The sequence below is a fragment of the Perognathus longimembris genome, chromosome 13 (genome assembly GCF_023159225.1).
Source record: "Perognathus longimembris pacificus isolate PPM17 chromosome 13, ASM2315922v1, whole genome shotgun sequence".
In the NCBI taxonomy this organism is placed as follows: Eukaryota; Metazoa; Chordata; class Mammalia; order Rodentia; family Heteromyidae; genus Perognathus; species Perognathus longimembris.
The window spans coordinates 51472689-51616867 of NC_063173.1; the positions used below are offsets into that span (position 1 = coordinate 51472689).

At 35.9% G+C, this 144179-nt stretch overlaps 13 protein-coding genes and 3 pseudogenes across 13 annotated transcripts; 10 read left to right on the plus strand and 6 right to left on the minus strand.

Moving 5' to 3' along the window:
* The first annotated feature begins 4051 nt into the window (after nt 1-4051).
* Nucleotides 4052-4993, plus strand: LOC125362557 (olfactory receptor 8K5-like). Its single transcript, XM_048361376.1, has one exon. It carries the CDS (start codon nt 4052-4054, stop codon nt 4991-4993), a length of 942 nt encoding a protein of 313 aa, XP_048217333.1.
* A 6733-nt stretch (nt 4994-11726) lies between these two features.
* Nucleotides 11727-12674, plus strand: LOC125361442 (olfactory receptor 8K3-like). The gene has a single exon (XM_048359926.1). It carries the CDS (start codon nt 11727-11729, stop codon nt 12672-12674), a length of 948 nt encoding a protein of 315 aa, XP_048215883.1.
* A 7832-nt stretch (nt 12675-20506) lies between these two features.
* On the plus strand, nt 20507-21466 carry LOC125361602 (olfactory receptor 8K1). Its single transcript, XM_048360160.1, has one exon. It carries the CDS (start codon nt 20507-20509, stop codon nt 21464-21466), a length of 960 nt encoding a protein of 319 aa, XP_048216117.1.
* A 10577-nt stretch (nt 21467-32043) lies between these two features.
* On the plus strand, nt 32044-32991 carry LOC125361683 (olfactory receptor 8J3-like). Its single transcript, XM_048360264.1, has one exon. The coding sequence runs from the start codon at nt 32044-32046 to the stop codon at nt 32989-32991; it is 948 nt and encodes a 315-aa protein (XP_048216221.1).
* An 8856-nt stretch (nt 32992-41847) lies between these two features.
* LOC125362558 (olfactory receptor 8U8) lies at nt 41848-42840 on the plus strand. The gene has a single exon (XM_048361377.1). The coding sequence runs from the start codon at nt 41848-41850 to the stop codon at nt 42838-42840; it is 993 nt and encodes a 330-aa protein (XP_048217334.1).
* Nucleotides 42841-43536: 696 nt separating this feature from the next.
* On the minus strand, nt 43537-44071 carry LOC125361926 (annotated as a pseudogene).
* Nucleotides 44072-49146: 5075 nt separating this feature from the next.
* Nucleotides 49147-53846, plus strand: LOC125361656 (annotated as a pseudogene).
* A 6525-nt stretch (nt 53847-60371) lies between these two features.
* LOC125362559 lies at nt 60372-61292 on the plus strand (annotated as a pseudogene).
* A 4433-nt stretch (nt 61293-65725) lies between these two features.
* LOC125361855 (olfactory receptor 5AL1-like) lies at nt 65726-66667 on the plus strand. The gene has a single exon (XM_048360454.1). It carries the CDS (start codon nt 65726-65728, stop codon nt 66665-66667), a length of 942 nt encoding a protein of 313 aa, XP_048216411.1.
* A 4544-nt stretch (nt 66668-71211) lies between these two features.
* LOC125362228 (olfactory receptor 5AL1-like) lies at nt 71212-72156 on the plus strand. Its single transcript, XM_048360953.1, has one exon. The coding sequence runs from the start codon at nt 71215-71217 to the stop codon at nt 72154-72156; it is 942 nt and encodes a 313-aa protein (XP_048216910.1). The 5' UTR covers nt 71212-71214.
* Nucleotides 72157-77573: 5417 nt separating this feature from the next.
* LOC125361399 (olfactory receptor 5AL1-like) lies at nt 77574-78515 on the plus strand. Its single transcript, XM_048359856.1, has one exon. The coding sequence runs from the start codon at nt 77574-77576 to the stop codon at nt 78513-78515; it is 942 nt and encodes a 313-aa protein (XP_048215813.1).
* A 5593-nt stretch (nt 78516-84108) lies between these two features.
* On the minus strand, nt 84109-85059 carry LOC125362560 (olfactory receptor 1038). Its single transcript, XM_048361379.1, has one exon. The coding sequence runs from the start codon at nt 85057-85059 to the stop codon at nt 84109-84111; it is 951 nt and encodes a 316-aa protein (XP_048217336.1).
* Nucleotides 85060-101054: 15995 nt separating this feature from the next.
* LOC125362561 (olfactory receptor 5M9) lies at nt 101055-101999 on the minus strand. The gene has a single exon (XM_048361380.1). The coding sequence runs from the start codon at nt 101997-101999 to the stop codon at nt 101055-101057; it is 945 nt and encodes a 314-aa protein (XP_048217337.1).
* A 12929-nt stretch (nt 102000-114928) lies between these two features.
* Nucleotides 114929-115861, minus strand: LOC125361556 (olfactory receptor 5M3). Its single transcript, XM_048360087.1, has one exon. It carries the CDS (start codon nt 115859-115861, stop codon nt 114929-114931), a length of 933 nt encoding a protein of 310 aa, XP_048216044.1.
* A 9480-nt stretch (nt 115862-125341) lies between these two features.
* LOC125361790 (olfactory receptor 5M3-like) lies at nt 125342-126277 on the minus strand. Its single transcript, XM_048360391.1, has one exon. The coding sequence runs from the start codon at nt 126275-126277 to the stop codon at nt 125342-125344; it is 936 nt and encodes a 311-aa protein (XP_048216348.1).
* A 10607-nt stretch (nt 126278-136884) lies between these two features.
* Nucleotides 136885-137826, minus strand: LOC125362562 (olfactory receptor 5M8-like). The gene has a single exon (XM_048361381.1). It carries the CDS (start codon nt 137824-137826, stop codon nt 136885-136887), a length of 942 nt encoding a protein of 313 aa, XP_048217338.1.
* Between the last annotated feature and the right edge of the window lie 6353 nt (nt 137827-144179).

Sequence of the window (144179 nt, forward strand, 5' to 3'; positions counted from 1 at the left end):
ATGGTGATGGGAGGGAAAAAATGGGAGAGAGCAAGAAAAGGGGTGACATTTTTTAGAAAAAAATGTACTTTTTATCTAACTCATGTAATTGCATATCACCTTTATAATAACAATTAAAATGCATGAAGAAAAAAAGAAATGATTTGCACAGAAAAGCAAGGGACCATCTCATATTACTGTGATTATTATTTTTAAACTGCTTAGCCATGTCTCTAGGTCTGACTTTTTCTGGCTATTCAAATATTATTTATTTATTGTCAAAGGGATGTACACAGAGGCTTCCAATGTTCAAATCCCAATGACAAAACCACAAGACATATGAAAAAAAGAAAACATGACTCCCCCAAAATTCAAGAATTCCACAATAATAAATACTAATAATAATGAAGTGGGTGATATTTTTAAAAATATTAATGTATAATTACAAGGATTGTAAGTTATCAAAGAGGTTCTTCTGGTCAATACCTAAGTAAATTTAATAAGAATTCATATCTGTGTTGGATTCTTTTATATCTTCCTTAGGTTTATCATGTCTCTATTATAATTCATATGAACTTATTTCTTCAGTGTTGTTACAGCCTGTTCATTGTTTTAATATTCATTATTTTAAAATTTCATGGTAACTTTGGACCAAGTTAACATTTTTGTGAATAAACTAGTGCCGGAGTATTTTCCCAAGTTGCTTTAATATTTCTTTCTAAATCATGCAGGTCTCTCTCAAGGGAATTGTGCAGATCTTGTGTCTTGTATGGCTCCTTTCTGAGAGTTGCTATTATGTTTTCTCACTAGGGAACAGGAGACTGTCAAGGCAGTTTTAAGTCTCTCACATGGTTTAGTCACAATAAAAAAAAAATTTAGATGACATTTCTTTGGGGAACATCACCGAAAGGGGAAAATCCAATAAATTCTTCCCATTCAAAGAAAAATGTGGAGAAAGACATCTGACTTTGTAAGGTGTAGGTAAGTGGGTAAGAATTGTCATGCATCTTCACAGTCACCTGAGTTTGATAATCTTTCTTTGTTCTTGAATCCTGTCAACGGTTTTATGGTTGTAACTGCTGATTTCTTTAACTACATTAAAAATGACAGTGTCTTTATTAACTTTTGTCTATTGGATATTTGTTTTTCATGTTCTACATACAGATGTTTAGAATATGTATATTACTATCCAGAAATGATCTGAAATATTTTTGCCACATAAGAACTGTGTAAAATACTGTGTAATATATATATATATGTATATACACTTATATACCCTTAGTGGATCAATATATATGTACAGACATACATACATACATACATATCTTTAGAGGAACACAACTGACTTTTAAAATAGAGAAAGAATTAAAATATAGTATAGATACTGGAGTAGTGACTCAAGTGGCAGAGCACCAGCCTTACAGCAGCAAGGTCCTGAGTTCAAACCCTAGTACCAATACAAAAAAAGAAGAGGAATAAAAGTTAAAGAAAAAATAAGAAGAAGAAAGAAGAAAAGAGGAGGAGAGAGGAAAAGTTAAGAGAGCAGAGGAGAGGGGAAGAAAGGAAACGCCAGGAGAGGAGAGAAGACAGGACAGGACAGGACAGGAGAGCAGAGGAGAGGAGAGGAGACCTAGGGAGAACTAAGAGATTCTTGGCAAAATATAAACAAAGACTGGCACTGGAATTCTGAATTCTATTGTTTAATGCATTTCATTTCCTATGGCACAGTATAACTCTAAGATAGGCCCAATGGCTCCATGCATTCAAATTAACTAAGAATAATCAATAGACATAATTTTAAGATGAGGAAAGACCTAAAGCAAGGAAGATATGAAATATTTGTGTCAAGACGATGTATCATTGAGAAAACAAAAAGGATAAACTTAGAAGTTATGAGAGTTTCATAGGTATGAAACTGGATAAAACCTATTGAAATAGTGACACGAAGAGGTAAGGTCAAGTGAGTGGGCAATAGAAGGGATGGGTTCGAGGCAGGTATTTTGCCTGTGTGGTAACACTACAGTGAAAACCTGTGTGTATGAAATACAAACATTAACAAAAAAAATTGAAAAAAGTAAAAGAATTTGGAAAAGAAAGACTGAAACTCAATGGAGATATGGCACACAACAGTATGAAGGAAAGGAAATGGTAGCAGCTCAGTAAAATCCAGTATCTCTCTTCTCCCTAGGCCTCATTTCCTGATCAAAATGGAAATATTGACACCACTATAGAACATGTTCCTAAACTCACTGTCAGCTGCCTCAGGTGCTGGGGACTAGAGCTGCTCCAGACTAGTGGACTTCCTTGAGTTCCTGCCTAGCAATTAGACAGGATAACACTCTACTGCTCTGTTCTGCATCTTTTTTTTCATTTTGCCAATCCTGGGGCTTGAACCCAATGCCTGGGCACTGTTCTGAGCTTCTTTTGCTCAAGGCAAGCACTCTACCACATGAGCAACAGTGTCACTTCCAGCCTTTTTTATTAGTAATGAACCCAGGGCTTCACATATGCTAGGCAAGCACTGTACCACTAAGCAACATTCCCAGCCCACAATGGAAAGTTATTTTTCTGCTCAGTTATGGGGCTTGAGCATAGGGACTGGGGGCTGTTTCTGAGCCTCTTTGTGGTCAAGGCTAGCAATCTACAACTTGAGCCACAGCCCAGATTCTGTTCTGCATCTTACTGAGTACTTTCATGTCTAATATCTTCTCTAATTGGAAATGACAGCAACCTAATTCTATGGTTTTACTGTAGAGACACTGAATAGGACAGGACAGAAATTTAAGAGATTAACTTAAATTAGTCTCCCTTTCATCATAGTAATCAGACTTTAATTTATTCAATTTTATGCTAATTTCATTATGTAGAGTGCTGACAAAAATTGAAAATCACAGTATTATACTGAATATTTCACTGGAAATTTGCAGAAATAATTTTGTTATCAATACATAGGGTAATAAAATTTCAAAGGAATGTTTTAAATGATTTAGTCATCTAATATATCTCCATAATGTGATAAAAATGAAATAAATCATATAATATCAAATTCTGAATCCCAAGTATACTGACACAAACCACATGTTGGAGGATAATAGATTCATGTGTTCTATGTCCTGTAATCTATGCTAAAATAAGGATTTACTTTCTTTAAAAATTAAAATAATACATGGAATTTGATAAATGAATGCATATACTTAATTTCCCATGGGAAAATTTGCACTCATTTCTGAACAATTTGGCAAAGCAATACAAAATTTATAAGAATTTTGATATTACTATTAAATGTCTATATTTATTGCTACATATTGGAGGATGGGGTGTAGCCATTTCTACATGGAAAGATATTACTGATTAATGATAGGTAGCAATGACTTTAAACTTTATGAACAACATCATTAACTCAATTTGCTCTGAATCTATTCGCTGAATGCTAAAAGTGCTGGTATAGATTGAGGCATTCTGATTCAGTTAGTGTAAAAACTCCAAGTGGTAAAAGTCCGTATGTAGACGAATTAATGGGTTGTGGTTAATGTATCTTGCTTTTGCCAGCTGGAAGGTGTTGGTGCCCAAGCCTATCATGCTAGCTACTCAAGAGGCTGAAATTTGAAAATTAAGGTTTAAAACAAGACTAAGCACACAGTCAAAATTACTCTTAGAACTCCTTGGGCTACCATGCTTCCCTCCAATTCACCAGTGAAAGACTGGAAATAGAGGTGTCTCAATTGCACTTCAGCAAAAAGGCCCAGGTACTAGAAAAAGAAGAAGAATTGACATACAAATACTGAAGTGCATTCATAATTTATGATTCAATCATGTAGATGTTTTACCAACACCCATGTTCCAAATATTACTTTTTATTAAGAATTTAATCTGTTATGACATTGTGTGTCACATAGCCCTCTACTGGGGAAAGTGTAAGATTCTATTCTTCAGTTATTAAAATCAGATCTTGAAATTCTTATGCTACCATCTACTGCAATAAGAATCTCCATTCTATGGAGTTCATCAGCTAACAAGTATTTCATGTGAAAACATTTAACATTTCTTTTTTCAGAGTAGGTTCTTGGAGGAAATGGGCCAACAAAACCTTACAACACCAAATGAGTTCATTCTTTTGGGAGTCACAAGGCGGCCAGAGTTGCAGCTCCCCCTTTTTGGGGTCTTCCTCTTCATCTACACAGTCACAGTGGTGGGAAACCTGGGCATGATCATTCTAACCAAGCTGGACTCTCACCTACACACACCTATGTATTTCTTCATCAGACACCTGGCTTTCATTGACCTTGGCAATTCCACTGTCATTTATCCCAAGGTGTTGGTAAATTTTATTTCAGAAGAAAATACCATTTCCTATTATGCTTGTGCCACCCAGATGGCTTTCTTCATTACATTCATCATCAGTGAACTTTTCATCTTGTCCTCTATGGCCTATGACCGCTATGTGGCCATCTGTAACCCTCTGTTGTACAATGTCATCATGTCTCAGAGGCTCTGTCATGTGCTGGTGGGCCTCCCATACCTCTACAGTGCCTTTCAAGCCCTGATGATCACTGTTAAGATTTTTATCCTGACCTTCTGTGGCTCTAATATCATCAGTCATTTCTACTGTGATAATGTTGCTCTGTTACTTCTGCTGTGTTCAAATGCACGAGATATAGAATTGATCATCATTGCATTTTCAGCATTTAACTTGATCTCCTCCCTTGTAGTGGTGCTGATTTCTTACACTCTGATTCTGTTAGCTGTGTGTCGAATGCATTCTGCAGAAGGCAGGAAGAAAGCATTCTCCACGTGTGGCTCTCATCTGACTGTGGTGGTGGTGTTCTATGGGACTCTACTCTTCATGTATGTGCAGCCCAAGTCCACACACTCCTTTGACACTGATAAATTAACATCTGTGTTTTATACATTAGTGATTCCCATGCTGAATCCTTTGATTTACAGCATTAGAAACAAAGAAGTAAAAAATGCCTTTCACAGGATCTTGAACAATCAATTTAAACATTGTATTTAATATGTAATACAAAATGTTTCAATAAACCATAATGATACAAAAATGATACTTGATAGTATATCTAATAGATTGACAGTTATAAATGGATAAGTGATAGATAAATAAATACATAGACAGATACATAGATAAATACATACTTTCAGCTTCACAGCAAAAATTTATAACATTCACACACTATGATTACTTCCATTATATTCACTCTCATTCACCCTAATCTTTCAGATAGCCATTAAATAACTCTTCCTAACATTCTGTGTGCACCAATGTTCCTTTAGCATTTCCATCTAACTTTATATTCTTGCAGTAGGAATATGTATTAAACTCTGTAATAGCAATTCATGTTTGCTTTATCATTTTTGTTTTGTTTCATTTTTGTCAATAGCTAACTAGTTAACTTCATTTTTATTGTATGTCCTGAACATAAAACATCTAAACGTCTCTTTCAAACAAAATATATTTAATCACTGTGGTTTTCTTAATTCCCAGCATGATAATTTGTTTCTTCTAAATGCAAAATTTAATTTACTTGTATTTAAATTAGTTAGAGATGAATTACATACTTTTGGAATATTGCTACTTATTGCCTGTATATCATACACTTTTATTATGTACAGTTTTTCCTCTGTTCAAGATTCTCCTGATCAAGTGTCTGAGTTAGATATGAATAATTCATAGCTACAAATATTTCAGATGAATAACTAGGGAATTGTAAGCTGGAAAAATATCCCAGAAAACACATAGGACAGGAAAAATTTCACATAAGAAATAAAATAAAACAGTTCAAACTCCCCATTTATGCCAGGTAGCCAGCAGGGATCTCAGAGGCAAAAGCTAATTGACAAGGTTTGGAAGATAATTTTATAGTAGAACAGATTCTTGTTTGAAGCGTTTGACAGAGTTAGGGAACCAAATGGATAATTAATAAGATGAGATTGTGGAGCTGGGGATATGGCCTACTGGCAAGAGTGCTTGCCTCGTATACATGTAGCCCTGGGTTCAATTCTCCAGCACCACACATACAGAAAATAGCAAGAAGTGGCACTGTGGCTCAAGTGGCAGAGTGCTAGCCTTTGAGCAAAAAGGAGCCAGGGACAGTGCTCAGGCCCCGAGTCCAAGCCCCAGGACTGGCAAAAAAAAAAAAAAAGATGAGCTTGTGGTATCTAGGGAGGTGTTTTAAGGGAGAGGGTGGATGGATAGACAGAAGGGTGGACAAATAACATTCAATATATATGTGAAAATGTAACTAGGAAATTTGAGATGAGTGGGCTTGGGAGAGATGTGGAAGAATGCTGTGTTTCTTGACTCAATAAAGAAATTAAGTGACTATGTGTGTATGTATACACACACATGCACACATGCATGTGATTTTTGTGTTAACATGCATTAGTAAAACTGTTTCTTTCCTCATGTTTGATGAGATAAAAGAGATGCTCTACCTTCTGTTTACATGCGGCATATTTTGAACAAATTCACCTTCTCCACTATATTACTCTTATTTCTTTCATTCCTATCATGCTCTTTTGGTGAGTTTCATATCATATATTCATTTATAGGTATATATAATATCACATACACAATTCATATGTGTGTGTGTTTTATGAGTGTATATGTACATATAACATGTAGCATGCATAATTTAATGTTTGGATATTTATTATATATACATATTTATCATGTATGTGTACATTTATAACCATACACACATGCATTTTTACATATTATTCTGGTTTCCTAGAGAAACAGAATACACCAATGAATACGAAGTACCCTTGATTAATTGAGAGCAGCCTCTAGATATCTTGTTAAATTCTCAGATTTGTTAGAGATAATTACCAGTTTAACAATTCCTTAGAGAGAACCTCAAGAGGCAACAAATTCCATAAATTATTCTCAAAATGCCATGTGAGAAACACTTGAAGTCAAGCGCTTCATCACAGGTAAAAATTTATAAAGAGAAAGACAGGACATTCCATATTAAAAATGAACGCAGTGTTCAATGACATTTGCATCTTTCATATTAGTAGCAGAGGTGTAACAAAAACTTTCTTATAAGAAGCTTTTGGAACACCAGGAATCTGAGAATATTAAAGCATGAAAGTCAGTGAGACTCTAATCTCCAATTAACCAGCAAAAGCTGAAAGTAAAGATATGGCTCAAGCTGTAGAATGAGGAAGAAAGTTTGTCAGAGCATGATGCCTTGAATTCAAACTCCAGTCCCAGCCCCTAGAAAACAGTAAATAGAGGTTACTTTTTCTTTAATAACCCTTTGAATATTTTCCATAATTCAATAGTTAAGTGTATATGTATCATTAAAATGATACTATGGTATTGCGTACAAAACTTTTGTTTTATATAAATAAGTTTATCTCTAAGGCAAAAACATAAAGCAAATGAAACAGCACTAAAATAATATGAACACTTTTTTAAAATGGGCTAATGAAGAAACTGACACTATCCAGCTTAGTAGATTGTTATCATAATGATTTACTAGCTCTTAAGCTCTAGGACCCCATTAAAATAATCATGTAAGAATAGTTTTACGTAATGTAACACCCAATGATTATTTAAGTATATATGTGGTTATGATTCTTTTCTCATGTGTCGATGAGATAAAAGAGAGTTTCTACTTTCTGTTTACATGTGGAAAGCATTATTTGAAGATTAGCAGACTTCTCAGGAGCTAAATTTATGATAACTTAGGAGGCCCACAATATATTCTGATTTCCAGGGGTATCTCACCCAAAGCAGATACAACTTTCTCAAACAGAATTTTTTTTTTTTTGCTAGAAAATACTAATCACTACCCAACAAATATAGCAGTATGAAAAGATAGTAAAATGTATCTACAATGGTCATTATGATTTTATTAATACTTTTTTCCTATAAGTAAGTTTATTTGAAAATGAGGTAATGCTTGAGGAAAAAAAATGAAACAACATAAAGAGTTTCTTTCCTAAGTATTCCAAAGCTGACATGAGGGTAAGCACCGATCTTTTCTGTCCTAACAAGAAACCAGGTATGTAACTCTTTCAAAAGCTTTTACATTATTCTTCCCCTATACCACCTTTGGAGACTTAATTCAAGTCCTGCTTTTCTTCTTTGTTATTCATCATCAATTTAGATATTACTGATCTTTCTTTTTAATCCTTGAGGAACCAACTGTCCTAATTACTAATTTGTTATTTAGCTTTTTTTTTTTTTTGGTTAGGAAAATTGTATGTTTCTTTCATGTTTAAGTAAATATTTTACTTTGAAAAGAAAAATCTCCAAATTATATGAGAACCTAATAAAATTTCAGGGTTGACAATAAAAAAAAGAAACCAGGTATTTACCAAGTACAAGTTTTGCTTTAGTTCTCTGATTGTTTTTAATTATAAAATACAATAAATGAAATGTAAAATGCATAGAATTTATTTTATTTACTGAAGAAATTTCCTACTATTTCTGCCTAATGGTGAATATAAAGGTGTATTTTTGTATTAGTAAACAAATAGAAGATCATGAGCTATTTTATTATTAATATATTTTTAACTTTTTGAATGGTTATACACATTTAGAGTATCTTTAAGTAGTTGTACAAATCATTTACCATTTAACAAAGCAGTTAATGAATATAATTCATCTTCATCAGTGTCACCCCTTTCTACATTTACATCCATCCCTTCCTTAACCACCCATTCCCTCACTCTTCTTAATTTTGTGGGACATACATTGAATTCCTCAGTGCATTTTTCCCCTCTTCTGTTCATTTGTCTCCTTTCCACTTCACCTCACTCCATTCTGTTTGATGGCCTGCTTCCTGGTGGTTTATTTTGCTGAACTTTGACTTTACTTTGTAAGGAATTACACAATTTGTGTTCTCCCTTGAATCTAGCATATTTCACTTACTGTATTTGTATAAACTTGCACACCATCTAGGGTATTTGCTTATAAGTTTATAAGCTAAATCTATTTTCAACATATAAGAACTCTCTGGGTCTGACTTACTTACTTCACCTAACATACTTTCATTAAGTAGTTGTACAATGGGGGTTTAATTTCATAAGTCAGCTTATAAATGCAATGTATGTTGATGAGTATCACCACTTTCATTATTCTCCCCCACTTCCACTTCTCATTACATAGTTCAACTTTCATATAATGTACATTGATTATAATGTCTTCATTTGTGTTCACCATAGGTGTGATCTGATGAGAAATATTTTAAATGAACTAATTCAAATTACTTCTAATCAAATTACTTGTAATATGAGGTTGTATATTTTATTTGTTTTTGCTTCTAACTCAGAGGGTGTGGTCACTACAACTTTCTTTATATGCCACTATTACATTTCTTTATCCTTGTAAAAAATTAGGGATAAAGGCATGATTCAAGTGGCAGAGCACCAGCCAAAGAAGTAAATGTAGTAAGATCATAAATTCAAGCCCTACTACCTCCATTTTTTTAAGAATTGAGTAAACTCAAAAAATTTTTTCTTACATCATCATGCCTTCCACATCATAATCTGACATAAACTTTAGAGTATTCAGATGTATTTTAATTTGATTAATGTATACCTATATTATATAGTTTATAATAATTTAAATCTATTGGTTCCCCTTCTTGGTAATAATTTGTAAAATAATCCTAGCAGATGATCACAATAGCTCAATAGCTATGTTCATATGATCACATAAGATGATGCTAAGCGAAATGAATTCCAACATATGGAAACAAGTGGTTTATCATTGTTGTTTTTATTTTTAACATACTATGTAAAATTATTTATTTTTTTCTTCTGTTTATCTTCCCTATGATTTAGCCCCTGCTGTCACTGTTTCTGATTAGGGTACCCTGGGTATTTTATATGTTTGTATGATTTAGGGAAGGGAAGGAGAATGTCAAAATGGTGAGACAAAGAGTGAACCAATGCAACAGTGTTAGTTACAAAAAATATATTGCAAACTAACTACAATTCTTGGCGGGGGCAGGATAGGGGAAGAGGGAAGGTGGGAGAAAAGTGAGGGAGGAGCTAGTAAGTTTGACAAGAAATGTACTCACTACCTTACATATGTAACTGTAACCCCTCTATACATCACCTTGACAAAAACAATTTAAAACAAAAAAATTCTATTGCTTAAATACACAAAAGTGTTACAAAGCACATGCAGAATTTCATATGTGTCCAATCTAGGATGAATTTTATTTTGTTTCCATTATATTCCATTATATAATTTTCAAAGTGTTTTCAACCAGAGGAGATTCTTCAAAACATATATTATGTAACACCAATGAGCTTGAACTGGATCAGACTTTTTCTCTCCACCCCAACATCTGGCATGATTAAGCACACTACACCTTTTACGTGTAGATTAGTATTTTTAAGTTATAAAATTCTCTCTGGATATAATTATTATTTCAAGCACACATATGCTGAAATAATTTATAGTACAATATTATTTAATTAGTTAGGAACACAAAAGATGAGTAATGTAAACAGTAGCACTTGATTATGTAATTTTTGTCACTGATTAGATACAAGAAGACAGGGATAGATTGCATATATCATGTCCTATGAGATTTGTCATCTACACATAATCATAAACCTGAGAAGCAACTATTTCATCATCCACATGAATTTTTTTTAAATCCACCTAAAAAATCTCTTTCAGCTAAGGTACTTTCACAACTTAAAAAACAAATGCAAAAAATCCCATTATATATTTAATATTTAGAATTATGTGTTAAGTAGAATAGGTCCATTGAATGATGTAATTTTCATATGTCCTTCCTAATAAATCTGCCCAAAAGCATGTTGATTTTCAATCAGAGAATAAATAGCTTTTTCTAATACTCCTCTAAATAGAGTATTTTCCCGGAGTACTCCTTTGCCAGGTTAAAACCTAGTCTAGCACTTATCACCATATGTATATCGCCTAGCATTTTCTTCACTTATGTAGAAAAGACTCTACTGTGATCTTATTAATATAAATGTCTAAACTGTGTGCAATGTATTGAAATTTTAAATGGACCAAATACAGAAGTAAATGTTTTCAGAGAACGATATTTTGAAGTAGAGGATTTGTCCAATTTTGAAATTTGTAGTAAGAAAAACTGATATAACTGGAATTATTTGATAAAATATTATTAAATTAAATTAGAAAGGTGACTATGAATAGAACTACAGAGTTTAATAATTGTATGTTTTTTTAAATGTGCTTTATTAGTCTTTTATAGTTGTGTTTTTTTTCCCCCAGAGCTGAGGACTGAACTCGTGGCCTTGTGCTCACCAGGCAGGTGCTCTTCCGCTGAGCTAAATCCCCAGCCCCTACAACTGTGCTTTATTAGTAACTATGCCATTTTGTTACTAATTTCTATCATTATCTCTCAATCAATCTGTGTTTTTATCAGAACTCTTATCCTCATCACTATAAAGTACATAGAAGGCTTTTCATCTTAATTGGCTTCTAAATTTTACATGCCAAAAGCTGCAACATTTTCAGTTTCAGACATAGTACCTAAATAGTGGGAAATATTTGCTGGGAATCTTAGTCAAGAATGGCTGATCAATTATTGTCTCTAACTCTAAGCTGGGTCATATGCATATGTAGTATATTTTTAAAAACTGAGTTCATTTTTTAAATGATGTATTGAAAAATCTAAATATATCTTATTTCTACTTTGTTTACTAAACTCTTGTGAAATAACAAAGGAAATTGACTATTTTTACGTATCTATTCAGAATAAGCCTCAATGGAGACACACAATCTCACGGTGGTGACTGAATTCATCCTGATGGGCATCACGGATCGTCCTGAACTTCAGGCTCCATTGTTTGTGCTGTTCCTCATCATCTATGTGGTCTCCGTGGTGGGCAACCTGGGTATGGTCATCCTCACCACGTTGGACTCCAGACTGCAAACTCCAATGTACTTTTTCCTCAGACACCTGGCTTTCACTGATCTTGGTTATTCCACAACTGTGGGCCCAAAAATGTTAGTGAATTTCGTGGTGGATCAAAACATAATTTCCTATAATTTTTGTGCCATACAACTAGCTTTCTTCCTTGTGTTCATCATTAGTGAGCTTTTTATTCTGTCAGCCATGTCCTATGACCGCTACGTGGCCATCTGCAACCCACTGCTTTACACTGTCATCATGTCACAAAAAGTGTGTCATATACTGGTGGCAATCCCCTATCTCTACTGCACATTTGTGTCTCTTCTTGTCACCATAAAGATTTTCACTTTATCCTTCTGTGGCTACAATGTCGTCAGTCATTTCTACTGTGACAGCCTTCCCTTATTATCCTTGCTCTGCTCAGATACACATGAAATTGAATTGATCATTCTAATCTTAGCAGCCTTTGATTTGATCTCGTCCCTACTGATCGTCCTCGTGTCATACCTGCTCATCCTTACATCGATCCTCAGGATGAAATCCGCCGAGGGCCGACGCAAAGCTTTCTCCACCTGTGGATCCCACATGACGGTGGTCATAGTCTTTTACGGGACGTTGATATTTATGTATGTGCAGCCCAAGTCCACTCATTCAGTCGATACTGACAAAGTGGCTTCCCTGTTTTATACCTTAATCATCCCCATGTTGAATCCTTTGATCTATAGTCTGAGAAACAAAGATGTGAAAAGTGCTTTAAAGAGGGTTTGGAATCGCTTACACAGATTCATTGGGTTCTCATAAAATAGGGCTATTGCTAATTGGATTATAGGCATAAAGATTTCTTTTGTATTTACCCACCCAGAAGCTTAGCATTTTTTGATTGAATATGTACTTTCATTTTGTAGTGTACATACAGGTACTTTTATTGCTCTTCATGGGTTATTATGGGGGGGGGGAATGAAAACCTTTGAGAGAGATAAAATAATATGTAAAATGGAATGATTTTTTAAAGAAAATAGATAAACTAAGTGAACATAGAACAAAGATAATTGGGAAAGGAAAGAAAATGTGCTATGAAGGAGTTGACAGCTCTTGAAATTATAGAACAGAAGCATTGTAAGTAGGCTGAAAAAAAACTTATCCCAAGCATTGCTCTCTCATTCATTCCTCCCCAGTACTTCTATTTTCATAAAGTCTGCTAAATGAAATTCAGTAATTCATTCATTCTAGTTTGCCTATATGTTTACCTCAATTTTATCATTTTTTTTCTGGGACTCATGGAAGTACACATTAAGTTAAACATTATGTAGCCATTTATAAAAATTTAGAAATTCATGGTTTTACCCCAATTTTTTCTCATATAACTACCCATTCAGTTTTATAAATTTTCAAATTTATCTACAAAAAAGAGATTAACTATACTTATTGTGTTTCTCTATTTGGACAAGTAGACAATTCAATGGGGAAATATTTCTTTTTTATTATTGGCAACCTTAGTATTTCTCCTTTTTAATCATTATGGAATATACTCTATGTTCTTTTCAGCTTTGCATATTAGCTGCCTGCATCCATTCTTTGCTTTTTAAGACAAAAATAACCAAATAGACTGAATAATATCATGCTTCAGATCTTTGCATTGTCCTTTTGGTTGTGACAGAGGTTTACAATTACAAATAATGTGTGATGCATAGAATATCAGAGAATATAAGATATAGAAAATATAAAAGAATCAAATTCTTATATTTTAGAAATAATTCTTTCACACTAGATACGACTTTCTAGATACTTTACTAGATAGTACTTTCATACTAGATAACTTGAGGGGGAGGGGAGGCAAGAAGGGAAAAACTGGGAGTTAATGAAGGAGGAGATGACATTGCTCAAGAGGAAATGTACTCATTACCTGATTTATGTAACTGTAACCCCTCTGTGATAAATTTTTAAAAGAAATATATCACAGCCATGTTTCCCCATGAAAATGTGTTTGTTTTGAAAAAAGACAATCCTAGGAATCTTTTTTTCTTAGATTACCTTTATTAAATAAAATTCTGTGTGTGGCCAATAAATGTTAAATGACTATATTTAATTGAGTAATTGTATTTAGTATATTTATCCTCATGCAAACATGACGCAGAGGTACATTTATCAAAACATTATGCAGTATCAAGCTAATAGATACCATTTCTGTACTTTATGTCTCAGCTAAAACAAGTAAAACAAATGACTATTTCCTATCATATGTGTACTAAACTTTCTTCCTTGGATTTGTCATCAGCGAATTTTGTTTTTCTCAACCATGATCATAACCACTAAGTGAACAGTTGTAACCCCTACGTGACAATGTTGTAATATCTCTTTGTGGTTCTCTATGACAACCTTGTGGAAAAACGTCTATTTTTTTCCACTTCTCTTTTTGTTGATTGGTGGTTTTTGCTTTGTGACAGAACTAAGGTTAGAATCCAGAGCCTTGCATTTGCTCGACAAACATTCTGTTACATAAGGAAACTTATAGCACTTTTTGCTTTACTTATCTCTAGAGATAGGATCTTACGTTTCGGCTCAGGCTGGACTTAAATCAAAGTACTGTTACTCATTCGTTTCACATACACTAGGATTCACAGGTGTGCACTACCATATTCAGCTAATTTGTTGAGATAAGTGTATCACTAATTTGATTTCAAATCCAGGCTTTTAGCTATAAGTTTTCTCATTTTTTTTTCTCCCAAGTAGCTAAAATCATAGATTTCTAGTTCTTCTTAAACATATATGTTCTTAGTTGTATTTTTTCTCTTATCTAAAGTGATAGTATGAACAGAGTCTATTCAGATTTATGCAATTCATGTTTAAGCATCTTCTTCCAGATTCTGCATTTCAATTCCAATTATATTGACATTTACTATGATTATGGTAATGAAGAATATGCTCCTAGCATATTAACTTTTGCTTCTTATGTGTCATATATTTTTGCTATTTTGTTATCATTTTCCCCATTGGAAGTTCTTTCTTGAGTTTGTGACTGAACTCTGAGTTTTCTGTGCTTTGAATACCAATAAGGTTTAAAAAATATGTCCTATCATTGGAAAATAACAGTTTTCTTTTGGGCAATCATGGGATTTGACATCAGGGACTCCTGGTTGGAAGACAACTATTCTATTGCTTAGCTTCTTCTCGAGCCTAGCAGTATACATTGTGGTTTCTCAGATATCATATACTACAGAAAGACACTGGAGGTGAATGAGTCAGAAAGTGGGATCCTTGTTGAATCCTGTGGATACATTGGAAATGTCAGAGACATATGATGCTTTAGATTGGTTAGGAGCTGTAATCCAAGTCTTTGATAGAAACAACTGAGTTCTATTGAAACAATTAAAACTTTTAGAAAAAAAATCAGACAACATGTAACACTATAGTAAGATTCACAATATGCAGTATCCAATGACAATGAATAGATATGATGAAATAAAATCATGTGACAATAGAAGTAATTAAAATACATCTTGAAAGAACAGTGGTTATAGAATTTACAGGAGTAGGCTTTATAACAATAAATATTAATAAGCTCAAAATACTGAATGGTGTTACAAAATATTAGCATTACAAGGGAAATTAAAATGAACAAAGTACAAGTTATTTCAGGCAAAGGTTTTTAACATGGGACTCAGCCTGGGAATATTGCCAACTATACTTACTTTATAAGGAGCTAATACTTCAGAGCAATCTCAAGTTGAACTGGTTACAATAGTAAGATGCAAAACTTTTTTTACAAAATTTTATGGTCCCTGAAAATTTTGAAAGGGCCATAGATTTCTGAGGCAAATATGGTTCTTATCTAGTAGTATTCTACTTGTATCTAGAATACTGTATTAATTAAAATTTTATTATGTTCAAAAAAAATAAAATGACCAAAGTAGATTTTTGTAGATGAAAGTACAAGAATAGGCAAAAACTACATAAATTGCAATGACAATTTTAGTAGATTATGTGCTGAAAAGGAAGACAAAACATGACATAAGAGTTCAAAAACAGTATTCTAAATGAAGCGGCGCTGTGGCTCAAGTGGCAGAGTGCTAGCCTTGAGCGGGAAGAAGCCAGGGACAGTGCTCAGGCCCTGAGTCCAAGGCCCAGGACTGGCCAAAAAAAAAAAAAAAAACAGTATTCTAAATGATTAGTATTTTCTTTCTGAGAAAAAACAAAAATACTGACAACAGCAATCTGAATAACAAGAATAAGTAACTTGTGATATGTTCAAGTATACATCTAAGTGAAAAGAGATTACACAGAAAACAAATGGGAAGAATTGCTGATCAGAATTTTTTTCCGCAAAACAAAGGAAATCCCAATGATACATAAAAGACTAAAATAAAGAATTCCAATAAATAAAATAGAAAAGAGAATATGTGAAGATTCATAAAGATCAAATTTCTGTAAAAATGAATGGAAAAGTTGTTTACCACTGGCTTCTTTAGAGAAATAATGTATCTCCTAGGACATTGCTTTTTACCAACCTATAACTACATATCTAAAATATATTCTATCACTAAAGGTATTATAAAACATAATTCTTCCCTTTGTAGAATGGATCAGTGGTAGCATCACACTTAAAACTTGCTTCATGGGGCTGGGGATATGGCCTAGTGGCAAGAGTACTTGCCTCGTATACATGAAGCCCTGGGTTCAATTCCCCAGCACCACATATATAGAAAATGGCCAGAAATGGCGCTGTGGCTCAAGTGGCAGAGTGCTAGCCCTGAGCAAAAAGAAGCCAGGGACAGTGCTCAGGCCCTGAGTCTAAGCTCCAGGACTTGCAAAAAAAAAAAAAAAAAAAAAAGGACTTTAAATATTAGAAGGGGCTGGGGAATACGGCCTAGTGGTAAAGTGCTTGCCTCATATACATGAAGTCCTGGGTTTGATTCCTCAGCAGCATATATATAGAAAAACTCAGAAGTGGCGCTGTAGCTTAAGTGGCAGGGTGCTAGCCTTGAGCAAAAAAGAAGCCAGGGACAGTGCTCAGGCCCTGAGTTCAAGCCCCAGGACCGGCAACAAAATAAAACATAAAAAATTTGCTTCACAAGGTTTTTAAGATATTGATAAAGACATATTTGTGATTTTCAATGTTCTGTGATATTAATAGATTTATTTATTCCCATAGACTGAGGCCTGAATTTTTTTTTTACTTTTCCTAATGGAATATGCAGTAGAATAATTAAGATACACTCTCGGGTATTAACATGAAATAATATGTTTATTCATGAGTCACATTTAAACTTCGATACAATGAGTCCCAAGGGAGTAAAAAAAAATACTTAAATCTATCCAGGGACAACTTACAGGACTGAATCAAGAGACTGCTCAAGCAGATTCTCCATTAAGGTAAGTAGAAACGTACAGTGAATGTCTGTGACTATTTCTAAGGATGTACAGCTTCAACTGGCTTATCTCCCAAGAATATCCAGCTGGCCTTTATGACCTTCAAAAGTTTTAACATGTGAAGGATTGTTCATCCATAGTGTTCATAATAATACACAAATATAATTTTATTAACTTAAGTTATTACCCCAAAAAATCAGTTTATGAGTACAATGCATCTTGATTGATGCCACTAGCCCTTTCATCAGTCTCCTTCCCACCCCTTCCATCCCCTCAATTTTCCTAGTTTCATTGGAAATGCATAGTGCATTTCCTCTTTCTCTCATTATTTGTGTATCCACCTCCCCTTACTCTTCCCCACACACATTTCAAGTAACAGCTTCATAATATTAATTTTGTTGGATTGTGAATTCATTTTTCTAAGGATTTAACAACATTTGAATTCTCCCTTGCATAAACCATACTTCCATTTATATGTTTGTGAACAGTTGCATACAACACAATGTGCATTTACTTTTGAAGTTATGTTGATTTTTTTTTGCTTTTTAAGTATTATCCATTTACTTTACATTTTTATTAGTATAGATGAGTTATCCAATGGGGGCTTCATTATGCTAAAGGTACATATTATGTACCTTGGCCAAATTCATTCAGTCACCACCTTTTGATCACTTGACTTTGAATAATTTTGATAGATTTCATTGCTCCATTTTCATACATGTATATAAAGTACGTTGATCATATTCCTTCTTCTTTCATCCCCCTTTTCACTTTTCCTTCTCCCTCTGGTACCCACTCTAGAATATGTGATCTTTGTTTCCTCCCCTCCCCTCCCTGCCCCTCTCTTTCTTTTCCTTTTCACTTCCTTTCATTTTTTCTTCCTTTTCTTTTTTTAAAATAATTATTTTTGTCAAAATGATGTACAGAGGGGTTACAGTTTCATACGTAAGGCCATGGGTACATTTCTTGTACTATTTGTTGCCTCCTCCCTCATTCCCTTTTCCCCTCTTCTCTCTCCCCCAATGAATTGGTTATGTTGATTTTTATTGCAGTGTGTGTTAATGATTCAATGGGGTTTTGCAGTGGTATTTAACACTTGTGTAGAACCTCTGAGAAATTAACAGACCCTTAAAAATAATGATGTGAGTATAAAATGGATCCTGTCTGTTGTGTGGGTAAAAGTTGGAGTGAGATATGATGCAGTAAGAGGTTTACAGAGGGTGAGTATGTTCAAAATACTTTTTGTAGCATATGTGAAAATGTAACCATGGGAATTGTTGAGGTGGGCTTGGGCAATTGGGAGAGATGAGCAAGGAGGATGGAAGGGAGGAAATCTGATCAAGGTACCTTGTGTCTATATATGGACATGTCAAAATCAAACCCCTTTTACAACTAATTGTTGGCCAGAAAAATGTGGAAGAAATACTTCTCCCTGCTCATCAAAGGGGCTGCTATTAAGAACTATTACACAATCCACAATCGAATGTGTGGCTTATTATTCTAGACCACTTTAGTTTTCCAAGTTTACTTTCTTCTAATCTAATTGATCTAATTGAACAAGAAACTTCACCTGTCATTTTTACCCAGTATTCCTTCCATCGATATCTTATTTCCAATCTACTCAAGATGCCCTTCCTGAAGAATTGACATATTATAGTGTTTATGAGGCATAAATTGTAACACAGAATGGCTTTGTTTAAATTTTAATTCCACCATTTAAATAGGAGTAACCTTTGCTAAGTTATCCAGCTCTTTAAACCTCAGGGTCTCTACTTGTTAAATGTGGATTTTTATTACAAATAGCTCCTTAGGAAGTTTTATGGATTCGTAAGAAAACCAAGTAGATTTCCTAGCACATGTTGTTTCTTATAATCCTTGACATTGTATTCTTCTTTGTGCTTGCGCCTCATTTCATAATTCTTCCTTAAATGACCATGAATTGTCAGTCAAGTACTTGTGCAGAAGAGATATGAATGGATTAGAGATGATAAAAATGCCAATTCGTCACAAAAAAGGGGGGAACATGGTAAAATCAGGCAACTGTATTAACAAAATTCTAAAATGAAAGTATAGCATTAAGGTTTTGTATTTGGTGAGGTGCTGGTGGCTCCTGACAGTAATCCTAACTATTCAGGAGGCTGAAATAACAGGATCACAGTTCAAAGTCAGCCTGAGCAGGAAAGTTCATGAAACTTGCATTGCCAATTAATGACCAGAAAATTGAAAATGGTGCTGTGGCTAAAAGTGGAAATTATGATCACATAAGATGATGCTAAGTGAAATGAACTCCATGTTATGGAAACGATTGTTATATCACAGTTGTAACTACTTTCAACGTCCCATGTGAATCTGTAGCTTCTACTATTGATGATGTTCTTGTATCACCTTCCTGTGGTTGTACCTACACTATCTCTGTAATCTTATCTGAGTATATTGGAAACCATGTATACTGGTATTAGAACTAGGTAATTGAAAGGGAATACCAAAATTGAAAAACAACTACAAAAACAATACTTGCAAAACTGTTTGGTGTAAGTGAACTGAACAACTCATAGGGGGAAAGGGAAAGGGGGAGGAGGGAGGGGGGTTTGAGGGACGAGGTAACAAACAGTACAAGTAATGTATCCAATGCCTAACGTATGAAACTGTAACTTCTCTGTACATCAGTTTGATAATAAAAATTTGGAAAAAAAAAAAGTGGTAAAGGGCTAGCCTTCGTTCGGCACAAAGAAGTTCAGTGACAGCCCCTGGGCCTGCGTTCAGCCTTAGGACTGGCAAAGCAAAAAGAAAAGATTTTGTATTTGGTAGATTGAAGCATGTATCTAATGGCCAAAGATTTCCTGTTTTCTGACTGATTGTGAGTAATATGGAAGGAAGACCGCTTTTGTCTCACTTTTTTCCACAATAGTAATGATCGATAGTAAGGCTAGGCTTACTATGTAAGTGTGAATATCTTCTTAAATAAGTTATTTTAAAATTAAAAGCTGTTTTTAAAATAGATACATCTTTGACATAACTCAGAGGACTTGGGATCCAACTAACCATTTCCAAATTTACTTGTTCTTAATCATACTTATCAATATTTCAATGAAGTAATAAAGGAATGAGTGTGAGTGCTGCTATGTATTTGTTTTGGCATGATAACCACTGGGTGTTTAGAGAAAGAAACTATCCTCTCAATTTCTTCTAGACTTTGCTATAAATTATCTTAGATGACAGAAATTGTATGTAATTTTTTGATTTAATACTTTACCTAGGGTGCCACGATGAATCACATGGAGAAATTGAATCACACCATAGTAACAAAAGTTACTGAATTTATTCTCTTGGGGATCACTGACAAACCAAATCTGCAAGTGCCACTCTTCGGGATCTTTCTCACCATATATGTGGTCACAGTAACAGGCAATCTAGGAATGATTATCCTGACCCATGTGGACTCCAAGCTCCATACTCCCATGTACTTTTTCCTTAGACATTTGTCAATCACCGATCTTGGTTATTCCACTGTCATTGGACCAAAGATGATGATCAACTTTGTAGTGTACAAGAACACTATTTCCTACAAAGGATGTGCCATCCAGCTGGCATTCTTCGAGATTTTCATCATCAGTGAACTGTTCATTCTCTCAGCCATGGCCTATGATCGCTATGTAGCCATCTGCAAACCTCTTCTCTATGTGGTCATCATGTCAGAGAAAGTGCGCTGGGGCTTGGTGCTTGCTTCTTATCTCTACAGCACCTTTGTGTCAATATTGCTCACAGTTAAGTTGTTTACTTCATCCTTCTGTGGGTCTAATGTTATCAGTTATTTTTACTGTGATTGTCTGCCTCTGATAGCTATGCTATGCTCTGACACACATGAACTAGAACTAATCATTTTGGTTTTCTCAGGTTGTAATTTGCTCTCTTCCCTCCTGATTGTCCTTACATCCTACTTGCTCATTCTTGCGGCAGTTCTCAGAATGAACTCAGCAGAAGGGAGGTACAAAGCCTTCTCCACATGCAGCTCACATCTCACAGTGGTGGTAGTGTTCTATGGGACATTATTGTTTATTTACCTGCAGCCCAAATCCAGTCATACTTTTGATATTGATAAAATGGCATCTGTGTTTTATACCTTGGTCATTCCTATGCTAAATCCACTGATCTACAGCCTGAGGAATAAAGAAGTAAAAGATGCTCTAAGGAGATCATTAACTTATGGATGCAGAATCCACACTTAATAGCAATATTTTGTTGCACCCTGGGTCCAACCCTTTGTTTAATACTTTTTTCATATCAGAAATATTGTTATAGAACTGGAGACATGGCTCAAGTAGTAGAACACAAGAAATGAACTAGAGAATTAGGTCTTAAGATCAAACCCCAGTAAGAGCAAAAAAAAATTAAAGGAAGGGAAAAGAAAAGAAACATTTTTATAATAAGGATAAATGAGGATGAAATCATGCTGTATTTTCATAGTAGTTATAATAAAAGTCATACACATTTTTGATTGAAGTTAGACTTGCAGAGTTCTACATAAGTCTCATAGTTGAATTAGTAATATGTGTTCTATATCAATACCTATGCAGTAAATTTAATTAAGTTTATATGTGGAGAATGTTTTGGCGCAACAGGAAGCATGATAATATGAAGATACTTGATTATAACACAAAATAACACCTTGTTTGTAAAAGTCTAAGAATAAATTGACTCATTCCAAGTCAAAATAGGGATTTAATCAAACCAAGATAATGTTTCCTATAGCATGGAGGTTGGTTGTCTAAAATTTTTTGTTATAAGAATCTATGCAAAAGTGATAGACAATACTTCTACCTCTTCTGGCAGATTCTCATTCTTCAGCTACATAATAAACTGATTTCGGATGAAAATTCACAAAATAAATGTCATTTGGTCTTCTACTGACTGAATATTTTATTTTATATTATTACCTTTTTATTTTATGTTACTGAGGAATCAAACTCAAGGCTTCATACATGCTAGGCAAGTACTTGACCACTAAGCCACATTCTCAGCCCCAACTGAATATTTTAAAGAATAAGTTATGATTATTCAGATTGAAGTTGAAGAACAACACTAAATAGTTGATTATGTTTTCATTCCTAAGTGTTTTTTGTATCCATAAGTCTATGATGATGTAAAGTCCAAGCTAATATAATGCTTTTTAAACTTGGTGTGTGTGTGTGTGTGTGTGTGTGTGTGTGTGTGTATGTGTGTGTGTGTGTGTGTGTGCTCTCCCCTAGCTTATTTTGCTAAGGACTGGCATTCTACCGCCAGAGCCATAAGTCTATTTCTGGCTTTTTTCTGGTTGATTGGAGATCATAGTCATGGACTGGCTTCAAACCTTGATCTTCAGATCTCAGCCTCCTGAGTAAATAGGATTGCAGGTGTAACCCAGTGCTTTCTGCCCAATGCCTTCTTCCACTTCTTAAACACTCAATACACAATCTTTGTAATGTGTGGCTTCAATTCTTAGCTTACATCTTTATTCACATAAGCAAAACACACTCATTCGATGGATCTTCAAATTCTCCTCATCAAACAAGAAGCTGTTTTGGTGTTGAGATGTTGAGGCCAGCCAGCTTTAAAAAAAATGTGTCTCTTTTATTATTTTATCCTCAGCCTCTGAAGAGGGTATTCTTTAATTTGACATGATGGAGTTGACATCAAGATATAAATTTAACAAATTTGTTTTATCTTGGGCTTTACACTTTACTACTCATATTTTAATAACTACTACAATATGGTGATTATTCTCAGATAAGAAAGATTTTTATGCCTATCTTTAAGGTGTAGTATCAAATTGCTCATGCTTAGATATAGGCTGCTTCTCTGTGGTAGGGAAAAGCAAGTTTAGCTAAAGCAATCTTAATTTACTGCCCAACCAGTGGATGCTCAGTGCTGATTGCAATTCTGACAAAGAAACTATAAAAACCCTACCATATAAAAGGTATTGTTCCTTTTCTAGTAAATAAATAAATCAGTAAATGGGCTAATGGATGAGAATCAAGATCCGAAAACATGTACATATGTATGTTTAGTTTAGTAACTATTAAAATGCTAAGTAATTAAATTTTATCACTGCTACTATTATACCAGTGCTAATGTTTATATTGGAGTCAGTTTCATCAGCCAACAAAAACGAAATGTGTCCATTCACGTTACTAACATTTCACAGTGGAAATATTCAAGTTTAAAATATGAAAGCACAAATTATGGTATATTCACAATACAGAATACTGCTCAGCTGTAGCAAAAACTGAACTACCTATTCACAGATCACCTTTATCTGTGGCAATAGAAGTCATGATCATTGTTACCTGACATCTTATTTGAGTGAATTTATCACAATAATAATAATACCCAACAATATTGGGGTGATAGAAATATCGATGGGAGAAGAACAATTTCTGATTGTTGTTCATATACACTAGACATTTTAATGTAATCTGTAATCACTTAATAAACAAATAGTATAATACATTTATTTACTTTTCTAGACTTTAAAACTTTGTGATTGCTATGTAAATCTCTGTATATATGTAAAATGCATGCATATTAGGCTATAATTTATCTACACTGTGTGAAATTTTATTGTAATCATTTAAATTTATATATCTTTCACTTCAAGCAGTTAACTAGTGCACATAGTGTGTTGAGAATGTTTCATATTTTAACATAGTTTCAATTATATAACTCAATGTCAGTAACTGTAGTCATCTTCTTTTGTAGAGCTAGTGAAGATAATCTTAGCAGAAGATCACAATAGCTCAATAACTATGTGCATATGACTATATAAAATGATGCTAATTGAAATGAATTCCAAGACACAGAAACAGGTTTTTGTTTTGTTTCTGCAATGTAAGGTGTGAAATCATTTTTTTTTTAATTTTCCTTTGGTTTATAACCTGTAGTCACTGTTTTTGATTTTGGTACCTTGTGTCATATGTATATATATATATATATATATATATATATACATATATGTGCATATATATTTTATATTGTATATATGCACATATATATGCATATAATGTGGGGAAGGGGTATTACAAAATGGTGAGACAAAGGACAAAGGGTGGATGAATGCAACAATGATACTCACAAGACAGTAGGTTGGAAATGAACTTCACATCTTGGTCGGGAGTGAACTTGGGAGGGAAAATGGGATAAAACATGGGAGGAGGCAGCACTGTTCAACAAGAAATGTACTCATTGCCTTATTTATGTATCTGTAACCCCATTGCCTTTACAATAAAATAAAATTAAAATTACTAATATACCTATAGCCAGGAGCCGGTGGCTTATGCCTGTAACCCTAGTTACTCAGGAAGCTGAGATCTGAGAACCACCATTTGAAAGACAGCTCTGGAAGAAAACTCCTCATGAGACTTTTATCTCCAATAAACTACACACACACACACACACACACACACACACACACACACACACACAAAAAGCCCCCCAAAACAACAACAAAAAACTAACTAAAAGTGGTGAGCTCACGTGGTAGAGTGTAGCCTTGAGCACAAGTAGGATCCAAGACAGGGCCCAGGACCTGAGTTCAAGTCCCAGGTCCAGCAAAAGAAAAAAACAAGCATATATTGCATAAGATATAAACCAAGAGGTTAATTATATTACATATGTAATATTTAATACAAATAATTACGTCATATATATCATAAACAAAGAGACATATGAGTCATATTGATTTATTTTTTTAGAGCCCCATTTTCAAATATACTTCCATTGTCACATACTGGAATTTATACATGTAAATTTAGTAGCTGATATAATTCAGTATATCATATATATTTTTATATTATGTTACATAATATATTATTACATTATACTCTATTATAATTATATTATATATAGCATAGTATAAAGCAATATATAACATACTTTTATGTACATATATTTAGAAAACAATCTCCAAAGGGAAATAATTCTAAATATCTCTACTAGGTATTAAATTGTCAACACACACTTTTTTTCTTTTTTTTAAACTTTTATTGTTAAAGTGATATACAGAGGGGTTACAGTTACATACATAAAGTAGTACATTTCTTGCCAACTTCAGAGTTCCTCCCTCATGGGTCTCCCACCTTCCCTCCTCCTCAGTCCCACCCCAACCAAGAGTTGTAGAGTTGACTTATGGTCTAGTAAGTATTGCTATTGCATTGGTTCAACTTTTACCCTTTGCCTCACATTTTGATGTTCCCCTTCTCATCCCTAATTCAAACAAACATACATATAATACCCAAGGTACCAAAATCAAATACAGTGACCAGCAACCCCACTTTTGGGCATTTACCCAAAGGATCACAAACAAGGCCATACTAAAGCTCACTGCAGAATTGTTTATCATACCTAAAATATGGATCCAACCCAGGTGCCCCTCAGGAAATGAATGGATCAAGAAATTGTGGTATATATACACAATGGAATTATATGCTTGTATCAGAAAGAATGGCATTGCCCCATTTGTAAGGAAATGGAAAGACTTGGAAAAAATTATACTAAGTGAAGTGAGATAGACCCAAAGAAACATAGACTCTGTGGTTTCCCTCACTGGTAATATTTAGTATATGTCTAGCATAGTCCTACCAGAAGATCACAATAGCTCAAAAGCTATGTACATATGATCACATAAGATGATGCTAAGCAAAAGGAACACCAAGTTATGGAAACAAGTGGTATATCATTATTGTTGTTATTTTTAAAATACTATCTGAAATTATTTCTTTTTTCTTTTATCTATTCTATGGTTTAGCCCCTATTGTTATATACATGTTTTTCAATGTTTAGAAAATACTCTTGTGATACATTGGCAGTGATCTCCATAAATTGTATAAAGACTTAATGTTCATTATTATTTGATTCTTGTCAGGTCGTCATCTGCTTTGACTCAAGTGAAATAGAAGCTTAAAGAAAGAAAAAAGAAGAGTTTTAGAGGATATATCCTTCTTTTCGTATGCACTGCCTACTATCCCAGAAATGATATCTTTGTCACTTATGCTGTTTAAACAAAAATGAATAAATACCCATCACAGAGCTGATAAAATAAACACATTCTGTAGTGTTATAATTTATTCTAATTTAGCTTGCAGAACTATTATTTTCCAAGTCTGAAATTTTTTTTTCCAACAACCATCTCTATCTGGAAATGAGGTGTTTTGCCAGACATTTTAATCATTGTGTCCCTTATGAAAGTCTCACAGCAGAGCAAAGCAAGGAAGCCCCATGGATTGGTACTGGATGAATTCCCAGAGGAGAATCTTACTAAGGGAGAGCTCTGAGGTGGCATATTCCCCATGGGATATGAATTCAATGGGTGGATCTTGGCTCACCAAGTCTTCAAATTAGGATTTCAGAAATTTATAGAGACCCATCAGCTCACGTTGATTTAGCTATGCGGAGAATTCTAACTAAGTACATGAAGTCATTCTCTATTAGAGGTGGGTAGAACATATTAATCTTTTAAAAATGAGTCTCTCCACTTTGATATTGGAAGTTGGAGAATTACATGTAATAAATACTACATTTTGTGTGGATTTGTTTATGATTTTTAACATTCTTAGCAATGCAAAGTATCCAGTGTGATCAGCTATTTATATTTTCAAATTGGAAGTCTCGTTATGGATGATTATATAATGATTATATAATATCAGGACTAGAACAATGAGCTTTAGTGGGTGTGTGTATATTATAATTTGGTCATTGATATATTATCAAAAATCAAAATTATATTTTTACCATTGAACTTAATGAAACAGAAGTGGACATGATATTACATAAAATGAAAATGTATGTTATTTATTGAGAATAAAACTAAATATTATAATTTTCCATTGGAAATTTATCAGCTAAATAATATGAAGGCTGTGCATTGCCATGCCTGCCTGCAATATCAGCACTCAGAAGGTTCTGGTAAAAGGACAGTGGATTCAGGTCAAGCTGAAATACACAATGAGTTCCAGGATCAGTTTGGCTCATACACTGAGATTTAAAAAAAAATCTCATGATGTAAAAACATATACATTGAATTATCTAGTAAGTGATTAATGCAATAAAAGAACATGTGGTGGCTTGGAATATGGCCTAGTAGTAAAGTTCTCACCTTGTACACTTGAAGCCCTGGGTTTGATTCCTCAGCACCACATATATAGCAGAATAAGCCATAAGTGGTGCTGTGGCTCAAGTGGTAGAGTGCTAGCCTTGAGGAAAAAGAAGCTACTGACAGTGCTCAGGCCCCCAGTTCAAGCCCCAGACATGGAAGAAAAAAAAAAAGAATAGAACATGTGTAGGCTATCCTAGTAATTTCAAGTTTTCCTGCATTTCCATGGAGATTATATCTAAAAGAAGGACCTCAAAGGATGTCACAAAGGAGGAATTTGCATTGAGCATAAGAATTAGCACAAGCATGTGGCCTTCAGATGTGGAAATCTAGATTTCTGGTTTAAGGTGACAATTCCTCTGACAATTTCAGGTGTGTGTGTGTGTGTGTGTGTGTATGTGTGTGTGTGTATGTTCAGTATTATTTGTCTTAGCTTATCACACCTAAAACAACATATTGAAAACTGTATGTACTTTTATTTTGAGGCAGTGTCTTATTTGCAGCCAATGCAGTCTTGAACTCAAAGTCCTCCTGTGTCCAATCTCAGTGTGTGTGCCACCTGCCATATCTAGCACTATCTACTTTTTCTACATCACGCTAGAATCCTTAAACTAATAGATTTGTCCATTGAAAATGGTGAAAATTCAGTGAGGAACAGAAATAAATTTTTTAAAGACAAATACAAATCTTTTAATAGATGAACCATATTCTCCCATTACTTAGATTGTTTTGAACTCTCATAAAGCAGTGATAGAGTCAAAACACTTCATGTACTTGTGTGACAATGGACAATAAAGCTTGTTGAGATTGATCTGAAAAAGAGGGAGAGAGAATGAAGGAAAAGTATGGAGAAGCAGAGTCTAACTGAGGTACATTGTATGAGCATATGGATGTGACAAAAGTCTCTTCTGTATATAATTAATATTAATAGAAAATAAAATGTTCACCAAACTGTACAATTCAATTCAAGGGAAAGGTAAGTATATATTGTGAGCTATATTATGTGATTCTACTAATCCTTTCCTTCTTCATTGTGGTACAGTTCTTTTCCATTAAACTCCCCCTTTTTACTCATAAATATCCTAAATTCTTTATATAAATTTCAGCCCAGAACACTATTTCCCATGTGGTCATAAGTACTTGGCATTCTGGAATTTTTTTTCTGTAATTTAAGGTTTGACCTCAAACATCTTTTCAGAAAGAAAACCCTCCCTCTGCATGTGAAATAATGCTCCCAGATTATCTTTGTATCCCCTTGTCTAAATTATTCAATCACATTAAATATTGAAACTAGGTGATGTATATGTGTCATTTTACCAAAATTTATGAAAAGAGTGACTTATGGGAAGACTAAAGATTGTCTGGCACAAATTAAAAACTCAGCAAACAAGTAGCTCATCTACAAAATGATTTAAAGAAACCAAAGAGAAGGAATAATGTACATTGTCAGAAACAAGCACACTGGAGTTTTAATGATGTTAAGCTTCTTTTCACTTTTTTTCTCTGATTGTTTTTACATTATTGGGCCATTGTTTTGCACATGTCCCATTGAAGGAGGAGCAGCTTCCTAGTCCCATTCAATCCTTTCTAAATGTGGACAAAATGTCAACACATATAACGCTAACATTTATAAATGAATTCAACTCAAAATTTTCAGATGCGTGATGACGATGTGACTCGCTTAAGACAGGTTCTAGAAAATCTGACTTTCAGAGAGAATCTCACTGGCTTTAAATTATAAGAATGTTTTAATTAATATAATCAATGTCACAACTATAATTTGGTAATTTAATTAATCAAGAATTTAAAAGCTAACATTACAACTAAAGGAACATTGGAAAGAATATGAGGAATTGTACAAGCATACAGGAGAAAAAAGATGAGTAATGAAGTGAAAAGGTGAGAAATTATCTATAGTGAAGGATATTACAGAATTTAAAAAAACACATTTTTACTGATATAATTGTGTAAATGCTGAGAAGCTAATTGGTAACCTGAAAAGGATCCTCATGTAATTTTGTTTGAAATAATAAAAGAGACAACGATGTAGATATTAGATTGTACAACTTAAATATGCATCTAAGTAAATTGTCACAGCTGTCTAATACCTATAATTCTTTTTTTTCTCAACCATCTCTTTATTTAATCATAGAATGATTTCCATCTTCCATCCATCATAAAGAATCTACTTCATGACTTAGCCATTTTTATGGAAATATTTGGTATTTAGCATAAACACTGAACATTAACCAGAGATGTGTTAGTTTCAAACAGTACAGGAAAGAATTTTTCTAAAAATCCAGAAAAATTTAAGACTTAAAGAACATGTATAAAGACCAACATTATCATCCCTTGAAAAAAATCAAATTTTATCATAATAATAATAATTGTAAAAAAAGGTGGAAAATGAGTAAACATAAATATCTGATGTATTTCTTTGATAAATACATTAGAGAAAACAAATGCATTACACAGATAGCTTGATAGTATATAAGCATATTATTTTGAACTCTGTATGATTAAATCCAATAAATGAATTAAATTCCCATTTTATTTTATTTCTTGTTCTTTGTGAAAAAATAGACTGCATCATTTGTGTAAAAATCAGAAATAGCCATAAACATACACTAAAGCCATTGAAACTCACTATGGAAAGATTATTGGCAAACACAACACATTTTTTAAAGCAAAAGATAAAATGTTACTGTAGTATTTTTTCTGTTGAATTTTATCCCATAGTTACACCTACCATAGCATAGGTGTTAGGCAGTAGAGGTAGATGAGTTGGAGGAGAAAGGAGTATATTGAGCGTGCACACACACTCCCAACAGCCAAATGGGAGAGCCAAAAATGTCCCCATCGGTTTGAGGCAGCAACGAGGAAGGATAGATTCTTTTCACATCCCATAACCGAGGCCAGAATCCCTCTCCTGTTCCACAGCTGTGCGGGACCCCTTGCCAAGGTGACCCCTGTGAGGGAGGGGCTGCCTGTTGCAGCCTTGAATCAAGCACATGTCAGGCCTCTGCGACAGTGTGTCCGTGAGAAGGTCTCAGATAAATGTGTGCAACCTCGTTTAAAAAGTGAAAGCACATTGCTCTTACAGAGCCATCGAAAGTAAAAGGTCACAGACACAACTCAGATGTTACAAATCCACACTTGGTGTAGACTGCTCATCAACCGTTACTGTTCCCACATGGCATATTTGCTTTTGCTGTGGCTGAGAGAATTTTACTAGACCCAGGTAGAGAAGAGTACTCGGGTCAGAGAACACGTTTTTTCTGCTGATTGCACACCATCCTGTTACTCTGTCTCCCTACATCCTCTGGTGATTTGACAGTCTCTTAGCCTCCTGGTCTCACTGAGGCACACATTGTATCCTCAGCATGTATGCCCACAAATAGCAACAACAAAATCCTAGCTACTCAGGAGGCTGAGATCTTGAGGACTGACCTTTGAAGCCAGCCTGGGCAGAAGAGTCTATGAGGTTTTATTTCTAATTAACCACCAAAAAGCTAGTAGTGGAGCTGTGGTTCAAGTGGTAGAGCACTAACTTTGAGGATAACATCTCAGGGACAGTGCCCAGGCCCTGAGTTCAAGCCCTAGGACTGGCACCAAAAAATAATAATATATTACATATATAGTTATTATTATTATTCCACAGCTTACCAAGCTTATCAGTAGTGTAAATTTATTTCACTGTTACTTCCAGGTTTCATCTTTTGTTACTTTTAACTCATTTCAGTTTTTGTGAACCTCAGAAATTCCACAAGCATTCTAAGGCTAGTACCCCACCATGCAAAAATCTACTAAACAGGCTGTTGTGGACACTGTTAGCAAGAATACTGTGCCTCCAATGACAGTCGCTTTGCCTGATATTTCTGATGTTTACCTCTGGAGCACAGAAAAGTTTTTATGTATTGTTCCTCTACACTTCTTTGGGTTTTAGAATAAATGGAAAAGTCTGTTTGTCTGAGCGGTCATAAAAAAATCTTCCTCCCTTTTTATTTGAATAATTCCTATAGTTCTAGATCCTGAGGAGGTAGAAACCTAGAGTTTCATTGTACAAAACCAACCAAGGCAGAAATATCCAAGAAAATCCACCCCTAACTGATCAACAAAGGCTCCCCTGAAGGCACTAGCCATGACCAAGAAATCTGAGTGAGAGCACAAATCCATGAGTCTAAACCATGTACTGGCAAAAACACATAAAATACAATAAAATATAGTAACATTGGGTTATAATAAAAATTATATTGTAATAGTGCCTAAGATCACACATTCTGGAGACAAAGCAACAAACAGCATAGTTGGAAATTACTACAATACTTTGCATTATTCAGGCTCATGCATTGCCTCATCTTTCTTCACACTTAAGGTCCAAGACACAAATGATAGCTTTAAGTGTTCACAAGCTAACCATAAGTTTATAACTTAATAACATCATAAAGGAAATCCTCTAATGTTGCCTGAGGTTGGGGCATTTAAGAATGCATTATACTGCTTTTCCTCACTTCATTACTCTATTATTCTATTACGCCTGGAAACTTATATTCAGAACTAGATTAGATCAACAGATGGCTCAAGAAAATCTCATCTTTTCTGTCTAGAAAACAATATCTGAAAGTTTCTAATCAATCCTTGATTTTTCTTTCTCCAAACAGATATGTTTCCAACTCCCCCATGGCTGCTGTAAATGTCACGCGGGTCACTGAGTTTATTCTCGTGGGTGTTTCAGATCAGCCAGACCTGCAGCTTCCTCTTTTCTTTGTGTTTCTCCTCATCTATGGGCTGACCGCGGCGGGAAACCTGGGCATCATTCTGCTCACCAGCATCGACTCTCAGCTTCAAACTCCCATGTACTTCTTCCTCCGACACCTGGCCATCATCAACCTTGGGGACGCTACTGTCATTGCCCCTAAAATGCTGATCAACTTCTTAGTAACTAAGAAAAGCACCTCCTACTACGAATGCGCCACCCAGTTGGGAGGCTTCCTGGTTTTCATTGTGGCTGAGATCTTCATGCTGGCTGTGATGGCCTATGACCGCTACGTGGCCATTTGCAACCCTCTGATGTACATGGTGGTGGTGTCCAGGCAGGTGTGCGTCCTGCTGGTGTCTCTCACGTACCTCTATGGCCTGTTTACCGCGGTGGTAGTTACCTCTTGTGTGTTCTCTGTGTCCTACTGCGCCTCCAACGTCATCAACCATTTCTATTGTGACAACGTCCCTCTATTAGCATTGTCCTGTTCTGATACCTTCTTTCCACAAACCGTGGTCTTTACATCCGCAGCTACCAATTTGTTCTTTTCAATGAGTATTGTGCTGGTATCTTATCTCAACATTGTCCTGTCTATTCTGAGAATTCGCTCCTCGGAAGGACGGAAGAAGGCCTTCTCCACCTGTGCCTCTCACATGATGGCTGTTACTGTGTTCTATGGCACGCTGCTCTTCATGTACCTGCAGCCTCGAGCCAGCCACTCCCTAGACACCGACAAGGTGGCTTCGGTGTTCTACACACTGGTGATCCCTATGCTGAACCCCATGATCTACAGCTTGCGGAACAAGGATGTGAAAGCTGCATTAAGGAGGTTCGGGGCAAACCCTTGCCATTCCATCGGGCAGATGTAATTGAAGAAGTCTGTGGGTAAACGAAGAGGGGACTACTCTAGCCTTCTTTCATCTAACAAACAGAAGATCAGGTGACTGATATGTTTAACAACATCCATTAGGGAACAAGAAGATCTAAGAGTTGAAGAACAACGAATTAAAAAAACTGAAGTGAAACTCTGGATTATTAACTGCTGGGCACAGTGCCTCAATGCTGCTAATCCTAGATACACAGGAGGCTGAAATCTGGGGATCACAGCTCAAAAACAGCTGGGACAGGAAATTATCTGAGATTCTTATTTTCAGTTAAGCTCTAAAAACCTGGAAGTAGAGTTGTGACTCACTTGGTAGAGTGCTAGCCTTGAGCAAAAACAAGCTTAGATATAGCATCCCGGCCTTGAGTTCAAGCCCCAGAAATGGCACACAAAAAAGATAAAAGAATTAAGACAAGATGTAAATTAAATAAATAAGAGAAATTTGAATCAAGAACATACTTTATGGACAAGTGAAAAAAAAGGTGCTGTTTTGATGCTTTTTTAAAATCTATTTTGTTTCTTCTTGAAACTAATGAGTATCATAGATCTACTAGATCAGGATCATCTTCCAAATCCATTACTTATGAATAACTGGAGTCCTTTTCACACTAATTCATAAAATTTCATTAGACAATCATATTTAAAATAAAAAGATAACCTTTTCTTAATACTATTTTATGAATGTGTAATATGACCACTAACTTTAAATTCTGAAAGATAAATATGTGAAGACGAAAGCCATTTATTGCAATTAATATAATATCTATAATTTTTAAATGAATGATGGAGAAAGAAAGCTATAAAATATAACTTTATCCTGTATATGATTTTTAAATTTGATAGATTCTGTAAAGTATTCCTGTATCTTTACTCTTTATTCTGCAAAATAAATATGATGCAATTATTTAAATCTTTATTATATAAAATAAATTTGACATTTTATGATGCTATTATAAATAATGGATCAAATGTCTGGAGATTTCTGGCATCACCATAGAACATATTTCTTGCTTGTAATGTTACTTTTGATCGGTATGTTTTACCATTCTAAATCAATACATGTGGCAAGGTTTATCTCAGGATTATAGTATCAGAGCCATAGCATATTAGGATATTGGTCACATACACACACACACACACACACACACACACACACACACATACAACCACTCTTGATAATGTGGTCTGCTAATATACCTTAGGAATTTTTTTAAAAATACAATAACATTGTGATTGTGTGTATCTTTTCTTTCCTTGCAAGATCTGTCAGTTGAAAAGGCTTGGAATTATGTGACTCTCAATCAATATAAACACACTAAAAACACAAATGTTTTTTAATGACATTTTAAAATAAAATAATCAGGATTGCTTTGGTAAGGGATCAGAATGAAGGGTTTATGTGATGGTTCCAAAGATGATTATAGTGTGAGAAAATAAGAATTACTGAAACTCAGAAAGAAAAATAAAGGGAATATGAAGAAAGAAACAGGAAAAAGAGCCAGACAATAAGAGAAGAAGGAAGGAAGGAACAGAGAGAGGGAAGGAAGCAGGGAAGGATGGGAGGAGGGAACATGGAGCAGAAAACTCAGATAAAGCAGTAAACAGAAGAGAAAAGATAGGTAATTGCACTGAATCATCAGGAAGCATGGAGCTGACTTCTGAGAATGATCCTTCAGTACTTAATCACTAAGATCTGGATCTAAGTGGGTTCTGCTACTAGGCTATCACTGTTTCTAGACACTTTCACCAACATACCTGGAAAGTGTGTATTTGTGAGTGTGTGAGTATGTGTATATGTGTGTGTGTGTGCGTGTATCATGAGACAATCTCAGGATAACTAATTGTCAGTAAATTTTAACTCAAAACAATAAAAATAAATATTTTCCACTAACCAACTATTAAACCTAGATCCTCGCTTATAATTTTTAGCTCTTTAGTGACAATGAAATTTTACAGATATTTTGTATGGAGCCATTATTTTGTATGTTTTATCTACAAATATTTCTTCAATTACTGACATAATACTTATTTAAACTATAATCATGAGACGCTAGGGATTATACACGAAATTAGTGAATTATAATTGTAGCAGAATTATAACTATCTCTAACAATGAAATCTCTAGACTAACATAATTACTTTACTTACATAGGCCCTACTATAAAGTTCTCACATAGTAATCTTCCCTAATAACTCAGAAGGGAACATGAGATTAATAGAAGTGTCCCAACAGAGTCCTCTAACATGAATCATTGACTTTTTAAAATAGCTAGGCTACTGCCTGACATACATTAGGAAACTTGAATGATTAATACAGTTATTGAATAATTATAATGATAAGCATAACAATGTGGTTTAACCAGATGAAAAACCAAACCATCATTTTTTGTATGACAATTTCTCTTTCTGTGTTTTTTAAATTTTTATTTATTTGTCATTTATGGGACATGAAGTCGGCCCGGGTGTTGTCCTTGAGCTATTTTGCTTGAGCCTGGTGCTCAACCACTCTGAGCCACAGCTCCACTTCTGGCTTTCTGGTGGTTAATTTGAGATGAATATCTCATGGACTTTCTGACCCTAGCTAACTTTTACTTTTAAGATTTTTTTATTATTGTGTGTAATGACCTGAGGTAAGTTTCATTTATTTATTTGCTTATTTAAAAAAAAAATTTTATTGTCAAGGTGATGTACAGAGGGGTTGCAATTACATATGTATGGTAATGAGTACATTTCTTATGGAACACTGTCACTCCTTCTCTTGTTTTTTTTCCCTTTCCCTCCACTAATCCCCCCCACCAACTTGTAAAGTTCATTTGCAACATATTGCCTTGTGAGTATTGCTATTGCGTTTTCACCCTTTTTTTCCTTTGTCTCACAATTTTGCCAGGCTAGCTTTTAATGGTTGGACTCCAATCTCACCCTTCTGAGTAGCTAGGATTACAGCTGTTAGCAACCTGGCTACTGTAGCACCTGGTTACCGTGAATTTTTTTGACAGCACCCTTAAAATACCAAGCCTACGAGTAAACTCTGGCCAATGACTTAGTCTTTTCAGTAATAAATCAGACAATTTCTTTTTTTAACTAGTAATTTACCTTATTGTTATTATATGTACAAAGGAATTACAACTACATAAGTCAGGCAATGAGTATGTTTCATTTCATAGTGTCTTCCATTCCTTCACTCTCTTCCAGTCTTTCTCTCCTGTCTCCGCCCACAAGTTAAATAGTTTGTTTTAATCCCTAAAACAGTGTTGAGTGGGCTCCACCAAATTTCAAAGGACAAGAAAGCAATATTTAGAGTCCTGCTTAAATTAGCATGTCCAAGTGTAATTTTTTTTTTTTTTTTTTTTTTTTTTTTTGGCCAGTCCTGGGCCTTGGACTCAGGGCCTGAGCACTGTCCCTGGCTTCTTCCCGCTCAAGGTTAGCACTCTGCCACCTGAGCCACAGCGCCCCTTCTGGCTGTTTTCCATATATGTGGTGCTGGGGAATCAAACCAAGAGCTTCATGTGTAGGAGGCAAGCACTCTTGCCACTAGGCCATATTCCCAGCCCCCAACTGTAAATTTTTTATCTTTTACTATCCATTGAGTTTCCTTGTAGATTCATGGATACATTCTAATTATAACAAATGAGGTAAAACATGCAACCTATATTTCTTTGCATCTGACTTACTTTGCTTGATATATTTTTTCAAGTTTTTCCATTTCCTTATGAATGGGGCAATGTCATTCTTTCTGATAGAAGCATAGAATTCCATTATCTATGTATCATATTTTCTTGATTTATTCATACACTGAGGGGCACTAGGTTGATTCCATACCTTAGCTATGGTAATACTGCAATGAACATGGTTGGGCTGATGGCTTTAGGGTGGTCTAGTTTGAAGTCAATTGGATAAATGCATAATAGTGAGATTGCTGGGTCACACAGTGAGACTAAAGGAGAATATTCTTAGGAGAGGATCACAAGGACTCAATAGCTATGTGCATATAATCATATAAAATTATGCTTATTGAAATGAACTCAAAGAAATGTAAATGAAGTTTTTTTTTAATTTTACTCTGCATGGGTTTTTATTTTTCTATTTTCCCCTTTGTCGCTGTTTTCTTTAAATTTCTGTAGCTTTTGTCTTGTATGTAAGTTTATCTGATTTGAGGAGGGTAAGGGGAAGCACAGAAATGGTGGAACAAATGGTGAGCTAATGCAGCAATGACACTCACTAGGCTAGAAAATGAACTATACAACTTGTGGGGGAGGGCGGCCAGGAGGGAAAATCTGGGGGGAAATAAGGGAAGAGGTGACACTGTTCAAAAACAAATGTATTCATTACCTAACCTATGTAACTGTAACCCCTCTGTACATCACCTTCATCAAAAAAATGTCATTTCTTACCTTGAACATTAAAAAGCATGTATTTAAATAAACTAATGGTGGGGCCCAAGGCCTGGACATATACACTGTAATAAATGTACCTATTTCTTACTTAATTTATGAAAGATATTGTCTTAGGCCTCCACACTACTATTAGATTTTAATGGTTTCTTGTTTTATTTTGTTTTGTGCTTCAATGTTGTTGATAACACTGAAAAATCTATAATACTGTTAGATGTTGGCCAGGGTTTGTGAATGGAGAATGATTTTCCTGGCCTTGGGAGGAGCAAGTACACAGACACACACACACACACACACACACACACACACACACACACACGCATACCCCACCTTGAGAGTACAGCACCATCGTTGCATTTTAGAAACCACTACATTGCCAATATGGATAGAGTATGAAGACCATGGCAGAATGAGCAAGGGACAATTCTGCTAAGGAAAACAAAGACCTTTGAAACAATGAATGAAAGATGGTCTTTCTAGAGTTTTGATCCAGTCCTAAGAAGTTGAATGAGCTTTGGCAAGTCATCACAATTTAGCCAGTTTATCCTGCCCTGTGACTGTTATACAAAAATAATTGTCCTGCAGGACAACAATTTGTCAGCAACGTTGTTTCCTCCATCATGGAAGGGAGTTAGGACTTGAGAAAGCTCTCTCTTCTTTCTTTCTTTCACTCAGTGGCCCTAGAATAAGAACCGATGACATTTGAAAAAGAAAAGAAATAGCATTTTGTCATATTTTCACATGTGCAAATATACATGTATATATAATGTACTTCCATAATATTTATCCCTATCACTTCACTAAAACTCTAGAAAAATGAGGTAAGGAAGAAAAATATTAATACAGGTACAGAGAGGGGATGAACCTAGAAGGAAACAAAGTACATCCTATGCATGTATTTAAATATTACCCCCTCCCCCCAAAAAACTTCTGCACAGCTAATTTGTGATAATAAAAAGATCCAACAGAGATTGAACATTAATCCATTTGTATCTTATGTATTTATCTACTTGAGAAAAGGCACTGGATTTTTAAAAGGTGATGTACAGGTTGGAGGTGTGGCTCAATTGGGAGTGCACCAGCTAATGATCTAAAGAGTCAGTCTTGAAAAGCATAAATGGGAGAATTACATAATATGTGGAACACAGAGCCTACACATGTAAAATTTTTATACTTCTCATTGTTTACATGATTAATCAGGTTGTGATTTCTAAGAATCTGGCTACATTTTCTGCTTCAAAGCAATATGTTTATAGACCATATAGAAGAAATATATCAACCCCACATATTCTCACATTTCATTTCAGTGTTCTAGATCAGAATTTATTTTAATACAATAGTGAATAATTTTTAAATTCATAACCACCATATAAATACATACATATTCCTTGCCTGCCTATACATGGATAGAAAAACTATTTCTATCACCTAGTTCAAACCCTAAGTGCCATATGTGCTAAAAAGCACATAGAATTTTACCAAATGTCTTGTAAACAGTGTTAAGTATCAGACCTTCAAATAATTTTATACAATTTTCTTTTTTTTTATTTATTGTTGTTGTAAAGGCTATATATTTACATGCATCAGGTAATGAGTATTTTTTTTTTATCATTGTCATCACTTCCCTTGTTTTCTCTTGTTTTCCTTCCCAACTCCTCTCCCCTGCAAGTTGTATAGTTCATTTTCAAAATAGTGTTTAGTGAGATCATTGTTCCATTTGTTCAGCCTTTGTCCCACCACTTCTGTGTAGAAAAGCGGTTTGTAATAATTTTCAGAATTGATTTACAAACTATCTTAGTCATGTTTAAAGTCATATTTAAATAAACACTAATAATATAGAAGGGAAAAATAAATAAACTTATAATGATGTATCAAGAGGTAAGATAAGCTTAGCAGTAATCCCCTAGGAGGGTAGAGTTGTAGATGTACAGCACTTCAAGTCCAGTGACTGGCATCAATAAATCTCCTTTTGAGTATGGATTCTGATTTTTTTCATAACCTTATTTAATTGTTCCCCGGAGTAAAGATCCTTGGGGACAGAGAAACTAACAAAACCCACAGGCAAATGCCACATGCACGTATTATGAGGAAAAATAGAAGTGCATTCTATCTGGGTAGGTTAAAAAATTATCTAAAGATGATGGATGTTGACTCATTGAAGGGTAACATCAACAACATGGCGCTTCAGGTTATAACTTTTAGCGTAAGTAGAGCTTAATACAGTGGGATACTTTGAAGTATATTTTGTCAAATAAAGGTAAGCAGTGTTGTCTGTGAGTGTGTTTTGTACGCATGCATTCATTATGATGCTATATGTCTAAGGAACATGAATGGGATGGAGGTTCCCTTTTAGAATCGGGTAAGTCAATGAATACTCATGATCATGAAAAGCTACATTATAAAATATGCCCCAATGACTTTTCCTTACTGCAATGAATCTAGAGTTTATCCTGGATAAAAGGCATTTATTACACAAAGGTTATCAGTCTATCCATAGAGATATTTCCCAAAGAAAATAATATATGTTAAGAGTAAAGGGCATAAATATTCAAGTATCATTCCAAAAGTTCATCTTTAGTCCCCCATTACCTAATAACTAGAAGATTGTCCATTAGAAAAGTTAGTGAAAACAGTGTGGCTTTCATCAATCATGTGCATGAAGTCAGTAAGGGAAGAAGTATAAGAAGCAGTGATTATGATGAAGGAAGGAATAAGTACAAATGAGATAAGTGTAAATGGTTGCCAGAAAACAGATGCAAAAAAATACTCCACATGGAAAGCAATTAGGTAAATCTTCATAAGACAGGCGCTATTTCAAAATACTGCGAAAGGTAGATAATAGTTCTGCCCCTTCATTTTTCTTATGGAGAAGGAGAGTAGACATAGCAAAAAAGGAACTGCAAATGAACAGAAAAACAAAGAGGTGCATAAAAGACTCGATTGTTATTGACAACTACAGTTTGATCACACTGAGATTGATCCCTGTCTTGGATCAGTATCTATGGGTAGTAGTTGGGGGAATTGAACAAAATGACAACCCCATGAAGTCACTCATTTTGAGAAAAACAAAAGTATGAACTACTTTAATGCATATTAAAATTTCCTGAATGCAAATATTTCAGCATTTTGTGTTTTAGAATTAGAGAAATACAAATGATAAGAAAGGATAATAGACAGTAGATGAAAGTTACAAAAAGTTTCCACTTCCTGAACTAGGGTATACTTTTATTTCCTTAGCTCTATCTTCAGACTCTAATGTAATAAAGTTTTCATTGCTTACCATTGAATAACAAATATGCAACTTAAAAGAGAAAAATTAGGCAAATCAAGGGAAATATAAAGTGGAGGATTCACAGACTTACAGAAGAATTTGAGGAGTCATAAATAATTTCTCTAAAAATATATTTATTTACTTGTGTTAATGAAAATAATATGATTTGCAGAAGACCAGAGTAGATTTTAGAAATTTACCTGTACCTATTAGTAGATCATGAATTTTCTTTTTGAGCCTTACCCAGTATTATGTGAACTGAACACACTAGAACACGAAAAAGAAACTAAAGATCTCATTTTGTATATGTTTATCCATTCTATGCTCACTTGTAACAAGTGTTTATATACGTATTTTTTGCTCTCTCTTCCATTATGCCTCAGTGATGGAGATGTTATTCAAGAACAGTCTGCATATAATTTAAATTTCCATGGGCATAAGAAGTTGGTATATTATATTACAAACATAATAATACTGTGAGGACCTGAGCAAGAAATGTGCATTTAGAAGCTAATCATTTCAAACCAGTGATCTTATGCTGGTTCAGATGTTTCTGTTTCATCCTATTCTTGGTAATTTCTTAAAAAGAATAACAATAAAGATATGACAGTTACATGACAGTTCATGAAAAGAAATGAGATAAACATGAACCTGGTTACAACTCTCATGAAGTTAGCTGTTTTTATTAACTGAATTGTTAATTTATCATTAAGATTACAATGAAAGTTTGACTGCCTGTATACAATACATTACTAATATAAAGTAGATGAAAGTAGATGAATACAAAACTGGGTCTCTGTCATCAGGGGAGCAACGAATGGTTATTTCTGCACAGGCAAGATGGTAAATCTGTGAATGCAGCAGTTGTGTTTTACTTTATGTTCTGGATGGCATCTGCTCCCTAAGACCATTGCTTGGATATTTTAACAAATTAAACTATCATTAAATACCACAATGAACAAGCCTTGAGAGAAACTAAGGCAATGGGAACCCCCTTATAGACTCAACTTTTGTATAAATAATTAATTAAAGTAAAATAAATATTCCTTATACACATGTATCTGTTTCTGCTACCCATCCCATTTCCAGAAGCCCAGCATACTAACAATTATATAAGCTACATTGTGAATGCACCACTTGGATTTCATTCTCTTATTTCTTCATCTAGATGTGAAGGCACATGGCTCAGATCAATTGTACCCAAGTGAAGGAGTTCATTCTCGTGGGTCTCACGGATCGCCAGGAGTTGAAGATGCCTCTCTTCCTGGTATTCTTGTCCATCTACCTATTCACAGTTTTAGGCAACCTAGGTTTGATCCTGGTCATTAGGATAGATGCAAGACTCCACACCCCTATGTACTTCTTCCTTAGCAACCTGGCATTTGTTGATTTCTGTTATGCTTCAGTCATTACACCCAAAATGCTTGGGAATTTCTTATACAAACAGAATGTGATATCCTTCAATGCCTGTGCGGCTCAGTTAGGCTGCTTTCTGACCTTTATGGTATCAGAGTGCTTGCTTCTGGCCTCGATGGCCTATGATAGATATGCAGCTATTTGTAACCCTCTTCTCTATATGGTCACCATGTCCCCAGGAATCTGCATTCAGCTTGTAGTGGTGCCTTATAGCTATAGCTTCCTGATGGCACTGTTTCACACCATCCTTACCTTTCGCCTCTCCTACTGTCACTCCAATGTCATCAATCACTTCTACTGTGATGACATGCCTTTGCTCAGACTCACCTGCTCTGACACCAGCTACAAACAGCTCTGGATTTTGACCTGTGCTGGTATCACATTCATCTCTTCTGTTCTGATTGTCTCTGTGTCCTACATGTTCATTGTTTCTGCCATATTGAGGATGCGCTCAGCTGAAGGAAGACGCAAAGCCTTCTCCACTTGTAGCTCACACATGCTGGCTGTCACCATATTTTATGGTACCCTGATCTTTATGTACTTACAGCCAAGCTCTAGCCACTCTCTTGACACAGATAAGTTGGCTTCTGTCTTCTATACAGTAATCATCCCCATGTTGAACCCCCTGATCTATAGCCTCAGGAACAAGGATGTGAAAGATGCCCTGAAGAAAGTTACCATGAGTAGAAACAAGGCTTTTGTGTTTCTGAAAGTAAGACAATTATTTCCATTAACTAAGGTTGACTTTCTGGCATGACCTTTGATTCCTTCCAGTCATAAAACTAATATAGTACCTGGTTCTTAGATGGTGATAAATAAAAGTCTGCTACAAAATGAAATCATTCTCTGTATCTTTTGTAAGCAAGTTGATTTAGCATTATATTTCTTTTTTTTTCTGGTGTCCAACAACATTGGTTTTATTGGTTACAGGATAAGGAGGGCACAGTGCAACACAGGGTCTGCGGTCTACTTACAGGCTGGCTTGTGAGGCAGCTCACAGAAAATTCACTTTTCATTTTGTTTTGTATGTTTGCGAATGACTACTGATCTACCATTTTGAGTGTGGAACACATAAATAGTGTAGAATGTGGTAAGCAGAAGGAAATAGTGCACTGATTGTTGGTGCCAGAGTTCTTATATATCAGGTCATAAATATAACCTACACGATGTGAAAAACACACTTCGCACTCACCAATTTCAGTTCCTGTGGTTAAAAAAAAATTGAACATTTAGTGCAATTTTCTATCTTATCCTATACCAGATACATGCCTTGGAAATGCGCCAATATGTGTTTGGAACAGAGCTACAACTGAAATGTCAGGTGGAAGGGAAGATGCAGCCAGCATTTACATATAGGATACATATGTGAACATGTCTGGAAGAATTGTGCACTGAGTTTCTACACACATGTCTGACAACACTGTCCATTGAGTCAGCTATTGCATGGCAGCAGGCCACGTCCTCCAGCCGGCACCGCTATTTCCTCACAAAGATCTACTGCACAGAGTAGAAAAAGATGGCAGTAAAAAACATCAGATTCTTCGCGTTCCAGCAGCTATGTCCCAGATATCATGGTAGAAACTTGAGTCACTGTGCCTAGAAGCCACATTCCTGTACACTAGGGGCCTGGGTGTGCCTTGGTGACCGCAGCTGTCTCAGGGCAGCATCGCCATACTGGATGCCAGAGCCCATTCTCTCAGAGTCCAGCTCACCTGATTCGATTTTGTTAAGATTTTTCTTGCACACTGCATAAAAGCTTCTTCTACGTTCTCTCCTGTCAGTGCACTCGTTTCTAGGAACATCAGCTCATTCTCCTGTGTGAACCTGGAGGCATCAAGGAAGGTAACTTCCCGGTCCCCATCCAGGTCCTTCTTGTTCCCACACAGGATAATCACAATGCTCTGGCTCGCCAGCATTCTGGCATCTGGTGATGTCATAGACAAGGAGCGCCCCGGCTCTGTAGTAGCTTCTAGTCACAGACCTGAATCGTTCTTGTAGTGCTGTGTCCCATATTTGTAACTTCACATATTTACCACCAACATTTCAACATTTATTATCTTTGAACCAAATTCCACTTCTATCGTATGATTTGAGTCATCTTTGACGTAGGTCTTGGACATGGCCTTCTGCACCATCATGCAACGTTGAGGCCAGGCCAGGCTCTGTCCTCGGATCCGGAGCAGTGTGGGGTGGGGACCGAGCAGCGAGCGCACACAGCCAATGTCCAGGGCAAGCGCGGCCCATGGGGTTGCGGCCCAGCGGGACTCAGCTCTGCGCATGAGCACGGCCGGCCAGCGCCGCGGCCCAGGGGGCAAGGAGCAATATATTTCTTAACGTAAAGGACAGCCTAAGAATTTAGATACTTATTTTACATACTTCTTTTATTATTATTATAAGTGGTTTTGCAAAGGGATTTTCATTCAACATGGCAATTTATGAGTGCAATCATCTTAATCAATGTCACCATTTTCATCACCTTCTCCCTCCCATCTATCCCAACCCCACCCATCTCCTTACTTTTCTTAGTTCCATTTACATGGTTTCTTACATAATAAATTGTAACAAATTTATCACATCTAATAGCTGTACACTTTATACACCAGTAAACAACGGAAAAGAGTAAAGGCATTCTGAATGGCCAATAAAGGAAGATAAGTGCTTTAGAAATATTCTCAAAATTAAATACAAATAGCATACTCAAATTAAATATATTTTAATTAATTTATAGATAACTATAAACTAAGAATTTCAACTAGGAATAACTTTTCTCAAAGGACATATTAGACAATGTCTGAAGTTATTACTGATTGTCATAATGAGAATGTGGTTTGGAAAAATACTATGGCAGATGAGGAAAGACACTTTGAAAATAACCTACAATTTACAGAACTGCCTCTCACAGGCAAAGTTATCTACTCCAAGACATCAATAATGTCAACGCTGAAAAAGTGTGCCTAATCATTATGAAGATTTCATTCATGTCAAAATGGCTGGTATTCCTGTTGAAATCATCTATTCCTTCTAGTTTCTCTCATACGGTCCATCAACTATCAAGCCTATTATTATAAGCACAGTTAAATTGTATTTGTATCATTCTTCTGTCAGTTTTTACCTCAGGCACTTGGGGCTTCCTTGTCATTCATGCATAAATCAGTCATTGCTTACTTACACTATCTTGTTACCATAGCTAACTGTCTCGATTTTTGGTAGCATATATTGTTCTAAAGTATTTTTACCTTTGACTTTCAAATAACAAATAAAGCTCTCTTCTAGCTATGAATTATTTGGAATAGTATACTATCATTTAGTTTCAGTAAATTCATACCAGCCAATATTTTTATATTTGCCTTTTAAATTTTGGTTAATTGATTAATCATCTCCAGCTTTGATTAGAACGCACAGCCCACTAATATTTCCTATAATTATTGGCATGGTTGATTTTATGTCTATAATTTTGATACTTTTATTCTAAATGGCTCATGGTCTTTGTGTTTCCATTTCAGATCTATAAACTTTATTGTTGAAGATTTCTTTTTGCCAGTCCTGGCACTTGAACTCAAGGCCTGTGTGCTATCCCTGAATCTTTTTTTCCTCAAGGTTAGTCCTCTACCACTTGAGCCACAGCTTCATTTATGGCTTTTTCTGTGATTAAGTAGAGATAAGAGTCTCACAGACTTTCTGCTCTGGCTGGCTTCGAACTGCAATCTTCAGTTCTCAGCCTCCTCAGTAGCTAACATATTACAGATATGAGCCACCAGTGCCTGGCTGAAGATTTTATTTTGATATTCCTTTTCTGTATTGTTAGACACATAGCTATACTGATGTTTTTCTTAAAGGTTTGTCATTTTTGAACATTATGATATTATTCAGTTTTTAAATTGCTGCTATTTTCTTGCCTACTGACATTTCTGTACAGTCTGTAAAATGTACATTTCCTCTACTGTGGTGCTACAGTTGAGCATTGAATATTTCCCATGTGCCTGCTCTTTTTTTATTGAGATATAACCAGTTTTCTTGAACACTTTTCAAATTGTTACTAGAATTTGTTCGTTCTCAAGGTTCTATAAGTGTTTATTTCAAAAATGTGTCTCATTGTTTTGTTGATTTTTATAGAAGGATATATTTATGGGAAGACTTCCATTTTTTAATTCAGAAGTTTCTCAAATTTTTGTCTCCCTTAATAAAAAATTATATAAACAAATCATTTTTAATCACTCAGTTCATTATTATTTTTCAGTACTGCATAGAGCCATGTTTCAACCATAAAAGATCAAAGTTTCAAAATACTATCATAATAGTAGTTACAGATTTAATATATGAATTTAGGAAAACATAATTCAGTCCATAACTGCTTCTTTTATTTCCCTAATACATGTCAAATTCATTTTCTTTTTCTTATGGCCAGAGATTAACTGACAAGATAATCTACACAAGATAAACATAAAACAATTGTAAATAACAATAGTCTAGAAGAGGATATGAACAATAGGTATTTCAAGAAGTAAAAGCAAAGAGAGAATTACTACTTAAAATACTCTAAAGCATGCTCAAAGGTTGAATGTTCAAGTGCTTTAAATGATATACTTTAAGAATTTTCACAGGACAATTTTTATCATTACCCCCAAGATAAGTTTAAATTTTTGACTAACAAGAAAAACTAAGTCAAGAATAATTATATTCAAAAAATGAAATTATTAAGACAGCAAAGTTATGTCTAAAAGCAAGACTTTGTATCTGTGGGTTGTTTTTTTTTATTAAAAACAGAATCATGCTAATTGATCTTTAGTCTTCTTTGACATTCCTGTGGGATCTGGGCTGTAATTTCTGTGATCATCCTATTTACATCATAATCCTAAGTAAATCCTTGGGGATAAAGTCACTAACAAAACTCCACAGTTTGTTGCTGAACAAACTTAGAGAAGAGAAAGGAACACTCTCAGCCAAGTAAGTTCAAAGAGCATTTGTCACAATTAGAGATACTATAAGCACGTTTAAAACTGAGATAAAATAGAATAAAACACATTTGATGGCATTATCTGAAGTAAGACAAAATAAAGTTGCCTCTGATTTCATTTTAGTTATATGTGTATGTGTCATCATATAAAAATTGGAAAAAGATTTGAGAATGCCAGGATAAAATCTATCAGACTGTTTGAGAAAGGTAGGCATGTAATTAAAAACTACTTTTTCTAAAATTTTCAAAAATTGATCATTTTACTTGGGATGAGGAATTATCCATATTCAATTTAATATATTTGATGGAGAAGATGGATGTTAGTTTCTAACAAGGGGTATGGGTGTTGAATTGTGACTGTAAAAGTTAGCCTTTTGGGCTGAAGGTGGTAGCGTATACCTGTAATTCCCACATCTTAGAAGGCAGAAAAGGGGGAATTGCGGTTTGAAATAATTTCAGGCAAAAGTCATGATGTCTATGTACTATACAGTAAAGATATGGGTTCTTTTTTTCTTTTTATTCCTCATGCAAAGAAAAATTTATCAGTTAGGCTAGATTTCCTTTTTTATTTTGTTTTTCATTGCGGAGTTTATGCATGAGAAATGAAAATTTTATTCCAGCCATCTCTGTCTTAAATTTAAAAGATGTGTTTCACAAATTGCACATGAAGCCATTTCCTTAGCTCAGGATTGTCTACACATTTTCTTGTTCGCTATCCTCTGTGTTCAAGACTTGTAGGTATCGCACTCTGATTCATGAACATTGGTAACTCAGCTTCCAATAACATGTAAAAGTGATTATTCTGATCACTGACTTTATGTATTTAACAAAATGCACCTCCTAGTATGTTAATGGAATAAATGTTACTTACTTTAAAGCATAGCCATACATGATATGCACTTTTCTTTCTGAGGCAATATTATCTTGCTGTGTTTGACAGAGAGGGAGAAGAAAGCAAAAAAGAAAGAAAAGAGAAGAGAGACAGAGCTATTGTCTTAAGGGATCTGGCAGCAGGAATCATCATATATGTTATGTTCATTTAAACTTTTTATTGATGTTCATTTTAATGAAGTCAAAGAGCAGTAGATAAAACATTTGAAGTTAGTCCACTTAAAATAATAAACTAAAGCATGAGGGACAAGGCAACAAACAGTACAAGAAATGTATCCAATGCCCAACGTATGATACTGTAACCTCTCTGTACGTCAGTTTGATAATAAAAATTTGAGAAAAAAAAAAGAAAAAAAAATAATAAACTAAAGAAACAGAAGTGACAACAAATGGCAATAGTAAGTGGCAACACCTGGATACATTAATCAATTAAAAAACAAATTATTTTGTTGAAACATAAACAAAATATGCGTCAAATGTATACAGCTACTTCATGACACCAGAGAAGTTGGTGTGGGACAAAATGATATCTTTTCAATTCTGTATCAGGAAAGTATTGGAAAAATATTTATGCATATAATGATGAGTTTCATTTGACCACACCCCCTTGCCAAAAGCCTCAGATCCTTGCTTGTGCTGGTATCATGTTGTTTTCCCTCCTACAATTGTCTTTGCATCATACACCAAGCTCTCTGCCTATGGCTTTGTAAAATCTGTATTTAAAAGTGGGTAAATAAGCAATGAAATAAATAAGAATCTTAGAGAGTATACTATTGTGCTTCTCATAGTGTCATCCAGTTGCATTGTTAAGATAATAACAAAGATTCTAGAAAGCTCTAGCAACCAGTCTGTGGAGACAGAGAATGAAAGAATACACAACTCTATATATGTCAGCAAAGAAGCAATGAACGCTTTAGGTTGCAGTTATGAATAGAGTTGAATAAACTTACTTCTTTATCTTCAGTGAGATTTTCAATAAAACTATTGGTTTGGATATTTGAAAGATATTGCTAAAATTTAAACCCTATAATATACAGAGCTTTGGGTAAAGGAAAAAGCCAATGTGGACTGACTCCTATTCTAAAATACTTAACTTTATAATTACAACCTATTTAGGGTGGGGGGAAAGTGGAGAGAAATAGATATTCCCCTAAACCATCCCTAATATTCTACATTCCATCTTAAAAGACGTTGTTCATTGACAGAACTTGAAGACAAATGTCTCTGATGAACTGCACTCAAGTCAAGCAATTTATTCTCGTGGGTCTCACGGATCGCCAGGAGTTGAAGATGCCTCTCTTCCTGGTTTTCTTGTTCATCTACCTCTTCACCGTTGTAGGCAACCTAGGTTTGATCCTGGTCATTAGAACAGATGCAAGACTCCACACTCCCATGTACTTCTTCCTTAGCAACCTGGCTTTTGTTGATTTCTGTTATTCCTCTGTCATTACACCCAAAATGCTTGGGAATTTCTTGTACAAACAGAATGTGATATCCTTCAATGCCTGTGCAGCTCAGTTAGGCTGTTTCCTGGCCTTTATGACAGCTGAATGTTTACTCCTGGCTTCCATGGCTTATGACAGATATGTGGCCATCTGTAACCCTCTCCTTTACATGGTTGTGATGTCCCCAGGAATCTGCATTCAACTTGTAGCTGCCCCTTACAGCTACAGCATCCTGGTTGCAGTGTTTCATGCTGTCCTTACCTTCCGCCTGTGCTACTGCCGCTCCAATGCCATCAATCACTTCTACTGCGATGACATGCCTCTACTGCGGCTCACCTGCTCAGACACTCGCTCCAAACAGCTGTGGATCTTTGCCTGTGCTGGTATTATGTTTATTTCCTCCCTCCTGATAGTCTGTATCTCCTACACCTACATTATTTCTGCTATCTTGCGGATGCGCTCTGCAGAGGGAAGACGCAAAGCTTTCTCTACATGTGGCTCCCACATGCTGGCTGTCACCATTTTCTATGGGACCCTGATCTTCATGTACTTACAACCAAGCTCTAACCATTCTCTTGACACAGACAAGATGGCCTCTGTCTTCTACACGGTGATCATTCCCGTGTTGAATCCTTTAATCTACAGTCTTAGAAACAAGGAAGTGAAAGATGCCCTGAGGAAATTCATTGTCAGTAGAAACCAAGCTTCCACGTTTATGAAATTAAGAAAGTGCCTTGATTAAATAAAAATGGACTCCTCTGATTTCCAACTGTTGCTACGAAGGATGTCCCATGATGCCCACTTCTTAATATGTGCTGTGTATATGTATATTGTTTTATGAAATCTTTGACAGATTTCTGCTGAGAAAAATGATTTCAGACATAAACACAACCTTAAAGATTTATGTGTCCTTCTCTTGTTTTTAATAGGAGGCTTATGAACAATAACTTCCATCCCATTTCTTGAGTGAAATATATGTAATAAACTTTGAGTATATACATAGTTACAGACAAAGCATAAGCAAGAAATATGAAGATTTATTTCTGGAAATCTTGTACCTTTCTGCTTTAATCAAGACCAAACCCCAAAACTCAGTATGGTCCATCAAGCTCCAAGTACCAGACCTTGCCTCCTATTTCTCTGTGTTGACTTCAGTAGCCCTCAAAATAGCAATCATGTGCCCTGTGTAAGCTCTTCTTCGGCTCAGAGCTCTCCTTTGCAATCCTGGCTCTCCTGCGCTCACTCAGACTTGTGTGTATCCCAAACAAAGACAAGAGCTGCCTAGCCCTGATAAAATGAGTTTATGCATGGACAAGACAGTAAAGCCCTTTTTCCCAAACAGTGAAGCATACTGTATCAGTATGTTATCACTGTGACAAAATACCTTAGCAAAACATCTTAACAAACAACTTCATAAAACACCAACTTAACAAACAATTTTGGAAAATAGTTTCAGTCCATCATGGCAGGAAAGGCATGACAAATCAGAGCAGCTCATATCATGATACCTAGGAAGCAGAGAATATACGGAAAGGTTGTTTTATTTTCTATCTTTCATTCTGTCTATTAGCCTCTGGCCTATGAGAAGGTGCAACCCACATTCAGGGTTGTTCTTTACGACTTAGCTTTTTGGAACTAACCTTACAGACATCTTAAGAAGTATGCTTCACTAATCTCTTAGGCATATCTCAACGGCATCCAGTTGACAAGATTAGCAAGTTTACTCCTCGTAAATTTTATGTCAAAGTAGATCTTATATCATAATCCTTAATCACCAAATACATATATATGTAATTTTTTATCTTCAGATAAAGACAAAAATCATAATCCCACCAAATAGGTGCCCATGCACAAATAAAATGTACCAATTCCTTCCCCAAAGTTTCAGCTATTCCAGTATTGCTCAACAGTTCAAAGCTTCTTCTAAGGGCTGACAAAATGGCTGAGGTGGTAGAGTGCCTCCATAGTAAGCACAATATGGCCCAAGATACCAAAGTGTCATCTGAGATTCAAGGAAGACTCTTAGTTGCAAGCCTCTCTAAAATCAAAGAGAATTATATAGTCCCAACATACAATGGCACAGGGTGAAGTATCTCTTTCCAATAGGAAGGAAAAGAATACAAAAGAAGAATGAGAAAAAGACATGATCAACCCCCTGCAGGACAAGCATTAAATCCTATAGTTGAGTGTTCAGCCTGTGGGCATGGGGTGACATGATGTGAGCTTGGTCATCCAATTCCTGTGGCCTTGCAACCTATGACCACTATGGCCTCTCTTTTGGGTTGGCTTTGCTTGCTGTCTGCAGCTTAACTCATCAGACATTCCTGTTTCTGTCCCCTCTGACCCTCTGCAGTCTTTTTTATGCATTTGTCTTCAGCCTGGCCACTTCATTTATTACCATCTCGGGGCCTGACCACATTCTACCTGTTACCAGGTTAGAAATGTTACAGGCTTCGCGGGTCGGGGTGGGGGGGGGTTCGCGGGCGGGGAGTCCCCATCCCTCTAAGTGTCCACCACTCAGAGACAGTCTCAAGCAAAAAGATGGATATATTGAGGAAGCATAAAGCAAACTGACCAGCCAGGAATGCAGCACAGTCTCAGGAGCTGAAATGATGCACCTGAAAAGCTGGCTGACCAGCCAAGGACACAGTATAGACTAGGTGGGGAACTCCCACTATGACCCTGAGCAGTCCTCAAATTTGGGTTTATAAAGGTAAGAGCATAGCACCTATGTAGGGGCTTGACGCAGGGGGTAGAGCAAGCAACAAACAAGTTAATCATGCCATTTACAGAAGCAGAATTCTGGTGTCAGGTTGACCTAATCTATTCTCCCCAACATTTCCTGCCGGGCTAGACTTATACCACCCCTTGTGCGGAGACGCCAAGCTTTATCCCCTTATCTGTGTTCCCTTTCCACTCTCTTCCTTGGCCGCCTGGCCTGCGGGCAGGCCAAGATGGAATGAAGGACACGGGTAGCCTCAGGTACACATGGCCACGAGAAGTCTTCCCTCTCCCTATACCCAGCAAGGAAGCAAGGCACGAGTAGGCTCTTGGAGACGCTTCAGTGTGCGTTCTGTTTATTCAAGGGAGGGGCTAACAGACTTAAAGCAATAGTGATGGCTGAGGGGAGGGATTGACCAAGAGCTAGTGATAGGCTGGTGAGCTTGTCCATCCAAGAGCATCTCCCTAGGACCTCCCTGACGGGCTAACGTCACTTCCCATAGAATCGCCTTCTGGGCATCTTTATGACACACTTGCTTGCTGGCGAGAAGTGGGGGCTGGTTTAGAGCTACTCCCTCCGGTTCCGGACCTGGAAGGAGATAGGTGTGGCTAGCTTCCATATGGCCCCAGGGTGGGGGAAAGGCAGCATCTCAGACCGCCCTCTCCCCCTCAATGCCACGCTGAATCCCCAACAATTTCCTACCATGTTTCCCTAATCAGCTGTACTCCCTACAACACTTAGCCACACATTTCCAGGCCTGTCAGATTGAAAGCTAGTCTAACCACTAGAAGGATGTCCAGTGACAGAATATTTTTGCTCACATTAAATAACAGGAGCTTTGAATTCAATATGCCATTGCATCCAACATTCCTCTAATGTGGATATGGACATAGCCCATTCAGTGACTTTGGGTCACATGGCAGGCCTGAGCTAATAGAACCAGAGTCATTCACAGTGAAGTGCAAACAAACCTGTCCAGTCTTTACACAAAGCAAACCTCCCCCAAATTACTAATGTCACCATTGTTGGGTGTTTCCTACATATTGTGCAGAAATATCTGTATATGAGGCTCAAATAACTTTCTTGTTTTGTTGTTGTTTGCACAAAAGTAAATATGGACTAGTGGCCCTATGGAAATCTAATTCACTTTCTGGTGTGCAAAGGACATTTTCTTCCAGGAAAGATTGGAGTCCAATGTCACTAATGATGTGCAGTTACTCAAGTCCAGCTTTGAGGCTTTGAGATTTTAGCCAACACCCAGCTCGTTATGACCAGCTTAGGAGTCATGAGAGCATGAATCCTTTATGATTGTTTTCAATCTCTCCAAAGGCCTAATAACCAGTCAGAACATTCTCCTGATTGCTCTGGCTTGTTCAGACACAAGTGTGAAAGAGCTACTGTTGCTGACCATGGCTTAGTTCAATGTGTGTTTCTCTCTCCTCATCGTGCTCATCTCCTATATGTTTATTCTGTCTGCCATCCTGAAGAAGCATTCAGAGGAAGGAAGGAGGAAAGTCTTCTCCACCTGTTCTTCCCACTTGTCTTCCATTGCCATATACTATGGAACTATCATTTTTATGTATTTACAGCCTAAATCCAGCCACTCTCTGAATATAAATAAATTTGCTGCAGTTTTCTATGTGGTGGTGATACCCATGCTAAACCCTTTGATTTACAGCTTAAGCAATAAAGAAGTGAAAAATGCCCTGAAGAGAAGTGTAAATAAAATTCCTTTGAGTATTAATAAATGAATCACATTAAAAGAATTAAAGGGGTGTGAAATAGTTACTTGAGATTCATCTGGATCCACAATGCTGATATCCACTAGAAGAAAATAGAAATAAAACACTTACTGGGCCTAGTCTCCTGAGTTACCTAGACTAGGTATTTATATTTTCCATTGATATATGAATATGTATATATACATATATTTTATGCATGTTGTAGAGAATTTACATTAATTTAAATAAGGGACAATCTCCTTGAGTGAATTTTGACCTTAAGATTTTTATCAAATAATAACCAGATATGAGAAAATCTTCCTAATTTTTCACATCAATTGCATTCAATTCAGAACATTAAAATAGATCATCTTTAGACTAACTTGAGTAAAGAGGAGGTCAACATTTATTGCATAAATAAGGAATCTTAACAAATGGAACTTGGTTTTTAATAGTGCTGGTGCTATACCACTTGAGTCATACCTCCAGCCTCTCTTTATACTACTTATTTTGGAGATGGATTCTCATGGACTTTTCTGCTGGGGCTGGCTTTGAACATCCACCTTTCATTTCTCACCCTCATGATTAGAGAGGATTACAGGTGAGAGCCATTAGTGCCTAGTGGCAAAGCCTTTTACTAAGCAGTTATAATAGCTTAACTAATATGAACAATTTGTAAATTGACTTCATAAAACTCTCATAATTTACTTTTCTCTCCTTAGTAGGTCATGATGGCATAATCAAAGTTAACTTACCCTCCATTTGCTTTTGTAAAATTTTATTTCATTTCAGAACACTAGAATCACTTAGAAACTTTTACTTATTCTGATGCAAATATTTGACTTTTGTCCCCATCCCCTCCCTATATATAATACTTTAAAACTCATTATAAACAATGTTATGATAACCAATGTTATCATGCTGTGGTTGTTTCATTATCAAAATAGCTGTTGCATTAAAGAATTCGAAATTCTAAAAACAGGCATTGTAGTACAGGTTTGTAACCCACCACTCTGGAAGTCAAGTTGAAAGGACTGTAGTTTGTGGCCATTACAACATTCAAAGGAGAGCTTATTTTACACACAAAAAAAATGCAAAACAAAAACAAAAAAATTATGTGAAAGTGAAGTGTTGTTTCCTCATTCATTAGCTGTCAACAGAAGAGTAGATACTATATTTTTAAAATATAAAATGCAAAATACTCTAAGTAAATTTTATGAGTGACTTTTTTACCACATACCACTGTATGGAGATATCTGATCATCTGATCACCTGATCATCTCTGTAGCTGATAATACGTTAAATGAATGTACCTTTTTCTTGAGATAAATTAAGCAAAAGCAATATGTTTTTTTAAATATGAGTTCTAAACTCATTCTCAAGGTTGTATTTTCAGTAGAAAATTCGTTTGTTAAATATTTCACAATCAATAAAAATAACTTACTGGAATTTTAATATGTCTTATCAATTTGATGAATGGATTTAAATTTGTTACCTCCTACACAACAGTTCTGTAACAAGTATGTTGAGCTCCATAGTGGAGGCAAATTGAGATTATAGGCATATTTCACACACACACACACATACACACACAAACACACACACACACACACGTGCTTCACCCAAAATTTCGATCTACTTTTGCTTGATCCTAGATGTTTATTTCATAATAAACACAAGGACTTTTGTTTAACAAAAATGAGTTATGAGATGTGAATCAAAGAGCATGTATTTTTTTAAAGTGTCCTACAGCCTAAATTCCTACACCTAGTTACTATACTGTGAAAGAAAATTAACCCCAATGCATTTTGAAAAAAAAAAAATCACCAAATCATCTCTAGAAGACTTTCCTTTGGCCACTGCCATCAATTAAACTTACTCAATGGCAGGAATATTCCCTCTGGAATTTCAGCTTATATTTCTATTCTTGGGTACAACATATTCAAAAAATCTGGAAATTTTTTTTTCTAATCCATGAATCCATGAAATGAAGAATTTTATGAACTTTATAATACTACTTATTACATTTTACAGTTATATATATTTATCAATTGAATATATATTTTTCTGTTTTATCATCTCTTTTATTCATTCCTTCTCTTGCATAGTCTCCCTGATTAATTGCTACAACTATCCAATGTTACTTGGTGATATATCAAAATATATCATCTGTTCGAGAGATACTACTCTTGGGGATATAAATGGGAGAATATAAATTTGAATATAAGAGAAACATCTGCACACTCACTTTTATTGCAGTATTATTCAGTATAGCAAAGCTATGGAAGCAGCCTAGATGCCTTAAAACTGATGAAGGTATTAAGAAATGGTGACATGAATACACAATATTCAATGTAATCTCCATCAATCAAAGTTCATATGGAAATTCAGAAGAACACAAATAGACAAATCAATCCAGAGCAGAAAGAGCAGTTCTAGAGATACTGTAGTTCCTAACTTGAAACTCTACTACATTCTTACTGGGGTGAGATGGAATCTCAGTGTTGTTTTGGTTTGCATTTCTTTTATGGCCAGTGATGTAGAGCCCTTTTTCATATGTCTCTTAGCTATTCACCCCAGTGAGAATGGCCTATATCAAGAAAACTAACAATAATAAATGCTGGAGGGGATGTGGCCAAAAGGGAACCCTACTTCATTGTTGGTGGGAATGTAAACTGGTTCAGTCACTCTGGCAAGCAGTATGGAGATTCCTCAGAAGGCTAAACATAGAGCTCCCCTATGACCCAGAAGCCCCACTTTAAGGCATCTACCAAAAGACCACAAACAAGAACACACTAAAGCCACCAGCACAACAATGTTCATGGCAGCACAATTTGTCATTGGTAAAATATGGAACCAACCCAGATGCCCCTCAGTAAATGAATGGATCAGGAAAATGTGGTACATATACACAATGGAATTTTATGCCTCTATCAGAAAGAATGACATTGCCCCATTTGTAAGGAAATGGAAGGACTTGGAAAAAATTATACTAGTTGAAGTGAGCCAGATCCAAAGAAACATGGACTCTATGGTCTCCCTCATAGGGAATAATTAGCACAGGTTTAGGCTAGTCACAGCAGAGGATCACAAGAGCCCAGTAGCTATGCCCCTATGAATACATAAGAAAATGCTAAGTGAAATGAATCCCATGTTATAGAAACGAGTGATATATCACTGTTGTAATTACTTTCAACATGCCATGTGAAACTGTAGCTTCTATTGTTGATGATCCTCTTGTATCCCCTTCCTGTGGTTGTACCTGCACTATCACTGTATCTTATCTGAGTACATTGGAAACTGTATATACTAGTGTTAGAACTAGGAAATTGAAAGGGAATACCAAACTCGAGAGATACAGGATAAAAAGACAAACAACTACAAAAGCAATACTTGCAAAACTGTTTGGTGTAAACCAACTGAACAAGTCATGTGGGGAGAGGAAAAGAGGAGAGGGGAGGAGGAAATGAGGGAGAGGTAACAAACAGTACAAGAAATGTATCCAATGTCTAACGTATGACACTGTAACCTCTGTGTACATCATTTTGACAATAAACAAGAAAAAAAAGAAACTCTACTACAGAGCCATATTAAGGAAAATAGTATGGCATTATCACAAAAGCAGATGTTTAGGGCTAGGGAAAAGAAGACCCCAAAGTAAACCCTCACAGTTGCAGCCAGATGATTTTACACAATTGAAAAAATATATTAGAGAAGAGAGTCTCTTTGACTAATGGTGCTGAGAAAACTAGATATTCACATGTAGAAGACTGAAGAGATGCCTGTTGCTCTGTATTAATACCAATTCAAAAAAGGATAACAGATTTAATGTCATAACTGAAGCATTAAAACAACTACAATGATAGAAAGGCAAGACATTGGAACATATAGTCATAGGCAATAAATTCTTGAAGAGAGCTTCAATAATTCAGCAAATAAGATCCGGAATTGACAAAACAGATTGCATCAAATTAAAATATTTCTACACAGCCAAAGAAATAACCACTAGGCTATAGAAAGTGAGCCTGAAAAAATGGAAGAAAATATTGGTCATCTACTTATCTGACCAGGGACTCAAAACCAGAGTAAACAGGAATATTTTATAAATACCCTACCCTTGTAAATAAATAAATAAAAAGTGAATGAACAAATGAAGTGAGAACATGATTCTGTAAAGAAGAAATATAAACAACATTCATAAAATTCTCAGCATCTCTGGCCATAAAATAAGTGAAATACAAACAGCAATGTCATTTTGTTTCACTCCAGTAAGAATGGCCATCCTGAAAAGCACAAGAAACAACAAATGACTGTTGGTTGGAATGTTCTCTTCTATAGACAACTTCTATGATTAGGCTTGAAACTTATGAATTTATTTTGAAGCATATGAATTAGGAATTTATAGATATTCCTGCAACTTTATCTACTCTGTCTAGCTCTAGAGCACCCTGTGTAATGCTACAGTGTATTTACCTCATTATGATACTAAGTAGTAAAGCAGGTTGCACTTGAGTTTGGATCTAATAAGAAATTTTTTTGTTGATGTTGTTGTTTCTGTTTTGTTCTGCTTTGTTATTTGCTGGTGTTGGGGCTTGAGCTTAGGGCCTGGGCCCTGTACCTGAGCATTTTCACTCAAGGCTAGCGATCTAACACTTTGAAGCACAGCGCCACTTGTTTATCTTGTGGTTAATTGGACGTAAGAGTCTCAAAGACTTTCCTGCCTGGGCTAGCTTTGAACGGTGATCTTCACATCTCAGCCTAGTGAGTAGCTAGGATTACAGACGTGAACCACCAGCATCCTACTTAATAAAGTTTCTATATCTTGTCTGTGGTTAGGCATGTCTAGCATTTTCTGAAATGGATAGATAGGATATTCTTTGGATATATTCAATTAGAGTCTCCAAAATATCTAATTGAAGTTATCTGGGAATCAGTTAGGAATATGTGTGTACAGTTTGGAGAAGTTTTGTCTAGAGACTAGACTTGACATGACCACATAAGAGACAATTAGATGACAACTGGCAACAAGGATCTGTAAACTTGACAGAAGCTAGCTTAGAAAAGAATAAATAAATATTAGGATGACTTCAACCATACACAAAGGAAGTAGAGTCACAAAGTAAAAGTAAAAATATATTTTAATGCAGATACTTTTGGTGACTAAATAACCCAAAACTATCTTTTGTGTGAACGACATCAATGGACTTGTGCTACAGAAAACTCATATTAGAGATTTACACTGAATGGAGATAGATAAGAATGTGGGAGAAATGCTGATAATAAATGTAGAAATATAATTGCTTTAGCTATAATTGCATAGAGGGAAACAAGCCTGGAAAGTTGTCTTTTCGAGGATCACTGAACTGAAGGAATATGAAGAGTAAAGTAACTGGCTAAAAGCAGAGGAAGACAGTAAGAGGACATGTGTACAAATTTTTTGAATATATATAGATAGATAGGTATATATTTACATCTATATATAAATTTTAATATAACAGTATTTGAAATAAATTTTTATTATATATCAATATTTGAACATATATGTGATTTGAAAGATATAATAAACTGGAAAAGATAAAAAGCTATGAAAGCAGGAATAGTTTGAGAACAAAATTTAAAATTAAATATTCAAAAGAAGACATAATTTTGGTTTCTACCACATAATAATTAAATACAATGATAAGCGTAAATGCTGGTTTTGTTCAACTGACAACAAAAACATGAAATAATGTGCCCTCACTAATAAGAGAAACCAACAGCTATTGAGATCAAAAAGTATGTGTACTATGGAGGTCTGTCATGGAATACTCAGAGTCGAAAATATTTGCACAAAAGCAGAAATGAAGAAATGATGCACTGATCCTGAATATCTTGCTTATCAGAGGTCTTCTTTGCTTAGGTACATTCCTTGTTGAGATAAATTTAGGAAGAGAAAAAACTCAAATCACTCTGAGTGTAATGTGCAGTTATCAACAGTTATCCCAAATTTTGCTTAAGTGTGTTTATAATAGATTTTATGGAGTCAATGATTAAGTTTATTATTTTTCTGCTTCACAAAAGTAATAGCACTGTAGGAATTGTGGTCACAGTGGGAATAGCCCACCTGTGCTTTTGTGTTTTCACTTCTCTGATGTTTTCTGGTCCAGTTGAACAAGCTTGGACTCATCCACGAGGTAATATTTTCATTTTGCTTAATTGGGTATAATTTTTAAAAATATACCAATACTTGAACAAAAATCCATTTCAATGAACAAATAATTCTCCATCTGAGATACACATGACTTAGATTAATGAATTTTGTAAATGTTTAAAATCTAGTATTTCTGTTTTCACAAATCCTCATAGAGCTACAGGACTTGGAATTTCTGTCTTGCACAAAGCATTTCACACTGAAAGTAAGCTCAGCATGAAAACATTGCTTTGAACGAATTCAACTAAGAATCAGTGATTTATGATCACCTCATGACCCACACTTGGTTATTCCAGTAGGAAGAGTATTACACAGAACGTGTGAGCTGATAGGACTTTAGTATAGAAGGCTTCTCCACATGCGCCATGGCCCATGGCAATTATTCAGTGGTATCTCAGTTCATTCTCTTGGGCTCACGGACAATCCAGAGCTTCAGGTCATTCTCTTAGACATATTCCTCCTTGTCTACTTAGGCAGTTATTGGGTAATCTTGGATTGATTGTGCTAATTTGCATCAGTCCTCAGCTTCCCACACCCATGTATTTTTTTGCTCACACATCTGGCTTTCATTGATTTCTGTTTTACCTCCTCTATCACCCCAAACACTCTTGTGAATTTTCTGCGTGAAATGAGAAGTATAACTCAATGCCTGTGCTACTCAGGTATTCTGTTTTATCACCTTAGAGGTTTGTGAACTATTCTTGCTGTCCATCATGGCATATGATCAGTATGTGGCCATTTATAATCCTCTACTTTATGTCATTCTGATGTATTGAAATGATTGCTAGTACATACACATATGGTTTTGCTGTGGGTCTTGCACAAACTTTTGCAATATTTTGAATGTCATTTTGTGACTCCAAAAGGGTCAATCACTTCTATTGTGATGATGTTCCCCTATAGTTGAGCTGGCCTGTGTCAAAGAGATGATGTTGCTAATCATTGCTGGGTTCAGCACTCCTTGCTCTCTATTGATTGTGATCATTTCCTATGTTTCCATCCTCTTTTCTCTCTTGAGGATGCATTCTGCTGAAGGGAGAAAAAAAGTATTTTCTACCTGTGCATCCCACCTGACTTCCACCACAATATTTTATGGGTCAATCAATAATGTTATGTACCTACAGCCTAAGTCCAGTCATTCTTTGGACACAGATAAAGTTGTTTCCGTATTCTATGTAATAGTGATTCCATTGCTAAATCCATTGTACTACAGCTTGAGAAACCAGGAAGTAAAAAATTCCCTGAAGAGAATGAAGGAAAGGTTGTTTGGCCAGCAAATAATCTAAAGATTTTTGAAGAGTGCTGAGTTGACTTTGATTTAGTTTTTACCTAGAGTCATGGCAGAGCCATGATCTTCACCTGGAGAATTCAGCCTCACGCCAGGTTCGGTAAATATCCACAGTCTCATCTCAGTAACTTTCAAATAACAGCCATGGTATAAATTTGAATGTCTTATATTTTAATAGCAGAAGGATTTGGAAATACCAGAGACAGATGGGAGAGTATGAACAAAGAGAGTTAACATGACAGTAAATGTGAACGATTATACCATTGTCATCATATTTTTAATAACTGTACAAACACAGTATTTGTGAAGAGAAGCTTTGACTGGTTTTTGTTGAACATGAAGATGTTTAGGATCAGTTGTAATCACTCAACTTCTTGCTTCTTATATTTTACCATTATTGAATCAACAACCTGGGAAAATAATAAAGCTTAACAACAAGGTTTTCAGAGTGTAGTTTTTCCAAGGATCTCCAGTGTGCATTCATAGGGAATATATCACTAACAACATTACCATGGTTTTAAATACTGCTCACTGATTCTATCCCAGAACACATGAGTGCAGCCCATTCTTAGCATTTTCTTTCATTCTTGTGCCTGTGCAAGTAAGTTGGGAGCTTAATATAATTTCCCACCTATCAACAGCAAAACTCGCATCTGGGTCCAAATTGTTCTGAAATCAGACAAAATGTTATAAAGGCATTATTTCCTTTTTATATCAGCTTCTAGCTTTTATATTTAAAACACTATGGAGCCACATACAGGAGATGTAATACTGAGATATTTGTTCATTTGTATACAAAATTCTTTTAGTTTTGTTAGACACTAAATTGTAATTTTACAATTTGAGTAGTGTGAGCTTTGGACAGCAGGAATGTAGTCCAGAGATGAGTCAGTCATCTAAAGCAATTTCCATCATACTACCTGGGGTTGAGCAGACCCGTGCCCATCTGCTGATAAAGAGCCTCAATAGTCTGTCTACCCAGCACACAAGAGACTTTCAGCTCATGTTCCAAGAAAACTTACATTTACTTTCATGTGGATTTCTCAATAGTAAATGATTTAATTTGTATGCTGTGATATAACTACAATGAGTTTCTTTGATAAGTCAATGGAAGTCTGACCAAATTATACTTAGAGTTGTTTTAATAGGAATAATGTGTATTTTGGTTATGTGATTGTGAAATGGTCTGTGTTTTTCAGGCAGATGTATTTTTTCTTTTTTTTTTTTTGGCCAGTCCTGGGCCTTGGACTCAGGGCCTGAGCACTGTCCCTGGCTTCTTCCCGCTCAAGGCTAGCACTCTGCCACTTGAGCCACAGCACCGCTTCTGGCCGTTTTCTGTATATGTGGTGCTGGGGAATCGAACCTAGGGCCTCGTGTATCCGAGGCAGGCACTCTTGCCACTAGGCTATATCCCCAGCCCAAGGCAGATGTATTTTTCAAAACTTATACTAGTCTGATACAAAATGGTATTGGATCAGTGAAGAAGATGAAATAACAAAGGAGGGAAAAAGAGGGAAGAGGGCAATATTATCCAAATATTGCTTTATATGTGTACATAATATATGATATATATACATATCATATATAAAATACCATGTACACATCTTGCATCATATATACCTATAGTATAGAGCATACATCATAAATATAGTACATATGTGTGTATATATTTAATATATGCATATGTACCCTATAAAGGGTATAAACTAGCTAAACACTTTACAAAAGCAGAACCAGGAATTTTATTATGTATGACAAGAATATACTGATTTACACGTATGTAAATATCACCACAACTCCGCATAAAATGAATTTTTGATAATCAATATGAAAAGCAAAAGAAAATCCTTCAAGTCAATCAGTGTTTAAGTGTGACTGACATTAACTTTTGCGTGGAACAGGAAGATTCATCGATATTCCTAGAGAAAAAGTAAAATAAGTCAACCATGTTGTGTGTAGGCCTGGCATTCTTTTTTTTTTTTTTTTTTTTTTTTTGGCCAGTCCTGGGCCTTGGACTCAGGGCCTGAGCACTGTCCCTGGCTTCCTTTTGCTCAAAGCTAGCACTCTGCCACTTGAGCCACAGCACCACTTCTGGCCGTTTTCTGTATATGTGGTGCTGGGGAATCAAACCCAGGGCCTCATGTATACGAGGCAAGCTCTCTTGCCACTAGGCCATATCCCCAGCCCCAGGCCTGGCATTCTTTAACAATGAAAATTGTTTTCTCAGTGATTAAACAAACAGTGAGTTAATGATTTGGGATAAAGGATGAGAGATTAACAAGAATGAGTTCCTAGTAAATTCTTTTAAAATGTTAAAATGACATGAAGAAGAATCCTAAACTGTAATTTGTGATTCTGAAAGAAGTAAAAGCAATTAACAAAACCTTTATAAAAGAATAATTATCTTCGCAGGAGAATCACCAACTGAACTTCAAGCAACTCCATACCATAACTGTTAGGTTTTTAAAGTAGGTAGCCGGTAAAGGAGAACGCCACGCGGTATTCAGGCAGGAAAGAACGTTTATTACCGAACTGCTGGCCTGTGGCCAAGATGATCCATGGCTGGAGAGAAGGGGAGAGAGAGAGAGAGAGAGAGAGAGAGAGAGAAAAAGGAAGAGAAAGAGAGGAAAAGAGAAAGAGAGAGAGAGCCTGAATACTTCAAAACTGGAACAGGCTGTAATAACACATAAAAAAAAACAAATCAACACTAGGTGACTGTCATTTGATTTCTATCTCATCTGTTAAAACAATGTTTGCTATTATTTCTTAATTCTTCCTTTAGGTTCTTATTTTCTTATGAGGTTCTCTGTACAATTATACTACACACATGGTTAATTTTTTCTATTAAGTAAATTGGGTCCCAAATGAACAACCATGACTTAATTGCTTGTATTTGTAAAGCACCATTATTATTTTGACTCAAAAATGATTTAAAGTGATGCAATTCAAGAAAAGTATCCAAAGGCAACAATAAAACATACAATATATATTTAAATACTGAAATGCTAGGAAGTGTGTCATCCACAGTTTTCCATAAGGTATATTAGACTTCTTTTGGCTCTGTTGATCATTACTCAAAAGCAACATGTAGAAGGAGAAACATCGAGGTAATTCAAACATTTAAAAAGACAAAATCTTTAACTACTCTTGTTTGATTATTTTCATAGTTTATGAGGAGGGTTTAATAATTACTGAGTCCTGCTAGGTAGCAGTATTTATTATTGTAAAGGGTGAAATGGGAGTCTACAAGAAATGGCTATTCATCACAAACGTAGTCAGCCTTGTTAGGAAGTTTGAACTCAATTTACAGTTTGATAGGAAACAAGAGCCAAGATTTTGCATACTAGAAAGTGCAAGGAAGCTGTAACAGAGAGGAAGAGAAGGTAGATGAGGAGGAGGAGGGGTTGACCAGCATCAGAAACAGAGAATTTGCCCAAAGCATAAGGCCAAAATAGAGGGGTAGAAGAGTTTGTTCTTTAGGTTGTCTTGGGTTTGCCAAGGTAGAAGATGTTGCCATGGATTGAATTTGAATATGTCTAACACCACACACAATTGGGCTGTAGATTATTCATTCTTGAATTCTCAGAGATATATTCAATATGCAAATATTTGTTGCAACTCTTTATTTCAGAGAAATCCAATTTTAATACTAAGATTTCCTTGCTTCTCCTAGTTTACCTTTGTATTTTTGAAGATAAAGAGTAGGGAGTTGATCTGAATTATAACACTATTCTTTTTCCATGAGATCTTTTTCAAAACATGAAAAACTACATACATTTTAAAGGTAGTTTTTACTTAAATAACAAAAGCTATTCAAAAATTGAAAAAATGGAGAAGACAAAATGAAAACATAAACTAATCTGAATACAATGTACAGACAGCATCAGTATCCAAAATTGTCTTCAAGATACTTCATACAAGCTTTTCTGGATTCCATGTTTCACTTATTATTGCTACTAGCTGGAAAGTGCCCTGGCACAATCATTTACAGATTTACATTGGGTCGTACACTACAAGTGGGGACATTCCAACTATGATTTTATGGCTCCAGTGTTGTCATTTATTCTGTGATGTTTCTCATCTACTCAAACCCATTCTGACATATCCAAGAAATAATATTTCAATTTTTTTTAATTTGATTTCATTTCTTTAAATTATAAGAACATGAGAGAAAAAAAAACCTTTTAATATATAACTTTCTGTCTCCAAAATTCCTTGTAGGACTGCCTGAATTTGGATGTCTACTTTGCAAAAAGCATTTCAAACTGAAATCTGGTTCAGCATGAAGACATTCCTATGAGCATGCTCAACACAGGATCAGTGATTCATAGTCATATATTGACCTACGCTTGTTTAATACAGTAACAACAATATCACTCAGATTGTGTGAGCTGATAGAACTTTAGTATAGAAGGCCCCTCCACGTCTTCCATGGCCCATGGCAATAATTCATTGGTGTCTGAGTTCATCCTCTTGGGACTCACAGATAATCCAACACTTCAAGTCATCCTTTTTGGCATATTCCTACTCATCTACTTAGGTAGTGTGGTGGGTAATCTTGGATTGATTGTGTTAACCCAAACTAGTCCTCACCTTCAAACACCCATGTATTTTTTCCTTACACATCTGGCTTTCATTGATTTCTGTTTCACCTCCTCTATCACCCCAAACACTCTTGTGAATTTTCTGCGTGAAGTGAGAAGTATAACACTCTATGCCTGTGCCACTCAGGTATGCTGTTTTATCACTTTTGCAGTTTGTGAACTATTCTTGCTGTCCATCATGGCATATGATAGGTATGTGGCCATCTGCAATCCTCTACTTTATGTCGTTCTCATGCCCAGGAGCCTTTGTATTGAAATGATTGCTAGCACATACACATATGGATTTGCTGTGGGTCTTGCACAAACTTTTGCAACATTTCGAATGTCATTTTGTGACTCCAAAAGGGTCAATCACTTCTATTGTGACGATGTTCCCCTAGTTGAGCTGGCCTGTTCTGACACAAGTGTCAAAGAGATGATGCTGCTAATCATTGCTGGGTTCAATACTCTTTGTTCTCTATTGATTGTAATCATTTCCTATGTTTTCATCTTGTTTGCTATCTTGAGAATGCATTCTGCAGAAGGGAGAAGGAAAGCATTTTCTACCTGCGCATCCCATCTGACTTCCATCACAATATTTTATGGTACAATCATTTTTATGTACCTGCAGCCTAAGTCCAGCCATTCTTTGGATACAGATAAAATTGCCTCTGTATTCTATGTAATAGTGATTCCCTTGCTAAACCCATTGATCTACAGCTTGAGAAACCAGGAAGTAAAAAATTCCCTGAAAAGAATGAAAGAAAGGTTATGTTCAGCTAGCAAATAACCTGACAGTTATTGCAATGTGTTGAGTTGACTTTGAGTTGGGTTTTTCCTAGAATCACAATGTTGGTGAATGGCAGAGCCATGACCTTCACCTGGAGAGCTCAACCGCACTGGGGTACAGAAAATGTCCACTGTCTCATCTTGGTCCTTTTCCTATAATAACTATGGTATAAATTTTGAATGTCTTACATTTTAATGGCAGAGGATTTGGAAAGAACAGAGAGAGATGGGAGATTGTGTCCAAAGGTGGACTAAATCATCTCCAACTGCTTAGATTCTCTAATATTCCCTTATCTCTACTGCTCCCTAGGTAGGTATTTATATAGATTTATGTTGAGTTGTATCAACACTAACATTTACAAAACTGGCTAAATTATTTATACTCTGTGCATTCTTTCTTAGGCTGATTTTCTTCATTCTTCTATGAAACTCTATGACAGTGTAGTGTCTGTAGATTTGTCTACAACTATCTTAAGAGGCCTGCTGTAGTGTCAAGCATTGATGATTTCATTAATCTTAGTCAGTATGCCTAAAATGACACCAATTAAGTATCTATGTACTTGAGTAGTTAAAAATAATGCAGTTTTTTTTCCACTGAAAGCAATACTCTTCTCTTTGGCTCTACTCTTCTGTGACAGTCTCTTATTAGAAGTTAATGTTTGTTCTGCGTTTTCAAGATATTACATTAATACTACTCTTCTTTCATGACAAAAAAAAGAGTTAAAGTGACAGTAAAATCAAACATGATACTGTTTCCATTATATCTTCAATATCTGAAAAAACCATAGTACTTGGAAACAAGTTTTGATTGCTTTTTGTAAAAAATGGAGGTAAGTTTAGTTTTAATAGCTAACATTTTGCTGCTTATATTTTATCTTTATACGATAGGTGATCTGGGAAAATAATCAAGTTTAACCAACAAGGTTTAGAGACTGGCGTTTTTCCACCGGTCTCCAGTCTTCACCCATTGGGGAGTGTGTCACTAACCAGATTTCCTGGGGTTTTAAATATTACTTACTGATCCATAGATCATCACAGCTTCTTTTTAGCATTGTCTTTCAATTTTGTTTTCCTGAGTCTGTGTAAGATTTTCATTCAATATACTTTGGATAACCATTCTACCTTTCCAGTTAATAGCTGTCATGTTGGCCAATTGCTTTGTTTTTCTCTACCTGTTTTTACTGCAGTAGAGATTCGAGAAAAGCAGCAGGTGTTCCTGAGTGTAGTACACATGTCACAATCCTGTGGACTGTTCTCAGTCAACATTGATACTGTATCAGACATTCCATTGTTTTGTTTCAGGTTTTTGTGTAACAGACTTTTTGGTGAAACAATCTCGGTTCCTTTACAATCAGTAATGTAGGAGGTAGAACTGTCATTCAAAATGCTAGAACACTAGCCTTCAGCAAAAAAGTTCAGGAATCACATCCAGGCCCCAGAACCAACAACAAGAAGAAAAGTTGTAAATTACACAGTCAATAGAGTAAAATAAAAAAAGTTTCTGGCTCTATCAAAAATTGGTAAAGTCAAAATAAACTGTAATTTACTGATTGTTTTTGTCGCATCAGGATTGTTTGTTATTTTTCAAACATATGAGATGGGTATTTCAGAATAATATGATCAAGATAGCTTATGCGATTTGCCAACAATAACTCTTTCTCACCAAGATCCATATAGAAATGAAATGAAAGCATGAATATTTGAATTCAATTTTGAAAAACTGAACATCTTATTTTCACATGAGTTTTTCATAATTACAACTGGATCTACATCAGGATTTTGTGCCTCATAATTCTCAAAAACAATGTCATTCCTAAATTACATTTAAGTAAAAATCCTTCTGATTTCTGAAAACATAAGAAAGATCTCTGAGTACAGGAATGCATGTTAAGTATCTCACTGTGTTATTTTTCTACTTTGAAAACTAAAATCAAGGAAAAGTCACCACAGAGGAAATAGAAAACATTTTTTACATCTTTTTCTGTTTTGTCTGAGATATGGACTTGCAGTTATTGAATCTCTCATATCTTTCTAATCAAGAGTCGTAGCTGTTCATCACTATTTACATTCTGGTAACATGGGATCTTCTTTGCTGCTATGTAAATTATTAATTTGGAACATACTCCTAGAACCTGTAGCAGCCTGAGCCAATCTTACCCTCTCTATATTAAGATTTCTTAGTAGACATGAAGGTTGGAATTATCACCCTATGAGTCAGGGTTAGCCCTCTATTATTAGTTTAATTAATTATACACCAAATTATTTCCAGAGAAACATTAATGGAATATATGTATTCCTATACAAGTTTAATTAGTAGTGACTCTTATTAGGTAATACGGTTATTAACTTAGTGGGAGTAAAATATTAAGGAAAACATTGGGTTCCTTTGAACTAATATTTCAAAAATGAAACTGAGAAGGATATGAAAGCATACAGAATTGGTATTTAAGTATTATTGCCATAAATTATTGTATGAAACAGAAAGTTACATAAAAGTTCCTTTAAAAAACAGTGGGTTTCAAATCAGTTATTGATATTTTATGGGCCTAGATTTCTTTTACCTATCAGGAGTGTTGGGTTTTCACTGACAAAATGAAAGTTGTGACTTAATGACAGAAGTTGATAGCTGAACAATAATCACCAAATTAATTTTTTTTAAATCAAATGGACATAAAGAAGAATCCTGAAATGAGGTTATCAGTTTTGACAAAGGGAAAATTTTAAAAGCTTTCTAAAATAAAGACCACATTCTCAGAGGACTATCCTGATGAATTCAAACTACTGTATTACATTATATTATGGAAAAATCTACAACTGTGTTATAAAATCTGTATTAACACAAAAGAGCAAATCTCAGGTAAGTGAATATTATCTGATTTATTTCCCAAATATTAAAACTCTCTTTGCTATAATTTCTTAACTCTTCATTACATTTAGGACAAGTATAGAGTTGCAGTACTCAAGTAGTTAAAATTTACCTATTAAGTAAATTAGGTCCCCAAAGATAAACTATGATTTAATCCCTTGTGTTTTTGAAATATCATCATAGTTTTCATCTGAAAATTATCTTAAATGTTGCAATTCAAGGAAAATACCCTAGCAGCAACAATAGATCATGTAAAATATATATTCAACAACAGAAATGCTAAGGAGTGGTGACATCATTCACAGTTTTCCATGAGGTATATCGGAGTCCTTTTGGTCTTGTTGATAATTACTCGAAAACAATGCATAAGAGGAAAACCATCAAGGTCACTGAAGCCATTGAAAAGGATTTAAAAGGACAAATCTATACATTCATTTGTTCAAGTATTTTCATATCTTATTTGGAGGCATTTCATCTATGAGAAGATGGTGATATCCTTCATACTGTGGTGAAACAAGTCTTTAAGAAAGGCTTATTTATCACAAATGTAATCCTCTGTGTTAGGAATATGGGACTCTCCAAATCTGTGGTGAATGAAAGCTTAGAGGTGCACATCAGAGTGGACTCAAGGTACTATAGCACACAGAGGGTGGTGAGCAGGTGACTAACATAAGAGGCACAGCAACTACCTAGTGTTTACGTTACTGCCAAGATGGAGGAATACATGAAGAAGGTTCTTTACTTTGTCACGGTGTGACTGGGTAGAGGATGGTGCTATAATATAGATTATTTATTGTTGATTTCCCTTTAGGGTAAATTAGGGTATTTCTGGAATATACAGTTGAGGTTGCCTCAGCTAAAGATACACAACTATAACTAATATATGTCTTAGCATCTCCTGCTATATTTTCATATGTTTGAAGATGCATGGCAGATTAATTTAAAATATGAAAGTACTTTTAACCTGTTAGAGGTGTTTCACACTAAAAAAGTAAACTTTTTGTATTATATTTTAATTGACTCAAAATACTAATTGGCTATTGAAGGAAAGAGTTGTAAAGAGAAAAAAATGAAATGTTAAGATCATTCTAGCCATACTATACAAGATATTATATCAAACCCCTTCCTGAAGTCAATTTTAACTATGTTATAACTACTGATTGCATAATATACGATCATAAACTTCAGTGAATGCACTGTGTGACTTGCACTAATGGGAAGGGCACACCAGTTGTGCTTCTGTCCATTGTGGTCTGTCTGTGATATTTCCTCATCTGACCAAGACGCATCCAAGAAACAACAGTGTCTCTTTTATTAAGTTTAGTGCAATTTCCTTTAAAGTATAACAATACTTGAACAAGAATATGTTTGGAACTAGTGCACAAATAATTCTCAACAATTTCTCTTTTACCCCCAATAGGTATTACATAACTTAACAAATTATGCAAAAGTTTCAAATATATAATCTTTCTGTCCTCACAAATACCTGGCAAGGTGGCATGATCTGGAATTTTTGCCTCTGACAAAGCACTGCAGTCTGATTTAGAGCAGCATGAAGATTTTGTTTTGAATGTGCACAATATAAGATCATTTCTTGAGTTACACTTGGTTATTCCAGTACAAACAATACTATTCAGAGTGTGTGAGCTGATAGAACTTTAGAAGGCTTCTCCACCTTTTCTATGGCCCATGGCAACTATTCAGCCGTGTCTGAGTTCATCCTCTTGGGACTCACAGACCACTTGGAACTTCAAGTCATTCTCTTTGGCATATTCCTACTCATCTACGTAGGCAGGGTGTTGGGTAATCTTGGGTTGATTGTGCTAATCCACATCAGTCCTCAGCTTCACACACCCATATATTTTTTCCTCACACATCTGGCTTTAATTGATTTCTGTTTCACCTCCTCCATCACTCCAAACACTCTTGTGAATTTTCTACGTGAAGTAAAGAGCATAAAATTCTATGCCTATACCATGCAGGTATGCTGCTTCATCACCTTTTTGGTTTCTGAGCTGTTTTTGCTCTCCATCATGGCATATGATCGCTATATAGCTATCTGTAATCCTCTGCTTTATGTCATTCTTATGCCAAGGAGTCTCTGTATGCAAGTCATGGCTAGCACATACATGTATGGATTTTCTGTGGGTCTTGCACAAACTCTGGCAACATTTCAATTATCATTTTGTGGCTACATTGTGCTCAACCATTTCTACTGTGATGACGTTCCCCTAGTTGAGCTGGCCTGTTCTGACACAAGTATCAAAGAGATGATGTTGCTAATCATTGCTGGGTTCAATATACTTTGCTCTCTGTTGATTGTGATAATTTCTTATGTCTTCATCCTGTTTGCTATCTTGAGGATGCATTCTGGTGAAGGGAGAAGGAAGGTGTTTTCTACCTGCGCATCCCACCTGACGTCCATCACAATATTTTATGGGACAATCATTTTTATGTATCTGCAGCCTAAGTCCAGCCATTCTTTGGACACTGATAAAGTTACCTCTGTATTCTTTGTAATAGTGACTCCCTTGCTAAACCCACTAATCTACAGCTTGAGAAACCAGGAAGTAAAAAATTCCCTGAGGAGAATGAAAGAAAAGCTATGTTTGGACAATAAATAACTTAAGGATTATTGAAGTGCTGCATTGACTTTGAATTGGTTTTTATATAGAGTCACAAGTTTGGTAAAGTGCATCATCTTCACTTGGAAAACTCAGCCTCACTCAGTATACAGTAAATGTCCCCTGTCTAATCTCAGTGACTTTCAGGGAACAACCATGGTGTAAATTTGAATATCTTACATTTTTTGTTGTTGTTGTTATTGGTCATGGGGCTTGGACTCTGGGGTTGGTGGCTGTTCCTGGACTCTTCACCTCAGGGATAGCACTTTACTACTTAAGCCACAGCACCTCTTCCGGGTTTTGGTGATTAATTGGAGATAAGAGTCAAGTGGACTTTCCTGCCCAGGCTGGCTTCCAAATGAGATCCTCAGATCTCAGCCTTCTACCTAGCTAGGATCACAGGTGTGAGCCACCAGAGCCTGGCTGAATGTCTTTAATTTTAATGGCAGAAGGATACAGAAAGAGCAGAGAGAGAGAGATTGGAGAATATGAATAGGAGACTTAAAGTGACAGTAAAATCAATGATTATGGCATTTCCATCCTATCTATAATAACTTAAGAAGCACAGTATTTGTGAACAGCAGCTTAGACTGTTTTTTGTGTAAATTGAAGATAGTTAGGTTCAGTTGTAATTGCTGGATTTCTTGCTTCTTATATTTTATCATTATAGGATCAACAGTCTGGGAAAATAATAAAGTTTAACGATGAGGTTTACAGACTGGAGTTTTCCCATAAATCCCTGGTCTGCATGCATGAGGAGTATATCATTAACAAGACTACTTGATTTTAAATATTACTTACTGATCCCATCTCAGACCACATCAGGTCTTTGTAGCATTGGCTTTAATTCTTGTGCCTGAATCTGTGTTGTGTTTGATTGTAAAATACTGAGTTAATGATTTTACATTTATATTTACTAGCTGTCATCTTGACAAACTGATTCATTTTCTCTCTCTGTTTTCACCTCTGTAAGGGGCAGTAATGATTCATTTCTCCTCAAATGACTGTTTTAAGGAATATTGTAAATATAAGTGGGTTGTAATGGAATGGTGCTATAGTGTATGCTTCCTCCTACAGATCTTGCAACCTAAGCAGTTGTATATTCCAGAACAACATGTACCCCTGTGTTTAGTGGGCACATCACAAAGTCACCTATCACATTGTGTGTGCTATTCTCTATTAATACTGATCTTGTACCAGACATCCCTGCCATTGGATTCAGGTGTTTGTGTAATATTCTTTTTGATGAAATATTTGGTGAACTGATCATCTTTCTGCTTTCCCATCAGTAATGCAAATAATATCATCACTAAAGTAGAATATAAAATGTACTGGCTAGTTCCCAAAATTTTAAAGCCAAAATAAACCGTCATTTACTGACTGCTTTTATTGTGTCAAGTAGTGGGTTCCATTTTTATTTTTCATGGATTATCTCATTTTTCAAATGTGTGAGGTGGTGTTTGAGAAAGAATGTGTCCTATGTACTGTATTTGATACAATTCAGCAACACACATATAGCTATGAAACAGAGACGAGACCTGGATATTTAAATTCAGTTTTGTGTATTTGGGACAACTAATTTTCACATGACTGCCCAATAATTCTACATCAGGGGTTTTGCATCACAATTCTCAAAAACATCTTTCCTAAATTATATTTAAGTAGAAGTTCTCCAGAAGTCTGAAAACATAGAAAGATATGAGTCTGATATATTCCAGAAGAGGTATAAGTCCTTTGAACAATTAACTGACAAACAAAATCAACACCAGGAACCTAAAACATGTTTTTCTGTGGGATAATGAGCTTTAAAGAAATATAGACAATAGACAAAAGGAATGAAGAAACATGGACAAATAAAGACAGTGGAAAAAGGAATGTATTCATTTCTGGCTTTAATATAAATAAATTCAATATACTGGTATTTTTTAAAGTAAGATCAGCAGTTATCAATGCAAAAATTTAGAACGCTTTGTTGTGAGGCAATGTATTAGGGATGTTTCACGTCATGGATAACAACAAATCTGGTATTAATGAACTATCTGTTAGATGCCACTTATAATGTCCAAATACACATCTTATTATCTGAATGGTCCTACTCCAGCTTCGGTAATTACCTGCTTGTTTTGCAAGTGGTTGGGAGCTTAATATGACTACCTGTATTTCAGCAACAAAATTCATATCTGGGTCCAAATTGTTATGAAATCAGACAAGTTTACCACAAATAGTAGGACATGTTAAAAAGGCATTATTTCCTTTTTTTTACCAAACTCTGAATTTTATATTTATACTTAAAACACTATGGAGCCACATATGGGAGATGTAGTATGAAACATTTGTTCACTTGTATACAGAAATTTTTAAATTTTTGTTAGACACTAATTGTAATTTTACAATTTGAGTAGTGTTTGCTTTGGACTGCAGGACTGTAGTCCAGTGATGAGTCAGTCACCTAAAGCAATTTCCATCATAGTACCTGGGGTTGAGCAGACCTGTGCCCATCTGCTGATAAAGAGCCTCAATAGTCTGTCTACCTAGCACACAAGAGTCTTTCAGCTCATGTTCCAAGAAAACCTACATTTACTTTCATGTGGGTTTCTCCATAGCACATAATTTAATTTGCATGCTGTGATATAAGTACAGTGAGTCTCTTTGATAAGTCAATGGAAGACTGACCTAATTATGCTTAGAGGTATTTTAATAGAAATAATGTGTATTTTGGTTATGTGATTGTGAAATGATCAGTGCTTTTCAGGCAGATGTATTTTTCAAAATTTATACTGGTCTGATACAAAATGGTATTGAATGAACAAATAAATGAGGAAGAAAGAAGAGGGAAAATATGATTCAAGTATGGTTTTATATACATATATGGTATATATACACACATCATAAATATCATACATAAAATATCATGTACATCTTGTATCATATATATATGCTATATAGCAAATAGCATATAGTATATACCATATATGGGATTATATTTAATATATACATATGTACACTGTAAAGAGAAACACTGAGAAAAGCAGAAACACAGAAGAATTTTAATTATGTGTGACAAGAATATACTTGTTTGCATGTATGGAAATATCACCATGAACTCCACATACAGTAATAAACTAATAAACTAATAAACATTAAAAGAAAAATCCTGAAACTTCATCAGTGTTTAATCATGATTATCATCAATTCTTGTATGCAACAGAAAGGTACATGGAAGTTCCTAGAGAAACAATGTTCTTCAGATCAGTTATCAACGTTGTACAGGCCAGGAGTTCTTTGGCAATGAAAACTGTTCTTTCTCAGTCAAAAACAAATCTAGTGAGTTAATGATTAGGGTCAGAGGATGAAAGGTGAACAACAATGTGAGCCAATGAATTGTTTTTATAAGTTAAAATAACTGAAGAAGAAACCTGAAACATAGTTTGTAAGTTAAAAGAAAGGAAAACAAATTTTAAAACCTCTCTAAAATAAACAATGACTACATTTTCAGAAACCTAGCAAAGTGAATTTAAGCAACTCCATACCATGATCTCATAGAGAACTTCAAAACTGTAGGAAGCTGATATAACACATAAAAAATAATTCAACACTAGGTGAATGTCATTTGATTTCTATCTCATCTGTTAAAACAATGTTTGCTATTATTTTTTAATTCTTCCTTTTGGTTCTTATTTTCTTATGAGATTCTCTGTACAATTATGCTACACACATGGTTAATTTTTTCTATTAAGTAAATTGGGTCCCAAATGAACAACCATGACTTAATTGCTTGTATTTGTAAAGCACCATTATTATTTTGACTCAAAAATGATTTAAAGTGATGCAATTCAAGAAAACTATCCAAGGGCAACAATAGATCATACAATATATATTTAAATACTGAAATGCTAGGAAGTGTTGTCATCCACAGTTTTCCATAAGGTATGTTCGACTTCTTTTGCTTATGCTGATCATTACTCACAGGCGATATGTAGGAGGAGAAACATCAAGGTAATTCAAGCAACTTAAAAGGACATACAAAGACAAAATCTTTAACTACTCTTGTTTGATTATTTTCATAGTTTATGAGGAGAGTTTACTAATTACTGAGTCCTGCTTTTAGCAGTATTCATTATTGCAAAGGGTGAAATGGGAATCTACAAGAAAGGGTTATTCCTCAAAAATGAAGTCAGCCTTGTTAGAAAGTCTGGACTCAATTTACAATTTGATGGGAAACATGAGCCAAGATTTGCATGCTAGAAAATGCAAGGAAGCTGAAGCTATAACAGAGAGAAGGGGTGGGGGGTGGGGTGACCAGCATCAGAAACATAGAATTTGCCCAAAGTTTAAGGCCAAGATAGAGTGGGTAGAAGAATTTGTTCTTTAGGTTGTCATGGGTTTGCTAGGATGGAAGATGTTGCCATGAATTGAATTTGAATATGTCTAATACCACACATAATTGGGCTATAGATTATTCATTCTTGAATTCTCTCAGATATATTCAATTTGCAAATATTTGTTCCAACTATTTATTTCAGAGAAATTCAATTGTAATACTGAGACTTCTTTTCTTCTCCTAGTATACCTTTGTGTATTTGAAGATACAGGGTAGCAAGTTTATTTGAATTATAAAAATATTCTTCACCTGTGAGCTCTTTTTCAAAATAAGAACAAGCTACATACACTTTAAGGTTACTTTACCCTAATTAACATAAGCGATTTGAGAATTGAGAAAATAGAGGAATAAGAAATGACACAATGAAAACGAATCCAAACGTGCTGTACAGATAGCATCAACGTCCAAAATCGTTTTCAAGATATTTCATACATGCCTTTCTAGACTTGATGTTTAACTGTATTATTCCTGCTAGCTGGAACATGCACTAGCACAAACATTTAAGGATTCATGGTGGGTCTTGCACTAAGAGTGGAAACATTCCACCTGTGTTTTTTTTTTGTTTCTTGGGGTTTTGTTTTTGCCAATGTTGTCAGTCACTGCTGCAATGTTTCCTCATCTGCTCAAACTCATTCTGGCACATCCAATAAATAATATTTTGTTTTGTTTAATTTGGTGTAATAACAATAATTGAGAAAGAACCTTTCTGTTATCAGTGCTCACATAATTCTCAATCATTTCTTTTTTACTCACAATAGATATGATCTTAGTGAATAAATTATGCAAAACTTTAAAATACAACTTTCTATCCTCACAAATTTTTGTAGGGTTGCAAGACTTTGGATTTCTTCCTTGAACAAAGATTTTCACACTGAAACCTGCCTCAGCAAGAAGACATTCCTATGAATGTGCTCAACACAGGATCAGTGATTCATAGTCAGCTCTTGACCTACACTTGTTTATGCCAGTAAGAACAATATCACTCAGATTGTTGAGCTGATAGAACTTTACTATAGAAGGCTCTTCCACCTGTTCCATGGCCCATGGCAATTATTCAGTGGTGTCTGAGTTCCTCCTCTTGGGACTCACGGATAATCCAGAGCTTCAGGTCATTCTCTTTGGCATATTCCTACTCATCTACTTAGGCAGTGCAGTGGCTAATCTTGGATTGGTTGTGGTAATACAAATTAGTCCTCAGCTTCACACACCCATGTATTTTTTCCTCACACACCTGGCTTTCATTGATTTCTGCTTTACCTCCTCAATCACTCCAAACACTCTTGTGAATTTTCTACGTGAAGTGAGAAGTATAAAATTCTATGCCTGTGCCATGCAGTTATTGTGCTTTATCACCTTTTTGGTTTCTGAGCTGTATTTGCTCTCCATCATGGCATACGATCGGTATGTGGCCATCTGTAATCCTTTACTTTATGTCGTTCTCATGCCCAGAAAGCTCTGTATTCAAATCATGGCTAGTACATACATGTATGGATTTGCTGTGGCTCTTGCACAGACACTAGCAACGTTTCAATTATCCTTTTGTGACTCCAATCGGGTCAACCACTTCTACTGTGATGACGTTCCCCTAGTTGAGCTGGCCTGTTCTGACACAAGTATCAAAGAGATGATGTTGCTAATAATTGCTGGATTCAATACTCTTTGCTCTCTATTGATTGTGATCATTTCTTATGTCTTCATCCTGTTTGCTATCTTGAGGATGCATTCTGCGGAAGGGAGAAGGAAAGCATTTTCTACCTGCGCATCCCACCTGACTTCCATCACAATATACTATGGGACAATCATTTTTATGTATCTACAGCCTAAGTCCAGCCATTCGCTGGACACAGATAAACTTGCTTCTATATTTTATGTCGTAGTGATTCCCTTGTTAAATCCACTGATCTACAGCTTGAGAAACCAGGAAGTAAAAAATTCCCTGAAGAGAGTGAAAGAGAAGTTATGTTTGGGTAGCAAATAACCTAAGAACCAATGAAGAACAAGTTGACCTTGATTTCAGTTGGTTCTTACAGGGAATCTCGGATCTGGTAAATTGTAAAACTATGTTCTTTACTTTGAGAGCCCTTTCTCAGTCATGGTATCACAAATGTCCACTATTTCATTCTGGTGGTTTCCAGGTGAAATTCACTTTGTAAACATTTTAAGTTGTTCAATTTCAAATTGAGAATGATGTGAAAGACATGGAGAGGGAGGATTGAACCATAGTGAGAGTTTCAAAATGACGCTAAAAGGGAAAGATCATAACCTTATCCATAATAGGTTTGATAACTGAACAAACAGTATTTCTTTAAGTAATTGACGAAAAGCAGTATCCGGGGCTTGACCTCAATTCTAATACTGATAAATTTAATTTGTGCTTAGTTAAAATAGATCAACTTCTATTTTATATCAAGACAATCTCATCACATATTGAAGTTTCATTACAACGTTTGCAAATTGGCTGTGTTCCATAGATCTCCATCCTGCAGTCATGTGACAAAGAGTACCCCAGAATGTCAGTGTGTCACTTCTTAGCACCATAGTTCATTCCTCTACAATCTTATTTTTTAAGGTTTTTGACCCTAAGATACTTTGGCTAATAATCTGTACTTTTGCAGTTAATAACTATCCTCATGAGCAATTTCTTTCACCCTTAAATACCTGCTTCTGTATTTGTAGATACAGTAAAGGTTCATTTCTGCAGAGGTGGATGGAATTGTTAAAGAGGATTACAAATGTAAGAAGACTGTAATGGTTGTGTCAAGTACCCCTAATGCCAATTGAGAGTATGCAGCCAATGATGAGTAATGAATTTGATGAAACATGACACTTTTTAAAACATTGATATTTTTAGGTGGTTGTCCACTCTTTTGAATAGTTGGTGACAAAATATTATTAATTTTAACATCAATAAAAATATAAAAAGGAGATATTTCATTGTGAAATTTCTTTATAATTCCTTTTTAGCATTAGGCATCAGACCCATGACCTATATTCCTCAAGTGCTCTAGAACTGAGCTAAATCCTCAGTCCTCATTGCAATCTTTTTTTTTAGATCAATTTATTTATTTTGCGTTGTCATTGTTTACTGGTGATTTATATAGCACTTACTGTGTGCCTATAATTATTTTGAGCATTATGTAAATATCAACTTGTTTAATCATAAAACAACTATATACAATATGTACTATATCATCATCTCTGCTTGACAGATGAGGACAGTGAGTACAGAGAGGTAGAGAGGTGAGTAGCTCAGAGCAACATAGCTGCTAGCTATCGGGTTAGGATTTTAGCCATACATTTGAATTCTGTTCTATTCACATTTGTTATAATATTTCAAACAATTATATTCTTTTAAATCTGTATCTCTCTATTTCTATTTCTGTTTCTATCTAGTTCTCTCTCTCTCTCTCTCCCCTCCCCCAACAGTTACACCGGTTTCTCCCTGATGTGTGTGTGTGTGTGTGTGTGTGTGTGTGTGTGGTGTGGGTTACTGAAACTATTTCATATGTCTTTTGATTTGGTTTCTACACACTAAATAAAAACGTTGGGGTTTTTTTTTCTGTGAAACAAATAGGCCACTATTGTTTGAGTTAGTAAAAACCTATGAATTCATTTAGCTCCATATGTCTTAAAGTTAAAATAATTATGGAGTAACTACTTCTCTTGTTTCATGCAGTGGGTACAACTTCTAGTCAGGTTGTCTCACTTAATTTCCCAAACACCTGAAATTTGTGTTTTAGAATACAAATATTCCAGGTAGTTCGTATGATTAGAAAACACATATAACTAAGAAATTGAAGTATGAATATTTGAATTTCATTTTGAAATTACTGTAAGAGTTATGTTTCAAATTACTATCTCATAATTCTAACAAATAGTACATTAGGCTTTTACATTTTTTAATTGCATGGTGACTCAATAACTGTCCTCCCTATGCTTATTTATTAGTATGGTTAACAGAATTAAATGAGGTAATAAATGAGTGGTATTTTTAATCAAATCAAACAGTAGCAGAGAGTGAGTAAATGTCAACTATTTACTAATAATCATGGGCAGAAATTTTTGAGTTATAGATATATGCATATATACATATGTATATTTATATATATACATGTGTGTGTGTGTGTGTGTGTGTGTGTGTGTGTGTGTGTGTGTTTGGTACTGGTCCTAGGGCTTGCACTCAGAGCCTAAGTATTGTCCCTGATATTTTTTGCTTAAGGCTATCACTCTACCACTAAAGCCACAGCTCCACTTCCACCTTTACTTATTGAATAATTTATTGGAGATAAGAGTCTCAGACTTTCCTTCCTAGACTAGCTTTCAATGGAGATCTTCAGATCTCAGCCTCTTGAATACATAGGATTACAGGTCTGAGGCCCTATTGCCTTGTGGCCTTTATTCCTTATAGCATAGTTCAATCTGCTTATTAAATTGAAAAGTAGTTAAAGCTAGAAAATCTAAAATAAACTGTCTTACTATGACTCAACTAGGTAATTGATAGTTTAGAATATCATTAAAGTTAGATCACTATTTTGTTGTAGATGCAAAACAAATTAAGTGTTGCCATAAGAAACTGTACTAACAGCGGTTCATGTCACTGCTTATGACAAAGCTGGTATTCACAGCATACTTTAGGTTATTATGTCCATTATTATCCCAGCACTCATACTCCAGCTTGTGAAATGATAATGTTGCTTATTTTGTTTTCTGTAGTTGGAAGTTACTATAATTTCACATCAATCAGCAACAGAAGTCAAATCTGGAGCCAAACTATACTTTGCAAATCTTGGACCTGGGTAATAAGTCATTTCCTTCATCTTTCCCATCTCTCTCTATTTTAAATCCATATGGAAAACACCACCAAGGCCACGGGCAGAGAAGTTAAAGCATCCAAATACTTGGTTACCTTTATAAATAAGATATATATATATATATATATATATATATATATATTTACCTTTGTTGGTCATGGGGCTTGAACTCAAGGCTGGGAGCTGACCTTGAGCTTTTCTGCTCAAGGTTAGTGCTGTACCACTTTGAGCCACATTCCATTTCTGGTTTTCTGGTGGTTAATTGGGGGTAAGAGTCTCATGGACTTTCCTGCCAAGACTAGATTTGAACTGAAATCCTCAGATCTCAGCCTCCTGAGTAGCTAGGATTAAAGCCATAAGCCACTGGTGCCCAACAATTTTATTTATTTTTATTAGATACAAAACTGAATAATGCTGATTGTGATTTTTTTTCTTTCTTTTTTTTTTTTTTTTTTTTTTTTGGCCAGTCCTGGGCCTTGGACTCAGGGCCTGGGTACTGTCCCTGGCTTCCTTTTTGCTCAAGGCTAGCACTCTGCCACTTGAGCCACAGCACCACTTCTGGCCATTTTCTGTATATGTGGTGCTGGGGAATCGAACCCAGGGCCTCATATATAGGAGGCAAGCTCTCTCGCAACTAGGCCATATCCCCAGCCCCTGATTGTGATATTTTGACTGAGGGCTTTTAGCCAAGAGATGAGTCCAGTCATCTATGCAACTTCCATAGTCTTAGGGGCTGCACTGAACTGCACATCTGCCCACAATAATCTGAATAAACTGCCTATCCAGTGCACAGGAGACTTTGCGCTCCTGTCTCAAGAAAACATACACTTGGGGTCTATGTGTAGCTGATGAACATATGTAATTAAAATTGTGCATTAACATGAAACCTGCCACTTGTTAAGGAGGACTGTCATAAATAATTGCAGGAAACATAAAAAGTCAGTGAATGCCCCAGAACAACAGTGTTCCTAAAAGCAGTCATCAATGTTTCATAGGCCTGGATTTCTTTACGCATAAAAATAAAAAGTGTTCAGGCCAAGGCTGTTCGACATGTTTGTGATGAGTGAGGAGGTCTTGTGAATCTATCTATATAAACATACACTCCAAAGACAAAAATGTAAGTAGAAACAACTGGATCCTCTGTTAAACTCATTTTATTTTAACTCTAAATATTTGTAAATTTATTTTTAATATTTCTTTTTATTTAATTTTTTATTTCAACTAGTTGTACAAAGAGGGTTACAATTTTGAATTTTCATGTGCATGTCCACTTGTGAAATGAATTTTCAGTCTAGGAGCCAGGCTTGTTGGCATATGCCTATAATGCCAGAATTAGAGAGGCTGAGGGCTATATAACAAGATATTTCCTCAAGAAAGTAAAAAACAAAACAAAACAAATAATAAACAGAAAATTTGTTCAACTGAGTGGAACTCAATAGCAGCATATCTTGGTCATGCACAAATTAAGATCAGAAGAAGAAATAACCATCTTATTTTGCAAACTAGTGACTCTGTTGTGAATGACAGCAAGTATAATCTTCTAAAGTTCAAAATAATAATTAACCTGCTAGTTTAATTCTTTTCCGAAATATCAAAATAAAAATGCACAGACTATTATCTTGTTTATGTGTCTTTTTCTACAACATTGTTTGAATAAACAGTAGGGACCAATAAGTGTCATAATAGCCAACCTTATTTGTCATTGGACAAGCACTCAAATTTATTGACTAGGTTAATTTATAAACAGAACTTCTTATAAGCCACATTCTTCCAAGTATATAATTATTTAATTCCAAATACAGAAATAATTTAATATCCTAAATATTTAAAACCCACAAATTAAGAAAAGAAAGGGCAACTCGACTTGAGTTCACCTTTAGAATTTTTTCACATTACATTTCATGTGAAATCAGGTGACTTTCAAGTAATCACTTCCTATTGATATCTATACACTTTTTAGATGTGTTTGCTTGTCATAAATGCACTAGTTGATTAAGTGCCTGATGAGGAATACAAAACTCCACTGTTTTATTTGTAAATGATTGGCAAGCTTCTGAGAGTCCAGTGAATTATCTGTAACTTTATATAGCAAGCATTCATGTAACTAACACCTAACAAAACACATAATATAGTGGATATACTTCAAAACATTCTAAATATCAGCCTCCATAATCCTCAAGAAAACCCCATGTTTCCTATTATTTTTGAGGACTGCAATCAGAGTCAGCCTCTCAGATTAAAGTTGATTACCCAAAGTCAAATAGAGTAAGTGTGGGGAAACATTTTTCAAACCCAAGCAGTCTTATGCAGAGTCCCTGGCTGTAGCAAATAATATATATCTTCCTTTGTTTGAGATCCTCTAAATTGGTATTTGATCCGGCCTTATGTGATCCTGCCTTTTGAGGAAGTCATGGTCTCCTAAGGCAGGATTTTTCAAAGGAAAGTTCTCTCAGGGACCTAGAAGATGACTTAAAACACATGACCTTCCTGTCTCCACCTCCTGAGATCCAATATTACAGGATTGTACTGCCACTTCTGTTAATGAGCAGAACTCTAGATATCTATTTTCCAACAACTGCTTGAAAATAACCAAAGTTATATCTATTTTCATAAAAAGATATATCAATTTTCATAGAACATAACCAAAGTCTGTTCAAGTAAGAGTCCACATTGTTTTTCCATAGGTTTGTGAAAGAAGGACAAGTTAAAAGGTGGGAGATTTGGGGCTTGTATTTAATAAAGCATGATGTTATTGTCTTATTACTTGAATAGTTTTAAGGTTTCACACCCTTTCTCCAAGGCTTTCTTGGAGGCATTTTTCACCTCTTTGTTCCGGAGGCTGTAGATCAGCGGGTTGAGCATGGGGATCACCACCGTGTAAAACACAGAGGCCATCTTATCCGTGTCCAGGGAGTGATTGGATTTGGGCTGCAGGTACATGAAGATGAGCGTGCCATAGAAAATGGTGACAGCTACGATGTGCGAGCCGCAGGTGGAGACAGCCTTGCGCCGGCCCTGGGTGGAGCGCATTCTCAGGATGGCTGCGATGATGAAGAGGTAGGAGATGAGGACGATGGAGGAGGAACAGATCATATCAAAACCCGCGAAGGCAAAGATCAGAATTTCCTTGACGCGCGTGTCGGAGCAGGAGAGAGCTAAGAGGGGAAGGTCATCGCAGTAGAAGTGGTTGATCACGTTGGGCCCGCAGTAAGTCAGACGGAAGGTGACGATGGTGTGGAAGAGGGCCACCAGGAAGCTGTAGGTGTAGGGAATTCCCACCAGCAGAAGGCAGACTCTTTTGGACATCAGCGTGGAATAGTGCAGGGGGCTGCAGATGGCGACGTAGCGATCGTAGGCCATAGAGGCCAATAGGAAACACTCTGTGATCATGAAGGTGAGGAAGCAGCCCAGCTGCGTGGCACATGCATGGAAAGGAATGATGTTGTGCACCACCACGAAGTTCACCATCATCTTGGGTGTGATGGCCGAGGAGTAACAGAGATCCACAAAGGCCAAATGGCTGAGGAAGAAGTACATCGGGGTATGGAGTCGAGCATCGATTCTGATCAAAGTGATCAACCCAACGTTTCCCACCACTGTCACCAGATAGATCACGAGAAACACCACGAAACAGGGCACCTGGAGCTCCGGCCGGTCGGTAATCCCTTTGAGAATGAATTCGGTGACATAGGTGACATTAGCTTCCGCCATGTATGCCGGCAATGTTTTGTGAATTTGGTCTCAGCTGGAAAAGTAGAAATGGTATTCTTCATGGTCCTTGCCAGTCAATGGAGAATATCGCTGTTGCCCTATTGGCTGAACCCACAGGGCATAGGCGCTCAAGGGTATCAATGTATCAGGATGTTTTATACTATTTTCTCAATGAGGACTTCAAAATGGTTAGAGAATTGGAAGTACATTCTCACCAAGTCCGAGGGAACCCTATGAGAAGGCAGAAATCATGGAGAGCATGGATGTTGACAAATATTTACCGTTATATCAAGTGGGACATCAAAATACTATATTGAAGTGAAAAAAAAAAAAACAAAAAACAAAGTTTCACTGGCATTGCATATCAGCTAGAACGTGAGGCCTAAATCCAATCAACTCAAAAATCACACAAGCAAAATACTTGTGAAAGTCAGAAATGGTGAGACCAAGGACAAAGGATGAACTTTTACAACTTGCGAGGTGTGAGAGTTGGAAGGGAACAAAATCAGGAGAGCAGGAGAGAATGAGGGAGGGGACAACAATGTTCAAAAAGAAATGTATTCGTTATCTTACTTATGTAACTGTAACCCCCTCTGTAAATCACCTTTACAATAAAATTAAAGCACAAGAAAAAAAACTGTTACATGCTCAGAAAGTACAGCACTTCAGTTGCATATCTACCTTACAATTCTAGATTGTTTTATCAAATGTTCTGATTTTGACTTAAAAATTTTTTATTTGTATAAATTATTCTGAATTAGTTGTCACTTCCATGGCTATTTACTGGTTTAGTCATATACATCTTTGTCAATTTTTAGAGGAAATCTTTTAAATCATTGGACATATGATATCTTCCAGAGCAAATGACTGTTCATTGATGAAGTTGCATTATTACTAAAGCAAGGGTTTTCTAAAATGTTCCTGTATATTAAAATCATTAGCTGGTGGTTGTTGCTGCTGCTATTTTGTGTGACTAAAGTCTAGCACTCTACCACTCCTCCATTTCTGACTTTTTGCTGTTTAATTGGAGATAGGGGTTTATGAATCTTTTCAGGCCAAGCTGGCTTCACCCATCCATGCTCCTCATCTCAGTCTTCTGAGTAGCTAGGATTTCAAGGGTAAATCCCAAGTAATAGCCTTTATATTAAACAATCTATCTTGAGATTCTAGAATTTCTCTTTAAAACTATTACAGTGAGATGAAAGTATACAAGTAATCTAGAAATATAACTTTTACCTTTAAAATATCAAGTACTTAACTTTTTTAATTGGGCAAGATTTTTTCTGTGAAAAGATAAATGACAAAAATAAATTATGTGAATTATGTAGAATGAAATTAATTAGGTGGAAAGTGAAGAGTGTATACACAGAAAACAGGTTTGAAGGTATTTATTTACTTGCTTATGTATTTTAGGGGGTACTGTGATTTGAACCCAGTGCCTCATGCTTACTATGAAAATACCACTTACACAAAGTTCCCGGGTCATCTTGAATTGGTTAATTTTTCGACAAGAAATCCATATGTTTTGCACAGGCTGTCTTCAAGCTTGATCCTCCGGCATAGGCTTTCAAAAATGCTGGGATTACATTCTCTTATTTATTTATTTTTTGGCCTGGAATGGCTTCAAGACATAATTTGCCTCATCTCTGCCTCAGGTGTAGCACCTAGGATTACAGGCATGAACCAGACCACTCAGCCCGGTTTTTTTTTTTTTCTATGAATAAACTCTACATGGTTTATAAGGAAAAGATTGTTTTGCAAAGATCAGTTTTTGTTTTTCTATTTCTATATTTGCTGGTTTTGCAGATGAATTGACAAGGCAACTATCTTCCTTTTTCTAGGTCAATTCTTTTTGTTTTAAACTTCTTTGTTTTGTTTAAAGTCATATTTATCCTATATTCATTTTAGTTTTTGGCCTTGCTTTATTCACTCTCTAGCCCAGGCTAAGTTCAGGCTCATAATTTTCCTTCCTCAGGCTCCTGAAGGCTGAGTTAGCAAGTTCCACTTCTGGAGCCTTGCTGTGCTTTGATAATTTTCAACAAGGCATCATGACTCTAAACTACATCTCAGCAGGAAAGAGAACTTTCAAATGCAAGTTAAATTTATCTTTAATGACTATTTGTAAACAAACAGGAAGATACAGTAATTTAAATCATTTTTATATATTAGGATTTTTTTTCAAGGTGAATACTTGTGTTTGTTTTATTCTTGTTCATTGGTGCAAAAAAAGATAGAATGAACATAATTTTAATTAAGTGAATGATTATATGCATTTCAAAAGGAAGATAAGAATACATATAATCTTAATGTTTGGCATTTGGAATCACTGGATCAACTCGCAAACTTGGTTCAGAATATTTTTTCCCCCGTAATATAATATTTATTTTTTCTTATTTATTGTCAAAGTGATGTACAGAGAGGTTACAGTTTTGTACATTAGGCACTGGGTACATTTCTTCTACTGTTTGTTACCTCCTCCCTTATTCCCCCCTTTCTCCTCCCCCTCTCCCTCTCCCCACATGAGTTGTTCAGTTGGTTTACACCAAATGGTTTTGCAAGTATTGTTTTTGGAGTCATTTGTTTTTTATCCTTTGTCTCTTGATTTTCATATTCCCGTTCACTTCCCTAGTTCTAATACCAGTATATACAGCATCCAGTGTATTCAGATGAGATACAGTGATAGCACGGTTACAACCACAGGAAGGGGATACAAGAGGATCATCAAGAATAGAAGCTACAGTTTCACATGGCATGTTAAAAGTTATTACATCAGTGATATAACAGTCATTTCCATAACATGGAGTTCATTTCACTTAGCATCATCTTATGTGTTCATAAGAGCATAGCCTTTAGGCTTTTTTGATCTTCTGCTGTGACTAGCCTAAACCTGTGCTAATTATTCCCTATGACGGAGACCATAGTGTCCATGTTTCTTTGGGTCTGGCTCACTTCACTTAGTATAATTTTTTCCAAGTCCTTCCATTTCCTTATGAATGGGACAATATTAGGACTTTTGTATAGTAAGATATGATAAGAGTACGATAGTCTTCTCTGGCTCACACACTCTCTCTATAGCACACACACTACATATGCATGTTAACACTATCTATATATTAAATACACTGTATATATGTAGCACACAGATACATAAATGATTTTAATGTCTATATATATAGCATACAAAATTATATTAGAGCATCTATTTAAACTATTAGGTGGAAAACATGAACTATACACTTAACCAAATAAGTTGAGGAGAAATGTTTATTTTCTTTTTGCTTTAATTTAATTGGAATTGCTCATTTTAACTAGAAATGAAAATTTCTAATTATTTTAGCTAGCATTAAAATTCATCAGAAGTCATCACTTTAAATTCTTTCTTGTAGCTGGCTACCTCTTTAACCAAGTAGTTTCGTTTATTTGGCTCTGGAGAGTCTTATTTTGTGTATCTAGATTCTAAACCTAGTCATAGAACAACTTAAATCTCTATCTCTCTCTTATTCTAAATAAAGGATGTGGCTTCTTAAGATTTTGTTGTGTATATAGCATGTCCTATAGGCATTAGAATCTGACACAGAGGCAAGGATTTTCAAAGAAATTACCTTCAACAAGGGCTGACAAGAAAATAAGCACTGAGAGAAGATCCTCTGCTCTGTGGATCAAATATTTCCTGATTTACTCCCTGGTGTAACACAAGTTCTGCCTTGAACTTTATCTGCATTTGCTGGTATTTTCCTTCATTTCAGGGCTGCACCAAGCTTGTTTTCTTTAGTACTCCATTACCATGCAGAGCATGTAGTAAAGACACTCTCTCTACCCTTCACAAAATGGTTTGGAATGCTCTGGCCTGACATATTAAAAATGTTAGAATGGGGGCTGGGGATATGGCCTAGTGGCAAGAGTGCTTGCCTCATATACATGAGGCCCTAGGTTCGATTCCCCAGCACCACATATACAGAAAATGGCCAGAAGTGGCGCTGTGGCTCAAGCGGCAGAGTGCTAGCCTTGAGCAAGAAGAAGCCAGGGACAGTGCTCAGGCCCTGAGTCCAAGCCCCAGGACTGGCCAAAAAAAAAAAAAAAAAAAATGTTAGAATGCTTTGGCATGAGATTGATCCCTTTGGAATCTCTCTTCTGACTAGAGATATTAGATTCCTATGAACTAAGAATCTAATTTCTTCTCATGACTCAAAAATTATTGTGATCACCCAGTCTTTCTTTAATAGGAAAACATATTTGTCAAGTCTGAGGACAAATAGCTTTTTAACCTGAAACCACAGCACCTGGGATGTTGAAACAGATGGATTTCAAGTTCAAAATGAAAAACCAAAACCAAAAAAAACCCAAAAAGGAAATGTTTGCCTTATTTTCCAAATGCACTGGAAAAAAAGGTTAAGCAATTTCCCCCCTAAGATTGTGAGCATCACTTAAGAGAGGCACCAATGTTGCTGAAACTCTTTGAAAAAGAAATTTTAGACAAGAATTATTACCTTTTTCCCCAATACATGCTCTAATGCATATAAAAAGAATCCTATTTTATAGTTTTGCTGCAAGAAGAATGGTAAATTTTAGCATGCCATCTGTTTAATTTAACGTGAGGTCATTTAAGATTTAAGGAGTGAAGACAGAAAAAGAGAGGGAAAGAAAGCATGTACAAGAGCTGTTGAAGTATACATCTAAGTAAATTGATTTCCTGTAGAAAATCCTGAAAAATGTCCAGGGTCATGAAAAGTATCTAGGATGAGATCTGATTTCATTCAATACTGTAAAGCGGCCCACCAATGAAACTCAATGGTTCTAAGGTGGAGCTGGGGTGGAGTGGAGCACAGATTGGAGGCTCCAAATCCAGATCCACCTGACTCACCTGTTTAACAGTGAATCTTCATCCCAGTGAGGTCATCCTGAAGTTGTTAGGGTAATTTAATATTTCTTGGGTCCCCTTGGATCTAAACGTGAACCTCCAGAGGTTTAAGAAACCTGGGATGTTTCTTTCCATGCTTACCTCCACCTAACATCAGCTGGATAAATTATATGCGGGATTATAAAAAAAAACTTTAAATTGTTTGTATTCCTGAAGGAATTCTATTTTAAATGTAGCAATTACATATTTTCTCAAATGTTGTCTTTATTATTGGACGGATACAATGTCATAAACCATAATGCTTAGGTCATTTTTAAAAAACTCCAGTTTTTTAACTGATGAAAATAATGCTTAAGTCTTCAGGCACAAGATCTTGGGCAAAGTTTCTATTTGTTTTAAGTCTCAATTTTCCTCCATGTAAAAAATTAGTAAAAATAGTTATATTCTGTAAATGCTTTTTTGAGTATTGGATGTGTTGCCTTATATAAAGGCTTTGTAGACTCCCTGGTAAGTTGCAAATGTTCAAAAGTTACCTGTTTAAAAACATGAGACAGAGTGATAATCATAAAGTCAAGATACTCTCAAATCACAAACAGGTTTCTATATGTATCTTAGTGCATATGAAATATTTCTTAAATCTTTCTAGTGGTCATCATTCCATCGTTCTTTAATGAAGGTGATTAGTGATGATTGTTTTGTGTTCTTCGGAAATAATTTGGTCACCCTCTCTCTCATGTGTGTCTGTCTCTGTGTTTATGCACGCCTGAACACATGTCTCTGTGTGGGGGTGTGATTTGTCATTCTGAGATATTTGGCCCTAATTACTTAGTATGTTCTTAAAGATCAGTCTATTTTTGTAACTGAGCTTATAATTTTCCCTCTCTAAATCTTCTCTATGCATCTTTTTAAGAGGAAAGACTGGTATTTTTCTTTCATTGTTTGCTAATACTTTGAAACATTGAAAGACATTCATTTTAAAATATGTTAAGATCTCATATAATTCCTTTTTCTAAGTCAAAACTATCACATGAGGGGCTGGGGATATAGCCTAGTGGCAAGAGTGCCTGCCTCGGATACACGAGGCCCTAGGTTCAATTCCCCAGCACCACATATACAGAAAACGGCCAGAAGCGGCGCTGTGGCTCAAGTGGCAGAGTGCTAGCCTTGAGCGGGAAGAAGCCAGGGACAGTACTCAGGCCCTGAGTCCAAGGCCCAGGACTGGCCAAAAAAAAAAACTATCACATGAAAATTTTTCTTATTAATAGAAAAATTCAGTTTCTTCCCCAATTTCAGGATCTAAGAATAAGTATTATGTATGTTTGGGGGTGGGAGTGTATGTATGTAATACAACTTATAGCACTTCTAAAATTCTTGAAAATGTAACCCATTTTTACAATCTCTTTGCCTGCCTTTTCCCATCTAGCTTTCTCCCCATTACTGAAGCATTTTAAGGTTATTCCACAGTTATTTCAAGGTTATCTGTGAAATTTTACCTTTGATAAATGGAACTTTTCCATTTTACAGATGAATCTTTGAAGAACTTGGGCATTGTTGCACTTTTGTAACACCACTACATTCTACATTATTTTTCCCTTCTCTTTCACTGGTTTTAGATTTGGGTTCTACTTCTTTTCATCAGTTTGTTTTTCCACCTCTTTATAGGGTTTGGGTTGTTGTTGCTCTCATTTTTAGTAGAGACTTTATTTATTGCTCACAACTTAAGTTATCAGTTAGCTTTAAATATGCTTGATTTTCTTAGATAATCTTTTAAATTAAAACATATACAGATTCTTTATATATACTTATATATACTATGTTATAATTATATGTGTAATATGTATTGCAAATACAACATTATATATAAGATATTATATATGTGGTATTTAATAGGCAACAAATATGTATTATGTAAAAACCTATACATTCACGTGTGTGTGTGTGTGTGTTGATTCCATCTGATTTCATCACCAGGGTGTGTTTCCAAATACTTAGGATCAAGATTAAGCAGTCTGACACTGATGCAAATTAAATTCCTAACAATCAAGACTCATTTCCAAGCATCCTACTCCCAAATCTGGTTCTTGTCCTATGTGCTTTCCTATGACAAATGGCCCTACTCTCTCTGCTATATGTATCTCATCCTCACACCCTTCGGTCCTTACTTCCCAGGATGTTCATCTGTTCTCCCCTTTTACTTCTTCTATTGCTATTTCTATTCCATTCCAAGGTAGCACTGATTTCCACAGTTGTCAGAAATGCATCTCAATTAGTCTCTAAAAATCTTTGGAAACATAAATGCCATTTGAATAATGAGCTGGTACAAGTAGAGTCAACAACTTTCACACATTCCTTGAATCAAAATCAACTTTCATAAATGGCATATTCAGTATCTTCCACGATATTTGGCTCTCTTCTTTAGTACTAACTTCCCCTCTCTGCAGAACACTGTGCTTCTTACTACCACAGCTTTCTTCGACATTCTTCACTATGAATTCCCTGCTGTCCTAAACTAGAATCTTGTTTCTTTCTATTTATATACTATTTCTATTCATATATTATATACAACCTGCTTCACATTCTTTTTTCCAACTTTTACTTAGGAAATCAAAACAAGTACTTATCATATATTTGTCACATTATTAAATACCACATCTATAATATAGTATTTAAATCATATTGCATGTGTAATATGTATTATGCATATAATTCATTATATATGCATATATAATGAATTTATATATTTTTAAATTTAAAACATATTGCAACATTATTTATTTTTCTTTTTCAAATTTAATTTTCTTTTCAATGTGATGGAATCATCCTAGATGCCCCTCAGTGGATGAATGGACCAAGATAATGTAATATATCTACATGATAGAATCTACTCATCCATCAGAAAGAATGATATTGTACTATTCCTAAGGAAATGGAAAGACTAGGAAAATTATATTAAATGAAGTAATATTTATATACTGATATTTTATATATTTTTAATAAATACATGTTTATTTTATACATGTTATATATACATAATGTATAATATACATTATATATTACATGTTATATGTAAAATAAATTATTACATAATGTATAACCTATGTTTTTTATTACATAATATATTATATATCTCATATGTATATACTGTATAAAATATTATATATTAGCATATAATGTTTGTACATAATGTACATAATATAATATACTGTATGTGTTATACAGCATATTATATGCTATATTTTGTATATTATATACTTGTATATTACACAAAATATATGTGTATATATGGCACATAAATTTTTATGTGTATCTGTTTATCATCTATATGCTTATTTTTGTAGCTGAGAGAGCTCTTTTTCTCTCTCTTCTCTTTCTCTTGGCCTATAATAGTTAAAAGGAATCATCAGTAAATAATAAATTGAATCTGAATTCTATCTAAAGTATTTATCAGCTGTGTCTTGAGGCTGAAAATTTGAATTCTCCCAGCATTTCTTTTCTTATCTAAAATGTTAAGCAATTTAATATTCATCATAGTGTCCTTGTAAAAGTTCATGGTGTAGTATATAGAGTCATTTTCCATATTACCATGTTACAACATAATGAACAATGAATAAATATTATTATTATCATAACTGTTAATATTTTCATTGTAGTCATAATATTAACATTATAGATGATTTGCAGTTTCCAGAACAGTTTACTACTAATTATTAGTTTACTCCTGATAAGAGTCTTATACTATAAAATGTTTTTCATTTTTAATTAAGAGCTCAGAGTTTATAGACTTCCCAAGAGGGCACAGGTAATAGTAGAAGACACTGTGCCCAAACCAAGTTTGGTTCTGAATCTTCTCTTCTCTCTAAACTTTTGTTCTCCAGAGAAGGGTGATTGAAGTTAGAGGAAATAACAGTCCCCAAGGAATCATAATTAACTCAACAAACCTATGCCAAATTGCATATTCATTAATCTAGTGAAAAAAACGAGTGAAAAGTGGAAATTGGTTTCATTTAATTATCTTCATGAAAAAACCACTAAGAAAGCAGTTATTTTAATAAGGCCCCTGGAAACTGATTAGCAAAGAATCCTAGTTCTGTAGATGTGGTATTGGGAGTTCTCTTTGAGGTGAAGAGATGCATAATAAGACCCGTAGAGACAGTTTCATCATCAGTATACAAAAAAATTCTAACTTCAGTTCCTCTTCCCCTAATGATTGGTAATTATTTACTTACAATCAGCAGATGAAGAATGGAAGTCACAGAAAAAGTGTCACTTTCCTTACTTTTTTCTACATTTTTGAAGTCTGACTAGAAACAGAATCACCCATCTCACAGCTTTCATGTTCTAGAGTATGTACAGAGAACAGAGACTTGGAATTTCCTAAATTCCGTAGTGAGAAACTAAGAATATTGTCATTAATTAAACTTCTACCTATTCAATGACAAGTTTCTCCTGCTATTACAATTAAATTTCTTATTCCTAATGTACTGTAATGAGAAGTTTCTATTAGAGCAAGGTAAAGAACATTATGTATTTTTTTTCTTTTCTGAATGAAACAAATTTAAGAGTCAAATGATAAAAGCTCTATCTGGGTGGAGATAGGAAATGAACATTAAATAAATATTTGACATAAATATCAGGTATGGATAGTTTCATGCTGAAAATGCATGATGGCATAAGCCACATTTCTGCACAGTTTAAATAAGAGTTATGGTGTATGACCTACATTGATTAAGCAGACAAATGATTTCTGCATTATTTTTTAGTATTTTTAACTGAAAGAATATAAACTAACAAAATACTTATGACTACAGTAGTTTGGTTTATAGATACATAATAGGCCATGTGAATGTATTTCAAAAGGGAAGATTATACTAAATGATATCTAAAAATTCACTAGTAAAATCTATTGCAATAAACTTTCTTGAAGAGAAATGTGGATGATGACCTTAAGCATCTCATATACATTTGAAATGAAACATGCAAAAGTCATTCTTTAAGTTATATTGAAAGATATACTATAGTTACAATTATAGCCATTCTGTGTAACAACACACAGAAAACCATTCCCCTCATCTAACTGTTAACTCTGTGTTCCTTGAACAATTTTCCAACTTCAACAAAATGCTTACAAGCCATTGGCAGAAAAGTAAGTTAGGGGAACTAACTTACACAAAGTTTGGATAACAGAAGTACCATATAACACAGCAATCCTAAGATTAGATGTATACCCCAAAGAAACAAAATCACTGTCTCTACTTCAGCACTATTTGCATTAGCAAAAATTGTGTGTGTGTGTGTGTGTGTGTGTCTGTGTCTGTGTGTGTGTGTGTGTCTGTGTGTGTATGCCATGGATGATCATTGACGCATAAAAGATGCAATTCTATTATGTTATGGTATGATGCACTTGTAAGACTTTATATTTGAGGAAATATGAAAGCTGCAGGAAGACAGTTTATTAAATCACCTACATGGAGAATCCCCAAATGAAGCAAAGACAGACTAATGCAACACCTGAGGAAATCAAGTTGAAGATCTATTTGGCTCACAGTTTCAGAAGTCCCAATGTGTCCATGGATGGGCTTTGAATCTGTGATAGGGTAGGACATCATAGGGAACAGGACATGGCAAAATAAAGGTTAAGTCACGGCAGCCAGGAAACACAAGGAGTGAAGAAGTGACTGAGTCCTCTAACCCTTTCTAGAGCACGTCTTCAGTAGGACATGCATTACCTCCCAGGAGGATCCATCTCTGAAGTCCCCACCACCTCCACATACTGTCAACAGCAACAGCCACAGGGCATTTGGGGGTTGTTTCTCTTCAAACCACAATCAATGACTAAGTTATTATTTTTCTTTTTAATTTTTAATTAAATTTATTTTATTGTTGTTATAGAGGTGAGGTATAGAGAGATTACAATGACATGCATCAGATACTGAGTACATTTCCTTTTGTCCAGTATCTTCTGTTCCCTCATTCTCTCCCATCTCTCCCTCCATCTCCACCCACAAGTTGTGTAGTTCACTTTTATCAATGTCCAATGAGCTCCAGTACTGCACTTTTCATCCTTCATCCTCCTTCCCCCCTGAAAATATACACCTGAATACACCATACATAAGGTAAAGTAGATGAAATATGCCTCGCCAAACTTCATTAAAAGTCATCATCAAATGACAATAGAACAGTAACACTAAAGTTGAAATGAGATTTATCTATGAATTGTCAGGACATAAATTCTTCAAAGAAAGCAAAGAAACATTAAGTGTAGAATCAAACTATTAAATTACAGGATTGTGTATTTTTTTTAACATCAGAAAACCCAAACTGTATTTACTAGAGGGGAACCAACAAGAATGACTAGCCAATCTTCCATAATTCACTTATTTCTGTGCATAATCTGCTAACATCAACAAATAGAGAAAGTTTCCAGCCCCTTCTTTCCCAAGGAGATCCATGGTGCAGAGCAAGTTAATTGTTTACTGGCTACCAACTTGTCTGAGTCTGGCAAAACAGAACCCATTAATATGAAAGAAGTTACCCAGAGTAGGTGTGTTACTTATAGGAAGACAGCAAGAGCCAAAAGAAGTCTAGGGTCATTTATATGCTCCCCCCCCCATCAAAAAAAAAAGCTTCATGATGAATGGAGTCTTGATTGCATATGCCTCATTTCCATCACATCAAAGTTACCCCAAAAGGTAGTTTCCACTCCCCTTTGTGTAAGTTAGGGTCTATGAAACTTCAAGCTGCATCCTTGTTTCCTTGAAGAGTGGAGCAGCTGGTCAAAGCAGTTCCTTCTTATCCCAGAACATTGCATTTCTGGAATATCCTATAGTTATTTTTTAATCTTTTTTCTAAACTTTTTTCTTTATTGTCAAAGTGTAGTACAGAGGGGTTACAATTCATATGTAAAGCAGTGAATACATTTCTTGTTCAACTTGTGACCTCCTCCCTCATTTTCTCCCAACTTCCATCCTCCCCCTTTCCCTCTCCCCTCCAAGACTTGTGCAGTAGGTTTACATGAAATGGTTTTGTAAGTATTGTTTTTGGAATGGTTTGTCTTTTTAGCCTTCATGTCTCGGTTTTGATATTCCTTTTCCCTTCCCTAGTTCTAATACCCCTATAAACAGTATCCAGGATATTCAGATGAGATACACTGGTAGTGGGGGTACAACCACAGGAAGGGAATACAAGGGAAACAAAACTAAACAAAACAAAAAAAAACAGACAAGACAAAAAAAGGTAGGTTTCACATGGCATGGTCAAAATAATTACCACAGTGCTATAACTCTTGTTTCCATAGTGTAGAGTTCATTTCACTTAGCATCATCTTATGTGTTCATGTGGTTGTAGCTATTGGGGTATTCTGATCTTCTACTATGGCTAGCCTAATCCTGTACTAGCTATTCCCTATGAGGGACACCATAGGGATTATGTTTCTTTGGGTCTAGGTCACTTCACTTAATATGATTTTTTTCCAAGTCCTTTCATATCCTTATGAACGGGGCAGTGTCATTCCTTCTGATGGAGGCATAGAATTCCATTCTTTATATGTACCACATTTTCCTGATACACTTGTCTACTGAGGGGCATCTGGGTTGGTTCCATGTTTTAGCAATGACAAGTTGTGCTGTGATGAACATAGTTGTGCTGGTGGCTTTAGTGTGGTCTTGCTTGTATTGTAGTCTTTTGGGTAGATGCCCAAAAGTGGGGCTGCTGGATCATAGGGGAGCTCTATGTTTAGCCTTCTTAGGAACGTCCACACTGCTTTTCAGAGGGGTTGAACCAGTTTGCATTCCCACCAAAAATGTGGTACGGTTCCCTTTGGGCCACATCCCCTAGAGCATTTGTTATTATTAGATTTCCTGATAATGGACATTCTTCCTGGGGTGAGGTGGTATCTCAATGTTGTTTTGATTTGCATTTCTTTTATGGCCAGTGATGTAGAGCATTTTTTTCATGTGACTCAGGATTGGGGTTTTTGGAGGGGAGAGGGAATGATGGAATGCCATCTGTCAATAACATAGAAATTTATGTTTAAAGCTTCATTCCCAATATCTAACAGCAAACATGAATAGTTTAGTTGTTGTTTGCTTTGTAATTCCAAAAACATTTCAGAGCTTCACAAGGCCCAATAGCTATACCCTTATGAACACATAAGATGATGCTAAGTGAAATGAACTCCATGTTATGGAAACAATTGTTATATCACAGTTGTAACAACTTTCAACGTCCCATGTGTATATGTAGTTTCTATTATTGATGATGTTCTTGTATCACTTTCCTGTGGTTGTACCTACACTATCCCTGTAATCTTATCTGAGTATATTGGAAACCGTGTATACTGGTATTGGATGCAGGAAATTGAAAGGGAATACCAAATTTGAGAGACACAGGGTAAAAAAAGACAAACAACTACAAAAGCAATACTTGCAAAACTGTCTGGTGTAAGTGAACTGAACACCTGGGGGGGGAAGGGAAAGGGGGAGGAGAGGGGGGTATGAGGGACAAGGTAACAAACAGTACAAGAAATGTATCCAATGCCTAAGGTATGAAACTGTAACCTCTCTGTACATCAGTTTGATAATAAAAATTTGAATAAATAAATAAATAAACATTTCATTAAATAAGAAAAGTCTAAGCTCATAGGTTAAACAGTAAAGAAGAGATTAAGAAGAATTGTTATTAATAATATCCTGGTAAAGGGCTGGGGATATAGCCTAGTGGCAAGAGTGCCTGCCTCGGATACACGAGGCCCTAGGTTCGATTCCCCAGCACCACATATACAGAAAACGGCCAGAAGCGGCGCTGTGGCTCAAGTGGCAGAGTGCTAGCCTTGAGCGGGAAGAAGCCAGGGACAGTGCTCAAGCCCTGGGTCCAAGTCCCAGGACTGGCAAAAAAAAAAAAAAAAAAAAAAAAATATCCTGGTAAATAAGGGTGAATCTGAGTTAGGTAATATAAGTAAAATTTAATGCTACCGGGTTTTAAAAAATTATGTATCTTCTACTAGGTAATTTCTGGGTGTGTGTAAGGTGTTGCAAAACCAGAAGCCAAGTGTATGATGGGAGAATGGAAAGGTAGACAGAGTGGAGGGCTCTCTCAAACCAGAATTGATGATAGTTCACTATTCCAAAGTCTAGCCTTCAATAGACTCCAAGGGCCTTGTGTTGGTGGCTCATGACTATAATCCTAGCTACTTAGAGGCTAAGCTCCGAGGATCACTGTTCTAAGACAGCTGGGACAGGAAAGTCCATGAGACTCTTATCACCGGTTAATCACAGAAAAAGACAGAGTGGTGCTGTGGCTCAAGGGATAGAGTGCTAGCCTTGAACAAAAGAAGCTCAGTGACAGTGCCTAGGCCTTGAGTTCAATCCCCAGGACTGAAAAAGAAAGCCAGAAGTGGTGCTGTAGCTCAAGTGGTAGAGTGCTAACCTTAATTAAGCAAAAGTAGCTTAGGGATAGACCCAGGCCTAGAGCTCAAGTCCCAAAGCCAGCAAAAAATAAAAATAGATAAATAAAAAAAAAAGACTCCAAGAAAACACATTTCCAACCTATCAACCAAAGAGAATTATGATGTATTTTTCTGGATATTATGATAATGTTCCACAAACTGAATGCCTCAAAACAATATAAATGTATTTTTATATGTTCACTCTAAAAACGTGAAGTATCCCTATGAAGGTTTTACATACTAGGAGAGTATGCTTTTGTGTTCCTCATTTAAATTCTATTAATCTCAGCCATTTGCCAATCGATGCCTCTCTCCTCATATGCCTCTTCTATTGTTGTGCCTTGACCCTTCCAGAATACAACTCACTATAGGTAAAGGGCTATTCTGTGTGACTTTATATCAATGAACTCTACCCTCTGCCTTCTTAAAAAGAAAGCTATTGAGAGTTTCTGAAGTTAAGACTTAAAACATTTATTTTGAGAAGGCACAATTCAGTCTATGATAAATAACAATAAACATTCTTTAATCCATGTCTTTAATCAAGATAGAGGAAAGGAAGGGTTAATCGTATCGAGCTAGTCTGACCTTGAGAATACAGAAATAGTTCAAAGCTTTTATGTGCAATAGATTTATATACAATCTGCCTCAGACAATTCTCTGAGTTTATGTACAAAGATACATATTCCTGCAATATTTGAGAACTCCCATAGAAGGAAGGGCTACTTTCTAGGCTAACTACTATAACTGATTAACTCTAAATACAATGCACACTAGTGGGAATGTACTACTTCGCATGCACTAATGTGAGCTAAAGATCTATATAAGGTGATATGAATCTCAAAGAACACAACACATAGTTTCAGGTATTATCTCAGGAAATCACCTCAGGGACAACACTCTTAGACTGGCCCTATGACTTCAGGTAAGGGTCATCTTTAGATAGTGTTTCTTATGGACCAAGTGAATGTGGTTATATATATACATATATATTTATATATATAGAGAGAGAGAGGGGCATATATATACATATATACATGTATAGGTACATATATGTATATATTGGAATTTTACTCATGCATTAGAAAGTATGATATTGTACAACTTGTAAAGAAATGCAAAAATCTGGAAAATTAAGTGAAGTAATGCAGGCCCAGATAGACAAAGGATGCATATTTTCCTTTGTATGTGGAAGCTAGATTTACCTTATAAACATAGAAACAAATGCATTGGATGGTATATATTTGTATACAAATTTATTATTGAAACGTGGTAGATTCAAGGCAGATCCCAAATAGTTTAATTCCTTCTAAAAGCAAAGCCAAAGTTCAACACAATAAAAACCGAGAAGTGGGTACTTGAACGTGGCAGGGTGGGGTGAAGAAGAAAGTGGTAGACACATGAAAAGGTGAAGAGGGAGAGAACAGCAGCCAAGAATCTAGAACATCGAAAAGGGTGACACTGACCAAGATGCATTGCATTCCTGGATTGCTCTGTGAAATGGCAAGTCCTTTTTACAACTTCGTAGAGATCCATTGTAAAGAAAATCATCTGGGCTCCATGGGAACCCAGAGTGTTTCCAGAGCAAGAAACTGCATGTCCAGTTATATGTATGTGTGTGTGTGTGTGTGTGTGTGTGTGTGTGTGTGTGTGTATCAGATGGACAAACACGTGCCCCCAAAAGCACACGTAGCCATTTCACGACACCAAGCTGGCCTTGGCAACCACCTTGGCCACGGCCTCTTTCACGTCCTTGTTCCTCAGGCTGTAGATCATGGGGTTGAGCATGGGGATCACCGTGGTGTAGAACACAGCAACCATCTTCCCCTGCTCCACTGACTCCTCGGTGGGCCTCCTGAGGTACATGAAGATGAGCGTCCCGTAGAACATGGACACGGCGGTCAAGTGGGAGCCACAGGTGGAGAAGGCCTTCCTCCGCCCGTCTGCCGAGCGCATGCGAAGCACGGCCACCACGATGAGGGTGTAGGACACCAGGACCACTGACAGTGAGTAGGTGAAGTTGATGCCCGCGATGACGATCATGGTGTACTCCTTGATGTGCACGCCTCCGCAGGCGATCTTGATAAGGGGAGGATCTGCGCAGTAGAAGTGATTGATCTCCACGTTGCCGCAGAAGTACAGGCCGTAGGTCCACAGAGTGCACATCAGACTCACGGAGAAGCCGTAGAGGTAGGGCACGGAGATGAGCCGCACGCACACCGCCCGGGACATCCTGCTGCCATAAAGCAGAGGGTTGCAGATGGCCATGTAACGATCGAAGGCCATCACGGCCAAGATGTAAACCTCCACGTGGACCAGGGCAATGAAAAAGTAGCACTGCACCAGGCACCCCACGTAGGAGATGGTTTTCGTCTTCGAAAGGAGGTTTTCGAGCATTTTGGGGGTCACGTTAGAGGAGAACCAGACATCCACAAAGGACAGGTGGCTCAGGAAGAAGTACATGGGGCTTTGCAGCTGGGGGCTGATGCCAATCAAAAGGATCATGCCAACATTCCCTAGCAGGGTGGTCAAGTAAACTAGGAGGAACACTACAAAAAACAGCACCTGGAGCTCCTGCCGGCTAGTCAGCCCCACCAGGAGAAACTCGGTTACATCCGTGAAATTTGGCATTGCCTTCCACATGGACCCAGTCTATGCCACCTAGGAAGAGATTTTTAGAACAGTAAGCATATATATATATATATATATATATATATATATATATGTATATATATATATATTTCATTCTTGAAACTTTCCCATTCCATTATTTTTTCTTCTCTAAACTAATGGAATTTTTTTTAAAGTAGATATAGGAAAATAGATGTTTCCTAATGGTCCGTATGGTGACCACATATGTGTAAAGTGGATGTAACATAAACAGGCTCTGACCTTTACATTCTGATTTAAGTTATAATAGATTTCCATGCATGTAGCTTATTTGTTTTTTGTTTTTGTTTTTTTTGGCCAGTCCTGGGCCTTGGACTCAGGGCCTGAGCACTGTCCCTGGCTTCTTCCCGCTCAAGGCTAGCACTCTGCCACTTGAGCCACAGCGCCGCTTCTGGCCGTTTTCTGTATATGTGGTGCTGGGGAATCGAACTTAGGGCCTTGTGTATCCGAGGCAGGCACTCTTGCCACTAGGCTATATCCCCAGCCCTGTTTTTAAATCATTTTTAATGATTTTAAGTTGGCCTGCTATGAGGTAGATGACAGCTGTAAAGCTTGGTTAGAAAACAGAATTGAAGTCAGAGGTTTTCCTTTGCCAAAAGAAAAACAAAACAAAAAAAATATAACCATAACCAGGTGCTGGTGGCTTATGCTGATAATCCACAATCCTGGAAAGGCTGAGATTTGTGGATCACAGTTCAAAGCCAGCCCAGGCAGGAAAGTCTATGAGACTTGCATCTTCAATTAACCACCAAGAAACAAAAGAAAGAAGAAGAAGGAATATTAGTAGTAGAGTGGTAGAGCACTAGCCTTGAGCACAAAAGCTCAGGGACAATGCCCAGTTAGAACTCCAGGATCAACACACACACACAAAAATAATAAAGTGAAGTCATAGCTAAAATACACATATTCCTTGGCTATCTGAATTTTATTTTATATGACTTTTTGATGGTACTCTGACACAAAGGCATCTAAGAAGCCTAAATTCTTGCTATCTTAATTTGTTGGCAAGTATGCCTCACTTTCCTTGGAACTCATTGGGCTGTCTGCCCCACTACTCCTTGCACATAGTATATGTTTAGAACTAGCCACCCAGGGAACTTTACAAAGCATTCTAATCTCTACAGAGGGATACTATTTCATAATTCATGTTTTACAGCCTGCATTATTATGATGCTATGAAAATTATCTAGCGAAGATTTTTTTCTAGAGCCCCCACACCCAGGTTTATAATATTGTATGAATACCTAGTTTTTTTTAAACAAATGTTTACTACGTGTTTTTAGCATGAAAGATCCTATGAAACGAAATCTACTCAAAGTGTAATTCATTTTGCTGGAGAAGAAACTGAAGCAGTGAAAGATAAATGTCTCCCTGAGGCAGATACTATTAATTTTGCAGTATTTAGATACAAATCACAAATCATATTATTTAATCCCTACTTTGTCCTCTTAAAAGTCTCCTACAACCAACACTTTAATAAGGCATTCCACTAATATTCCATGTGCAATACAGTGTTGATTATAAAGAAGGATATCATTCATTTTCTACTTTATCCTGTATGAAATAATATGTGATTTTGTGATTCCAGAATAGCCTAGCTAGAGACCTCTGCTTATCGCTACTCTTTTAAGTTTAAATAATTCCTTTGATCTAAGATCAGATAGTAAAAAAAGAAAGTTTGTTACATGGATGTGCATCATCTAGACAATCAAATTGGTAGAATGTATAATTCACAAATAAGAAATCAAATTCATTTTCTTTCATATCCCACCAAGGCAAATACTGATAGCATAAATTACTGAATCACTCCCACCAACTTAATATTCCCATATATTCATATATATTTTATAACAATAATGTGTATATCAATGGTCCAATAAAACACTAATCAGAAATGAGTCTACAGTTACTCTTTTAGCTCTCTTTCCAAAATAATACTTCACATTACAAGATTTGACTGTGCAAATCTGTACTGCAAAGATTTTAAAACTTGCAAACCTACCTTCAGCAAAGGCAAACAGCAAATGTTAATTTCTCACTATTTATAATGGAGTCGAGTATTGAGAGCATTTGAGAACATCTCCCTAAGGTGTTCCCTATGTAATTATGAAAGAAATAATGATTGCAACTCAAGAAACATCTGGGGCATCGAAGTAAAAATGTGTGGGTGGGAATGAGTCTTAAAACTGAGAAAGCAAATTTCATGACATTGCAATAGCATTTATTAGTTACTGTCACACATAGGTTCTGTACTTATTTATTCACACATTGATAAGAATGCATCACAGAAAATTATTACTGGGTTGCATCATGTATATTAGTGGCTTGAGTTCATTTTCAACAGTGTCTAGTGCATACCAAGGCTGAATTTGTTCATCCTTTCTCCCTCCTTTTCTGTGTCCCCATTACCATCGTAAATACAGGTAAACTAACAAACAAGACGTAAAGGAAAGAAAACAGAAACAACAATGAATAAAAAGAATCAGTTGTTCAAAACCACACTTTAAAGAGCATGGTTTTGATTATCTCAGATAATATAGTATAATTCTATTCTCAACATACTGTACATATGAAGTATTCCAAAAAAATGACATAATTAGTACAGCTTGATTTTCTCAGCATTTATAACTATTACTTCTCAAACTCTGTGAGATTATGATTAATAATATCCTTATGTAGAACAACAAAAGAAGGATTGGTTTATGATATTGTAAGACTGAGTTTAGATAGCTAATAAAGTCAACACTAGCCTTCATGGACTCTAAACTATGTGCTGCCCATTATGTTTTAGAAAACTACAGACAGGATTGTGATCAGGTAACTTTTTCTCCTGTGTCTCGTAGTGACCATATACTCCATTTGCACTATGAAGAAAGTCCAGAAAATGAACTCATTTGTGCCAGGGACTTAAGAGCTAATACATAATATCTCAAGAAAATATAGTCTGGAAGATAATATCAAATATGGGAACATTACGTTTATTTAACCATGTTATTCTCCATATCAAAAGTAATTTAGTGATTCATGTTTATGTAAATTCACAAATTTTAATAAAGTAAGTTATTACCATGACTCTACAGCATGAAATGAAATCCAAGAGGTATATCAAATTATATTATTTATTCTATATTTTTTGTTCCCATTTTTGGGCTTAATTCAAGGCCTGGGAGCTTTCCCTTTGCTAGTGTTCAACACTAGCACTTTACCACTTGAACCATAGCTCTACTGTTTTTTAAGTGCTTAATTGGAGATAAGGTCTCAGAGAATTTCCTACCAACGCAGGGTTTTAACTGTGATCCTCAGTTCTCAGTCTCTGAGTAGCTAGGATTGCAGGTATGAACCACATACACCCCACATATTAATGTTGTTTTCAGGTTACTTTATTTTATCTTCCTTGTGTGTGCTTTTAATACATTTTAATGTATTCATGCTATTTATTTATTTATTTATTTTTATTGGTCGTGGGGCTTGAATTCTGGGCCTGGGTGCTGTTTTGAGCTCATCAGCTCAAGGTGAGTGCTCTACTACTTGAGCCACAGTGCCACTTTCATGTTATTTATTTTAATCATATTTTATTGTCTTTAAGTAGTTGTTCAAAGGAGTTACCACTCAACAAACCAGTTTATGAATACAATTCATCTTAATAGATGCTAGTCCTATTATCTTTCTTCCCTTTCCCTCCTACCCAAACCCTTCATTCAATTTTCTTAATTTCATAGCATATGCATTGAATATTATGACTGAATTCCCCCACCATTGCTCTTTTGATTTATCTACACCCTGAACTATGTATGACCTCCGCTTCACACCTTTCAAGTACAAGTTTCCTGATATTCATCTTGTTGGATTGTGAATTCATTTTTCTAAGAAATTACACCACTTGAATTCTAGAAACAACATACTTGAATTAAAACCTTTGTTTACACTTACATACAACTCCATATATGTTTGCTTGTACATTCATAAATTAATTCTAGCTTCCACATATGAGATTAAGCAAGCATACTTTGTCCCTCTGGGCCTGAATAATTTCACTTAACATAATTTTTTCCAGATCTTGATAGGCTTTCTCATTACTTTTCAAAACTAAACCACCTTCTTGAATATTGTTTTCTTTCAAACAAAACTTAACTGAATTGTTGAGAATTGATGATTTCAGAAAGAAACCTGATTATGGCCAGTACTAGTGTCGAAGACTATGTAGTCTATGAGGTAAGGGAATGTATGTGGATCTTTATTAAACTAACTTATTCATATGTGATGGAGGATAGGAAAACAACTTTAGATTTTATACAATAATGTTAAATATTGAAGTTTCCTAAACAGCATGAGAGTTATTTTTAGAGTTGGAGAAACTGAATCCTGAAGCAATATCTTCAGGTTTCTTTTTCACTGAGTACAATTTTATCTCTCAAAAAAAATTAACTGAACTTTTGAGACTTTTAGATAAAAACATACAAAAATTCTCTGTAAACATCAGTTTGTTAGTTTATGTTTCCTTCATGAGGGGGGTATTCACATATCACATATTCACCTACTCATTCCATATTCTCTTTAGACTGACAGAGGACACCATCTTTACTATCTAAGAAAGGCACAGATTGCTTAGTTGTAAACTGACAGCTAAAAGAATGGAAAGTACTTGAATTGGTAAAATAAAGTTATAGAATGCTGTGCTTTTTAAAGATCACTGATTTGAAAAAAGGATAAATACAGCAGTATTGCTAATATTCTCTGAATAGACTCATTGCTCACCAAACAAATATCCAACATCGACAATCACCTAGCCACCATATTGAATATCAAAGTATTTCTTAATCCTGGGAAATGAAATTTAGTACTTTATGGTTATGCCACCAACCATTATCTTTTTTTTTCAAATTTTTATTATCAAACTGATGGACAGAGAGGTTACAGTTCCATAAGTTAGGCAGTGAATACATTACTTGTATTGTTTGTTACCTCATCCCTCATACCCCCCTCCCTCCTCCCCCTTTCCCTTTCCCCCCATGAGGTGTTCAGTTCACTTATACCAAACAGTTTTGCAAGTATTGCTTTTGTAGTTGTTTTTCTTTTTTTACGCTGTGTCTCACAATTTTGGTATTCCCTTTCAATTTCCTAGTTCTAATACCAGTATACATGGTTTCCAATATACTCAGATAAGATTACAGAAATAGTGTAGGTACAACCACAGGAAGGTGATACAAGAACATCATCAATAATAGAAGCTACAGATACACATGGGACGTTGAAAGTAGTTACAACTGTGATATAACAATCGTTTCCATAACATGGCGTTCATTTCACTTAGCATCATCTTATGTGTTCATAAGGGTATAGCTATTGGGCTCTTGTGATCCACTGTTGTGACTTGCCTAAACCTGTACTAATTATTCCCAATAAGGGAGACCATCGAGTCCATCGTTTCTTTGGGTCTGGCTCACTTAACTTAGTATAATTTTTTCCAAGTCCTTCCATTTCCTTACAAATGGGGCAATGTCATTCTTTCTGATAGAGGCATAATATAACATTGTGTATATGTACGACATTTTCCTGATCCACTCGTCTACTGAGGCGCATCTGGGTTGGTTCCAGATTCTCACTATGACAAATTACGCTGCAGTGAACATTATTGTACTGGTGGCTTTACTGTGATTTTGTTTGTGTTCTTTTGGATACATGCCCAAAAGTGGGGCTGCTGGGTCATAGGGAGCCGCTATATTTAGCCTTCTGAGGAATCTCCATACTGCTTGCCAGAGTGGCTGAACCAGTTTACATTCCCAACAACAATGAAGTAGTGTTCCCTTTTGGCCACATCCCCTCCAACAATTGTTATTGTTAGTTTTCTTGATATATGACATTCTTACCGGGGTGAGATGGAACCTCAATGTTATTTTGATTTGCATTTCTTTTATGGCCAGTGATATAGAGCACTTTTTCATATGTCTCTTGGCCATTCTCATTTCCTCATCAGAGAAGTCTCTTTTTAAGTCTCTAGCCCACTTGATGAGGGGGCTATTGGTTCTTTGCGGTTTTGTTTTGGAGGAAGGTAATTTTTTGAGTTCTGCATATATTTTAGATATGAGGCCTTTGTCCATTGAATGGCCAGTAAAGATCTTCTCCCAGTCTGTGGGCTTTCTGTTTATCTTGTGAGCTATGTCCTTTGCCTAGCAGAAGCTCTGCAGTTTGATGCAGTCCCATTTGTCCAACCTTTCTTTGATTTGTAGCCTTTCTGGGTCTTTGTTAAGGAAGTTCTGTCCTGCGACAAGGAGCCCAAGTGTTTCTCCTACTCCTTCCTTTAGTGTTTTCAGGGTGGCTGTTTTGATTTCGAGGTCTTTAATCCATTTGGAGTTGATTTTGGTGCAGGATGATATATAAGGATCTAGTTTTAGTTTGTGGCATGTGTTGAACCAGCTTTGCCATCACCATTTGTTAAAGAGGCTATCTTTCTTCCATATTGTTTTAGCTCCTTTATCAAAGATTGAGTAGGCATAGTTCTGTGGGTTCATTTCTAGGTCTTCAATTCTGTTCCATTGGTCTTCAGGTCTGTTTCAGTGCCAATACCAAGCTATTTTTATTACTATAGCTTTATAATATAGCTTGAAGTTGGGTATTGTAATTCCTCCCACACTGTTCTTTCTGATTAGGATTGTTTTTGCTATTCTAGGTCTTTTATTGTTCCATATGAATTTCTGGATTGCTTCCTCTATTTCATTAAAAAATGGTGTTGGGATACTAATGGATATTGCATTGAATTTGTAGATAGCCTTTGGCAATATTGCCATTTTGATTATATTAATCCTCCCAATCCAGGAGCATGGGAGGTTTTTCCATTTCCTTAGTTCTGACTTAATTTCATTTCTCAAGCTTTTAAAGTTCTCATCAAAGAGGTCTTTCACTGCTTTGGTTAAGGTTATTCCTAGGTATTTTATGTTTTTTGAGGCTATTGCAAAAGGAGTTGATTTCCTGATGTCCGCCTCAGTCTTTGGGTCGTTAGCATAGAGAAAGGCCATTGATTTTTGAGGGTTTATTTTATATCCTGCAACGTTGCCAAAGTTTTGGATCAGCTCTAGAAGCTTGGGGGGTTAGAGTCTGTGGGATTCTTTAGGTATAGCATCATGTCATCTGCGAAGAGAGAAAGTTTAACTACATCTTTTCCTATTTGGATCCCCTTTATATTTTCTTCTTGCCTAATTGCTCTGGCTAGGAATTCTAGTACTATGATGAAGAGCAGGGGCCAGAGTGGGCATCTCTGTCTTTTTCCTGATTTTAAAGGGAATGGCTTTAGTTTTTCACCACTTAGAGTTATACTTGCTGTTGGTTTATCATAAACTGCCTTGATTATATTCAAGAATGCTCCCTGGAATCCCAGTTTTTCCAGGGCTTTTAGCAAAATTGAGTGCTTGATTTTGTCGAACACTTTTTCCGCATCCAGAGATAAAACCATGTACTTCTTTACCTTGCTCTGGTTGATGTGGTGGATTACATTAATTGACTTGCGTATATTGAACCAACTTTGCATCCCTGGGAAGAATCCACTTCGATCGTGATGTATGATTTTTTTTAATGACCTGTTGAAATCAATTGGCCAGAATTTTGTTGAGAATTTTTGAGTCTATATTCATCAGGGAAATCGGTCTATAGTCCTCTTTCCGTGATGAGTCCTGGTTTTGGGATGAGGTTTATACTGGCTTCATAGAATGTGTCTGGTAGTGAACGTTCTCGTTCAATTTCATTGAAGAGTTTGAGAAATATTCGTGTGAGTTCTGTTTTGAAGGCCTTGTAGAATTCTGCAGTGAATCCGTCTGGACCTGGGCTTTTCTTGGATGGGAGATCATTTATTGCCGTTTCTATTTCAATACTGGATGTGGGTCTGTTTAGGTTTAAATCTTCATGGTTGAGTTTGGGGATATGAATTTTTTCTAGGAAATCAGTTCTCGAATTTGTTGGCATAAGGTTTGCAAAATATTCCCTTATTATTTTCTGAATTTCGTTTATTTCTGTAGTGATATTACCTGTTTCATCTCTTATCTTGTTTATTTGAGTGTGCTGCCTTCATTTTTTGGTCAGGTTTGCCAGGGGTCTGTCTAACTTGTTGATTTTTTCAAAGAACCTATTCTTTGTTTCGTTGATTCTTTTGATTTTTTTTTCGTCTCTTATTGATTTAATTCTGATTTGATTTTAATTATTTGTTTCTGTCTATTGACTTGTTTGGCTTGTTATTCTCTTTCTGGGAGATTAAGGTGCTTCCTTAAATTATAGAGTTGCTGTTTCTCCAATTTGTTGGTATATGCACTTAGAGATAGAAATTTATTTCTGAGTACTGTCTTTGCAGTGTCCCAAAGGAGCTGGTACTTTGTGTCCTCATCTTGGTTGAATTCCAAAAACATTTGTATTTCCATTTTAATTTCTTCGATGACCCTCTGATGGTTCAGCAGTGTGTTGTTTAGTCTCCCTGAATTGTGGGATTTTCTGTGGTGTCTGTTTGAGTTGAGCTCTAATTTTATTCCATTGTGGTCTGAGAGTATGCAGGGAATGGTTTTGATACTTCTGAATTTGTACAGATTTTTTTTTTTTTTTTTTTTTTTTTTTTTTTTGGCCAGTCCTGGGCCTTGGACTCAGGGCCTGAGCACTGTCCCTGGCTTCTTCCCGCTCAAGGCTAGCACTCTGCCACTTGAGCCACAGCGCCGCTTCTGGCTGTTTTCTGTATATGTGGTGCTGGGGAATCGAACCTAGGGCCTCGTGTATCTGAGGCAGGCACTCTTGCCACTAGGCTATATCCCCAGCCCCGTACAGATTTTTTTGTGCCCTAAGATGTGATCTATTTTGGAGAATGTTCCATGTGCTGTGGAGAAGAATGTGTATTCTGTGGTTGCTGGGTGGAATATTCTGTAGATGTCAGTTAAGTCTAGTTGGTCTATGCAATTATTTAGTTCTGTGGTTTCTTTGTTCAGTTTTTGGTGTGTTGATCTGTTCAGAAGTGATAGTGGGGTGTTAAAGTCCCCAACTATCAATATGTTTGGGTCTATGCGTGTTTTTAGAGTCCAAGGTGTTTGTTTGATGAAGTTGGGTACTCCTGCATTTGGTGTGTAGATATTTAGAATGGTTATATCTTCATGTAGGAGAGATCCCTTTACTAGCATGTAATAACCTTCTTTGTCTCTTCTTACCTTTTTTAATTTGAAGTCAATTTTGTCTGATACTAGGATTGCAACTCCAGCCTGCTTATGGGGGACATTTGCTTGATAGATTTGATTCCAGCCTTTCACTTTTAGAAGATGTTTAATTTTGCTGGATAAATGTGTCTCTTGGAGGCAACAGAAAGATGGATCTTGATTTTTGATCCAACTTATGAGCCTATGTCGTTTGATTGGAGAATTAAGTCCATTAATTTTGAGAGTTAGGATCGAGAGATGATTGTTTGTTACTTTCATTGTCACTATCTTGTTTAAAGCTGTGTCTTCCCATTTCTTGATCTGATGTTTACTATTTAGGGTTCATTTCTCTGTCTGTATTGGGATCTTGATTATTTTCCCTGTATAGTACATCTTTAAGGATTTTTTGCAAATCTGGTTTGGTGGAGATATATTGTTTCAGTTTTTCCTTACTATGGAAGACTTTTATTTGACCTTCAGCTATGAATGAGAGTTTGGGTAGGTACAGTATTCTTGGTTGATAGTTATTTTTTTAGTGTTTGGTATACCTTATTCCAGGCTCTCCTTGCTTTCATGGTCTCTGCTGAGAAGTCTGGGGTGATTCTGATTGCTTTTCCTTTATATGTGATTGTTTTCTTCTCCCTAACAACTTTAAGGATTGTTTCCTTGGACTCTACTGATCCTGTTTTGATCACAATGTGTCGGTGGGATGTCCTATTCTGGTCTGGTCAGTTTGGGGTTCTAAATGCTTCTTGTACCTGTATAGGCCTTTCCTTCTGGATATTTGGGAAGTTCTCAGCTAATATTCTGTTAAATAGGTTGCCTATCCCATTATCTTTTTTCTCCAAGTTTTCCTCAAACCTATTATTCTTAAATTGGGCTTCCTGATCATGTCTTGAATCTCCTGTAGTGATCTGTTTTGTTGATTGGACTGGACTTGTATTGTTTTTTTATTTTTCTCCATAGATTCTAGGGAATTTTCAGCTCCTGAGATTCGACCCTCTGTTCGGTCAGTAGGGATTGTAGGCTAGCTACTTAATTTCAAATCTCTTATTCTCTGACTGGTCTTTCCTGATAATTTCCATGTCATTCCCTAGGTCTTGTATGGACTTCTTTACTTCATTAACTTCATTAATTTGGTTTTGAGTGTTGTCTCTCAAATCTTTTAGCTGGGTAGCTATCTTTTCATTTGACTCTTGAAATTCATTTATCTTTCTATTTGCAGATACCATGAAATTCTCCATTAATTTTTGCTTTGCCTCCTCATGCTCTAGAATAATTGACTGAAGAGATTCAAACTTTTCATTTATCATGTTTATCAGTAGACTTTGTAGAGCATTTTGGGGGTTATCTTCTATGTCTTTGATTGACTGCTCTGCTTCCTGCTTGTTTTTAGTGGGGGCTAAGACTTCATTGTTTGCCATCTTTCTTGTGTTCCTTCTGCCCATTTGGATTGGTAATGCCAATCTACAAGCACCTGTGAACACCGTGTAAGACCCAAAGCAGACCTTACCAAGCACTGTTGTGTAAATCTTAGAAGTTCACAATTATATATGGATACCTTTTATACCTGTGTATAAAATTATATTTGGCATTCCTAAAGAATACAATTTCAATATAACAACCAATCCTGAGCCCTGTATTCAGTAGTTACTTATTTACAGTTATAACCCTATGAGCAATTCTTGTTCTTATATTAAGTTCCTTTTGGACTGGCTTTCTCTATGAACACGTTTGTTTCACTCAAATTAAGCAGGGATACCCTCTGTCCAATAACCAGGCGTCAATGGGATCTGGAGGACCTAGTAGTAAGTCAGGAGGGTAAGTTAGAGGAAATAAAGAAACTAGAGTAAAATGTATGAGCGGGTGATGATTTTGGTTTAGTTTCAGTGACGTGGAAATGTGGAGGAGAGTAGAATCAGTAGAAACAGCATGGTTAAAATGATAGACAGTGGAGAGTTAGCAGTAAAGAGTGGAGATGTTATTCATAGGAAAGTAATTTTTAAAGAAAGAGAATACATAGAAAGAAATAAAGACAGAATACTGGAAGACAAATGCACATAGCTGAGAAAAGTTATTTAAAAAAATAAAATATAAAGGAAAAAACAGAAAAAGAAAAAAATGATCAACTACAACAACAACAACAAAAAAAAAAACAAAAAAAAATGTTAGAACCAACAGGTGAAAATGGGAAACAAAAATAAACCAATGATGTTTCAGAAATGAAAATATAAGAAAAAAAATAAAAATGAAAGCTTAAAAATCTTTTGAGACCAAAAAAATAGTCTTCCTTGTTTGGATGGACTTTCTACAGTCTCTGGTTTCCTTGTGATGGTCTGCAGTCTATTCTGCCACTTGGCTGGTTTGACATGCCTTCAGTTTGCAGGGGTGGATCTGTACTGACCCTCCTCCCCTGTTGGTGCAATCCTGGGTCTCTGTGGTTGCCACAGGTTGCAGGTAAAACTTGGGCGTGCTCTGTAGGTGGGGACTTGAGCGGTCTCAGAAGCTGCGGCTCCTCCCATCTGCTGTTGGGCCGCTGCCTTTAACGCCTCGCTTTGAATAGGCTGTGGACTAAGCAGGGCAGGTGACTCTGGCCTGGTTTACTGGGCTGAGTCACTTGCCTTGGGGAGGTTCCACCCTCCTGGGCAGGACAGCCTTCTGGGCAGAGCTGGGTATGGAATTCAGCTCTGTTTCGGGCTGGGAATTGGGCATCTAAATGGGACCATTTATCTGTCTCGGGAAGTTTGTTCTCCCATTTGGCAGATCCGTGCTGCCAATAGCTGCTTGCCGCTTTTGCTTTTTAATTTAGGACTTCCGCCAAGCAGGGCGGGCACCTCTAGCCGGGCAGAGGCCCAGGACACGGCTCCCACCTGGGCAGGGGCGTTCTCCTGGGCGGAGCTGGGTCTCACTAATTGGTCCCTCTTGCTCTTCTCAAAGATGGCTTTTTTGTCCTCGCTTTCCCCAGGCAGGCTTTAGCTCCAGTCTGGTCTGACGCTTTGCCAGTGTCAAAGATGGCGCTTTGCTCTGGCAGTTGGGGGAGGGGCTGCTCTTTGGGCATGAGTGAGACTGTATTTCGTGGGAGTACTCACGCTGTCTCTGAGATTTCAGCCCATTTGTGCTCAGCCTGCGATCTGTACGGACATTGCCATCTGGAGAATTTCTCCCTGGTCTCCGTTGAACTGTGCGGGGTGCGTAGCATGGTGCCGGCCCCCGTTGGGACTCCGCCCAGAGCTCGAATCTGTGATTTCAGACTAGCTAAGTTGATTTGTCCTTCCTGGCCAGAATCCCTGTACTGTTAGAACTTATTTGAGCTGTCTATCTAGTGGTAAATGTTTCTCTGGGGTGGGAAAACTGCGCTGTTGGAGGGAGATCAGCTAGGGCACTGTTGCTTCTCCGCCATCTTCTCAAGCTTCTTCCCCAATCATTTTCAAAAGGGCAAAACTATCCCTAAATTCATCTAATGTACTTTACCTTACAAAAAGCAAACCATTTTACCGCTATCAAATTAGATGACTAATTTGTAATTCATTCAGCTGTTGCACATATGAACATTGACATAATTTATTTTACACATACCATGCAATAACTATTTTCCAGGCTTTCATCAGCAGTAATTACTCACTTTACTTTCTTTAACTAATTTATATTTTGATATTTTTCCTTGAAAAATAGTCAGATTGATGTTCTCTTTACTGGGCAGAACTGGTTGCCAAATGAATAAGAGAAAACAAACAACTCTACTTGGCTTTATTTTGCAAGACATGCTCTGCTAATGGCTTTGTCCATGGCCTCTTTCACGTCCTTGTTCCTTAGACTGTAGATCATGGGGTTCAGCATGGGGATCACCGTGGTGTAAAACACAGCCACCATCTTTCCCTGCTCCACAGATTCCTTGGTGGGCCTCCTGAGGTACATGAAGATCAGAGTACCATAAAAAATGGCCACCGCTGTCAGATGGGATCCACAGGTAGAAAAGGCCTTCCGCCTTCCTTCTGCTGAGTTCATTCTTAGGATGGCAATGAGAATGAACACATAAGACAAGATTACGACAATCAGGGAATAGGTGAAGTTAATGCCTGCAAGTATGAGCATGGTGTACTCTTTCACAAAAGTCCCCGCACAGGCCATTTTGATGAGAGGTGGATCTGCACAGTAGAAGTGGTTGATCTCAAGTTTCCCACAGAAGTACAAGCCATAAGTCCATAATGTTGCAGCCAGACTAGTCAGAGATCCATACACATAGGGGAAAGAAATCAGTCGAATACAGACAATCCTGGACATTTTGCTGCTGTACAGCAAAGGATTCCCTATTGCCATGTATCTGTCAAAGGCCATCACAGCCAGAATAAAAATTTCTACATGGACAAGGGCAATGAAGAGGAAACATTGCACCAAACAACCCTCATATGAAATGGTTTTTGTCTCAGATAGCAGGTTTTCCAACATCTTAGGAGTGACATTGGAAGAAAACAGCACATCAATGAAAGACAAGTGACTAAGGAAAAAATACATGGGGCTATTCAGCTGGGGACTGGCCTTAATTAATAGAATCATGCCAATATTGCCCACCATGGTGACAATGTAGACCACAAGGAAAATGACGAAGAAGAGAATTTGCAATTCCTTTTGGCTGGTTAATCCCAAGAGAATGAATTCTGTCACATCTGTGAAATTTAGCATTTCCACAATTCTGTCAAAATGAGATCTAAATCTCTGCAACACTAAAATGAAATAAATAATTTAGAGATATTAATACAAATGTGCATTTTCTCAGCATAAAATATACTTTTACAGATTTATAATGGGATTGTGAGTAGGAAAATAATGACATTTCTCAGGAATTTCTCTAGATGGGTTCCAGGAAATATTCTTAAATATTTTCCAAATTTATTCTTAAATTAGAATGCTCTCTTCCTTTCAAATTTCTACAAAACTTGATTTTTTCAGCAATGTTGCTAGCAAAAGAATTTCTTTACTGTGCATACATTAATGTCTCACAAGGTATTTGTAACAGTTTTGGATAAGAACTGTCTACATCAAATAATAATGGGATAATTTGATGCTGTGTCCAACTTCTTATACAAACACCATCTTCCTTGAGCTACACTATTAGAAGATGTCTTGGAATTAATTCATTCACATTTGCTTTGCCTACTTAAGTCAAGGTTTGATTTTCATATATATGTGTGTATATACATAGACATATATATATATATATACATCTTGTGAAAAAATTCTTTTCCCATCAATGAATCTCCATGTGGTGTCCATCTACACAATATCTACTTGAAATAGAATTTCAGAAAGAAAATTAATTTATGGAAGATTGAACTATGAACTGTTTCATGTATTATCAGCATTTAATATTATGTCTAAGGCAAATGACTACTCCCAGAATTCCTCCTTTTAACCTTATATGTTGTAATTTTTTGAATCACAATTTCTTTGTTGGACTGAATCCATAAATTATCAGTGCTTAAAATTTGGGAAAAAGAGAAAGAGCAGAAAACCATGAAAATTTCATTGTTATAAAAGAAATAAATGGTGTTTTATGATGATAAAACTTTTCACTCACTCACTGGGAAAGAAATTACTCATACAGTAATAAAGTTGAAAGATACTACCCTAGCTAAATTAGAGTCCTACTTTGTGACTCCATGGCCTTATTCTAGTCAAGGTATTAAATAGCTGGTAAAATTTTTTAAAGATTTAAAAAATACGTAGACATCTAAAATTTGAATCAACTGCCACAGAGGTACAGTTCTGTATTAAGTACAAAATAGGTTACTATATTGTTAAAAATTGTTTCCAAGGTCCTAGGTTTATCATAATAGATTATAAACAGGGGATTTTATCCTCTGGGTGGTAAGGAATACATATTACATACCTGAGGTCACCTGATTTTTTAAGTCTTGCATATTTTAAAATCAAACAGTGATTTTAAATGAGATCCTATTGTATTAGTCAGATCAACTTGTAGAAAGATCATCTAAAGGTGATCCAGCTCCAATAATGGTAGTAGAGATGGTATGTTTAGTATTGTGCTAAAGTTACCCTCAAGAAAATCTGAGTGTGGATTGAACAGGTGATACACAATTACAGGCGAATCATAGGAAACTTCAATTGTTTGGATCTTATGCTAAAGATTTGGAAGTCCTCAATGAATGAGAAAGCTAGTGATCTCAAAAGCATTTTGGAGAATTCTACTCAAGAACTTAAGGTAAAAAATGTGCACATTAAGCTTCCCTTGATGGAATACTCTATTTCAAATCAAACTATGGGTACATTTATTTTGCTTTTCTAGTAGACATAAAGTAATACTAACCATCTCAGCAAGCGTTCTTATTTTCCTTTCAAGCCTTGCTTGAGTGCAGAATGTAGGATCTCTGGAAGTAAGTTTGTTTTATTCATATTTTGTTTTGGTTTTGATTTCTCTGTTGTTCAATATGACTTACTAATAATAGAAATAAAGATCATGTATTTTTATTACATATTTGCCACGATGATGATAGATTTCACTCAGATCACAAAATAAAGCAAAGAATAATTTTAAAACATACTCTATTAGTAATTCATAACGTAAAATGTAATTTCCTTTTTTTTGGGGGGGGGGGTCAGTCCTGGAGCTTGGACTCAGGGCTTGAGCACTGTCCCTGGCTTCCTTCTGCTCAAGGCTAGCAATCTACCATTTTAGCCATAGCACTACTTCTGGCTTTTTCTGTTTATGCGATGCTGAGAAATTGAACCCAGGTCTTCATGCACACAAGGCAAGCATTCTGCCAGTAAGCTATATCCCCAGCCCATTAAAGGTAATTTCTATTGAAAATTTATTTTTCCTGTTGTCTATATCTTTTCTCAGTTTTTTCACAGTCATACTGCTAATAGAATCATTAACATAGTTCTAGAGCCTAAAGAGAAATACAACCTAAGAGTCTAACTTTGCCTCAAGTTACCTTTCATACTAACCTGAGAATGAAGAAAATTTCTGAAAACATAGAGTTCAAAAATGAATTCTCTATAGAAGAATCACAGGTAGCTAAACCTGACCACAAAGAAAGTGGGAGTCATCCATAACAGATTCTCCCCTTAAATGTTTTGCTTATGAAATGATTAGTTATTAAGAACTTTTCCCCTGGAAATAGCCCTGGGGATATACCTCTCTAGAGGAAGTGATTAGATTGTTATTTTCCTAACTGATTAGTAAACGTTTACTTTCTCCCAATTTTTCTTAATTGGATTTCTTTATTGTAACCAAATATGGAAGATGAGGTTCAAGATGCAGGGTTGCAGCTGTTGACTTTCTTCCAGTATTTGGTGGGGTGATGGAGGCCACTTGTGTCATCATAGGGTAAGGGATCCATACAAGACTCAGAGCAGAGTGGGATTTTATGATAAACATACTGTCCAGAAAACCCATTAACCAATTAATCTGTGAATGGATGAATCCATTCATGGTGGAAGAGCAAAGACGACCTGACTACCTCTCAAAAGTCTCATAGGATCTCACCACTTATGAGTTTTCAATATGAATTTTTGTGAAGACATTCAAAGGACAGCAATGATTGGGGGATCAATACCAAAATAGTATTTTGAGGTGCCATTACTCAACCCGTTAAACACTTGCCTCAGGCTATATGATTTCTATGTGTCCTGTGTGACTTGGCTTTTCCAGGGAAAGATAAATCAAGTATCAGTCTCACTAACTGAAATTACAACACAATAAACTGAGAATAAAATCTATCAAGGAGTTACAAATGGATCGAATGAAGTGTAACAGACTCTGTGGAGATTGCCAATAGTATAACTCTTTAAAAACACTGTCAAAGCCCCAAAAATAAGTACCAGGAATGGATATTTGCAAGAGGGGAGGGTAGGACTCAAAGGGAGCAGGATAGAAGAAGAAAAGGGGGAACGGGAGAAGAATGCAGACAAAATCATTGCATATACCACAAAATTGACAAATAGAAGGAAAAGGGTTTGTCAAAGAGGGGTAAAGATATTGAAGTGATGACCCAGATGCATTGAATGCATAAACTGCTTTGTTAAATGGCAGAAAATTTCAGAACGTAACCTGCAGTTAAGATAGTTGAGGGAAGGGTTGGGTTGGAATTGTTGGTTAGAATGTTGAAAGGAGCAATATTTCTCAAGATGTACTGTATTCATAAACTGCTTAGATGAATGGTAACTCTTTTATGTAACTACTTAAAGAAAATAAAATTATTCAGAAACCTGTTTTGATTATCTTGTTTTTATAAACAGAACCTATTATTGGCAACATTAAACATGTTTATTGAAATAAACATCGAACACAGTAAAGCAGGAATTCTCATCTCCTACTCAGGAAAAAATCTCTCTACATCTTCATTTCTGGCCCTAGGCTGATTTGTGAGTGTGATGTGTAATATCAAGATGACAAGATCTCATGAGTTGTTCTATGACACTTATCCCTACATTTCAATCCATTCTAATCTAAAAACCTGCAGTAATCCTTTCAAGCCATAAGGCAGCTCACATACTATTCAGAGAATTCTCCTGGGTCTCCCCATCCTTCTGCAGCAAATATTCAAACCATGTAAAAAAAAAAAGTCAGTCCTTCATCATATTGTCCCTCTGATATCTCAGTCCGTGTGGTTCAAAGTGGCTTCCAGGCTGTGCTTGAAGCAGTGACTGCCTTTATGTTTTGTCTTTTCAATATCTAGCACATCAACCTGAGATGTTATCCTTTAAAAACCTGCATGGTTTATGACAACTACATGCATGTAGATTTTGCCTAAGTATATTCCCTTTTGGTGCTGTGCTATTTCTGTGTTTGCTTGTTCGACCTTTGTTTTGTGGTGGTATGAACAATCCAGGTCCTTATACATAATATGCAACTGTTGTACCACTGAACTCTATTCTTTTCTTCTTTTCTTTTTGCCAGTCCTGGGGCTTGAACTTAGGGCTTGAGCACTGTCCCTGGCTTCCTTTTGCTCAAGGCTACCACTTTACCACTTTAGCCAGAGAGCCACTCCAGAATTTTCTCTTTATATGGTGCTAAGGAATCAAACCCAGGGCTTCATGCATGCTAGGCAAGCACTCTACCACTAAGCCACATTCTCAGCTCTGAGCTCTATTCTTTTTTTTTTTTAATTTATTGTCAAAGTGATGTACAGAGAGGTTACAGTTTCATACATTAGGTGTTGGGTACATTTCTTGTACTGTTTGTTACCTCCTCCCTAATTCCCCGCTCCCCCCTTCCCCTTTCCCTCTCCCCCATGAGTTGTTCAGTTGGTTTACACCAAATGGTTTTGCAAGTATTGCTTTTGGAGTCTTTTGTCTTTTTATCCTTTGTCTTTCGATTTTGATATTCCCTTTCACTTCCCTAGTTCTAATACCAATATATACAGTATCCAGTGTACTCAGACACTGAGCTCTATTATTAAGAAAATATGACTTCATTTTCATGTTTAAAGCATATTTGTACACTTACATTTATGACCTATACCCCAAATTCTGCCAATATACCAAAGTTTGATAATTTACCTGGGAATTATGCTCATTTTTCAGGTTTGTCTCATGTCACTGGAATATAAGCCTTGTGATATGATTTTTTTAATTCTTTGATGACAATGAACTAAAACAGAACTTGGTATATAGATATGATAAAATAGGAGGTAAGTAAAAAATGGAGCAGTAGATTAGGCTAGTGAAAACTAATAGGACAGAGGTAATAAAAGAGACATTTCTGTATTCTATTACTGACATTTTTAATCAGCAGGGACTGATAAAATATTAAATAAATGATAGCACTTAATTATTTAACATGAATATAAGATGCTTGGTGGGGTACCTTTAATACCAGCTACTCAGGAGTCTGAGACCTGAGGATCAACATTCAAAGCCAGCCCAGGCAAGAAAGGCTGTGAGATTCTTACCTCCAATTAACCACCAGAAGAAAAACAGAAGTGGCACTGTGGCTCCAGTGGTAGAGTGGTAGCCTTGAGCAAAAGGAGCTCACAAACAGTGCATGGGCCCAGAGTTCAAGCCTTGAAACCGGCAAAAAGAAAAATCACACTGGTGTCACAACACACTCTGGGACATAGGAGATGTTTATTTTCTTGGTCATATAAAGTTAAATGGCCATGTTGAAGGGAGCATTCTCAGTGATTCTATAACTGTACTTTGCACCTTGTGACTCCTACTCAAACAAAAAAAGCATGAAAGATACAATACAGGATGAATTCTTGGAGAATTTATGTTTGGTCTTTGAGATAATACATACATAATTCTTCTAATAATATATCTTTAATAAGCTGGCTACTTATACAAAGAAACTGAAGAATATTGAGACATGCATTCCATCCTTTGTTTCATTTTAATTTTTCAGTACACTTTTATTTCCAGGATTTTTTCCCATCTGGTCTACTTTTTGCACTTTTTAAATTGTCTTTTAGCTTTTTTTCTTATTTATTGTCAAAATGATGTACAGAGATGTTACAGTTTCATACGTTAGGCCTTGGGTACATTTCTTGTATTGTTTGTTACCTCCTCCCTCATTCCCCCCTCCCCCTTCCTCCTTTCATAAGGGTTTCAATTCAGCATGTCAGTTTGTGAATACATCTTTTTCATCTCTCCCAATCCTACCATGTCTCAATTTTCCTAGTTCCATTTTTTCATGTGTGCATTGAACATTACGACTGAATTCTAACATCCTTTTTCTCTTCATTTTCTCTCTTCCTTCCTCTTGTCTTTCTCTTGAACAGGGATCTTTTCAACCAACCTACTAATGAAGGCACAAATAAGAACATGACAAAGTTTAGGAACATACACTATATAATTTCCATATATATTATATAAATATTCTACAAACATCATAAGAAAGCTAAAAAAAAGTTTTAAACATAAGATGTTAAATACAGAAGTATTTAATTATCAGTTCGTTGATACAATTAGACATGTTAGGCCTCTGATATATGGATAGTTCACGATACTAATGTCAGAGTTGCTGGTCAGTGGGAAATGATCTCTTCCCTCACAGAATTTCAAGTTTAAAGTGTTAACAGTTTTAAAATGAGGGTAATATAAGCTGCCCAATAGGACAATGAATGACACAAATAAAAATTATTAAAAGAATTAAAATGTCCATGTAACATAGTGTGGCATTTAAGTTTATTAATAATCAAGCCTATTCAAATTATAATGATGAGGACATTTTAAGCTTTCAAATTAACTAAGTATTAAAATCCATGCTCAAGATGTAGCTCACATGAATTAGGGAAGGAAAACATGAAAATAGTGAGACAAAGGATAAAAGGACAAGCAAGGTAATAGCAATACTCACAAGACAATATGTGGGAAATTAATTCTATAACTGGGGGTGGGAGAAAAGTGCAGGAAGGGGTAAAAAGATTACAAGAAATTTATTCACTACCTTGTGTATGTAAGCATAACCCCTCTGTACATAACCTTAATGATAAAATTACAATTCTTTTAGAAATGTAGCTCACAGAGAAAGTAGGCATTTGGAATTATAAACTTAAATGTGATGAAAGAGAATGAATTAGTACACTAAGGTAGCATATATAATAATAACAAGATTATTTAGTATAAAATCTTATGTGAAACTAGTTTCATATTAAATAAAATTTCTAAAGAAGTAATCCACAATTGTATGATCAAGTTGACTAATATAGAACAAAGCTAAATAATTATTCCTGCATGCACATAATAGATACATATATTTTCATGTATATGTATACATATATGTGCATATGTATATATGTATATGTACATATATTCATGCATATATGTATGCAAAGAAATTCATGAGCATCTGATTATTTCCTTATGAAAGTCCCTGTTATACTTTTAATTGTACTTATAAAGTTATTACTAAACAAAATCTTTCATGCTAATATGAAAAGTAAGATTTTTTTTCATTCACAAACAAGCTACTCTTTTTGGGCTTCAAAAGTGCTTTCTAGCTTTTGGAAATTGAATCAACAATATTATAAAATAGAAAAATATGTTATATTCTTATAGTAGCTGCTATTATATGACTTGATGCTTTCTAAAGACAGATATGTTACAGAATATAGTAGTATTCCTGAATAAACAGCTTCTACTACCACCAAATCTAAACATACACACACACACACACACACACACACACACACACACACACCACAGTCAAATAAAAGAGGTCTTCATTAAGAAAAAAAGATAACATTCAAGAAATGTGAAAGAAAGTGTGGTTTAGAGAGGGGTAGGAGAGAATGCGGAAAGGGGTGATATTGATCAAGATGCATTGTACAAAGAGCTCCCCTATGACCCAGCAGCCCCTTTTGAGTATCTACCCAAAAGACCACAAACAAGAACACACTAAAGCCACCAGCACAACGATGTTCATCGCAGCACAATTTGTCATAGCTAAATATGGAACCAACCCAGATGCCCCTCACTAGATGAATGGATCAGAAAAATGTGGTACATATACACGATGGAATTTTATGCCTCTATCAGAAAGAATGGCATTGCCCCATTCATAAGGAAACAGAAGGACCTGAAAAAAATTATACTAAGTGAAGTGAGCCAGACCCAAAGAAACATGGACTCTATGGTCTCCCTCATGGGGAATAATTAGCACAGGTTTAGGCTAGTCATAGCGGAGGATCACAAGAGCCCAATAGCTATGCCCTTATGAACGCATAAGATGATGCTAAGTGAAATGAACTCCATATTATGGAAATGAGTGTTATATCACTGTTGTAATCACTTTCAACATGCCATGTGAAACCGTAGCTTCTATTGTTGATGATCCTCTGGTATCCCCTTCCTGTGGTTGTCCCCGCACTATCACTGTATCTCATCTGAGTACCCTAGATATTGTATATACTGGTATTAGAACTAGCGAAGTGAAAGGGAATATCAAAATCGAGAGGCAAAGGATAAAAAGACAAAAGACTCCAAAAGCAATACTTGCAAAACCCGTTGGTGTAAACCAACTGAACAACTCATGGGGGAAGAGGGAGAGTGGGAGGAGGGAGGGAGGAATGAGGGAGGAGGTAATAAACAGTACAAGAAATGTACCCAAGGCCTAACGTATGAAACTGTAACCTCTCTGTACATCACTTTGACAATAAATAAGAAAAACAAAGATGTATTGTATTCATAAACTGCCTGATTGAATGGCAATGCCTGTGTACAACTTCTTAAAGACAATAACAATTTTCAAAAAAAGAAGAAAAGCACAGGATGTAAAAAAAGACAAAAGTAAGGTAAAAACGTAAAAGATAAAATACAAGATTAAAACATGTAAGAGTAGGCACAAAAAATGAGTAGCTATATCTCTATGATTCTTTACAACATTTTGTTCTAATTTGCTGTTATCAGCTTAACACATTCTTTCCCAGGTCCCAGAACATCAACAAAATTGAGCTACTGCTTTATGCTAGACATTTAAATAGGCAAGGTCTAGATACCATCCTAAGTAAATGTCAGGGGGTATTTCAAAAACCTTTTGTCAATGAATTTTACTAATTGAACTAGTTTGTATTCAAACATAACACCTCACATAGTACTCAAGTAATTAAAATTAAAATTCTGAGACTGTTAAGCATTCGATTTTCAAGGATGTCTCCTGGTAAAACCTAATCATTTTCAGTTGTTTCAAAATCACATGTAATTCAGTAGAAAAGGGCAAACAAAAATCACCTAACTGAAAACACAGCCCTTGGAGTTTTTCTGAAAGCATAGATGGAGGTTTACATTGTGTGTGTATGTGTGTGTTAGTGATGCTGAGAATTGAATCCAGATCTTTGGCTTTCTAGGCAAGTGCTGGACAGCTGAGCTACATCTGTCAGTTGTGAAATGTTAAAGAATGATCGATGGAATTTCAGAATCGCAAATTAACTTAATAAATTGGACCCTAGATGGAAAAGAAAAATCTGTTAATGTCACTATCCTTGAGTTTCTTTTTTTTTATATTTCATGGCCCAAAGATTGCTGCTTATAACATGCTTTCCTGATCTTTACACTATTGTTTCTATGTCATTGCTTAATAAATTTCTCTACTCATTGAAAGTACCATACACTTCCTTGAAATGATTGAAAAGATACAGCGTCTGCCTTTTCTAATCTCCTCACTGTACCACTGGTCTCATCAAAGACTTAATAACGCTTCTACTTAGTCAAAACTGCTCTATGGATAGCTTTGGTCACGGCTTCTTTCACATCCTTGTTCCTGAGACTGTAGATCATGGGATTCAGCATGGGAATAACTGTGGTGTAGAACACAGCCACCATCTTCCCTTGCTCTACAGATTCTTCTGTCGGGCTTCTGAGATACATGAAGAACAGGGTTCCATAAAAGATGGTGACGGCTGTCAGGTGGGATCCGCAGGTGGAAAAGGCCTTCTTTCTCCCTTCTGCAGAGCGCATCCTGAGGATGGCAATAAGAATGAATATGTAGGAGACGATGATGACCAGGAGAGAATAGGAGAAGTTGAGTCCGGCTAAGGTGCGCATGGTGTATTCTTTAATGAAGGTCCCCGCACAGGCCATTTTGATGAGCGCTGGATCTGCACAGTAGAAGTGGTTGATCTCCAGGTTCCCACAGAAGTACAAGCCGTGAGTCCACAGGGTTGAAATGAAACTGATGAAGAAGCCATACACGTAAGGGAAAGAGATGAGCCGAATGCAGATGGTCCTTGACATCCTGCTGCTATAAAGCAGTGGGTTTCCAATCGCCATGTAGCGGTCGATGGCCATCACAGCAAGGACGAAGACTTCCACGTGGACGAATGCAATGAAGAGAAAGCACTGCACGATGCAGCCATTGTAGGAAATGGTTTTGGTTTTAGACACCAAATTCTCCAGCATTTTAGGGGTGACGTTAGATGAGAACCACACGTCTGCGAAAGACAGGTGGCTGAGGAAAAAGTACATGGGGCTGCTGTTCAGCTGAGGGCTAATCCGGATCAATACAATCATGCCAAGGTTCCCTACCAAAGTGACAATGTAGACCATTAGGAAAACCACGAAGAAAAGGAGTTGCAGCTCAGGACTACTGGTTAATCCTAGAAGAATAAATTCCGTTACATCAGTAAAATTGAGCATTTTCTCACATCTGATCCACAAACAGAGGCATTTTATCTAGTAAAATAAATACAAATGAGTTAACGACACAGATACAAATATAGCCGCTTGTTCATTAATATACTTCATAATCCATTTGGTTTGAATACATCCACTCTTTTTTTCTTGCTTTCTAATGTCTCCTCACTTTATATATTTGTTCCTTATTCATATTGATTTTATTCATACATTACAATTTTCCCACAGAAATAATTAATTTCTTGTTGTTTTGTCTAGAAAGGATTTCAGAAAGCAAAGTTATATTGTTGTTATCTTCTGGGAAGAGAAAGATAATTTGTCAATGGTACCTGCATCTAAACTGTGCATAACCATTAATTTACTAAGTTCGTAGATGCGGACAATCTCTCTCCACACTTGAAATTTATTCAAAGACACAAAAACAGGACAGCTATTTTTTAACTAGTTTAACTGGGTCACATCCAGTTAGTCTTCTTGAAAATTTTGAGCGGTTTACTGTATGTGATAATTAAATTGTGTGTGCAGTTTAATAAAATCCATTACTCCTATTAGAAAAGTAAAAAATGTCCTAAAATATAATTTTATTTAAAAACAAGTCTAATCAGAATATATCTTGCCATCACCTCCTCTTTAATTCTGCACTACTTTGAACAGAAAAAAGCAACAAATCTATGACAATCTTTTACTTTCTCTGTCTCTACTCAGACTTGGTTGGCAACACATTAACAAAATACTGAATAAAGGCTGATATAATTCACTTATAAATATCTATGCTTGAATAAAAGGAATTTCTAAACTGTATCAAATGTAAAAAAAAAAAAAACTTTGTTGAAGGGTTTGGCTCAAGGTTCCTTTTGGCTTTTCACTGTTTCAGAGTAAAATATTTTTTTGGGGGGGTCTGGACTCTTAGTACCTTCTAGCACATCTTAGTACTATAATTATTTTGAGCCAATTCACAAATAATAACCTTGTTCTTATGTTCCATTTATTCATGTACCTCTGAATACTTTGTAAAAATAATCAATACTATATATGTACAAGGTAGAAAAATACCATTTTGGCCAATTCTAATCTGTGTCAGGTAATTAAAAGCCATGGGATTTAATCAGTTACAAGTAAATTTATTATCCTTTACTATTATTGTATATTTTTATGTAATAGTTTCTTCATGATTAAGATAATAAAATAACATGCTGAAAATCGTTGATTATTAACTGAGAAAATTTTGTGTTACTGTAACCAAGTGAGGACACAGACTAAAATCCTGAGTGCTGAGTTTTAGTCCTGACTCTGTTATTAATATATCTTTATTTTGGGGAACAATTTGAATCAAGCGACTTTCACTGGTCTTACTTTAATAACAAGATCCATAATAGAACTCAAGTTATATTTTTCCTGTCCCTTAGCCAGACAAAGTAAAATACTTATCATTTGGTAATTTTTATTATAGTTATGAAAGAGGGACAAAAGAGGAGCTATAAAATACATTTTAGATTCACAGAATTTCTGTAATTCCTCCATTATACCAGTTGTTAAGGTGTTCAACACTAGCTAAAAAAGAAGTCATGCAAGTTTTAATGACCAAAAGTATCACATTTAGAGAAATGTTATGATTTTCCTTGAATAAGATAACTACAAGCTTAAAATTCAATGAATGACAAGGAGAAAAAAGTATAATGTCAATTCTAAATTGTCCTTTAAATTGAGGGATATGATTTTTGAAAAATGGAAATTTGCTTAGTAAAAGTATTGAGAAAAAGATATTTAACAATTGGTCTTTAGCATTCTCGGGACTTTTTTTAGTACTTTATTTCAAGGTGTGCTTCATAGGTAGAAAGACCTGTTGCACAGATGTTAAAAGAACTGTTAAGCACATGTATATCATACAGGTCTTTTCTTCTAACAACTGAAACACATACTTATATACATATATACACAATGTCTTTACAGAAATAATTCATATCATTATCACTAAATAGGAGTACTTAATAACCATCATAGAAATATAAAAATAAAATATGTTAAGTAAAATGAATTTAAGATGTTCTAAAGCATAGTTGTAGAGAAGGTAGACAACAATCTAAATTTTCTCTCATCAGAAACCTGGCAACATAAGCTTATGTTGGATCAATTAAAAAAAAGGAAGTCTTGTATATTTATCTATGTGTCCTATAAAGATTAATAAAGACATTTTCTTATAAAGTTAGTAGCTGACACTATGGGCATCTAATATAATATTCATTATTCGGATCTTGGAGATTGATTTCCTCTTCTGAAAAAAGCAATGTGATCATTTGAAGGTTAAATAAAATGCACATAACACCTAGGGGGCAGTAAGTATTATTTGGTACTAAGTTTTTTTCCCCTATTTTTCACACTTACATCTCTGTATGAGATATGATTATCAGTCTCCATTCCTAACAAACTGCATCACTCACAACCAAAATACTTATTAGCTACCTACCTAATAATTTAAGGTAAAAACCATTTATCCTATGTTGTGGTTTAAAACTTTTTTTTATTTAAATCTCCCCCTCCCTTCAAAAAAATAACCTCGCCAGATCTATTCCATGCATACCAATGCCTATTACTTTAAACTTTTTTCCCTTCTCTGTATAAGATGTATCTTTGGCTGCAAATGTGGCTTAGTGGTAGAGTGCTTGCCTAGCATGCATGAAGCCCTGGGTTTGATTCCTCAGTACCATATACACAGAAAAAGCCAGAAGTGGCACTGTGGCCTCATGTGGCCATGGTACAGTGCTAGCCTTCAGCAACAGAAGCTTAGGGACAGTGCCTAGGCCCTAAGTTCAAGCCCCAGAACTGGCAAAAATAAATAAATAGAGACATGATCTTTTACTACTAATCGCCTAACATTGCTTCTGTAGTTATTTAATAAGATTTTCCCCACCTTACTTTCCTTGGGAAATCTCTGTCTCCCAATACTCATGATTGCAAATTACATGTGGAAATAGAGATTAGAAAAAGACATTATTTTCTTCCTTACTTAGGAAAATACCAGTTAGCAGAAGAAAACAATTTTTAGATGATTTCTAATAAAACATCATTTGACTGAAATCATGAAAGAGTGAAATAGCAAAGCCTGTTCTACATACAACAGAATTTATATTGGAGGAATAACAGCTACCCAGTAAAGGAATACTATTGGTAGAACAAGGACAGCCCATCATTTAGATTTAATCTATTAAAAAATTAACAGTTTGAGGGCTGGGAATGTGGCTTAGCTTCAGCATGCTTGCCTACCATGCATGAAGCCCTGGTTTCGATTCCTCAGCACCACATATACAGCGAAAGCCAGAACTGGTTCTGTGGCTCAAGTGGTAGAGTGTTAGGCTTGAAAAAAAAGAAGCCAGAGACAGTGCTCAGGCCCTGAGTCCAAGCCCCAGGACTGGCAGGAAAGAAAGAAAGAAAGAAAGAAAGAAAGAAAGAAAGAAAGAAAGAAAGAAAGAAAGAAAGAAAGAAAGAAAGAAAGAAAGAAAGAAAGAAAGAAAGAAAGAAAGAAAGAAAGAAAGAAAGAAAGAAAGAAAAAGAAAGAAAGAAAGAAAGAAAGAAAGAAAGAAAGAAAGAAAGAAAGAAAGAAAGAAAGGAAAGAAAAGAAAGAAAGAAAGAAAGAAAGAAAGAAAGAAAGAAAGAAAGAAAGAAAGAAAGAAAGAAAGAAAGAAAGATAACAGCTTGAAGTGTATATGCTGTAACCTACCTGTACAAGAAGTAAACATGTTCTTAGAAACACTTAAGTGGATAATCTAGAGGATTTATAGAGATTAACTTCCCACTATGGGACTTTTTCCCTGGAGAACATAAGAAAGAAACTGAGGAATTAATTAAAATGCTCCAAACCACATCCTGTAGAATAGAAAAATAAAACCCAAAGGTGAAATAACTCTCAATAGAATTAGACTTTCAAAACAGATGCTGGGTAACTTGACTTGATTTTAAGTGATTTGCCTGAATCTCAACAAATACATTGTATTTGTTTGATTCAAAGGTCTTAGTTCTGTTTTCCATCACCTATAATTAAAAAAAGAGGGCTGGGGATATAGCCTAGCGGCAAGAGTGCCTGCCTCGGATACACGAGGCCCTAGGTTCGATTCCCCAGCACCACATATACAGAAAAAAAAAAAAAAAACGGCCAGAAGCGGCGCTGTGGCTCAAGTGGCAGAGTGCTAGCCTTGAGCGGGAAGAAGCCAGGGACAGTGCTCAGGCCCTGAGTCCAAGGCCCAGGACTGGCCAAAAAAAAAAAAAAAAAAAAAAAGAAATAAAAATCTTTCATGGACTCATTTAATGAAAAAAAATTATGTACATTTCCTTCCACACATCATTTTCTACCTTAAAAGGGCATCTCTTCTGATAAAAAGCTAATATAGTTATTTTACAGATACTCTATCCTCAATGAATTTTGGCAGTGAATGGAGAGAATGTATCATTTCTTTTGGATTCCCATAAATACATAGATAGTTACAAGAGACTTTACAAGAGAAAAGACCAACAAGATAAATACCAAGTTTTATAATACAAGGGAGAAAAATATCTCTTCTGTATGGTAATGCTTCCAAAAACTATAGCATTTTGCTTAAATGATATTTCAAGAAAGAACTATTGATGTTGAAATAAGTATCTCCTGAAGGTGCATGGATTAAAAGACTTGTCCCTACCTATAGTGCCAATGGGAAGGGGGAAAACATTGAGACATATAGTCAAAAAGGATTTAGCATTGTGACATGCCTGGAAAGCATTGAAACCTCTGATCATTCTTCTCCCACTCTTGCACTGTCTTTATAAAAAATGAACAGCTTTGCTCTATCCATGTCTTATCCATGTTTTCTGCTTAAATGACAACAACAACAACAAATACAGAGCCATTCTTATATGGCTGGAATTCATAAAACTGTGAACCAAATAAGCTTTTTCACTTAATTTTGATTACCTCAGTTGGGTATGTGTTACAGTAACAAATAACGCACACTTATGGTGTGTTATTTAATATAGTGTAAGTCCAGTAGTTTCTCCATCCCAAGAGGCATAAGTTTATGAGAGAAAGTCTGGGTAGTATCTGTGTTGATAACTCACTGCCTCCAATGAGGGAGAATTTGATGAGAAAGAATTCTGTGAGAACTCCCTCTCCTACCATTTAGGCAAAAAAAAAAAAAAAAAAGGAAAAATGGTGAATTTTCTTGGTACTTTTAGTGTCTTTAGCTAAACAGTTTTAAATATTTTAGAGAAAAATATTTTGGATTCCTTCAATATTTTTTCTTTAAGATGGTTTTCTCTTTTATGAAAAAAGTAGAAAAATAAATCCTTAATATATGGGAGTTTAGAGAAAACAATGAAAGCCATTGATCAGTAGAGGATGTGAGGTTGGAAAAAGAAATGGGCTTTTGGAATAGCACTAATCAATTATTGTAGCTATGAAAATAGAATAATGAGATTGTTGGGGGTGTTTGTAGGGGGCCGGGAGAGGAGAATGGTAAAAGGAATACAAATGATTGGAATACAGTGCAGAAGTGTGTGGAGATGTAACAATGAAATCTCCTCTGTGAAACTAATATAAACTAAATAGTGATAATACACATAACACTTAACAATAAACCTTGCCTAGATATTTTTGCTTGTTTCATGAGAAATAATAGTTGTTCCATCAACTTGATGATTTCTACTGTTTAAAATTAAGAGCAATCAACATGCCAGAGAAATTAGTTAATTTTATTATGTACAATAACATTTGTTTATAAATGTAGTATGTTTAACTTTGGTTTACAGTGTCTATTTTAGAAGACATGTCACTTTATTCCTGTGGTTGCACTGAATTAATATTTAAAGTTTCCTTTTGGGGTAGAAGGACCTTAATTTGATTAATACTTCTTACTCCTTTTTCTTAAGTTGCATCTGAGTTCTCACAGAATATTTTCCAGGACGTTGAATAACAGTCTTTGTCAGCTTTGATCATTATAGACATCAAACATCACACACTTATTTACATAGTCTCTTACTGTGTACCTAGAATATAATTGAAACCATTCTATATACTATCATAGAGTTGAAGTTCCATTTCTATGTTCTCATTCTTACCAGATAACTGCTGAGTTTTCCATATTATAACTCACATGCCTCTTAATTATTTTCCTACCTTGGGTCCCTTGAATTTTGTGCACCTTAATCATTACTTTCCAATTTTGTGTGCCTTCAACAGGCAGAGACTATTTTAGAGCCCTCCCTGTATGCTGGTCCTTACAAAACCATAGCTTCTCTCTCCAAATGGTGCTATAATCAGTATTAATTTCCAAACATTCTTTTTTTATAATAATGTATTTATTTAATTACAATGGTATTTTGTTTTCTTTGTCTTCATGTTTTCTGTGCTTTTCCTCTTATCTTGCTTTTGGACTTCTGTGTTAAATAGTTCTAGTATACTATACCATTTTTTGCCATTTCTTATTTATTGTCAAAGTGAAGTACAGAGGGGGTACTATTTCATATGTAAGGCAAGTACATTACTTATCCAACTTGTTACCTCCTCCCTCATTTTCCCCCATCTCTCCCTCCCCAGTTCCCTCCCCACCTCCATGCATTGTGCAGTAGTTTACACCAATTGGTTTTATAAGTATACATTTTTCAATGGTTTGTCTTTTTATCCTTTGTCTCTCATTTTTGGTATTCCCTTTCCCTTCCCTAGTTTCAATACAGGTCTGTGGGGCACACCAATTGGCCCTGGAGGTGTGTGACTGTTGCACCGCCTCCCCAAAGAGGGATCCCAGTTAGCCCCGCCTGCCTTCCAGGTCCAGAACCCAAAAGGCCGCTCTAGCTGGCCACGCCTCCCAGCCTTAAGACCATGTGAAGCAAGATGGCGGCCAGCGGTAACCTGGGGGTGGTCCTGCTCATAGTGACTAGACTTAGGCCGCCCCTTAGGGAGGTCCCATGGCCTTCCATCCTTGACTGACAGCTCCGACCACCAATCGTAGCCCCTGGCTAGGTACATTACACCCCTTCTCTTCCTGCTGCCATTGCCCATATTTAAGATCAGGTCCGTGCCACTAAACAGAGAGCAGTCTTGAACATCTCCCGAGTTGTCTGACTGTCTAACACCCAGTGAAAGGTTGGGTTGGGCTGCGTGCAGGCGACTCGTGGCTCCTTACCTATTCTGGGCTTACCCTCGGCGGGGTGCACTTCCTTTCCTCTCCCGCTGGTCAGGAGAGCGCCCAGGGCTCAGGGACCCCTGCACAGGTCTATACATTATCTGGGGTACTAAGATCAGTTACAGTAAGGGCAGGAGTGAAACTACACTTTCTAATGGTTCACCTTGATTTTCCACTGGTTCCTCTAAGAAAAAGAGTCTACTCTCTTCCTAATTCTCTTGGCAAGAAAGTCCCCAGATATTAGCACCTGTAATTATTTTTGCCCATATGTAAGAAAAATATTTTTTCTTTTAATATCCCACAATATAGAAGAGTATAAATTAACATTGATTGAATAAAAGTATAACCAATTATAATATAGGAATTGTGACTGTTTCTCCCAGCAGTCTGTCAACAAGTTTTTTAACCAATGTTTGCCTGAAGATCACATTCCATATTTTCATGAACATAGCAATTACTATACTATTAAATTGACCCCTACTGGAGAAAACATTCATATTTCAAAGACTCATTTATTGGATAAATGACTATTGTTAATCAGCATCAATCAAAATGATAAAAATCTATCCAATCTCTTAACTTGCATAAGGCATGGCTAGATATGAACAGAAATACTATCAGGCTCAGACAATGCTTAGATGTGCTAGCTGCTTCTCTCATACCACAGAAATCAAGTAAATGACCCTCAAAATTTGTGTTTCTTCATCTAATATTTACAGGTCCGATAAGGTGTTACTCAGACCAGCCATTAATATAATTCCAAATCATTCTTTGGATTTTGGAGTACTTGGTGGTGTCATATAAAGAACCCTGTTTTGGACAATGGTCCATGAAGACCACACGTCCTCTACTCTGACACAGATTATATTTGTGCATTTGACTTTCTTGTTTAAATAAAAATAGCAACTAATAAAGACACTATGTGGAAAAAATATAATCAATACTTGTTTTTAATTGATGGAATGAATAACAACAATTTTGATTATTGTCTAGCAACAATGGATAAGACTGGATATAATTCATTTAGTTGCTGTGAAATAAGCCTCTCTGTTTATGTTAACATCTAAAACACCTAAATGCACATAGATTTAAATGTGGTGACTCCGAAAATAACACACTGAAATGACTGTAAAAATGATTTGTGGGTTCCCAAAATGAAAAGCCTTTGAATACAAAGTCTGAGGAAAACAGAAAAAGTTTAAAAAATAGGTACCAACTGCCCTAAAACTATATAAACAAAACATGGTCTTTTATATGGTATGGACAAATGTGCAGCTGTACACAAATGTACTAACTAAAGTGTGATGCTTGCAGGGGAGAATTCAAACAGTGTAATTTCTTAGAAAAACTGGCAGTCCAAAAAAATGAATACTAGGAAACTAATAATATTTGAAATGTGTAAAGGCAGGGAAAGGGAAGGAAAAAGGATAGGGTAGACAAATGAAGAGAGGAAGAGGGGAGAATACTGTCAAATTCAATGTATATCCTTTGAAATTAAGAAAATTGGGAGGTGTTGGGTGGGAAGGATGAGGAGAACAGAAGAAAATGGTGACATTGACAAAGATGCATTGTATTTCTGCACTGATTCATTTAATGACAACTCCTTTGTATAAAGGATGGTAAAAATGTAATTTAAATATAATTTTGATTTTTCAAAACATCCATATTTCTTTAGAAAACCTACTTATGAAGTCATTTGTGTGGTCTTGCAATGCATGGGTTATCTGTATAGGTAGCTGTAAGACCAGATCTCTGGAAAATGCATGATTTATATAACTGATTATTACACAGGAAATTTCAAACAGTATTTGTAGAAATACTATCAGGTGGCCAAGATCCTCTCATCACTTGAGCAATGAACTCTTATGAATATCTCATGCTAAGTTTCACTGCATGTTATTGGCAATATACTAATGGTAAGCATGATGAGAAGTTATTTTGAAAAAGAAAGCTTATGTTCATTGACTTGTATATCAAAACAAAAAAAGCATTTGTTTGTAAAATCATAAATATGTAGATATTTCAAATCTTTCCTTCACAGATAAAAAAGCATTATGTTATAAAATCATAAGTTATCATATAAGCATATATATCTAAAAATGATAGATACTCAGTACCACAAATATAAAAATAGAATATTTGTTTTTTTTCTGGTTTAGCTTGTTGGTTGGTTGGTTGGTTGGTTGTGGAGGCATAATTCCTATAATGAGTAGATTCTGGCGGGAGGTTATGAATTTGATACAAACCTGAGCTACATACTGAGATTCTGTCTCATAAAAAGAAAAGAGTAGAAGCTAAAACATAAAGATACAGAAGGATTAAAAATAAAATAATAAAGTAATCTTTCTTGGTAATATTAAAATCAAAATAAATGCCACACAAAGACATACTAAAAACAGGAAGCATCAATTATAATATGACAGTAGATATTCCAATATTAAACTTGTATGCAGGAAAATATCCCTAGATGTATGAAATACACATAAGTAATTGTCCATAATGTTAGGAGCTTTCAACATGGACTGCTTAATGCTTTATTAATAATTATATAATCAGAAAAGACTAGGAGGAAACTTAAAAGGGATGGATTAATTTATGTCTATTACTTCTTTATATGTATATATACTTTGAATTTACCACAGAATGGGATTTGTTTCGTTTATAATTTTATTTGCTTTTAACTTAATGTAATTAATGTACTATATATCAAAGTTTTCCAATTGCTCTAAAGATCTAAATAACTACTCATAGTAGATGTATAATCAATTTTTATGAAAGAGATATGAATATGACTTTAATAAACAAGCTATCTTTCTATTGCTTTCCTCCAGGAGTTCTTTCCCATTCACTGAGGTTAACTCATTAGCAAAACCTTCTCATGGGATGTCACTCTTGCCCAGACTATGCTACATTGCTTTCTAGTCCCTGAAATGTTTGATTCCTGGTTTGTTTAGCTGTCTAGCTGCCCGACTTCCACACTTGACAATAAAATATCCAATTTGTATCATACTGCCTGGTAATCCAGATAGATTGAATGAATTCAATACTTGAAATTAATCATAGAAATCTCCATTTTGACAGATTGACAGCTCCACAAAGAGTGAAGAGCAAAGAGGGTCACCAATAGTCTCCATTTGCACTGTGAGGTTTTCATTTTTTCCCACCCCTGTTTTCCCACATCTTGTCACAAAGTTGCCATCTTAAATATTCCTGCTCACCATGGAAAACAAAATAAATACCCTAACTACTTCTTAAAAAATTAAAGATTCAACTAAGAAGTGACCTGTGTGGGTCCAGCACAACTCTTTTAGAAATAGCCACAAGTTCATTTAAAATATTGCAATCATCCCATCCCATAGGTGTGTCCCGTTTCTTAATTTGCCGTGAAGATTACATCCTATAACACAAAAAATATATAACTGGGGAAACATAAATAAATCTTTGAGACTAAAATAATAAAAATTACTTTCTGGAAAATATTTTTCTCCTTGACAGCTCTTTGGCTAATGCTTCTTTCACATCTTTATTTCTAAAGCTGTAAACCATAGGATTCAACATGGGGATTACGGTGGTGTAAAATACAGCCACCATTTTCCCTTGCTCCACAGATTCCTGGGTTGTGGGTCTGAGATACATGAAAAAGAGGGTAGCGTAGAAGATGCTGACGGCCGTCAGATGGGAGCCACAGGTAGAAAAGGCTTTGCGCCTTCCTTCCGAGGAGCGGATCCTCAAAATAGCAGGGAAAATATAGAGGTAAGAAATCAGAATGATCAGAAGAGACAAGGATAGGTTGCATCCAGCCACGACAAACATGGATGTCTCCTTGTTGTGGGTGTCCGAGCAAGCCAGCTTAATGAGTGGCGGGTCAGCACAGTAGAAGTGGTTGATTTCATTGGGACCACAGAAGGCCAGGTTGTAAGTCCACATGGTCTCCATGAGGCCAGTGAACGCTCCATACAGGTAAGGCATCACGATGAGAGACATGCACTTTCTCTTGGACATTTTGCTGCCGTAAAGCAGCGGGTTGCAGATGGCCATGTACCGATCAAAAGCCATCAGAGCCAGGATGTAAAACTCCACATGGACCAGGGCAATAAAAAAGTAGCACTGCACCAGGCAAGCACAGTAAGAAATGGTGCTCTTCTCCCAAAGGAAAGTCTCCAGCATCTTCGGAGTCACGTTGGAAGAAAAACAGAGATCCACAAAGGATAAGTGGCTGAGGAAAAAGTACATGGGCGTGTGCAGCCTGGCATTGAGCTGGATGAGCACAATCAGGCCCAGATTCCCTGCCAGGGTGACCCCGTAGACGGTCAGAAACAGCACGAAGAAGAGAATCTGTAAGTCCAGCCGATTGGTCAGCCCCAGGAGAACGAACTCTGTCACCCAGGTGACATTTCTCCTCATGCTGGCCTTCAGCGAGAAATGTGAGCTTTAGTGGTTTTCTTAAGCAGTATTTGCCTTTATATTTTCTTAGAACTTGCTCTATTTGTTTTCCGCATGTTTTTTCCCCCATTATCTTCTGTTACTCTATTTTGTCTCAGGAGGGGCCAGAACAAGTGGTTTAATTAAAAGAGAATCGAAGTAAACATTTCTTAGTACGTTCAAACTGTCTACTGCATACCATTCACTTGGGTCTTTCATTTCCCTCTCCTTTTTCTTTTCTGTTTGTCAATTTATGTTTTTGATCTGCAGCTATGCTTCTTTTCTACGTCAGCTTCTACTTTGTCTAATGCTGGGGTTTTGATTCTTAACCTCCTCAGTTCAATTTTAAAGTCTTAAATTTTTGCCATTCAGTATGAAACAGACAAATGGATACTCATCATATATCTAAATTAAGATTTCTAACACCTTCACTAGAAATCGACAGCTGTACTGAAGTACTTCCCTTGTCACATTTGTTTCTTTCAAGCCATGGAAGATAAAAATCTCTTAGGTTATTTGGATAACGGTTCAAAATGATAAATTTAAAATATGTTAATGCTACTTATAAATAGGGCATAAATGATTGTATGTTCTATTTCAGAATGGGTACTTACTTGCTACTTTGGGGAAAAAAGGAAGAAAGAGAAATACTTGAAAAATTAAACAACTACAAATATCAATGGAATTCTTTCAGCAAATCTAGCCTTTCCAAGTTAGTTCACAACTATGCAAACATAGACATTTATTTTCATAAAACTCTATTGGAAATCATATGATATATAGATATTTGTCAGAAACATAAAAGAATAAAAAGTGAAACTTTAGACAAATATATCCTTAAACTCCCATGGCAGTGCTATCCAGTAAGTTTTTTTCTCACTGGGTATTCTATAACACCTAGCCCCAAGCTCTATGTCTTTCTGGGTTTTGTGAGGGTTTTTTAAATAGTTTTTTTTTATTTAATTTTATTACCAAGGTGATATACAGAGGGGTTATAGTTACATATGTAACATAATGAGTATATTTCTCCTAGTTTTTCCTCCCTAGTTTTTCTACCACTCCCCCTCCTCAAGTTGTAAAGCTCACTTCCAACACAGTGTCTTGTGAATATCATTGCTCCATCCTTTGTCCCTTGTCTCACCATCTCTTATCCACCCATATCATGGCACCCTCTTTTGTCTATTGGCATCACCTCAAAAATCTCCTAATTGCTCTCCATATTATTCAGAGATGTTCATCTCCTTTTGGCTCTTGGTCTCAAATCTGCCTATAGATACATCTTAGCTTTGTGTACACACTGAGGCATTTGACAAAATTACAAAGCTTTTTTATTTAATGTAGTAGAAATAGCTGTATTTTGTAGAAGTGTAGTACTTTTTATCGCTTTCCTGCCCTCACCTTTGAATATATATGTATAAACCATGTAAATTATCTATGAATACAGACATATACACATACATATGCATGTGTATGTCTGTATGTATCTGTGTATAAGTATATATTTATATACTTTAAATTATTTTAGTATGTGCACATATATTTTCATGAGAGTTGGGAAGTGTGAAACCCTTCTTTTGTCTTGACCTAGTGAACACTGAAACATCCTGTTACACCTTTCCATACATTCATATCTTTCTCTGCATCCTTTTTTAAAAAGAGTCTGCTAAGCTAAGCACTGGTGGCTCACACCTGTAATCCTAGCTACTAAGGCAGCTGAGATCTAGGAATCGTGGTTTAAAGCCACCGCAGGCTAGAAAGTTCACGAGACTCTTACCTCAAACTAAATATAAAAAAATGAAAGCGGAGATGAGGCTCAAGTCTTAGAGCACAAAAACTCAGGGACAGGGCCTAAGCCCTAAGTTCAAGCCCCAGGACGGCATCATAAAAAGAAAAAAATAAGTCTACTAAGTTACCTTGGTACTGCACAAACATTACTATAAAAATAATTCCGTCTAAATCATTGGTATTTTTCTCATAAAATCAACTCAAAGTTTGAAACCTATCAGCTTTGACTTAAAATATATAAGACTGCTATGTGTTATTTCTACGCTTATGAACAATTGACTTAATTTTGAAGAACCTTACTTAGCTTCTTATCTAAAAATGCTGTTTCACGAATTTTCTCTGAGGTCATAGCATATGGAAAGATCTGAGAATGTGTAAGACACACAAAGCCATCACAGTTAATTTTAGTTTCTTCCTCTTCATGCTCCAAATATTCTCAGATGTTGTACATTGCTTCCACAGCTATAAGCAATTTCATTCCTTTCTATGTAGTTCTTTGACTATTTCTGACGATGCATGCATTCCTATCAAATATATCTTTGAATTCCAAATTTTAAAACATGTACAAAATGAAAAGTATTGCTTGAACTGGCTCCTAATCTATACAAAATAGACTTACCTGTGAGGAAGTAGGGAAATAAAGAAAATGAGTAGGTCCTCAGGAATAACTGAAGAACATTTTGGATCTTCTTATAAAGTTGGATTGTTTTCCCTATTGAATTTTTAAACAGTCAACATCAAGTCATCAAGTTCACTAATTAAGATTTCCCTGAAAACAGCTCTGGAACTTTTAACAGGGGAGTTAAAAATAACTTAAGCATCTCTTCTGGGCCTTCATCATTCTTGGCAACGACCTTGATGCTTGTTCTGATATACTAGAAATTATTCTGCTTTACTACCTTCATCTTACAGCAGGAAGAACTACATTCTATAAATCAACATGTTACTCACTTATTTTACATGATAAGTCAGCCTACCAGCATGCATTCTACCATGCCATATTACTATACCAAACATTCTTTCATTTAAAACTCATGTTTGCTAGGCACTAGTGGCTCACACCTATAATCCTAGTTACTCAGGAGGCTGAAATCTAAGGATCATTGTTCAAAGTCAGCCTAGACAGGAAATTCTGTGGGACTTACCAAAAAGGTAGAAGCAAAGCAATGACTCAGGTGGCAGAGTCCCAGCCTTGAGCACAAAAGCTCACTGACAGTGCCTAGGCCCCAAATTCAAGCTCCAAGCCATAGTAATTCTCCATAGAAATCACTCTGATAGCAGTCAAAGCCATTGTCTTAATACTCTGGGATAATGGACCTGTGATGCTGGATAATTAATTACAGTTTTCCTAGAAGTGAAATGAACAACAGAGCTACCAAATTATTGGTTTGTGAAGGCAGAAAACATCTAGGTTTACCGAACAAAAAACTAACTTAAATTATAAAATCCCAGACTTTCTACTTTTCAGTCATTACTGGAAACAAAGCCAGTAACCCACACAAAAGCTTTGAATGTAGGAGAGCTTGTGTCCCTTTGTGGGCAGATGTATCCACAGGGGATTCCATAAGGACCTATGAGCTTGTAGTATGTTTAACTGAGAAAACAAAAATAGCAAACATATATGATTCACCTGCTAGGTAAGGATAGTAGGCATACACCATCATATCTAACTTCTATTGGTTGGGATTACTATTGAAGTCTTTTTCTGAACTGGTCCTGAATTGTGACCTTCCCTACCTCCACCATCAGAGTAGCTAAGATTCCAGATGTGAGCCACCACAATCTACTAATTCTTTATCCATATGTATGAACAGAATCTTTAGGCAATTTTGCTTTACAATGACACATATTTAAATAACAATGCCTAATTGAAATAATTGTATGAGGCCTTTGTGTTGGAGAATGAATTTGAAAATGATGCCTTTGTGCACAAATCAACTATTAAGACAAAACACTTTGAAATATATCTGAAAAAGAATATTTGTGTTTGAGGGAGAGACTATGTACATTTTGTGGTTCATCATCCATTTCAATCAGATCTTGCCTGGTCTGAAGTGATATTTATGTACTTGGCATAGTACATAAAGAATTTTTTTAAAGTGTATTTTACAGTTACAGGACTAGCTTTACCTTGCCCAAACATAACTGATGTAGCTCTTGTTTTATCAATACACCTAACAGTGTTACATTGCAACACATAACAGATTTCTTTGTGATATCTTCTTTTTTTTACTTTTATTTATTTATTTTTGTGTGTGTATATATTTTTATTATCAAACTGAATTACAGAGAGGTTACAGTTTCATAGGTTAGGTACTGGATACATTTCTTGTACTGTTTGTTACCTCGTCCCTCATTCCCCCCTCCCCCCACCCCCTTTCACTTCCCCCCACCCATGTGTTGTTCAGTTCATTTAAACCAAACAGTTTTGCAAGTATTCCTTTTGTAGTTGTTTGTCTTTTTTACCCTGTGTCTCTCTATTTTGGTATTCCCGTCCAATTTCCTAGTGCTAATACCAGTATACCCGGTTTCCAATATACTCAGATAAGATACAGAGAAAGTGTAGGTACAACCACAGGAAGGTGATACAAGAAGATCATCAATAATAGAGGCTACAATTACATACGGCACGTTGAAAGTAGATAAAACAATCGTTTCCATAACATGGAGTTCATTTCACTTAGTTTTATCTTATGTGTTCATACGGGTATAGCTATTGGGCTCCTATGATCCTCTCCTGTGACTTGCCTAAACCTGTGCTAATTATTCCCTCTAAGGCAGACCATAGAGTCCATGTTTCTTTGGGTCTGGCTCACTTCACTTAGTATAACTTTTTCCAAGTCCTTCCATTTCCTTACAAATGGGGCAATGTCATTCTTTCTGATAGAGGCATAAAATTCCATTGTGTATATGTACCACATTTTCCTGATCCATTCGTCTACTGAGGGGCATCTGGGTTGGTTCCAGATTCTAGCTATGACAAACTGTGCTGCAATGAACATTGTTGTGCTGGTGGCTTTACTGTGATTTTGTTTGTGATCTTTTGGATAGATACCCAAAAGTGGGACTGCTGGGTCATAGGGGAGTTCTATGTTTTAGCCTTCTGAGGAATCTCCATACTGCTTGCCAGAGTGGCTGAACCAGTTTACATTCCCACCAACAATGAAGTAGGGTTCCCTTTTGGCCACATCCCCTCCAACAGTTGTTATTGTTAGTTTTCTTGATATAGGACATTCTTACTGGGGTGAGATGGAATCTCAATGTTGTTTTGATTTGCATTTCTTTTATGGCCAGTGATGTAGAGCACTTTTTCATATGTCTCCTGGCCATTCTCATTTCGTCCTCAGAGAAGTCTCTTTGTAAGTCTCTAGCCCACTTGATGAGGGGGCTATTGGTTCTTTGCGGTTTTGTTTTGGAAGAAGGTAATTTTTTTAGTTCTGCATATATTTTAAATATGAGGCCTTTGTCCGTTGAATGGCCAGTAAAGATCTTCTGCCAATCTGTGGCCTTTCTGTTTATCTTGCGAGCTATATCCTTTGCCATGCAGAAGCTCTGCAGTTTGATACAGTCCCATTTGTCCAACCTTTCTTTGAATTGTAGCCTTTCTGGGTCTTTGTTAAGAAAGTTCCATCCTAGTAGTGTTGGGTCCTAGAAAACAGGAAATTTGGATTAAATTTAGAAATCAGCTCCTACTAGTTCTGGAAATGTGTTTATTTCTTTGTCTTTCTAAGTTTGTTTTATTTTCAAAAATCAAGAGAAGTCCTGTATTTAATAAATGAGGAAAGGGGTGTCATCCATTGAGAGGCATTGTACTCACAAACTGACAACATGTACTCACAAACTGACATGTTGTCAGTTTGTGACAGCTACTTGAGGTTAATAAAATAAAGTAAATGCAAGGGGATATTTGGATATTGTAAAAGCCTAAAGACCATTAGCAGCCAGCATTGGGTTGTTGCTGGGTGCAGAGTTTGCTCAATGCAGAGAATTAGACATGCCCTACTCCATTTAGATCAAGACACTTGCCCATGTGGCAAGGAGAATCAGTGAGGCAAATTGCCAGAGACAAAGTGGCAGAGCTGGGTCTGACACCAGTTCAGTCTGATTTACAGGATTCTAATCCTGTCTGTTATCCCCAATGATTTCTCCATTGCCTTCTGGTTAGTATCACTACATACCCCAAACAGCATCATCTTTCAAAGTGACCTCCACTGTGTCTACACTTTATTAGCAATGGGCCATTTCACATTTTGCTGTACCTACTGCAGTTTGTGTGGCTCCCAAAATGTGTCTACCTGAAATGCTTGGTGGACTGTGTTATTCCACTGCTCAGAATTTTTATGTTGTTATTGATTGTACCAAAATACCTACATATTAAAGTCAAAGTCCTAACCAAAAAAAAAAAAAAAAAAAGAAAGTTCCATCCTGTGCCATGGAGCCCAAGTGTTTCTCCTACTCCTTTGATTAGTGTTTTCATGGTGTCTGTTTTGATTTCTAGGTCTTTGATCCATTTGGAATTGATTTTGGTGCAGGGTGATATATAAGGATCT

Coding starts and splice junctions, on each gene's coding strand:
- LOC125362558 (XM_048361377.1), top strand. CDS start 41,848: ATGGCTCAGATCAATTGTACCCAAGTGAAGGAGTTCATTCTCGTGGGT.
- LOC125361399 (XM_048359856.1), top strand. CDS start 77,574: ATGGCCCATGGCAATTATTCAGTGGTGTCTGAGTTCCTCCTCTTGGGA.
- LOC125362562 (XM_048361381.1), bottom strand. CDS start 137,826: ATGAGGAGAAATGTCACCTGGGTGACAGAGTTCGTTCTCCTGGGGCTG.
- LOC125361602 (XM_048360160.1), top strand. CDS start 20,507: ATGAATCACATGGAGAAATTGAATCACACCATAGTAACAAAAGTTACT.
- LOC125362228 (XM_048360953.1), top strand. CDS start 71,215: ATGGCCCATGGCAACTATTCAGCCGTGTCTGAGTTCATCCTCTTGGGA.
- LOC125361683 (XM_048360264.1), top strand. CDS start 32,044: ATGGCTGCTGTAAATGTCACGCGGGTCACTGAGTTTATTCTCGTGGGT.
- LOC125362561 (XM_048361380.1), bottom strand. CDS start 101,999: ATGTGGAAGGCAATGCCAAATTTCACGGATGTAACCGAGTTTCTCCTG.
- LOC125361556 (XM_048360087.1), bottom strand. CDS start 115,861: ATGCTAAATTTCACAGATGTGACAGAATTCATTCTCTTGGGATTAACC.
- LOC125361855 (XM_048360454.1), top strand. CDS start 65,726: ATGGCCCATGGCAATAATTCATTGGTGTCTGAGTTCATCCTCTTGGGA.
- LOC125361442 (XM_048359926.1), top strand. CDS start 11,727: ATGGAGACACACAATCTCACGGTGGTGACTGAATTCATCCTGATGGGC.
- LOC125362560 (XM_048361379.1), bottom strand. CDS start 85,059: ATGGCGGAAGCTAATGTCACCTATGTCACCGAATTCATTCTCAAAGGG.
- LOC125361790 (XM_048360391.1), bottom strand. CDS start 126,277: ATGCTCAATTTTACTGATGTAACGGAATTTATTCTTCTAGGATTAACC.
- LOC125362557 (XM_048361376.1), top strand. CDS start 4,052: ATGGGCCAACAAAACCTTACAACACCAAATGAGTTCATTCTTTTGGGA.